Consider the following 116,785-nt stretch of genomic DNA (forward strand, 5'->3'; position numbering starts at 1 on the left):
CCTGTTCAGAACTTGATTGACAACATCAGAATGTTCCCTGGTCTGTATGCATGTCCACAAACACTAATGTACTCAGTCCTTCAGAGGAGATCCCGGTTCCAACACTATATGAGAGAGAGAGAGAGAGAGAATATTAGTGTCAAATTATTTTTAACCTCCTTTTTTTTACATTTTTATGATTTTCACAAAAACTTAAGAATATATATTTGTAAACAGCTTTTGTCAATAAATAGCAGAGGTGGGACAAAGTCATTGTTTTGCAAGTCACAAGTAAGTCTCAAGTCTTTGCCCTCGAGTCCCGAGTCAAGTCGAGTCAAAGATGAGGCAAGTCCCGAGTCGAGTCAAAAGTCAAAGCCAACAAGTCTCAAGTCGAGTCCAAAGTCCTACCATTTTAGTTTCGAGTCATTTCAAGTCCTCTTACCACAGAAATAAAATTTATACAAATCATGTACGTCTGTAAGATTTGTATTTATTTAAACCTCTTTTTATACTTTGATTTATAATCAAATACAGTAAAAAACAGAAAATTTAATTTTCACAAAAAATGCTTGTATTTCAACAGCATATTGCACTAGAACAATGCACAGCATGCAGCTTCAGTCCTGTATTGTATTAACCTCATATTGCAAAACAGTTTAACTTTCAAATAGATATGGGTCGTTTTAGCCTAAACCTTTTTAAACATGTCATCAATAAAATCCTCACTCCTCAAAATTATCACTTCTGAAAAACTGGACCAACCTGATAATATAATTGGAATGCGTGTTGCAGTGCGTATGCGGTGCAAGACCAGCACGCGCAATAGTGCTTTCACATATGCTGCGTTTGCAGTGCGTGATCCGCGGCTGTACCACAAATACATACTCACTATTTGTATTTCAAATCCAGAAGTTATTAGCATCTTTTATTTAAAAAAAAATTTTGTCAGCATTGCGATTCTCTTTGTACACACGTATACACTCTTTAATAGACGTATTCACGTTTAAATACAATTTAAACAACGTATTATTTAATGCATTACTCTTATATAATTATATATTAAGTTGCTCAAACAAGTGGTAAAATATTTAACCATGTAGGCCTACTTATATTAAAATCGCATAGCCTACATTTTAAATTAAAACTTAAAATTGACAAAAACAGCAGACTCATACTCTTTCTTTTGCATAATTTAAATCTTTATACAATAAATCTCGCATGTCACAAAGAACTTGTTTTTCCACCTCCACGAATGAGACGAGTGTTATGTTGCCTTGTTGAAATATGTATTTTCCCTTGATTTAGGCTACCCCGGTCTTACGTCTCAGCATTGCGATTCTCTTTGTACACATATACACTCTTTAATAGACTTATGCACGTTTAAACACAATTTAAACAACGTAGGCCTATTATTCAATGCATTACTTCTACTTATATTAAGTTCCTAAAGCAAGTGGTCAAATATTTAACCATGTAGGCTACTTATATAAAAAAACAGCCGACTCTCATGCCTTTTATTTTATATTTAAATTAATACAATACATCTTGCATGTCACAAGGAACATGTTTTTCCACCTCCACGAATGAGACGAGATTTGTTCATTATGTCGCCTTGTTGAGGTAAATTGTAGTTTTCCTTGCTTTACCCTGGTCTTAAAGTGAAAATAGTATTTAATTAAATACATTTATGGTGAGATTACTACATTTTATGTAATTAATCGCATTTATGGTGAAATTACTAAATTTTTAGGTCAATCTGTGTTCATTTTGACCACGAAACATGCGCTGTCACTTTAATTCAGCGCGTGCAGCACATGTAGGCTACAGCACCGCAGAAATAGACTCGGTGCGGAAACGATCGCGGCACTGCTGTATACGCACCGCACCTGGAACGGATCGACGGACTGCAACCGCGTGCAGTGTGAAAGCTCTAACCTGTTAACATCGGTACGGAAAAAAAAACGCACCCGCTGGCGCATACGCACTGCAAACGGAGTATGTGTTAAACGGGCGTTAGATGCTGTCGAATCAAAACAACGTGGGACTACAGTGATTGGATGTCGTGCAGGCAGCAGCGCGCGCGCTCTCTGCATGCATACAGGTGGTGCACATTTTTTTCACAGATGCAGATAAACTGAGAGCGGCGCGGCCATGTGGACATTTTTTCCCCCAGTTTTCATGGGAAGTAGCAAGTCTTCTCGAGTCAAAAGGCGCAAGTCCAAGTGAAGTCACGAGTCATTGATGTTAAAGTCCAAGTCGAGTTGCAAGTCTTTGTACATTTTGTCGAGTCGAGTCTGAAGTCATCAAATTCATGACTCGAGTCTGACTCGAGTCCAAGTCACATGACTCGAGTCCACACCTCTGATAAATAGCATACAAAAGAACTAAATTAAATTATGCCAGATTAAATTTTAATACTTACAAATCCTAAATTCTGTCCAAAAATGCTGAGATCCATAGAGAGAAAGACTGAAATCGATGATTTTAGCCCATTTCAGCTTGTCTGCAGTGAAGGGGTACCTGTTTGAGACAAATACACAGTAAGACAGAATACACAGAATACACATGCAAGAAATCACTGAGTGATGATCGTTTTCCTTCCTACAGTAGTTAACCCACCTGTACACTGATATTAGGACCTTCCTGTTCAGGTGGGACTGCAATGGTAGAGAGTCTTCTGCCTAATAAAATATCAAAATAATGCACAAATATAAACTTAAGTAGTTTAGAATGCTAGATTTGGTATGAATGAATTAGTGAAAGTTTTACTGCAGTGCTTACCTGGATACATTTAATCTGGTTAGACTGAACAAAGAAAATGGTCCATCTTCTGATTGGTTCATTTGCTGTGTAATAAATATAAAGTTAGACATGATGCAAAGGTCACTTATTTGATATAAAGTTAGCCAATTTTATAGAGATTTTATAAGATATTGTAAGCTACCTAGTCTGCACCAGTGGCTCCAAAGCACTTTTCACATATTGCTAATCATTTCAGCAAACTTATCTCAAAATATATCCCAAATGGCCTACCTACGGAATCTTGCTAGAAGTCACTGGCGCGAATTGGCGCTTTGTTGCAGTTGCCTTTAAACACATATAAAAATGGAAGTAAATATTAAATTTCATTTAAAAAAAAACTATATGTTCTAGTTTGCAAACTAATGCTAAAACTATAAAGGTTCTCATCAGTAGGTCAACATTATCTACAACCAAAACAGAATTTCACATTAGTTAATTTATTGTTAATGTAAACTAAGCGTTGCTCGTTGGCATATTTTAACTCGACAATTCAATAATATGGTGCCAGCCAGTGAGGCCGTTATGTCAAATACAGTAGTATACAGCAAATAAAAAAAAATACAGTAAGTCTCTGTATATGGTGTTAGACGTCACAGAAAATTCCCATGATGCAATGGGAATCACAGTTATTTACTGTAAAGAGAAATGGCAGTATACTACTGGGGGATTTAAAGTAAATAACTGAAGAAATTACAGAAAAGTCTAACAGTGTAGCACATCCAACTCCTCCAAGAAACTGCCAAGTTGACCTGGTGAACGATAGTACAACTACAAAATGGATTTTAATAGGCCTGTTGATGGTAATTGAATGCAATTCCTGAATGACTAGAAATAGATGTAATGAAATCAGCTTTGTTTACAGTGGACTGGCAATTCCAGAGACCGATGGGTAAAGAGAATAAAGTACTAGAAGACACCGGAAAAGTACGCAGGTTGCTAGAATTGTGCTGCCTCCTACGTGTGACATTTGATTTACGCGTGTTAGTAATGGCAGGGATTTGAAAACACATAGTGAAAGAGAGGTCACAAATAGAAAGATAAGAAGAAAAGTTGTGTAGAAGAGAGAGTAAACAACAAGAAAATAATACTCAAGTGCCTTGTCGGTGTCCTTGCTCGGTGGAGTCGCGCAGGTAGAGTCGCTGGTCTTTACACTCTTCGGTCTTCACACGAGGGCTGCCGCGGAATACTACTTGCTTTATGCTCACCTGAAATGTTATTGAATACAGCTGGACACGCCTCACTAGCGAAACTGTTTACCTCGTGACTAAACGCAAACAAACGAGACTTCACCAATGACGTTTCAGCTTGTGAGCACAGTAAACAAACACTGTTTCCTAGTAACTACAACTGCACTTTAAATCAAATGAGAAAAAGATACAAAACACTTACAGTTACTGTCACCTCCTGTTGCTTGACTGCTTCTTTCTAATAAGTGCTTCTTTCTGCTTCTTTCTAACTGCTTCTTTCTAATTTAATAGCACTTGAATGAATGATAGCGTGATCATGTACTGTAGTGCAGCCAGAGGATGACAGAAAAAAACAGGTGTTGTGTTAATTGTTATTTTTAAAATACTAAACTGTAAATGTTCATTTCACGTTTAATTTTGACAGCCCAAATCAAAACATCTTTAAGATCATGAACAATTCTGTCACGTGTGTAAACTTTCGATTGGTATTGTACATGCCTGTGGCTCCTTTAAAGGGATACTATACTCTCATTCCTGTGTAATAATCAAGAAACTTTGCTGCCGTACCATGAGTCCAGCAGGTGTAATGATATGACACAGCGCCTGAAAATAGTCCCCAGCTCGGTAACTTCCACCGTGACCGGGACTACGTTTGTCTAACCTATTAGACCTTTTTCAGGCGCTGCGTCATATCATTACGCCTGCTGGACTCATGGTACGGCAGCAAAGTTTCTTGATTATTTGCAGGAATGAGAGTATAGTTCCTAGCCATATCAGCCTAGAAAATCGCAACTTTACATTTTCCGTCGGTCTTAGTACATGATGTAACTACAGAAGAGTCAAGTTTTAAATAGGAAAAATATCGAAACTCTTTGGTCATTTTTTTGAGAGAGATGCTAATGGTCTTGTCCGGTTCAATGATCTATGCTAAGCTATGCTAAAAGTGGTACCGCCAGACCCGGAGATCAGCTGAATGGATTCGAAAACGGTAAAACTCAACTCTTTAACTCTGGGGGAGTTGTAAAATGAGCCCATTTCCAAAAAAAGTGGAGTATCCCTTTAAATGCATGTTTTGTATGTGGATGTATCAATGATCATAACGTTTGAAAGAAGGCAAGGTTGTAATTATGAGAGACTAAACATGCATTTATGTATTCTCAGAACTCTAAAGTTGTTTTTTTCTGGAATGATCTGATTCCATAGTGTGAGATATGGCGCACATTGTACATTTGTGAGATCAGAAACAGGGAGTTGTTCTGTTGAGAGACACATTCTTCTGTTCTGATGTTCTAATACGACTAATTTACGTCAAATGTCAAATGTACATGCAGGGTTGATGGTTGTTCATGAACTGATCACATCAGACTTCCTTTCCCGCAAAAGCTTTTATTTTACTGCTGTCACAGCATCATATTTCCTCCTCCCTCTCATTTCCTTTTACTCATCACATGACCTGACTTCCTCTTCCAGTCTGTCCTCAAACTTTTTTTTTACAATAATTTGTAGTTTGGTTTTTCCCTTCCCAAATTTCCCTTGGTTTTGTAGTAGACCGTGTAAAATCACAAATACTGTGCAAAAATCATATAAATATTGAATACATTCAGATGTCCACCCTGTGCCGACAGGAGTAGCAAGAAAAGACTGCACGGGCCATCATGCTGTTCCACAGATAAAAGGTCATCGACTGAAGCCTGATGGTCCGGTACAGGAAGCCCTCAGCAGGATACTACAGTAACCCTGGATGATTCATGCTACTGTTGTCAAGGCAACATTTAGCCTTTTCCTGTGTTAGGATATCCTGTGACCGAGGTGGAGGGATGGGAGAGAACATATGACAGGTATTCCCTGCTGGATCAGGATTTTTTCTGTAGAAGGTGCTTACTTAAAATGTCCTATTCCCAGAAATTTGTGTTTAATTTAAAGGAGTAGTACACACAAAAATGAAAATTCTGTACTTATTTACTCTCATGTTATTCCAGTTGGGCACATACTTTCTACTTCTAACTGTGCAATACATTTTGGTGGTATTTATCCATTTTGGAGCTTGAGAGTCGCTATTAAATTTTCTCTTTTTGTGCTCCACAGAAAATATTACATACAGCTTTTGAGGGTTAGTAAATAATGACACAGTTTTTATATTTTGAGAGTATTGACATGAAAGTATCTCAGGAATACCTGTGTTTGAATTCTTATGGTGAATAATGGGTCTTTTCAATCATGTGGTCATAGAACAGTAAAGCCTTGATCATCAGATACTATATATCCACTAGTACTCCCGATCTCCGGACGTGCATTCAATAAACACGCATCCCAATGACGGTTCCTTATTAGGCCTATATGTACTATGTTATTGGACAGTACAGCCCTGAAGCAGCTCTTATTTCCCATCATTGATTGCCTGACTTCCTGCAATAATAAACAGAGCAATCGCTCCGGATGGAATATAGGAGGATATCAGGGTTTTTTGTTTTCCTTTTCTCATGCTATTTTTGTGTAATCACTCGCATATGGACAGATAAAATATCTAGTGTTCTTATTCCTTGAAAAATGTAAAGGACAACAAAACCTTTATATGATTAAAGGGATAGTTCACCTAAAAATATGTAATCAATTACTCACCCTGTAATTGTCATTCCAACCCTTTTTTACTTTCCCTATTCTGAGGAGCACAAAAATATATTTAGCCTTTTTGTGCCTTTTTCTTATCCATCCATCCATCCATCCATCCATCCATCCATCCATCCATCCATCCATCCATCCATCCATCCATCCATCCATCCATCCATCCATCCATCCATCCATCCATCCATCCATCCATCCATCCATCCATCCATCCATCCATCCATCCATCCATCCATCCATCCATCCATCCATCCATCCATCCATCCATCCATCCATCCATCCATCCATCCAAAATGCTCTACATAAAGGCTTGGAATGACATGATGGGGAGTAAATGATGACAGAATTTTTTCTCTTTTTTGGTAATCTTTCCCTATTAAATTATCAGGCGATTTGCATTTCGCATTGGCATTTTCACCAAGGGCTGCTGGCTCAGTGAATCATAGGAAAAATGCCATTGCATGCAAAACTTGAGTAAAGTTGAAACTAAATTTAAATTCCCAGGCCTGTTGCGTGTCTCATGAAGGTTAAATGTTAAGGTGTAGAAGGACACATATATTTTAGACTGCAGATATGATCTATTAAAAAAAAGGAAATGCATTTCCTCACAGGCTGACAGCTCTTTAAAGAAATCCAAATCGAATGACCCCGGGTTATGCTGCTTGTGCATAGAAATGCCCTTCAATCTAGAATCAGGACTTTTAGTTGAGGAAAGCATTTTTTTTTTTTTTTTTTTTGCCTGTTTACAAGTCAAGGTTACATGGTCTGCCACAGGAATGATAGATGTTTTTGGGTAGAAAAAATTGCATATTCATGTTCATTTAGTGTTGCCGCACTAATTCATATTAATATTGCGAGGGTGGTGAAAAATTCCAAACATTTTCAACCAGAAAAATAATTTCCTGCCCATTTTTTTCCTCGTTCATTATGAGAGCCGCAGGAGAGGTCATGTCCTTGTGTGTGCAGTTTTAAATCGATACAGGAAATGACCCTGAGAGAATTCGGTGTGTGTGTGTGTGTGTGTGTGTTTCTGTGTAGACCAAATGTGTGTTTGATTTAAACTATGCATAAAACTCTTTCAGTCTTACGTTTATAAATGGCATCAAGCCAGATGTCCTTTTCTTATTTCCAGGAGTAATCTGTTTAATAAAGCTTTAATGATATTTTGTAGACTAGCTCTGCAATTTATGCAATAGACTGTTCCACCACTCCATAAAAATGGTGGGGTAGATGATGATGTGTTTGTTTACTGTGGCTAAATATGGTAACTTCAGTATATTTTTCTCAGTAAACATTTTCTGAAGGAAATCGTTTCCCTCAGCGGCTGTAATGAAAAATGAACAGTCTGTTATATGATTTTTTTGTTGCAAATTAAATTTTTATAAAGTTCAAATGAGCTTGCATTGATTAAAAGGATCAGGTTCAAGGCTTGGATATTAATCAGCAGCTCAAACTTTCCCCACAAGCCTCTAAGGTGCCAGTAGATGAACAGCCTAAAGTCAAACTTTCAATCATTTTTAAATACAGAAAAAGGCCTAATGTCAAACCTAATGTGAACCCCATGTGTGTGTTTTGATATACTGAACATTTCCTCCTGATGCATAAGATATTTTATTCTTCTCTGAAACACAAAATGAGATGATTAATAGAATGTGTGGCTACTTTTGAGAGATTTTGACTGTAAACTTCTAATAGTAGTCCATACTACTTGTGCTACATTGCAATGGACTACAAGTCTTCTGAAGCCAAATGATAAAACAGGCTAAAATTTAAGTTGTTTTTACATCAAATCTTATTTTTGGGGAACTAAAATGATCTCTTAAGTGCTAAGAGATGCTTATTGTTCCCAAATAAGACATTTGAATAAATCAAAATTATGATGACTGTTGATATCAGTTGCATTGGTTATACTAGAGCTCTGTGCATTTGTTATGGCTGACTGACAAGAAGTGGGCGGTTATTTCATTTATTTACTTTTGTTCTTCATCCAATGGCAATTTTTAAACAATATAAATTATATTAAGAATGAATAAAGGTCATGTCATTTAAATATGCTCTCTCTTGTCCTGACCATGCACAAGCAATAAAACACTTTTGTGTTCTAAGTGATGGGAATGCTTAACTTGGATGAGCCTCCGCTCCGCTCTTGGAACTGAACGATTTTCTGCGTAACATTCCAGATGATGGACCCTGCGATCTTTTGAATATATTTATTGCAATTCTTTAAGGAAACAATGAAAATGGATATAACACACTCAAGTCAACTGGACCCACTCTGTCTGACTTTCATGCTAATCACTGCACATTTCCTTCCACCCCCTTCAGCAAGCAGACTGGCCTTCCAGACGAGCTCTCACCTGCAGAGTCTGGCCAACATCCCCGGAATTGCACTCTCCCATATGAAGCGTTGTTATTGCAAATGTGATTTATCATATTATTCTGTTGGAACGAATGCGCGCATTTCTGCAGAACTCAATTCGCACCTCCCCTTTACTCATGCACAAACACACTGAGGGGTTGATATTAATCCCATGTTCAAGAGAGTCTTGACGTCAGCGTGTACTCAGGTGGGGTTACACCATCATCAGCCCTTGAGACCTGGAGGCTTGTGCCCAATTTAGAGCTGTAACTAGGAGGGTCCCCTCATCTATTGTGTGTGTGTGTGAGAGAGAGATTGTGTGAAAGCGAGAATGGGTGTGGCATACACAACTACCATCAAACACAATTTCATGGGCTTTACTCTCATCCAGGTTCATGTCTCGTTCTCACAGGATATTGGATGGTGTATCTCAGGTCTCAAGACTCCTCTGCCAACATCCACTGTGAGTTAAAACCCTCTGATTCCCCCAATTTATAATGATTCTACTGTTTTTTGGGGTTTAAATTACGTTGCTTTAGTTTGTTTTGTCTTTATCTGAGATTTATTGCCCTGGTAACAAGACTGTGACGGCTGCAGGTGTTGATCGCACCGAGAACATCCGAGATTTGGTGAATCCAGCTGTTTTGAAGGTTGATGATGCAGGGATATCCAGACAGACACAAGCCCTGCAGGCTGACCGAGAGTAGAAGTTATTGCCCTTGTGCAATATCATAGGTCAGGTGGAGAAAGCAATACATTAGTGATAGTATTATTTATACTAAATAGACACCAGTGAGCAAGAGTGTTTACTATATTTTGAGAGAACTTATAATTTAGTATCCAATGAAAAACTAAACTCTGGATTTTACTGAAAAACTCAAATAAATTGCAAAATCTGTGAACATAGCATATAAAAGCAGTTTTTTTCATATTCTAATTGAGCAGAAATTAAGGAAATGTGTTCCATAATGCATAATTAAATCAGATAGTGTAACACTTTACAAAAAAAGTCCCCCTGTGGTGAAAATCAAGCTTTTAATGTTGTTTATATGTCTATGTGGTGTTTTTAATACGGTTTAAGACAAACCATGTGCAAATTCAAAAGTCAACACCATTGCCGAGTATTTTCTCCTTAAAACTGCAGTGAACCAAAGACAGTCTCAAAAGCGCAGTTTGAAATCGCTGGTGTTTCTGATGTCACAAACCACTTGTACCCAATCACGTCAATGTGTGATCATCAATGAGTGGATCTCTGAGCTGGTGTGAGTGAGTGGAGGTGGGGCTAATTTGCATATACCGCGTATACTAAATGAGGCAAGGGTGTAGAGTTACATTCAAGGCATGACAAATGTTTTTCAAGAAAAAAACATTTATATATGTCATTTTGGTGATCAAAGATTAGTTTTAAGAGATACAATTGTTGACTACATCAGGGAGACTTTAACATTAATGTATTTTTTTAAACAGCATTTATGTGAATTTATAAAATACTGTTTATTATTAATTCAAATATGTTTATGATACATTTAACAAAGGTTTTATTTATTTATACAACTTAAGATGTTAATAAATGATTTTAACACGTTTTGTCAATCTAAGTTACTGTTAATTTATAAAAGTTCTATTGTTCATTGTTAATTCATATTAGTTCATCATACATTCAAGTTTTATTTATTTACATTATGTATTAGTATCTAATGTGGAAATTAACATTTAGATTTAATACCTCAGAATTATTTCTCATTGTTAGTTTGTGATGCCTAATGCATTAACTAATGTTAAGGAATGGAACCATATTGTAACGTGATATTTTTTACATGTATTACATTTAATCATTTTAACTGATGCGTTTTTTTTATTTTTTTTTGTATATTTTATGATAATTTGATGTACTTAAATTTTTTAAGTGTGCAAGAAATGAAGAAAGTGAAAATAAATTAACTGCTCCCCATGCATATGTATGAGAACATCTTTCTTAGATGCTTTTTATTGTTCAAGATATTTGCGCTATTTATATCACGCCATGTGACTGGAATAGAGCAGGACTTTGTCCAGCCATCACGCATATTGAATGGTAATGTAAATGCCATGGTGATTATCTCATTGAGCGATGATTTTGCTGACAGACAGTAGAGACGGTTCTATGTGATCATCTTATTCCAGAGGGACTAGTTAAGGGTGAACGTGCTCGCTTGTGCCTGCTGGCTAAATTCTGGGCCATTAGGCAGAAATACATATCTACCAGCTGTTCAGATGTTTGAATGTGCGTGTCATTGCAAGGTTTTAATGTCCACCATTGCCTTTGTGCATTTCTTTTTAATTAAGAGCGAAAGACGGTTGTTAGTAGAGCTGTGGAGATATGTCTGACCTTGCTTTCTGAGGGCTTAATGTTGACAAATGTCCCATTCGCCTCTTTCAACACAGTCTGTCTATAAAGCGCTGCTCTGGCAGATAGCTATCAGGGGATTTGACTGTACCGGTTTTCAAAGACTTCACAAAGACTTTATATCCTCACTGTTCTTACAGAAGCGAGGCTACACAACGATTAATTTGCATAATAGCACAAATACATAGAATTTTATTGTACTTTTTTTTATGTGTAAAAATGTTCTTTAAAATTAACTCGATTTTGACATTTTCAGATAAAAATGCTTACGATTCTTTCCATACAAATCAGATTTGCTAACAAGTTTCCTGTGCATTGCTAGAATGTTGTGTTGTAGTTGCTAGGGTGTTGCTAAGGTGTTCTGAGGGGATTCCGTGGAGTTTCTAGAAAGTTGTGTCGTTGCTAAGATACGAAGTTCCTAAGTTACTAAATTATTGTTGGTGGTTGCTAGCTGGTTGCTAGACTGTTCTGAATGGTTTAACGGGAGTTGTTAGACTGTTTTGGGTGGTTGCTAAGATTCTGAATAGTTTCGAGGGAGATGCTAGAACATCTTGGGTGGTTGCTAAGGTTCTGAGTGGTTTCTGAGGAGTTGTTAGAGGGTTGCTAATTGGTTACTATGTGTTCTAGATGTTTTTTAGGGAGTCGTTTGAGAATGTTGTGGGTGGTTGCTGGGGTTGATAAAGTTTTTCATAGTTTCTAGGGAGATACTAGAACCTTTTGTTGGTTTGCTAAGGTTCTGCATAGTTTCTATGGAGTTATTAGAACATTTAGGGTGGTTGTTAGGCAGTTACCAAGCTTCTGAGCTATTTCTAGGAAGTTACTAGAAAGTTGTGAGTGGTTTCTAGAGTTTTACTAGAATGCTTTTTTTTTTTTTTTTTTTTAAACATTGGGGGTGGTTTTGTAGTCTGAGGTGTTTCTAGCGAGTTCTTAGATAATTGTAGGTGTTGCTAGGGTGTTGATAAGATGTTGATAAGAGTTATTGAAAAAGTTGTGAGTGTTTGATGGTCTGTTGCTGATTATGCATAGTTTCTACGGCGCAGAAACTATGCAACAGTCTAGTTGGTGTTACATCAGACATCTGTTAATTTATTGTTTATCATCAAAGTACAAACTTTAACAGTGTACATAATAAATGTTAGACGGACGTCCAACTGACCACAGAATTCAGACTATGTGCTTGTGTTTTCCATGCGTAGATTTATAATGCAACATTACACCTTTCATTAGCTGGTGCTGGCCACTAACATGTGGCCATGAGTGTCTCGCATTGGATACAGCTCCAAATGACTTCTTGTAAAACTCAATCGCTTTCGAGGAAGGAAGCAATCAAACCATAGTTTTAAAAACATGTTACATACTATCTTGTGCCGGGTTTCTGGTCTGGCTACTACCACATGGCAATATGAATTCACAAAATGTCAGATTACCTTTTGAACGTACCTCTGTCAACGGTGCAACAGTCTAGTTGGTGTTACGTCACATAAGTATGGACTCTGAGAACTGAGGGTGGCAATTGGGATGGGTCCTGAGAATAAGCCAGATTGTAACATGCAATTTTCAAATGCTTTTGCCAATTTTTTTTTTTTTTTTTTTTGTACGGTATACACCAGGCTTTCTGTGGGCCACTGTGACAAAGATAAATCTGAATGATCAACTTCTACTGTAACTTATTTTTCACTCTTTCTTCCTCCCTTTATATCCCTATTTCTTTTTATGTTAAGATTGAATCATATTAACAGTCCATAGGTATGACAGTGTAAAAAAAGCTCCAAAACTGTCTCAAAAAGCATGTAGCATTTTTTTTCTTCTTCTAGAATGTTACCTTACATTTGGTCCCATGAAAGACATATTCATAGCAGTGAATTACAGCGGAATTCAGGGAGCCATTTAAAATGTGGCCTTTGCGAGGTTTATTAGTATTATTCATGGATGTTGTACGCATGGAGTCACTTAAGCTATTCCATGTAATTGCTTCCACTTTTCTTAAATGGCATATGGGTAGTTGCACACATGGGTAATTGATTCGTGACAGGAAAAGACCTGGATTGTTGTCGAAAGTAGGCTGCCTGTCTCTCGTTGCTGAAACTTCAGAGTTGTGTTTCTGAACAGTGTGCTAATGACCACTGTGGTTTCTGTCAGGATAGAGGATTGCTTTGAAATGGTTGCTGACAGCTGACCATTGGTTGAAATTCAGTTCCTAATGAGACTTTGCTTAAGCTACATCATTGTCTCACATGCAGTAGTTTCAATCTTCTAGTCTTCTATTCATATCTAATATCGCATCTTACCATTTCCATTTGTGGTTATGCTAATTAAATAAGGTATTTAGTCTCTTGCTATATATTAGACTGTTTTATAATTAAACCATAACAGTATGAGAAAGACTCTTTAATTTACTGTGGGTGCGTTGATGGTAAATTTAGAGTAAATTTTAAGTTAAGAATTGTAACATGTTCCTTATAAAACAGCATTTTCATTCTTCTTTCAGTGTGAACATTTCTATTTCTCTATATTTCTGTGACAGTTTCGTGAGTTTTCCCCCAATCTCGATAAAAGTATTTCCTCTGCACACGTGTGCCATTAAAAGCACAAGCTTTGCCATTGTAGAGCTTTTAGGTCTAGCTGTATCTATAAGGTCATCTTGAGAGAATGCTCAGGTTTCCATTCTTCCACATTTCCAGTCTGCCTGAACAAATGACTTCCTTTAAAACACTGCCTACCTGCTCGCCCCACGGCTCCTAAACAATCTACCAAACACAGCCGTACTGCTGGAATGCTTCTGGTGGCCACGTATATCCTACATGTGGATATCCTAATGATTTGAACCATGAAGTACATCAAACACCATGTGTTTTTTTTTGTTTTTTTTGTGGGTCTTGTTGTGGGATTAGCTACTTTTTAGCACTTTAATAAGGGTAACTCTTAAAATACCAGTCCTAAAAGCTTTAAAATTATGATTAGATGACCTAGAAAGATTTTAGTAATGGATATAAAGGTTAAGCTAAAATGAAAGAAGGGTTCTCACAGCAGTCTTCTTTGGGCTTAATTGGATATTGAATTTTTTTGCATTTTGACCGTATTTTTACTGAAGTGCTATGTATGTGGCATGTTTACTTTGGCATAACATAACTGGCAACATGACAGTGACTTTTGCACAAGCAGGCATTTTATAATGTCTTCCCTGTTGATAAATGTTTTTCTGTTTATCTACAGAAAATGTAAAAAAATTATTCGTGAATTAATGTACATTAAAATAGTTTGAAATGTAATGAAGTTTGTGATGCATATATTTGAATAAATACTTGATATCAACAATATATCGGTAACATTGTTATAAGCAGATGTTAATAACACTGTAATAATTAGCCCATTTATATATTTTCATTCTGTATATTATGTTGTACTAATGCCAAAATGGTCTTAGTGTAAAAAATGATTAGATTCTTTGATCATTAATTTATTTAATCAAAATAGTATATAATATTGTTAATTTATCTTTTCATTTTAATGTAAATATAATAAAAAATATATATATAATATGAACTGCTAATGTATATATTTACAGTTAAGTGTATTTGGAGCAAATGTTATAAACTATTTTCCTAAATTTTATTGTCTGAAATTAATGTTCTCCATATACTCTGGTAAAAAGTTTGTTGTCAATATAGCCTATATATAACAACTTTTATTCAGCAAGGATGCATTAAATTGATCAAAAGTGACAGTAAAGACATAGTCGCAAAAGATTTCTATTTCAAATAAATGCTGTTATTTTTAACTTTCTATTAATCAAATAATCCTGAAAAAAAAAAAAAAAAAAAAATCATTACGGTTTCCTCAAAAATATGAAGCTGAAAATTCAGCTTTGCCATCACATTAATAAATTGTATATTAAAATATATTCACATAGAAAACGGTTATTTAAAATTTTAATAACATACTGTATTTTTTCTGTATTTTTTATCATATAATGCAATCTTGGTGAGCATAAAGACTTCTTTCAAAAACATAAAAAAATCTTACCGACCCCAAACTTTTGAAAGGTAGTGTAGATTGTGGTAAAATCTAGCATGCATAAACACATAGAACACCCTCAAACTCATTCCTTTAGTCTTGAGGAATCTCTTCCTCCCCTCGTTTCTCATTAATTCTCCCGCTCTGTGTCTGAGTGATATAGCACATGCATTGCACGGTTCTCTTGCTGCTATATCACCCTGCAGGTAGCCCCTGTTCCAGGCCTGCTTTGTTTGCAAACTGTGTGTGAGTATCAGATTCCTCTTTGACAGGATGCAGTGAGCGTGGAGAGGCCGGCTGGTTCCGGCGATGTGTGGCTCACCTCCGTGGGTCCTCACGTCTGGACAGAGGAGGGTCAGCCGAGGGTGAATGCTTTCCAAAGCCTGTGTCAAAGCTGCGTTCTGGCTCTGTCTGTCTGCCGTCACCCAGAATGACCTCCGGTCTCCTCCTTTTGGTCTCTCCACCTGATCCGGAGATGTTAGTTGAGCTACCACAAATCTTGTCAGCATTTCTTCCACCAGCTATGGCGGAATCGATCGCTTTTGCGTCTGCTCAGCTCTTTCAGAACTAACTGAGGGAGGGACATGAGTCAGGCTTTAGCCCTAAAAAATATTTGTTCATTTAAATCACTCATGAAACTGTATGTGAATGAATGATTGTATTTCATAACAGAATATCAAACAAGTGACTATAGAATTTAAAGCAATTTTTTTACAGTAATATAGTTTTTAGGTTTGAAAAAAGTAAAGTTTTAAAAAATATATATATATTTGGGCTCTTTCTGATTGTCAGTATTCTTAAAAATAAAATTGTTTTGGTTCCCCTTTCAGTGAACAGCTCTTAAAAGAACCAATTTTTTTTTTCTTATTGTGAAGAACATTTTAATTATCTAAAGAACATTTTTCCCACTATTAGGAACCTTTTGCGCAATGGAAATTTTAAATGGATGTTAAAGGTTCTTCGTGTAACCATAGATGCCAATAAAGAATCTTTATTTTTAAGAGTGAATATGATGAACTACACCTTTATGAATTTGGGGGGAACTTTATTCATCCACCCACTATTAAACTATCAAACTTGGCTAAAGTGTCAACTTAAATTAAAACTGATTTTAGTCAATACCCCCTGATTTGATTTGTTTAACCGTTGCAATGAAATCAGGCATTTTACATGTGCACGGCTTAAATATCCCAGAAAACGTTTTGGGGCCACCATATGCAGCACCTTTTGAAATTCGAAACACGATAAACTGGATTCACTTAATTGTAAATTCAGATAAGATGTAGGGTTATCGGCACAGTACAATTCTCTTAATAGAGTTGTCATTTTGTGGGAAGTGGTTACAGACATGTTCAAAATTTAAAGTTAGCTCAAGGTTTTTTCAAAAACAAAAGGGACGATATCTTAATTAAGCAAACCGTGAGTTCATTATGAACACTTCATTACCTAAATGCAGAGTGTGTTGAGCAGAGAAATTAAGATAACAAAGATGAATAGCTAATTAAGATAACGCTAATGAATGTAAAATTGAATTTAGATAAGAACAATTGAATCATCAAACACCCTTGTTAGAGTGCTACTGTCATCAAGAACTATTGTATCTTCTCTCTTTGGGTCTGCCTCAGCTTCTCTCTCTCTCTCCCTCTGTGCTTATTTCATACTGAAGAAATTATTTTATTCCAAATTATTTCTAGTCTTCCAACTGGGTGGTTTTCAGGCATTGCTATGTGGCAGTCTCAAGTCTCTATGATGTTTTGGTCTCCATTGATCTAATTCTATGCAATGTTTTCTCTCCTTCCATCATTTTCCAGGTGAAAATAGTCAAAGTGTGTGGAAAAGTAACATCATACCTCAACAGAGCATGCAGTTTGATGTATCATAATAGCACAGTACTTGGGGTTTGCACTTTTTTTTAAGTATAAGCAATTATAATAAAAATCTTTTTTTTTTTTATTGCACCTGATAGGCAAGTATGTACAGGGTCATCTCTGGTGTCTTCTGTAAGTTGGATCATAGGTCTCATCGCGTGAGCAGCGTTCAGCTTCAGTTTGAGACCTTGGGACAATAGAACAAGCGCCATGACCCACTTAATGTGAGCTAAAGACACTGTTCTTGGCAAAGTTCATGAGACTGGAGCAAGATGAAGAGCACAGTCGGGGACAGCAGATACACAATCTTTCTGATGCATTATGCAACAGTATGGCAGACTTTATACTGCCAGTGACCATTTCTAAAGTTTTCATGCTTGTTTGTTTCATTGCTCTGAAAAATAGAACAAATTGGCAATGAGGTCAAAAGTGGTACTTTAAAAGATTAAAGCATGCGATGGCAATGTCATGCAAATGAATCTACTTCAAACAAAAATGCTATTTTTGGTAACTGACTCTATCGTTATGCAGCCTAATGAACCGCTTTCATGGTCTAACACTTCTCTCGTTCTGTCTTTGTACTTATTTATTTATTGCCCAAAACTCCTCACTCTAGATAGATACATCAAACGATCATGAGAACAATTTGCCCCTCTATCTGCCTCATCTTATTATTGAGTTGGGTGCATTCAGAGTTTCAAGGGGTCAAGGGTGCTTTTGTTTTTGGGGGTGCAGGGCTTTGTATGGCTTACCCCCTCTCGGAGACCCTTATAGAGCTCCTTCACTGCACAAACACACACATTTTGGCTTAGAGCAGTGGTTCTCAGCGATTTTGCTTCAGGGCCCAGATTTTATATTGGACATCAAGTGGCAACACAACATGGTGCCAAAATAGTTTATCGCACTAAAGTAAATGTAAATGTTTTCAATGTTTTCAGCACCGTGTCTATTCAGTGTCAAGTCCCCCTCAGTTCTCCCCTAATTAGCATTTGACCATATTACCAAGTGACATGGATTTGTGCCCAAATGGCATCCATCCATCCATCCGGCTTAATGTATTAAGGATCTCTTTAATCATTGTATTTATTATTATCCTTCTCATATACTCCTATTTATGATTTTTGCTTTTAATAAAATATTTTTGTGGACCACTTTGAGCTACATTTGACGTTTCAAATTAGCTGTACAAATTTCATTATGTGCATTTAACTTCTTATTTTCCCTACTATCTGAAATCTGATTTTGGGTTACAACCCACCAGCTTAGAATCACTTGTGTAGGGTCCGACTGATCTTGCAACCAGTAATCGTATAATATCCCAGCAGACTTCCTGTAAAGAGGGTGTGGGAATGCGGGAGACACGCAGAATGTGATATGTGCATGTGTGTTTGTGCCTATGTGGGGGGGAAGGGGTCGTTTGCAATTGTGGTAAACAGGTTTCTGAACCAAGGGGCCCCTTCTTTGAATGGTAAATCAGCTTGGCTGTCACGCGATTACAACACAGCCGTATGTAGAGTAGATGGGCAAAGATGATCGAAGCTTCCGCTTTCTTTCTCTTTCCTTTTTTTTTTTATCCTTATCTTTCCCTTTCTCCTCACGAATGAGGCCTTTCTGAGGCTGGCACACTGGGACATTTGGCTTGCCATAGACTACTAATGTGCTGTGAGTTTCTGGCCAGGCATTAAAGGGATGGCTCAATATGTTCAGGGTCCTGATGACAGGAGGTTGTGGAAACCATCTCTCAACGTTTTACACACATCAGTTGATCTGCCAGGGGAAAGTGTTCTTATCAGGGCTGTAATCGGATATCTGAGCTGCGTGTGTGTGTTTATACTCTTTCTCCTCAGGGTAACAGGGTCTTTTTCAGTCAGATATGGGTCAGAATGTATTGAGCGACGATTCCTCCTTTATTCTATGCATGTTATTGTTTCCTTCCAGGCCAAATTCCAAAGCTTATACCTGTGTGTTGCAGTGGTTGAGGGTTTGCTGGTAAAAATAACACTCTGAAAGTGGGTTCAGGGATCGAGGCTTACTGAGGTTAAGTGGCTTGGCAGATACGGTTTCCGTGAACGCAAGCTCAAGATTACCTGGAAATGCTCAAATTCCACTTAGATTTTTAGCAGGAGCATATTAAGTAGCTGCGCTTTGAAACCAATTCAAGTTAAAGTTACATTTTAAGGCATAGCTTACTCAAATAATACAAAAAACTGTGATAATTTGCTCATCATAAACCTGTGTCAACCAATAAGATTGCCGTGTTTTTGCACGTGCCTCAGACACCGGGTTCCTCGGGACGTGTCCCCATAGTGGCATAGCATGTTTTAATACAACCCAATTTTTACAATTTTGCATCTGAAATGTCACTGTATTAATTATTACGGCTTCTCATGAGGCTAGGTTGCATGAATTTTGCACCAAGTTTGAATAATGTAGATATAAAAATTAACATAAACTGAATTAATTTTGGTCTGTTCCTTACACTGTTCCTATAATATGACTTATGATTATGAGTCTTACAAGTTTTATAATACAATTATAAGGTACTTTTTGATCCTTTTTATGTCCAAATTGTATGGAAAGGGGCAGCTTAAACTATTTTTCCACGGGAAAAAAATTACATCATTTGATAAATATATTAGTGATTAATTTATTTACTGATTTTTCCTTTTTTGGGGCGAACTGTCCCTTCAAGCAAAGGGGAAGTTTGAAATGAATACCAATACATAAAAAAAAAAAAAAAAACATAAATCATTAAAACATCTGTATATTGAAAAATAAGTATTTGTTTGGTTTTGTGTGGATACAGAGGGAAAAGTGTTGCAATGCACCTGTTTGTACTGTAATCCTAGAAAGTGAGCATATGCACGTCATCACTGTCTGGACTTGAAAGACAAGCTCTCTCTCTCTCTCTTTATGGTTGTCTGTCCATCTTTTCCTCTCACTCTCTCTTTCTCCCTCAACACCTGGATAGACGTGGAGTATGGGTGTGTTTTGCCAAATATCGGCTGCTGTCGGGCAGTAAATTAAAACGAGGTGCAATTTCCTCCAGTCTAATTAGCAGTAAATCGGCAGTGTCTGTTTAGCCATGTCTGCCCAAGGGTACAGAGAGAGATTGACATGTCATTACATGAGTGAAGGAATACCTGATACTATCACATTAACCTTTTATAAAATTATATGTGTTGTCTCTTTTCTATTACTGTTTACATCAGGGTTTATATTTACACAATGTGATCATCATCATGTCAATTTAACATGTTAATTTAGTACAATTAACCTGGTTAGAAGGTATAACCATGTGTGTGTGTGGTCCTGGACCAAATGTCCCCACAAAGTTAGTAATATCAGTTATTTTTACCTTGTAGGGATATATATATATATATTTGGTTCCCATGAGGAAAATGCCTTATAAATCATACATATTTATGTTTTCTGAAAATGTAATATTTTTAGAGTATAGAATATACAGTAGTCAACATTTGAAGTGGATCAAAACCTTTCATCAAAGTTATACTTGTATTTTGAACAAAACCCATTCTTGTCTTAGGACAAGTTTGATTCACTTTTTTGATCCTCTTCAAAAAATCATCACGTCTATGGAAAGTCCCCATACAACATGGAAACTGTGTGTGTGTGTGTGTGTGTGTGTGTGTGTGTGTGTGTGTGCGCTCACATGGTAAAACACTATGCACTCTGGTCAGGTCCATGAATGGAAAGCATCTGTCATTCGTTGAGCTGTAAAAGCTGTGCAATGTTCCCTTGAAAAGCAAGAATAAAAAGGAGAATGAAAACACAGAACAGCATCGTGGAGCAGAACCCTTCTCTGTCTCTCTCTATGTCTTTTTAATTTGGGCTGGTGTGTGTGTGTTGGTGAACGTATGTATGTAGTCAGGTTGCAACTATCAGAGGTAAACTACTCCTTTAAAATTTTGTCAATGAAATAATCAGGGTGATTTTTTTTTTTTTTAAGAGTTTTTTTAAGGGTTTACCCATCCTCTTCATCTGTCTGTCTCTCATCCACTCTGTTCTGTATTTGAGTAAGTCCAAAGTCAACTACACTGTAACAAAAATGATATGATCAATAAAATGACGTTTTTATAAATGACAACATACGTTTTAAGGTTTATGTTTATGTTTATGTATGTCTACTTACTGTTTAAAGTCAATTTAATGTAAATGTAATTTAAGTTGAAATGACTTAAACATTCAAGTTGATTGTACTTACAAATTTAAGGCAGCAACAATTTTTTTCATTTTTGTGGCCTAGCAGCACAAAACCCATAGGTGATTACTGGACTGCATTGTTATCCAGGATCTCCTGAACAAGAAGAGGTGTATTCAGCATCACATTCACTGTGGCCTCAGCCTCACTCATCACAGTCAGTGTAGAACGCTCTGATCAATACACCTCCTTATCAATGTCAATGAGACCATGTAAAGATGTAATCACACCATTAACCAGACAGAAACGTGAACTGTAGCCCAACCAGCTGCAAAGAAGACTTTCAGAAGGGTGCATCTTCACATTTTACATAGTACTGTGTAAACATTTCATTAATACCTTCAAACATTTTCTTGTAAACAAGTTGCGCTATATTTCAAAGAGCTTTCGTTACTGACATGACCAGTGTTGCCAAGTCTGCGGTTTTCCCATGGAATCGGGCTACTTTTAAGTTGTTGATTTCCGCAGGTTGATTTCCACCCCCGTACGTAGTGATGGGGACGAGACCGCCTATGCCGAGTCCAAGTCAAGACCAAGTCTTTGAAGGGTCGAGACCGAGTCGAGAGCGAGTCCGTTGGTTTTCAAATACAGTCGAGTCCAAGTCAAGACCAAGTCTTTGAAGGGTCGAGATCGAGTCGAGAGCAAGTCCGTTGGTTTTCAAATACAGTCGAGTCCAAGTCAAGACCGAGTCTTTGAAGGGTCGAGACCGAGTCCGTTGGTTTTCAAATACAGTCGAGTCCAAGTCAAGACCGAGTCTTTGAAGGGTCGAGATCGAGTCCGTTGGTTTTTAAATACAGTCGAGTCCAAGTCAAGACCGAGTCTTTGAAAGGTCGAGATCGAGTGGAGAGCGAGTCCGTTGGTTTTCAAATACAGTCGAGTCCGAGTCAAGACCGAGTCTTTGAGGAAGCAAGTCCGAGTCGAGACGGAGTCTTTAGGAGTCGAGACCAAGACCATAAAAACATGTCAGTTTTCATATTCATGATTTAATATCATCCCAGTTAATAATCAACAGTTAGGCCTACAGACTAAGCTAGATTAGGATTGTTTAGAGGAGCAGTCTTAACTTCTTAATATGGACTCATTTTCTAGTGGTATGTATTCTAGTGGACTAGTGATGGGGACGAGACCGCCTATGCTGAGTCCGAGTCAAGACCGAGTCTTTGAAGGGTCGAGTCTGAGTCAAGACCGAGTCTTTGAAGGAACAAGTCCGAGACTAGTCCGAGAAAGCAGAAATCGGTCTTGAGACCGGACTCCAGTACTACATCACTACCCGTACGTACAATTTCAGCGCTCCAACACTTTTACTTTTACTGTTACTTTTCCAAACACCCCCCAGATGCACAAGTTCAGAGGAGAATTTGGCTATTTTTGGACTACTTTTGTTGCACAGACCAGGCAACCCTGGCCATAACCAGGGTTATATAAATGTATATTTACAAAAAAGCGCTATATAAATGTAACGAATTATAACCAGCCTGAACTAACTGGCTCATGTGGTGACCAAATTAAAGGACCAGGTATAATATCTTTTTTTTTTTTTTTTTTTTTTTTTTTTGCAATGATGTCTTAAATGGATCATAAGTGACAGTAAAGACATTTATTTACAAAAGATTCTATTTCAAATAAATGCAGTTCTTTTCTTATTCATCAGAAATCTGTGAAAATGTATCAAGGTTTCCACAAACAAATATTAATATGAACTGTTTTTGACAGTGATAATTATAAGAAATGTTTCTTGAGCAGCAAATCAGCATATTAGAATGATTTCTGAAGAATCATGTGACACTGAAGACTGGAGTGATGATCCTGAAAACTCGTACCTTCTTGCGCAGACGCTGCCTGGAAAGTCATTGCATGATAGGGCAGAGAGGCAACAAGTCAGCTGCCTATGTTTTCGGATGCAGCCATTGTCTCGGTCATTTATTACTACTGTCCTCCTGTTGGGTGGCTGATAAGATGGTTGATTGTCTACAGCTCAACCTGCTATTCATCTCTTTGATTCATCTCTAACAGTGAAGATGGGTTTTTTCCTCATTGCACATTTGGCCTCTGAACAATACACATGCTCTAGCTTTCATTCATTGCTTGCAACCTCAACTTTGAATTTAGAAGCAATTAAAGTGAAATTCAGTCAGTTAATGCCACAGGAGAGAGATTTTCCCAAATACATTGAGCAGTATCTGACTTTTGGCTTTCACCATGGGTCACAAAAAAGCACATTCAGACATTTTACTACAATATCAATCTCTGTCGCTGTGGCTTTTACTCAAATGACTCATTAGAAAATAATTGCTTTGGAACAATACAGGCCGCATTGACAGCATGCTGTGATTTATGACGCAGAGAGAAAGCGTGCACAGGTGAAATCAATCTACTGTAACGAGAGAGTCCAGCGGAAACACTCTCACCGGGATGAACCCGCACAACCTTTCTCTCTGTTAGTGTTTACAGTCCACAATTCTTCAGGGTTTATGAAGGGGGCATTCACACCTAATGCCGTGTGGCACATGTCTGCAAGCATTGAGCGTCTAACTGCTGATCAAAGATACCTGAAGGGCATCCCCCCATTCAGTCTTAATGAGGTTTTAATGGATCCATCTTCTGCTGCTGCCCACTTGGAGATGATCTGCTTAAATTCTGATGGAAGGTTCTCTATGAGTTTTAGATGGTTGGTGTAGCTGTTAATTTGCCCATTTTTGAGCTCCAGAATCTTACAATATTTTCATGAGGTCACAGAGTTTCTGAGGACTGTTGTACATCATGTGTTTGATAAATGTACCCAATTTGAGCTCTAAGTTCTCTTTCCCAGACTTAATTAACAATAGAAATAGGAAAATAGAAGAGGTGGCGTGTGGGTGGAAGGTTGCCGGAAGAATTGTTGCAAGAGTGAAGTAACCAGATGTTTATATTCTTTGGGTTGTGATCAGCAGGATTAGTTGAACGTGTTCCTTCTGAACTTTCTTTTTGAACTCATTTTAAGTGTTTTACCAACTCTCCATTGTCTAACTGAGTGGAACATAGAAAGGCTGGATGCTTGCTTAGTAAAATGTATCCCTTGTGAACACCATTAGGTATTGCTGGAGAGGTTCACCAAACAGCAGTGCATTGATCTGTTGATTGGAACTTCCTGACAAAATCCAATGTTGATGTTTTTCAAATACATTGCTGATTGACAAAACGTACAGTAAGTTAGAAATTTCCATGGGCGACTTTGTTTCTTGTGATTGTCAGAGCATATAAAACGTTGAGGCAGGTATTTGTATTTGAATTATAGTTTTAGCATGCATATATTTTCATTTTCAAACTCATTATTTTATGTATTAACAACTTTAGAGACATACTAATGTTCACAAATCCTTTTAGGTTCGTAGAATATTGAGTTCATGGAATTAATAGATTTATTTTAGTGTTTTATAAATAAGATTAATTCAATATGTTAAATGTCATTATATTCAAATGTATTTACTTAATTTGCCATTTCATGGTTCAAATGATTCTCTCACTTTGCTTAAAAAAAAAAAAATACACTACCATTCAGCAGTTTCCCAGATAGCACACGACTATTTGATGTGAAACTTACATCTGGAAGACGTATTTTAAAGAGTGTTTGCTCATCTGCAATACGTCTATTGGACGTTTCCTGTCAGATGTCAAATAGACGTTTAGAAGATGTCTTTAAGATGTAATGATTTAGAATGATTTAGAATGTATGTTAAACTGACATCTTCTAAACGTCTATTTGACATCTGACAGGAAACGTCCTATAGACGTATTGCAGATGAGCAAACACTCTTTAAAATACGTCTTCCAGATGTAAGTTTCACATCAAATAGTCGTGTGCTTAATTGGGGTCAGTGACATTTTTTTTTTACAACATTTTTGAAAGTCTCTTATAATCACCAAAAATGCACTTATCTGATTAAAAATACAGTAGAAGCAGTAATATTGTGAAATATCATCACAATTTAAAATAGGCCTAGTTGTTTTCTATGTTTTTTATTTCCTTTTAAAGCAGAACTCGGCAACTCTAGCGAACTCTAGTCACTTCTTCGCTGATTTTCCCTTTTGTTGTCGCATGTTTTCCCCACGAGCTCCCCCTACAGCTGTGGTGGGTGTATATTTCACAACACGGTCGTAAAAAACTCACTTGCGGCGGCCTCCTCCCCCTCTCTACCGCTGCTCATGTGCATTTGTTTTGATCGGAGAAAGCCAACTGTATCATGTGGAGCTATGTCTACCGAGGTGGGTAATCTGGTAATACATCATACATGCGTGTGTGTTTATGTCGAATTGCCGTAAAGCAATTCGTGTTTTGCGCTCGTTCTCGTTCTCGCTTCTCACGAGACTTCCAATTTCTATCTTGCCGGGACGGTAGTCCCAGAGAATGTCTAATAAGGGGAGAACTTCCACTCTCAGTAAACTTCCGGCTTCTGAACTGGTTGCAGTTCCACTCTGATTCCATATGAGGGCGCTCACAGGACGAGTGCAGAATGAATGGAGGTCTATGGCAGTAGGCTATACCCATCAAAATACACTTTTCTCAGGATATCATTTTTTGTCTAGTAATTTGAATGCTGTATTCGAAAAGAGATGTAAAGAAATTACACAACGCTGGGTGTTAGATTTTTTAGAGTCACTTATTTGCTTTAAAAAGTATTTTAAAGTGTCAATGACGTCATACACATCGTACGACCAGAGATACTGCTTTACGGCAATCCTTCAGTCACTTTGGTGCTTTCGCGCTCTGCACTTTCTTTTCTCTCGAGGCATCGACAACACAGCTGACACAGGTAAACACACGTGCTAGAAGAGTTTTTGTTTTCTTTGTTTCTGGTCCCGCTTCGGATGCCGCGATGCCATCAAGCGGTATCTCTAGTCGTAATCAGTCCTTCACTGACCAATCAGCGTTCATTAGCAGAATGCTAGCGTGTTATGGGCAACAACAACTCAACCTGTAAGAAATCGAAAGGACATAAGTACTCGCTCATTCAACTTTCGACCTATAACCCATGTTGAACTTGCAAAACCTGCAATCAAATCTGAGATTTATCAATGGCAATCGGGTGAAAGAGACGAATTTAGCTGTCTAGCCCCATAGACTTCCATTCATTTTGCACTCATGGGCGATCGCCCCCAGTGGAACTCTGGTGGAACTACAACCAAAATTCGGTACAATAGGACTTAATAGGGAGTGGGCAGGCTCTCCGTAGACGGGCTCTGGTAGTCCCCAAGTTGCAAGGTTGGTTTTCTGCCTGGGAACGCTGGGGGGAGCGGGGAAAGTCACCAATATCACCAGAACAGGTTGTTTAACCATCCAAATGATTTCCAGACAGTTTTATTAAGTTTAAAAAGTTACCAAGTTCTGCTTTAAAATGTAATTAATTTATGATTCTATTGGTGCTCAAGAAACATTTCTTTTTATTATCAATGTTGAAAACAGTAAAAAAAAAAAATTGGATTCTTTGAGGAATAGAAAGTTCAAAAGAACAAGACTCTTTAAAAAAAAATCTTACTGACCACAATATTTTAAACGATTTGTATCTTTATTTTACATTACATTAATTACATTGTTACTAAAATTATTGTGACTACATTTATCTGCCTGTTACGTGTCATATGGTTGAGAAGTGTTTAGGTTTAAGGTAGGATTGGGTTCAAAATATCTATATCAAAGAGAAATGTAAATGTACACACATATATTTATGTATAATTTTACATTTTTAAAGCTGTGCACATAAATACTTTTATGTTTTAGATGCGGTCAATACATCCACATACATTCCAGTGTATATCTAAACATACAAAAAACAAATGAATGTGTAAAATTGATATAGTAATAGCTAAATATTGATGTGATCAGGATAAATATACGATGGAACATGATGTTCTAAGGTGTTTTGTACAGAAGTGTTCATCTGACTTTGTGCTGAACTCTTCAGTAAATTACTCTTGGAGGTTTCTGTGACACATGTCAAACGTGTGGGCGCTGTTATAGGGGAAAATGGAAGCCAGAGGTACAGGCTTTATGGATTTGGTGAAGTTTTTTGTTATGACTACTCTGTGGAGGTGTAACCTTACATGCAGGCCACTCACTTTCTGTCCACCCCCTTTCTCCTCCTTTTTCACATGTTCTCCCTGTATTTTGTTAAATGATCTCAGCTAGCCTTGACAAGCCCTTCTGGAGTCGTTTCCACAGAATGGCTTAAGACAGTGATGTCAGGGTATCCACAATTCTTAATGACATGTTCAGTGGAGTTTATTTAATGTGAGATTCTATTAATTGACAGAAGAATTGTTAATTGTGATTATTTACATTAATTTACTAATTACCATTGGTATCTTTTGTCATAGTCCTCTTGGAATTATGGTATAACACTTTGCATTAGTTAAAGAAAAAGTTGATCCAATCATGAAAACTCTGTCTTCTTTTACTCATCCTCATGTCAATCCAAACCTCTCTATGTTAATGTGTTATGCAGATCATAAATTAAGACTTTTTAAAGAACATTGGGGTAAAACATTTTTTTTTTAATTAGAAAGGTTTCAAACAACATGAGGGTTATAAAATGATGACAGTATTTATTAATCTAGGTAAAATAGCATTGTTCATTTTTATTTTGTTAATTAATAATACATGAACTAGTTAATTTTTACAACCTGAAATGTAAAAAAATCTAGGTAACACTTTAGTTTAGGGTCCAATTCTCATCACTATTAACTTAGCATGCATATTACTAGGAGACTGGCTGTTTATTTGTACCTTTACAGCACATATTAATGCGTTATTCTGCATGACCATATTCTACATCCCTTGTTCCTATCCAATACCTAAACTTAACAACTACCTTACTAACTAGTAATAAGCAGTAATGAGTTTATTGCGGCAAAAGTTGTAGTTAATAGTGAGAATGGGACCCTAATCTAAAGTGTGACAAAAATCTAAATTAATTAATTGTATATTAATATTAAAATAGTATATGCATTATAGTTACCTAAATCAGAATATTCTTAAAAGTATTATTGATGTTAGATGTTAACTAATGTTAACAAATAGAACATTGTAATAGAACATAATTAATGATTTGGTTTGTTTTAAGTTGTTATTGTTTACAGCTATAATGGCATTCACATGCGTGCAAAAATGTGCTTGTGAACTAGTTCAAGAACAGCTTCTCTGAAGGGTTGAGTATTCATGACTGTTTTGGGTTTTGACATCAAGGTGGCCCTGCATATGTTGACTAGATGATGGATGGTTTTAAGGGGCTGGTGGTTGCATATGGACTGAAAATTGAAAGTGCTTATGTATCCAGTTTATATAAAAGTACAAACTGGAATAATTGCTGGCATTTCTCCTCCCCATACCAAGACCAAGTGTCTGCAAAGGAAATGGGATGGTGGGACTGTTCCAAGACCCTTCGGCAAGAGCTTAAAATGTTCCTATACTAGTGCAACAATACACTATACTGTACTATACTTGTATTTTAGATGTTCATGTTGCTGTTGGTGCAAAAAGTAGTCAGCTGATCTTAATCTTGACATCACTTCCTAATGTAATCATTAATTTAGCCTTCTGTAATGTTATGTAAATACAGTATGCATTACTGTACTGTCAAATATGCTTTTAAAGGAGTCAATTCTGAGTCTGTAATGAGGAAAAAAGTGACATCTCTAGTGCTTTTCAGTTGAGCTTTGCATAGTTTAAAACATAGACGCTGCTGTGATCCCTTCATCTCCTCAAACTCCCTCACATCCCCTTTTCCGTCTGCTTGTCATATTTCCCTCACTGTTCTTGAGGTTGGCATGGGCTACCGCGTATGTGTGTTAGGAGAATGATTAGCGTCAAGAGTAGTGCTTTAAAAACCTGCTTTTGTCTACAGCTGAAAGATTTGAATGAACTGCTTTAATCCTTCTTAGCAGACCTGAGGCTGCTGGGTAAAATCTTCTTCAAGGCCGTGGCTGCCTTAAGCTACAGGTAGGAGTTTCTCAGTCTCTAGGAATTTGCATTATAATTGGGTTTAGCTCTCATAAATGAGGTTAATTGCAGCAATGTGGATTTAGTTTCAGACTCAGGAGCATATTTAGGTTTGAAAGTGGCTCATTGAGATGGAAGCACATCCAAAAATTGCATTACTACTGTAGTTTGCGCCTAACAAATCAGATTAACTCTAGCTCATGTTTGCTCATGAGAGTTCTAGGTAGTTATTTTCTAATTCTAAGTAGAATGGATCTGAAAAATGCATTAGTAATAATAAATTTATACAGGCCCATAAATTCATGTCCCAGAATGCACCTCTTCAGCAGGTTGATTAAATGCAGAGGGATGCTAGTAATGCTGTAGTGATAATTAATGGCCATGAAAACTGTATTTGTATGATAATTACAATTATTTCTTTATTTACCACATAAATTGTCTCCTTAATGTGTTTCTGTTTTAATAGTTTAGATAACCAAATAAAGTGATTAATAGGGTGTAACTACCATTATTGTTCAAAGTAATGATTGGGGTAATTATGCTGAAAATTCAGCTTTGCCATCCCAGGAATAAATTACACTTTGAAATAAAATGGAGCAGACTTAAATTGCCATAATATTTCACAATATTACAATTTTTACTGTATTTTTGATCAAATTAATGTAGCATTGGTAAACATAAGAGATTTCTTTGAAAATTGTTACAAAATGTCACCCAAAACTTTTGAACGGTAGTGTATATTAATTTAAATCATGCAAAAATTAAACGTGTCTTGGTTCAAAGGTTATTTGGCACCATATGTACTCACACGAAGATAAATGGTTGAAAGAAATGTTATCTGATTTGAACCACATGTACGGCTTCTGTGCAACTTAACAGCTGTGTTAAAGGTCAGTACTGTGTAGTCCCAGTTCCACCATGTGCCTGGTGGCACTTAAGGGAAGGGTGGGTCGGCCTCTGCACGGTGGGAAGGCGAGCACATAGCGCAAAGTAATTTATTCATGGCTTTGTGGTTTTTCACGTTATTTTGCCATCTATTTTTTATTGAGATAGAGAAACTGACTCACACAGCGTGGTGTTCTTGTCCATTAATACTGCATGCCGGTCTCAGCCAGGATTCTACCATGAAATGTTTATAGAGGAAATAATTGCTCCTGGTTAGTGCATGTTGACGACACCCAGAAGGCGACTGCCAGTGTTTGGATCGCAAGGGGACATTCTGAAATTAGGCCACTCCCCTTTACCCCACTTTCTGCTGTCTCTCTCTCCTTGCTCCTGTGTACATGTCCTTCTTTTAGATTCTATAATAGTAGATAATTTCAGATCAAAGCATTTAATGGTTTATAGTAGAGGCTTTTGTGCATTCTGACAATGCCTTATATATTAAATATATCAAGTATTACATATTGAGTATCAAAAGGTACTGTGATATTACAATGGTTTAGATATGGCACATTGGTATCGTCACACAAAACTGAATCAAACTGAAGGGGTTGTATTCGCTGTAACAACCGCCTCGCCCTACATTATCCCGCTTATTACATGGCTACCTACCAAATAAATCAATAATTTGACACAAAATATTGATTTAAAAAGGAGTTTATTGATTTAAAAACGATTGTATTGCTTCCGCTAAAGAAAATAGTCTGTTCCGTCTCTACGGTTAGAATCCTGCGTCCATAGCAACGCTCTGTTTTTCATGGCAACGGTGTGTTATACTTAGCAGCGGTCTGTTATCAAGAAATAACAGACCGCATTCTACATTAGAATTCAACCAAGCCATGTAATAAATGGAGATATTGTATTTTGATATATACTATGTTACTGAAAATGGTATGGAATTAACATTGTATTTCAAGGGTTCTTTTTGGTACAAAAAAACATGGTATTATTATGATGCATTTCACTTCTTTTTGTGTGTGACTAGCATATTCATACACCATAGTCTTTAGATCACTTAGAAATGTTCTGTGGTACTAATATATCACAGTATCATATTCTGTATAGCATGGCAAATGAAATCCAATATATTTAATAGTATGCACATTTTTATGTCATCAATGTACTGGACCATGGTACTGCCAAAGTGTTTTTGAAAGTAATTACTTTTTTAATGTAGGTGATATGAGATCCATGTACCAAGTACCATGTCCAAAATACCATAGTATTACCATGATACGTGTTGTAAGGGATATGACATTTACCCTACTACCATGGTACTTTTTGTTGGTGATATGACATTTACCGTAGTTCCATGGTACTTTTTATGCTCTGCACAATGCTGATACTATGCTACCATGAAGGTGAAGAGGTTAATTAAGTTTCCTCAACTCCTGCTTGATTGTTATTTATTTATTTATTTTATTCTAAAAGTGAAGTTTGATTGCACAGCTGGATTCCCTCAGTATGGTAAAACAGTGTTTGTGAGGATTTAGAAATTCTTATGCTACCGTTATTAGAATAGGTAAAGCATAATTCCTCACTTCTTCTTTTATCATGACTCACACTGCCTTATATGCATCTTCTCACACCTGTCACAAGGTCCCACAGTCCCGGGACAGACTCTGCGTGGGCTTTTGGACAAATGGCTGAGCTAAATAACCTCATTTATGGGATTACTTTCCCAGAGTGTTTTCAACAGATGAGGCTTAAACACTCCACCCAAGTGGTCAGTAGTGGGTGGAGGTCGAGAGCTAGGGCCAGGAAGGGTGGATGGAGCCTGAAAGGGTATAGAGAGGGTAATGGAGGTATGATAGAGGTATGGGCATTAGAGTGGGTGTGTGTGGGCATGTCTTTTTGTCTTTGTGGTTGTATGGATGGTGGGGGTTCTGTGTGGGCTGATGGAGGGTTTTGTATTGTATTAATAAATGCCGAGTATATAGGATATTCATGTTCCCTGTGGTTTCACTTTGTGTGTGTTAATAGACCAATAAAAAGGCAAGAAGACTATTTAATCAAGAACTCCATGATTAAACTCGCCCTATGAAATAAGTGTTTTTTGAACTGTTAGTTTCAAACTTGTTAACTGAACTTGTCCAAATGATTTGGATCAATCTGTAAATAGTTCATTAGCAACTCTTAGTCAGTTATTTTTTAAGGAATGCTTTTGGAATTTCTATCCTATTTGGAACCATTCGAAAGAAGATTATATGAATCTGCTCAGAATCAAATCAGATCCTATTGGATAAGCTGAAACTACAATTTCCAGTTTAGTTTTTCAGTTTATCCAGTTGGATCCTTGTTTGACCCCTTTAGGATTGGTTCCAAATAATTAATCGTTTTATTAGTGTTTCTTATAACCTGTTGATGTGTTCAGTGTAAGAGTATTTTGTTTAACTTTTTAGCTTTGGTGTAATGTAAATTATGTGTGTAATGAAAAACATTAACCTTGCGTAATATTGTCACAATTTAAAATAACTGTTTTCTATTTTAATATAGTTCAAAATGTAATTTATTCCTGTGATGGAGAAGCTGATTTTTCGACAGCCATTACTCCAGTCTTTGGTCTACTTCAGTTTTTGGTCTACTTAACTACTTCAGTCATTTTTTGTGGAAAATGTGATACATCTTTTAGGATTCTTTGATGAATAGAAAGTTCAAAAATATATATATATTTTTTTTTCTTTTTTACAATGTAGAAGTCTTTACGGTTACTTTTGTTCAAGTTACTGCATCCTTGCTAAATAAAATGATTAATCTCTTTCCAAAAAAAAAAAGTTAAAATAAATGGCTTCATGAATTGGTCCATAGTCCATGATGTGGCCCGACACATAGATTGGGAGGGTTTACAGAATCAGGCTGGGTTACTTTGCAAAGACAATAAGCAATAACCAAACGATCTTCCAGATGAAGGTTTTTCTTCCAGCCTGAATATACAAACTCTCAGGAGCTTCAGTTTTCAGATCACTGTGTCTATTTGAAAGAGAATTAGTTCTGGATCTTCCATGCTTCTCCAACGGACTTTATTTGATGCCTATAGCAATGAGACACAAACTTTCCTATTCGGTCTGTCATGTCAATAATTTTGCTTGGGCCTATGCAGTTCATAGGACCTAGTAACATAAAAACTTAAAATGTAAAACTTTGTGTCTAATGCAAAATCAGGTTTTAGAACCACTGATATTAATTATGACTCAGACAAGAAGGATGGAAAAGAATTCATCTCAATTCATCTCCATTCTTTGATATTGTCTGCCCATTTTTTCCTAGTCTCCTTTTTTGTACCTTCAGCCATACATTGGAGAATGGCTTTGGCAAGCCAGGGATCTGTTTTCATGTCTATACCACTGCAATTTCCTTCTTTTGACTGTTGCTAGGAGTTCTTCATAGGGCCCAACATGCTGCCTAATGGTGTGGTGCATTTCCGCATTGGTCACATGGTCTTTGTAGCTGGTGCCCAAAATCTTTCGAAAGTATTGTTTCAAAGGCCTGAATTTTCCTCTCTAGCTCAACCGTCAGTGTCCACGATGGACATGCATTCAGGATGATGGAAATAACCAGAACTTGAATATGCATAAGTCTGAGCTTTAATCTAAGGTGATGTTCTTGTCCCTCCATATTGGCTTCAGTCTGGCAAAGTGTGATTGTCTATCCTGGCCATAATTTCTTTGGATCCCTCATCGGATACCATAGCACCAAGGTATTTGAACTGGTGAGAACAAGCTTTCTGCCCATGTTGAATCTTCTCATGGTGTTCCAAAGGGCTGAATGCCACACCCTGTCAAATGCTTTTTCGAAATATATGAAGACATGATAGAGATGTCTTTGATGTTGCTGGTACTTTTCACAAAATAGAAGCAGGTTGAAGATTTGTTCGACTGTGCTCCTTCCTTCTCTGAAGCCTTCTTGTTCTTCAGCAATAATGTTTTCTGCCTGTTGTTTCAGTCTCTTGAGTAGGATTTTGAGCATTACCTTACTGGGGTGACTGATGAGACTGATAGTACAATAGTTTTGGTGCTAAAGGGTGCCTTTCTTTGGTAGTGTTAATATAAGCGATTGGGTCCATGTGGAAGGCCACTGACCTGCTTGCCAGATCTTGTTGCATATCTTCATCAGCATGTCGATGGTAATGCTTCCTCCATCCTTGATGAGTTCAGTCGGGACGTTGCCGATTCCGGGCGCCTTCCCGTTCTTCAGTGATCTTATCGCTGCTTCCACCTCTTCACGGAGGATGGGGAAGTCATCTTCCTTTCCTAGACTGGTTCCAACGAGTATCTCTTAGTCTCAAATCTTGGTGGTTATAAAGCTTAGAGAAATACTCAGTACACATGTTCCTGATCTCCTTTTCCTCTGTTAGACAATTTCCTGCTTTGTCCTGTATACTGTTGACATTGATCTTCATGCTCTTCTTGAAGTTCCTGTTGGCCTCTTTGTATTTATTTGAGCCATCGATGTGGCTTATTTCTTTCTTGAGCTGACACCTTGTCACACTGCTGCAGTATCTCATCAGTGACCCAGGGCTTCAACTTGCATCAATAGTTTACCAGTATTGCAGTAGCTGCTTCTGTCGTGGCTGATGAGAATTTAGCAGTGAGGGTCTCAACGTCTTCCTCTAAAATGGGAAGGGAGGCAAACTTTCCACCAATGAAGGCTGGGAAACTCTGTGCGACTTCTGGATCTTTATGTCGTTCCAAGTCAGACTTGATTCGGGGATTTGTCTACCACTTGGTCTTCTTGAGACATACATGGAAGTTCATCATGACTAAGTAATGGTCGCTTCCAGTGTCTGCCCCTGGAATGGTGCTTGCTTTATTCTGCTGTTAAAATGTTGTGGGATCATGATGTAATCGATCTGATTGTGGTGGATTCCATTAGGTGCATGCCATGTCCATTTATGGGAGTTCTTGTGGTTTCCCAGTGTGTTTGCCAGTATACAGTTGTTATAGGTGGCAATCTCCAGTAGCCTTTCTCCCTTGGGGTTGCAAGCTCTTGTGCAGGTGCCTTTCTAGTCTGACTATCCATCAACTCCAACCTTGGCATTCCAGTCACCTTTAATGATTATAATGTCTTTCTTTGGAGCCAAGTCGATGGTATTTTCCACCTGGTTGTAGAACTCTTCTGTGTCTTCCTCGCTGTAATCCGAGGTGGGTGCATAGGCTTGGATGACCGTAATGTTGAAAAGTGTTGCACTGAGGTGGATGGTAATAGGCTTTTCTGAGATTGGTTGACAGCCTAGTACAGTATTCTTGCTGTCGTTATGTTAGGGGTGTGAACCTACACTGGTCTCACGGTTCGGTTCGATTACGATTATCATGTCATCGATTCAGTTCAATTCGATATCACGATGCACTGCATCCTCAATTTTCAATTTTACTTCACATGTATACAATTTTGTCAATAAATACAAGCAGTCAGATATATGAACTGAACCTTTAATTTTACCTGCTCAAAGAAAACACGCTTCTTGAATGTATCAAACATCAAACAAATCTCAAGTCTGGGCACAGAAGACAACAGGAGCATTTAGAACACACAAAAGTAAATACTAAAAGTGATAGCTGCCATTCATCCACGACAGTAGACAGGCGTTAACAGCTCGGAGTGAAACCGGCTGACGTGGTTTCTCAAGTTAGTGGTATTACCCCCTGCATATTTTATTTGTGTGTGACATGATTTACACACATCGTGTGTCTTCTCCAGGTCGTGCTTACCAGGTTGTTCATAAAAACCGAAATGTGCCGAAATGTAGGCTTTTAAAGTAGTTAAAGCATTTTTAATTACTCGCACTCGCCTCCCTCTGCCATTGTATGCTACCGCAACAAAGCACGTACGCGACAAATTATGTCAGAAAAGCGTCAGTACGTTATAATCGGTACATTATCATCTATTACTGAACCGATACCGAATTGTCCTCGTCTGCATCGCGATGCATCGTAGAAACGATTAATTTCGGCACCCCTACCTTATGTACAAGAAAACTAACACTGTTCATGTGTCTGTCAGATTCTCCACTGTAGAAAAACAGGTGGCCTTCATCTGTTGACATATATCAGAAGTCTTTCCATTTATTTTTGAAGATATGCCAGGAGTACTGGTCCATCTCATGGATAAGCTCTTTATGCTTGGCCATCTGTTGCAATGTACAGGCTTTCCAATGTAGCTGTGGTGAAGTTGTTTCTACCACGAAGACTTGTTGTTCTTTGGTTACCAGTAGCATACTTATCGCATCCTGGTGAGGAGCGGACAGCAGGGTCTTGGTTTTCCCAGGCAACAGAAGATCCTGTATGGCATTTGGAGAGCTGTTTATCATCATTTGTGGTGTGTCTTGGGCCAAGAGTAAAACCTGGCAGTGCCCATCCTTCTTCAGGCTCTGTGGATGGCCATGACTCCTTATGAGCCTTACCATGCCCTTCGCTTACCACAAGCGTTGACGTCTTCTGCCCCCTCTGCTGATGTCGTCTTCACATGCTGGAATAGGCTAATCCCAAACTACCCAAACACAGCGGGTTTTTGACCTGGTAGCTAACCTCACCAGGTTTTGCCCATCTCTGAGACAATTAACCGGGGCGTGGCCACTGCACATGATACAGCTTCTTAGAGCTACAGGTAAGAGCTGAGGGTCCACAAAAATGGACGAGAATCCCTAAAAAGGATTCAGCAAGCCCCCTCACTGCAGGTAGTACCTCAAACCGACACCCCATAAACCCCAAACTTGATTTTGCATTAAACACCAAGTTTAAAATTGTAATTTTACTTTTATTCATATTTATGTTTTGACACAGAATCTAAAATTATGCCTATTTACTGGTGCAGCATTTGTGAGACATGCAAGGCAGAAATGTTCAACGAATGTCCCTTATTTTCTTGAAACAGAATTACAGGCATACTCTGTTTGCTTTCCATAGACATTCATCCTTCCCATCTGATATTAAGATGTACCTCAGGCCCTTGGTCATCTGATTCCAATGTGAGATTCGCTAGAAAAGACCACAACACTGTATGACGCCATGCTGGCCTTGTGTGAGTGAGTGGCATTAAATTATGTTGTGTAATAGTTGGACCCTGGAGTCATGCAAGGAATATGGTTCAGCATAGATAGATAGATAGATAGATAGATAGATAGATAGATAGATAGATAGATAGATAGATAGATAGATAGATAGATAGATAGATAGATAGATAGATAGATAGATAGATAGATAGATAGATAGATAGATAGATAGATAGATAGATCAACGATTTAAGCCTATTTAGTTCAGTAGTAAAATCTGAAAAAAAGTGTATATTTAGGTGTGAAGTTCAATTGCTTGAATTTGTGTGTCTCGCTGGGAGGAGACATCAATTAGATGGGGAGTCAGTGGGGAGCTCACTGTTGTAGGAGGCAACTTTAATGAAAATTGAACACCACTTGAACTAACTTGGCAGACTGCCGCTCTCGCTCTGCATGCCTGCCTCATTATTTACCCATTAGCAGACTCTCTGTCCAAACCTTTATATAGCAGGCAAACACTTGCTACTTTATCATGACTCCACATCAATTTGAATTAAACAGAGTTTAGTCTCCTCAGCCTATTCTTACAGCTGGCATTTCTCATTATGACAAAATCACATATAAATTCAAACAGTCAGCAAAACATTGTGTTGTCTATTAGCAAAAAGTTAAGACTGAAAGCACATTCACACTAAAGGCCCATTCACACCAAGGGCTATAACTATAACGATAAAGATGTAGTTCTAAAAATATTTTTAAATATAAAATAATAGAGTCCACACCTTTAACAACTACAACAGATCAGATAACAGAACAGAGAAACAATATTGTTAGAATCACTTTCAGAATGTTTTTTTTTTTTTTTAGCTGATGAACAATAAAAATATTGACAGCCAATCAGAATCCACCAGATTTTAAAGAGCTTGAGCATTTAAAGCTGCAGACAACAACGCGTTTAGAATAAACGGAACAATATCGTCCGCTATTGTGGACGCTAAGTTATTGTTAACATTATCTTTAAAGTTATAGTTCTTGGTGTGAATGGGCATTAACTCTGGATACGATTAGAGATTTTGTTATTGTCTAGAAAACAGTTCTTTTAAACTGTAATAATATTTCACAATATTACTGTTTTACTGTATTTTTCACCAAATAAATGCAGCCTTGGAAAGCGAGACTTATAAAAAAATACAGAAACAATATCAAATCTTTAATATGTATATAAATAAAGTTTTACAGTCTTTTTGACCAGTTTAATACTTCTATATTATGTAATTTCAAGAGAAGGTGATTATATCATCTTTGCTCTCATATGACATCAGTTGCTGAGAGCTTTGGACAGTACTGTCAATCGCAAGCTTGTTTGTCAAAACCTATTAAATCCCAATTACTGAAGTATTTATGCCCTGTGTGGTTTGTGCCAAACAGAAATATGAAGAGAAGTCTGGTGGCCTGTAGTTCAACATTATCGTGTTACAATAGGCAGATTCATGGCTCTGGGATATTAAAAAGAGATCAAGCTGAAAGGACTGCTCCATTGTCTTCTAGAGGAGGTGTGTTTTGTGGGGGAGGAATCACAGATAATGAGGTCAGTGGTTTTGGGGTGGAGTGGGCGGAGTCAAAGCAACTGGTGCCAATCAAACATGCACATCATTTACCCACCCTAATGTCATCTTTTCCCTGTTATTTTCTTTCTTCTGTGGGATGTGAAAAGAGAGAGAATGTCCCAGGCACTCTTTTCAAGCAAAACACAAGTAGAATTTTATTTATGCATTTTATATTTTTATATATTAAAACATTTGGGGTCGGTAAAAGTGAAAGTTTTTTTCCCTCTCTATTCTTAAACATTTGTAATTATTATTAATTTTGAAAACAGTTGTGCCGCTTAACATTTTTTTTCAAGTATTCTTTGATGAATAGGAACAAATGCAAATGCATTTATTTGAAATTGAAATGTTTTGCAACATTATAAATGCCTTTACTTTCACTTTTTATCAATTTAATACTTCCTCGTTGAATAAAAGTATTTGTTTCCCAAATCTTTTTTTATATTTATGTTGTGTGGCATGATTAAAGGTGATTTCTTTCATTAAAAAGTGCAAATGAGATTAGTCAGCTTCATCACAGGAGAGGATTATCAGTGAATAACGTCTTAAACACAAGTTATATGGTTCAACTTGTATGATACTTTTATACGGTTCGTTTGGAGCTGAATGACCAATATGAAATAAGAAAGTGAGTAAATGATGAACTATCCCTTTAACTCCACAAGTTCCCTGACCAGTCTCTCTTTAAACATGGAATATCATCCTTCCTGCCACACTCCTACCACACACAAGGAGACGTGCTAAAAATAAACGTCTGGTGTGAGGGTGGAGTTCGGCAAGTGTTTTTTGACTCCTGGGCGGCAGAGAACAGTGCGAGACATGGACAGGAAGGGACGACTTCCTAATGTCTCGAGTAGGACGTAAAATTTGTTCTGTGACAGTGTGAAACCTTGACAGTGAGGTTAGGAAATATCTACTATACCACATGCCCTCCAATGTCAGAATGATTCTTGTGGAGTGAGTACAACTTTGACTGTGTGTGTGTGTGTGTGTGTGTGTGTGTGTGTGTGTGTGTGTGTGTTTATGGAAACTTGCTTTCTTCCATTGAATAAAAAAAAAATACAAAAGTTATTGTGACTTTTTATCTCACAGTTGTAAGTTTAAATCTCACAATTTTTACTTTTTTCCTCTGAATTCTGAGATTACATAGCACAAATTTGTTTTATTGTTTCCGCCATGGAAAAAAGGAAATTGCAAATTTTTATCTCACAATTTTTTTGCGCAATTGCGAGTTTAAATATGAGTGATTTTAGGAAATTTCTACTACTTCACATGCCCTCCAATGTCAGAATTATTCTTGTGGATTGAGTACAACTTTGACTGTGTGTGTTTATGGAAGCTTGTTTTTATTGAATTAAAAAAAAAGAAGTTTTTCACAGTTGCAAGTTTATATCTTGCAATTCTGACTTTTTTGCGAGTTATAAACTCACAATTGTGAAATAAAATCTCACAACTTTTAGTTTTTTCCTCTGCATTCTGAGATTAAATATCACAATTTTGTTTTATTGTTTCCGCCATGGAAACTTTGTGCACTTTTTTATCTCACAATGTTTTTGCGCAATTGTGAATTTTATGATATAAAATATAAAATATTTAAATAAGTTAAAATTTCTACTACTCCACACATGCCAGTAAGTGCAACTTTGTGCGACTGTGTGTTTGTGTATGGAAGCTTGTTTCATCCACAGAATAAAAACAATTCAAAAGGTAATTGTAACTTATTTATCTCACAATTCTGACGTTTTCCCCCTTACAATTACGTTTACATCTCACAATTCTTTTATTTTTTTTTATGTTTTTATTGCAAGTTTATATCTCAAAATTATGAGAAGAAAACTTTGTGAGAGATAAATTCAGAATTTTATCACTCACAATTCTCAGAATCAGACTTTTTTCTCAGAATTGTGAGTTTAGAAAAAAGTCAGAACACTTGCAGTTACCTTCTTTTTATTTCCCCCCCCTGGCGGAAATAAGCTTCCCTAGTGTGTGGGATGTGGAAGTAGGAAAAAACAGTATACCTAGAGGATCCTCTACTGGAAGTACAGCCCTCCCTCTCTCTCTCTCTCTCTCTTTCTCTCTCTCTCTCACAGTCTTTCTCAGCTGGCTCTGCTCTCTCTCAGTCTTGCGCTGAGACTGTGTGCGCACTGAGCTTTGCAGAGAGACACAGAGAGAGAGCAACAGAAGAGTGCCTAGGGCTTCACCAAGCTTCAGTTGAGTTTAGTCTCAGCCAAGTTACTATTTAAAAGTCAGAGAGGAAGAGCTCACAACATCTAGGAGATAAACAACCACAGGAACAGAACAAACACACTTTGAAAGTGAAACAGTGAGTGGTGTGGACACTCATGGTCCTCTCCTGAGGCTGTGGCTGCTTCACCAGGAGAGATGTGATCGTTGTGTGGTTCACACGCGCTGACTTATTCAACACACAGACACACCTGCTCCATCCTCAGGTGGCGTTCCGAAGGACTGGATTGCTGAAACACAGTGTTTACCAGAGGCCACGGGACTGCACGCAGACAGGGAAGAACATGGACTACCTGTGGGGGATTGTACTGCTGTTGTGGGCACTCGGCGTTCCGGAGAGAGGAACCGATGCACAGAGGAGCAAGAACAACGTACCCAGGCTCAAACTCTCATATAAAGGTCAGTCACCTCCTGCTGTTGGGATTCTGGAAAGGAGAGAAATCAAAAATCAGTCAGAATGATTGAGGAATCTTAGAAGAGCAGATCTTTTGGCTTGTTAAAGTTTGATAGGTTCAGTCTGTGTTGGAGATGCTTTCTTGTCCGGAGTTGGTGTCCGGTTCTGGATGCTTCTGGGGGATATTTCATTGATATGATTCACATGGTTTAATTATGCATGGTGGGTAATTTAGAAAGATGTTTCTGAAAGCATGAAAACGAGCTGGAGACATATGGAGTTTTACTTTTTAATTTGCTTTCATTATTAATAACTAAAATATTAGAGTGGTGGTATTGAAAGTATTATGGTGTTTTGTGTTCGGGTGGTGCCAAGGGGTGAAATGACAGATTGAAGCAGCACAACCATATGATTCATTATGATACATTTTTTTTATGAAAAAAAAAACAAAAACAAAAAACTTTCAAGTGGTAAAAAAATTGCCATTTTCTTTCTTTATTTTTTTATTTGCAACATTTAACCTTAAAAAGTGGATCTGCACAATAGTTAAAGGCACTATTTGTGCCTGATCTGACCCTTAAATATTACTTTTGTTGGTATAACCTAATTCAGTAATATTAAACAAATATATTTAACTTGATCATTGATTATTTTAGCTGTTCCCACATAAATTACATGTTTTTTAGGGTGCCTTACAAAGTATTCTTTTTTTTTACAGTTTAATTCATAGCAGTATGTTAGAAGGAAGGGTTCAATTATATGTATGAACGTAGATTGAGACATATTATGCATCACACTATGTTGTGCTTTATTTGTTGAGTTTCATGCACAGGTTTAATCAGGCATGTGTAGTTGAGTGTTTGTGTTTGCGAAACCTTTGGGCTGAATGCTTTTGTCTGGATGCACAGGTGGGAATGTTTAAACTGCTAGCAACACCTACATTTCATATGCCAGAAATACAGCCAAAACTATTTTTTTTAAATGTATATATACTGCACATTTTAAATCTAACTTTTACAATTGTAAATGATCGCAGTGGTTTTGCTTCAGTAACCACCCCAATACCAATTGTAATTCATAATTAATTGGATATGCAGTTTTAATACTAACAACAGATATAGGAAATGTTATCTCCTCTTTCAGAAGCTGATGAGACTATTTATTTTGCTATAATAACTACGCATGATGTTCCATTTGATTATTTCTGTACAGTTTTGTTTGACAGTGACCCTATCAGAACATTTTGGGGTCGTGAACCACTGATCACTCATATTCTTCTCTGCGTGTAAATATACTGTACTTTCCTCCACTTTTTGTTGCTCTAAGTTAGAGTAAATTGTTTATAAGCTTCTCAGTGTTTTGATGGAGTGTGTTATTATAATTGCAGACTGTATAACGCAAGGTGGCTGTTTTTAACGATGCGGTTATGTTCAAACATTACAACTCTGCCCGTCCGATTGGTGTTCGTGATGAAGTGAGCTGTCAAGAGTGAATTCACAGTAAGAGTGTTTAAATGAAAGAGCTCGTTCCAGCCTCCCTCTGTAATTAGAAAGAGACACAGAGAGAGAGAGAGAGGTTTAACAGTCAGGGCAGATGGCTGTATGAAAGTGAGCCATTTCTCTCTCTGCCAGCTTTCTAATTGCACTGACAGCTCCTCATTAGCTGGCTGGTGGAAGCTGAGCTCTATATGAACCGCGGTGTGTGACTGTCAGGCGATAGACACACTCGATCCAGCACGCACACATGCACAAACACACAGGGGGCTTCTTAAGTACCCAGAGCTCTCATCTGCCCGAACACAGATGCACACAGACGTCTAGAGCTGTTCGCTGTATCAAACACTGACACCTACAGGCATGCACACACTGTTTGTGTGGATAACAATGAAGGAAGAGACAAAGAGAGATGGAGAGATGTGTTTGCGCTTTTGCTCTGAGAGTGCATGTGTGTTTGTGATGTATGTAGGCTGATCTGAGAAATCACAATTTGGTGAAATGCCAAGACTGATTCTAATATCCTCCAGCATCCGAGAAAACTCGCACACCTGTGAACATTTGTCACCACAGTCTGGCTGATTCATCTTTTGCTGAATTCTCATCAATTAAAATGCATGTGGGTATGTGGAAGTAATTACTCATGGAGAGTATGTATTTGTTTGTTTAGTGCACTGTTAGAAAAATCTGTAGAAATTACAGTATTACTTGCAGCTACTTGCCAGTAACTTACTGTAGATTTAAATTGATGTTATTTACTGGCAACAATTTGTTCAAAATTAAATGAACATTAAACATTAACAAGTCTTTATCGTTACAGAATAAAACTAAAATAACAGCCTCATGCAAAGCATTCTGGGAACCAAAATCTGAAGGAAAAAAAACAGAAAAAGGTTGATGAAGATTTCTGGTTCCCAGAATGCTTTGCATTAGATTGTTATTTTATAGTTTTATTCTGTAAAGACAAAGACTTGTTAATGTTTAATGTTCATTTAACTTTGAACAAACTGTTGCCAGTAAATAACATAAATTTAAATCTACAGTAAGTTACTGGCAAACAGCTGCATAACTACAGCAAATTTTTTACAGTGTGTCTTAATTTAGAGACTTGAATTCTGCAGGTTTTTGAAATTAGTTACTAAAACAAAACAATAATGTATTGGTTTTATATTTATTTGTGATTTGTGATGTGATTTCAGTGGCACTATTGACTCCAAAAAATACAGCAAAAATATGTATTTATTTGTTTGTTTGTTTTATACAGCTTTTTTGAAAAATATTGACCTTCCATTGATTGGCCAAACAGTTTTTTTTTTTTTTTTTTTTTACAACAAAGCCAATTTTCTTGTGTTGGGCTGGTCGGGATGCTTCACAGTTTTTGAGAATCCAGCCTAAGAATTGTATTCTTGTACAGAAGTTATGTCTGTATATTAAAGGTGCTGTATGTAGGATCCAGCGGCCTCTAGCGGTGATGTTTCAGATTGCAACAACATCGCTCGTGCTCGTGAAAAGCAATAAAGTTACAACTGTAGTCTTTCACATCAGATAACGTTAGCAAATGGTCGGCGTTATCTGGCGAACTAATGATGTCTAACTTGAGCCAACTAAAGCACAAAATCACAATATATTTTACATGCTTTGAAGTATTGTTAGCTTACCTGTCCAAAAGGATGAAAGCCAACTCAGGGTCTGTTTTTATACCTAAAACAAAGCGGAGGTCTCTCCATAATTCAAACGCTCTGCCAATGTTGATCCGTGTGTTCGTCCTGAGTCGATCCGATTGACGTTTGGCCTGACGAGCTTCAGCAGATAATTTTTTTTGTTTTTTAATTTTTTTTGGAGTTTGTGTTGGAGTCTGTGTTGTGCTGGAGGCAGGTCGTTTTTTGGTGTTATCAGACTCCATGTCGTTAGCTGCAGTGCCGTCGCAATAGACTGTATATATAAAACGGAGAGGCTCGGGAGCGCGCATGCACGTCACATCCGGTGGATTTCGCAGAAAATCCGACCCGGAGACTTCACATAAAAATAGGAATACTGGCCTTCAGAGGTAATAGCAAAACACGAAAAGTGGATCATTGTAATGTGTGATTACAACCCCTTCACAGACGGGCAATAAAAAAAGGATTCATTTTATAAAAAAAGTTACATACAGCACCTTTAAAGGTGCACTGTGTAATTTTTAGCGGCATCTAGTGGTGAGGTTGCAAATTGCAACCAACAGAAGTTACGGTGGCCGACAGGAAAATATGTCGTCTGAGACAGCAGAGAGTAGCCAATTAAGCAATGAGGTTTTTTTACAAAGATAAATTAAAGGTATAGCGGAGGATTTTCCCGAATTTTAGAAAAGAACCGTCCTCTCCACGTTTTGAAAAAATGCACATGCGCAACACTCTACCTGCTCTCGAGAGGGAACACCTATTAAACGTGTGCACGAGAGAGCATGCACGAGCCTAGTTCTCCTCGTGCACGCTCTGTTTACAAGTTGCTGTCGGCATGGCTCATACAAGCCTACTTTCCTTTACCTGTCGAGTAGAAACTTCGCGACTGAGGCATCAGTGGGAAGCCCAACCTGTGCTTTTAGCGCATGCCAGCGTGTGAAATATTCTCCCAAAAACACTCTGGTCTTGTTTCTTTCTTCAGAGGCCTTTCTCTTCTTGTCATACAATTCGTAGACACTTTTTCTCTTGCGACCCTCAGACATTTTGAAAAAACCCGGTGAGAACGGCGAGCTTCAATGAATGGCTGAAACCGTAGCTCACCACACATATACACCTGAAAGTGCGCATGCGCAGAAAGCGAAAACTACTTAGGGACGAGCACGTACGACGGCCTTACGTAAACATATCACCAGAATGATTGACAACTAGGAGGACCAATAGTCTTGATGATCCACCCGGAAAAATAAAATCCTCCGCAATACCTTTAAGAAATTAGGTTTACTTAATTATTCAGTAAAACGATATGTTATTGCGAATATTGTTCTTACTTGTTCATCGTGTCAATGTTTTATTCGCTGACTTTAGCTGGCTTCCTTGCACGAAGAACAACATAGTGATGAAATGCGTTTAGGGCTACTGCATAGAAACATGTTGACGCATTTCAATGTAAGGGGACCCGCGGTGTATCTAGATAGAAATGGCTCATTCTAAGGTAATAAAAACATAACTGGTCATTAAGTAAGGTCTTTATACACCACTGAAAACATAGTTATTTATGTGATATCGCATTTCTGTCAACAGATCCTCCTAAATATTACAAAATGCACCTTTAAGGTAGGATTGAAGAAAACGCACACTCTTCACTTCCAATATAAGTTAGATAAAATATATAAGCAATGCACCTTAATATAACATTAAGATATAAACAAAGTTTTCACATGGTAATGTTTATTGTACAATATTATTATTATACAAAAGTTATTTTGTTACTTTAAGGAGCAATTTCTACTTGAGCTGATCCCCCAAATAATTTGTAATTATTTATTTTATTTTATTTATTTGTATTAAACAATGTTGATTTAAATGTTACCACATGAGAAACACTCAAAGACATTTCATTCTATGAAAATGCGATTTTCTATACTCTAACCATCACAGAAACTTGTTGACATTATCCTATTATGCTAAACATGGTTTTACTGAATTAAATGCCTTTCAAATATTGAGGACCACTTCAAATGTCCTCACGTGATCTTTTCTTTTTATTGCGTTCCTCGCAAGGGTGGTATCAGTGTCCCCTCTGAGCCGAAAGTTCCCAGGGCAGGTTAACAATAACACCTTTCCATTAATGTGAAGTGGTGTGGAAATGCATAAAGAACATGAGAATCTGTGGCTGCATGTTGGTGTAGCTTGTACAGAAACAAGAGATTGGCTACTTCAGTGCGAGCGTGTGCGTGTGCAAATTTGTGGGATGGAATAATGTTTTTGGTGTAAAGCTATCCCATTCCACAGTGAATGTTTTAAGACGGCTATAATCTCATGAAGGAATGAGAGAAGTTTTATTTCACTTTAATTAAGCTTTTAATTCACAAACACGCCAAGAATCTGGTGTTGGGTTGCGTTTGCAGCATGTGAACTCTATCCTCTTCAGAAATAAAGCCACAGCGTTAGAGCGCACACACCTAAAACAATACTCCGCCAAATTCCTGTGAAATGGAAAACATTTATGCCATAATACAGTTTTCCCCTTGGAAAGCAAAAAGACATGATGAAAATTGGATTAGATTTGATTTTAGGTATTTGATTGCCTTAGAATCATATTTGGACCCTGTGGAAAGGGTTTAAACGATCACGTACGCAAATAATCAGAACTCCAGATTTGATTAGATGGACATGCATGCTGAGATGAATGGAAAAAGGTGAGTGTGTAGCACTCATGTTTCGTTTGCCCACACACACACACACGTGTGCCCCGCAGAGAGTGCAGGCAGTATGTAGGGTAGGGAAGTTTATTTTTATCAGCTTCAGATGGGACCGTTCCTCTGCCTCCACCTGCCCTCCCCTCATTGCTTGGGCTCTCAGAGGTTTTTCCACAACAATAGATGAATGGAATTATACAGAGAGATGGTCTCAGTGGTTTGAAGAGGATGAGACTAGCTCTTCTCCTGGCATAGGCCTGTTTGTGTGCTGTTTAAACTGGTGAGGTTCAGAATAGCAGCATGTCTAAAGCCACTTCCTCCTGTGTGACTGCGTGCTGGTGCTGTAGATTACCCACAATGCCAGGCAGGGGCACCGTATGTTCTGGAATCTCAAATATAAAACATTGCCTGTTTTTGTCCTGACTCAGCTAAGTTATGATACAGTATCGTTGAAAAGTTTGGGGTTAATACGATTTTTATTTATTTATTATGTTTTAAAGAAAACTCTTATGCTCACCAAGGCTGCATTTATTTTATAAAAAATAACAGTAAATTACCAGTATTAAAAATAAAATAAAAACAGTAAGATTATGAAATATTGTTATAATTTTAAATAGCTGTTTTCTATTTGAAAATATTTTAAAATGTCATTTATTTCTGTGATGGCAAAGCTGAATTTTCAGCATCATTACTCCAGTCTTCAGTGTCACATGTTCCTTCGGAAATCATTCTAATATGCTGATTTGCTGATTTGCTGCTATGGAAACATTTCTTATTATCAGTCAAAAACTGTTTTGTGGTATTCTTTTTTCAAGATTCGTTGATGAATAGAAAGTTCAAACGAAAAACATGTATTTGAAATAGAAATTGTATGTAACATTTTAAATGTATTTACTGTCACTTTTAATTGATTCAATGCAACCTTACTGAATAAAAATATTCATTCTTAAAAAAAAAAAAATCTTACTGACCCCAAAATTTGAACAGTATTGTATATAAAGCATAAAGACATCATTCATACCTTTTGTATTTTTCTCTGAAGTTGAAGCATGTTGCATTTTGGAAATACTGTTTTCTTTTAACTATACTCTTCTCTTTTCCACCATGTTGAAAGGCTAGCGATCATCAATATTTATTCTTACACATTTTAATCAATAATTTATGCAGATTCCTTATAGACTTTGGGCCCTATTTTAACGATCTGAAACGCAAGTATCAAACGCGAAACGCAAGTAACTTTGTGGGCGGATCTTGGGTGCTGTTGCTATTATACCGGCGGGATAAATGACTCTTGTGCCCGGCGCAAATCTAAAATGGGTTGGTCTGAAGTAGCTTCATTATTCATAGGTGTGGTTTGGGCGTAACGTGAAATAAACCAATCAGAGCATCATCTCACATTCCCTTTAAGAGCAGGCGTGCTTGTTCCATGGCTATGGGATGAATATAGTATCAAAATGATTAACACGTGCAAGCCATAATCCATGAACTTGATAAAGGTTGCAGATATGTTTTACTATCTACAACCAAATGCCTTTCAACTTGCGTGTGCAAAATTCAAAATTTGTACAAATAGAGACATTTTTGTGAATACAAATGTTTTCTTTTGTATTAGTGTATCATAATTTGCGCATGCAACAAAGAAGATGTGTGTTTCATTGACGTCTTTTCTGAGTCAATCTCATTTGATTCATTTGGATTTTGAGACTTTCCTTTCGCGGTTTTTAAGCATTTCACAACCCACACACAAACAACTACAAATGAATAGGCCTGGTGCTAATTATTAATGTGTGCACAACTACCCATTTATTTGACAAATTCACAAGTGCGTCACTACATTTAAACAATACAATACAACTTGTGTGTGCAAAATCCAGAAATGCATGAATGTGCAGCATTTTGTACAAATAGAGACATAGTTGTTGATACAAAACCTCAATATTGTATTAATGTAGGTCAGAATATGTACATGCAACAAGTAAGATGTGCATTTGTGGATCAGGTGACACGTGTGTATTCATTGACTCGTTTCTGAGTCAATCCTATTTGATTCATTTGGATTTTGAGACTTTCATTTCGCCGGTTTAGCCTTGCACGATCCACACACAGCTGTCTGAGAAAACCTGCTACCACTAGATGGCCGAGTGTGCTAAAACAGACAACGGCACCGTAATCAATCGTTCTTTTCTTATTTAATACGCAATGTGGCTTAAGAAAGTGATATTGAAGCACCAAATGTAGTACACAATATAGGCCTAACTTATTAATAAAGCATACTTTGTAGAGGCAAACAGATTATGAACAACACCAATAGAACCACAAAGAAAACTGGAAGTACTTGGAAAGAAGTAAAATAAATGAACAGAATGTGTTTTTTCCCCTTTTTGCTTATTTCAACATCTATTCTGTTTACTTGATGAATAATAATAATAATAATGATGATGTATATAGCACCTTCTGAACTGATACGTGTAAATAAAGAATATTAATCTTGTTACTGATGATGGTAATGATGAACCAATAACAGCCACGGAATGTGATGGATAAGGCACATTTAAACTATTTTACAGATTGTTCGGGTCGATTTCCATCCTTTGCAATCAATATTTAAATGATTATAAATTGTAGGGTATAAAAATATCCTGAGAATAGAATTAGGTTCACAGCACCAGAGAGTAATCTTGACAGCACTCGCAAGAAAATGGATGAGATGGCTACATAATCAAATTCACAAATATTACACCATTTAAACATTATTAAAAATACATAGGCTACTGAGTTACTAAAACAATCTTTGTCAAAGATGTTACGAACCCGTGTTTTTAAAATGCTCGTTGGAAAAGGGGTAAGCAACATAAAATGACACGCGAGGTAAAGTGAAGTTTAAACAGGGGATTCACCGCTGCCTCATTCTGTTTCACACTCCGCTTGTATTCTCAACAGGAGCCATTAGAGCAACGGGGCGCAGGGGCGGAGCCTAACAAGAGAAAGAAACTAATCAGAGCACAGAAACAGATACACACAAAATACAAATACAACACTCATAAGGCTTAGGCCGTAACAAAGAATATACTTGTTTGTTCACAGTTTAATAGCGCATTTTATAGCGCGTCGCGGCATCGCGTGTAGTTAGCACACGGTGTAATATGACTCGGGACTACCCAATTGTCTCAGAGAGTGATTTGTTCATTTTGTGTTGACCGCGCATGCTCCCAAATGCTGTGATCACCCAAGAAATAAATGCAGAAAACATTACATATCCAATCACCATACTTACAATAGCTATCCACCGTTCATCCACTAAAAAACTTCAGTGGTGTTTGCTCATGCAAAACCTTATGCCACAATGCTAGGGTGGCATGGCATGGCTAAGCCATTGCCTTTTTTTGTAATCATATGTCTGATCACTTAAAAGTAACAGCACATCATAGATTAACTAACTTTGTATCAACTCTGTACCAAAGACTGATTATCAGATTGATTATCATTTCTCAAAAAATAATTAATGTAGAAAGAATGTTGTGCGGCGTACGTGTTGGTGAGTCTGTTGATCTCCAGACCATTTGAGAGAAAGCTCTGGAGGAAGCATAGAAGTATTTTTCCCCGATCGAGGTATTCTGCAAAATGTAACTGAAAAAAAGGAAGACATGTTGAACACATCATGTCAAACAAATGCCTGCATAAGCATAAAAAAATTAGACATACCTAATTTTTCTCTTACAACCCAGCAGTCTTGGGGAAACTCTTCCATTACAGATACAAAGTACTGAACGCAAGTGTTCCAGTGCCAAATGAGGACCATCATCAGGAAAACTGAGACAACCCTGAATAACTTCTTGACTTGAAGCTGTACATTAGACACCTAAAATGATAGATTAGATTAAACATAAAGTATCCATAGAACAGTAAGGGTGTACAAAATACAACCAAAAATGTCCTGTTGCTTGCTGGTTTATTGTGTTATGAGGAAAAAATGTGAGAAAATACTTTGAGTTGAGTTGTGCTGAATCTTACACTTTCCAATTCAAACCAGAATCTCAGAAGCTTTGGCACACGGAGTAAACGGATCATACTGAGAATCCTCACAAACATGAGTATCTGCACCAACTCCGAAGCCATCAGTGAAGTAGTGTCAGCGTGATCAATATGCTCCTGTGGTGAATTGGTTGTACTGTAAGAAGTATCTCTACAATTTGATCAGTGTGAGTGATATTAACTGATGAATACAATTACCACAATAATAATGATAGTGTCGAGCGGAAATGCAGCCATCACATCAGGAACAAACCAAGACCTAAAATCCTTTCTTCTTAATTTCGGATCAAGGATGACCTAGACAGAAACAGGAATGCATTGTATCCATTTTTAACCGTAGTTTAGAAAGGTAAAGCCATAATAAATAATTAATATTACAGTATAGACATACAAGACAAAGAAGGCATATTCACACCTGACCGTCTTCACTGAAAATGCCCATTCGAAAATGAAGGCCAACATCAACACAAAACAGGAGGTCTGACAATACATTGAAAGTCACCCAGTATTTGTGGGCACTACCATGCAAATCATCAGAAAATGCCACGTCCAGAGGAATCATAAGGTTCACAAATGTTAAGACCACCATATACACAAGATAGTAGTGCCTAAAAGACAGAAAAAGGCAAATTTTAACATTTCTTTTTAGATCACTGTGATGGCATTAATGGCACATTGACAGACACAAGAAGACATTACATCCTCATGACAACATATTTATTTATTTAAATAAATAGTGATAATGCCTTGACTTTATACCTTGAATTACCATGCAAAAATATGGTACATATCACATAGTATCATTAGCAGCAAACGTTATGTATTAATTTAAGTGTAATCTTCTTTGTTGCATGCGCAAATTATGATACACTAATACAAAAGAAAACATTTGTGTTCACAAAAAATGTCTCTATTTGTACAAATTGCTACACATTCATTCAATTTAGAATTTTGCACACGCAAGTTGAAAGACATTTGGTTGTAGATAATAAAACGTATCTGCAACCTTCAAGTTCATGGATTATTATAGGGCTTGCACATGTTAATTATTTTGATTCTATATTCATCCCATACATGGCGGATTGCTATTATAATGGCGGATTTGCCAGGCGCATGCCAGGAGCGGTTCACAGCCGAGCAGACCAACGTCCTCGTCAGGGCCGTAAAACACAGAGAAGTGACATTGTATGGGAGAAAACCACCCAAATAAGCTTTGGTTAAACAGGTGTATAATAATTTTGGTAAATGTGTAAGCTAGATTTATGCCTAGTTTTTCTTCATGGACACCACAATGATTTCCCTCATGTGGAATATTTTTCCTTGTAATTATGTATGGTTTGCAAAAATGATAACTGTTGCGTCTGTGTGTAGATGAGAGAAGCAAAGTTTATGTACATTGTGCACACGCTACATTATGGCCAAGCATGCGCCCTGAAAATAGCATCTGAATGCGCCACTGAAAACACGCCACTGACTTTAGACAAGGTTTTTCCTGGTCTGTGGCGGAATTTTTTTCTGAAACTGCAAAATAGCACCAGGGAACGTTTGCGCCGGAACACGTCGCCTCTTTTCGCTGAACCGCCCCCGGGAACACAAGTTCATTCCCTAATTTACCAACGTGCGTCTGTGGAGGGAAAAGTCCGCTGTGCGTCGGGTGCAAAATAGGAATGATACATGCGTCGGTGTACAAAGTCAATTGCCCTGGGTGCAAGATAGGGCCCTTTAACTTTTTATTCGTTTTTTTTTATTATTATTTATTAGGTCATGAACAAACCTACACTTATCCTGGAACTGAAATGTTTTTCTGTAGCATCAGTATTCTGATGATAGTAATTAAATCAGGACAATTTCTTAGTTAACTTAATTTCAGATTCGATTCCTAAAGTTATACATTTGATCCCCTCAATCTTGAAAATTTAGTTACATCCCTGTAGACTGAAACTGTTTGGTGTTCCTTGTCTTTGTTTCTGACAGCTCAAAGCCTTGATTCTGAGAACTTGTTCCTCAGGGTGTTCTCAGGTAATCTTTAATAGATAAATAACTCTGGGCTAAATGATGATTACAGCTCATGCAGTATTGATTCACACAGCAACTGTCACTATAGTAGAATCTTAGCAAAACCTGCCAAAAACAAAAACTGAGGCTCATTAGAAAAACATGCCTCTACTTACATTTCGGCAATACGCAAAAAAAAACAACAACTTCCTATTCAAATCACTGCAGTGGCAGAAAAACTCCATCAACTTTTATTCCTTTTCACACAAATTATGATGTCAGGGGCAGATTATCAATGAATGAAGATTTATTCCCATGCTGTATTATGACCTCAAAACACTTTTACCATAGTTCACGAATTGTAAACTAATACATTTTGACATTTGCATCACATAACAAACTCCAAATGCACTAAAGAGCCAAACATTATGACCAGTCTCAGATGAAGTGAAAATCATTGATCATCTCCTAACAAGGCCACGTATTAAGTTCTGGGTAGATCAGATGGTAAGCAAACAATCAGTTCTTGTTATCAACGTGTTGGTTGCATGAAAAAAATTGCAGGAATAAAGATCTGAGGGACTTTGACAAAGGACAAATTGTTATGGCACAGTGACTGGGTCAGAGTATCTTTCAAACGGCAAGGCTTGTGGGTTGTTCCTGGCCAGCAGTGGTGAGAATTTACCAACAGCGATCCAAGGAGGGCCAAACCACAAACGAGCAACACGGCCCAAGGCTCATTGCTGCACGAGGGCAACGAAGGCTATTACGTCTGGTATGGGCCAACAGAAGGTCTACTGTGGCACAAGTGACTATGATATCCCCTGCCAACGAAAGCACCTACAACTGGACCTTGGAGCAGTAAAAGAAGGTCACCTGGTCTGATGAGTCCCATTATTACATAACGTGGAAGTGATGGCACCAGGATGCATTTTTGAACGATGACAAGTCGGTGGAGAGAGTGTGATGCTCTGGGCAATGTTTTGCTGGGAAACTCTGGGTTCGGCCATTCATGTTCAAATTTGATACATGCCACCTACCTAAACATTGTTGCAGACCAGGTACACCCCTTCATGACAATGGTGTTCCTTGGTGGAAGTGACCTCTTTCAGCAGGATAATGCACCCTGCCACACTGGATATGTTGTTCAGGAATGTTTTGAGGAACATGATGAAGAGTTCAAGGTGTTCACAATTTCCCCAGGATCCCAAGGTGTTGAACCTCCAAATTCCCCAGATCTTTATCCAATTGAGCATCTGTGGGATGTGCTGGACCAACAAGTGCGATCAATGGTGACTCCACCTCGATCTGCTTCTAACGTCTTGGTGCCAGATACCACAGGACATCTTCAGAGGTCTTGTGGAGTCCATGACTCGGTGGGTTGGTGGTGTTTTGGCAGCACATGGATCAACAGCATATTAGGCAGGTGGTCACAATGTTTTGGCTCGTCGGTGTATGAATGGCTTTTCTGACATCGTTAACTTGCTCGCACTTGTGATGCGCACTTGTGTCTTTGTGAAAGACTTGTAGACGTGAGCTAAAATGGCAGGGTTGCTTCAGCAAATGTTATTATTATTATTATTAGAGAAGTAACCTTTTTGGCGCCACTTGTCAAACATTTAATTTCTGAACGAACTGCCGCGATAAAACGTTGCCAGATTCACGTTCATCTGTTTCAGATAAAACTGACTCTGCATTTTGCACCACTCAGTGGATATTGCATCTTGAAAGTGTACAAGAAGCAAATTAATATCATTTAGTATCAAACGTACAAGAAGCTACTTAAAATCATTTTGCAAAAATGTCACCACAGGCACGTCAAGTTTTGTTAGTTCTCTCTCTCTCTCTGTGTGTGTGTGTACAGTGTGTGTGTGAGAGAGAGAGAGTAATGGACATAACTGATTAAGAAAGTACTTTTTTACTTGGCAGTTAAATAATAAATCGCATGTTCACATTTTATGCAAAATCAGTTGTTGTTTTTTTACTCAAGGTTGTGAACTTCATGTTCTCAGATGGCATTTGATTACCAAGCCCAATTAAACGCACTTCTCACACCTCTACCTGATCACACGCTCACTAAGACATGCACAATGAGCTGAATCATGAACTACTTACATGATGTTCTACCTTTGGAATCTGATTTATGTGTCTGTTAATGCCCTGGCAACAGTCAGGATCATAACAGAGGTGCTAATAAATGTAAACAGTACAGTACATCATCCTTTGTTTTCCCCTGACTGATTAAAAACTTGTGTAAAGTTGATTGATTTATTGTTTCGATAATGACACGCACAAGAAAAACAAAGCCACACTGTTTCAAAACGATCACACAAACACATTTGTACAGACACAGACTATTTGTTCAAATGTAATGCTTTTCAAAAGGTTCCCTATAACAGTAATCAAGTGCACTGTTAATTTCCTCTTGAAAAGTGAGTGTTTGTGATTGTTGATGGAGCCATTTTGAGATTTTAGAGAGTATTTGTGTGTGTTCTTGCTGAATGTGTTTGTGTGTCTGTTTTAATTAGACCTCTTCCCTGTGTAAGTGCATTACGCAAGCGGACACTTGACAATCCGATGAGACCACCAGTGTCAGTTGATGTTACACATTCATATGAAACCACCAAATGCAGAGTCACTCGTTTACACCTGAGGAAGGAGAAGTGATCATAAAACATATTAAAACAAAGATTAAAAAGAGGAAAGAGAGACTGTGATGGCAACAATGACATAATTCGACCGGTTTCAATGACATACAGAGGAAACATTGAAGTTTGTGCTCTTTATTTCTTCACAGTAAGATAAATATATAGTCATACACTCCACAAAAGTCCTATACATTGTCAACTTGATTGCAAAATGCATTGCTTTGAACTGCAGAGTCGTCAAGACTTTTGTTCAGTAAGTGAAGATTATGTCCCCCCCATTTGTGTTCTGAAGATGAACGAATGCTTGTGGGTTTGGAACGACATGAGGGTTAATGGACGGATTATAGCCTTCTGAACAATTCGTGTTTTAAGAGGCACCATTTTTGTCTTAGAAAAAGCCTGTGTATGTGCGTGAATGCACAATTAAGTGATGGTGAGATGAATTCCTGGTGTTTCAAGTGTGTCTGAGTGTGTAAAAGGCATTCTAAATGTTTTTTAGTCATGGTGCCAAATGGAAACACCACAGGCACTCCAAAATGAGCTCTCTAAACCCGAGTGAGAGATTCACTGTCATTCTCTCTTTCTCCTCTTGTCTCGCTTTCCTCTTTTAAGTCATCTCAACCCTAATCTTAACCTCTCGTCATCCTGCTCTTCTCTTCTCCTCTGTGCCACTCCACAGATTTTTTTCTTTCCATTCTCACACTCTCCTCTTTCACTTTTTAATTTATCCTGTTCCTCATCTTTTTCCGTTCACGCTCTTTGAAAAACTCTTCTGTCACACTGAATTCTGTTCCGACATAAAGTACATTTATATGCCTGTGGATATAAAGATTTACATGAACTATATACAGTGTGTATATATATATATATATATATATATATATATATATACAGTATATATGTGTGTATGTGTGTGTGTGTGTTTTATCTATTGTCCCTCTTGCCTTAACCTAACAAATGGATACACACACATAGACACACTCGCAGGTTACAATAACTGTCCAAACACTGCCATATTTCTCAGATACTATTAACGTCTTTCTTGAGAGCCATTTAAATGTGACGGCAGGGAAAATCTTACTTCCCTTAAAGGGATAGTTCACCCAAAAATGAAAATTCTGTCAGTAATTACTCACCCTCATGTTGTTCCAACCCCGTAAGACCTTCGTTCATCTTCGGAACACAAATTAAGATATTTTTGATTAAATCTGAGAGCTGGCTCACTCCTCCATAGGCTTCTAAGGGACTGAAACTTGCTGGCCCAGAAAATGTATTATATGTACATTGTTAGGCAGCAATGTTAGGCAGCACGTTCACAGCGTTCTTTTCAAAAGTGCTCTCTAACCCTTCGTAAAGGATGTAAAAGTACCATAAAATTTATTAATTGTTATTCTTACTTCTAGTTACCCATCATTTGTCATAGTTTCTAATTATTCTTACACATGTACTGCTTGATATTCTTCCTTGTATTTATTAAATATTATTTGATCATCTTTCTGCATCCCACATCTTTGTTGGTCTCTTCACTACGGCTAACCGTGATAATATTCCCAGTCTTCTGAGGCAATATGATAGATTTGTTTGAGGAAAAGAGTTATTATTCACTGAAAATTCACTGTAGCCAGATATCATCTCTGCATGCACATTTTCAAATTTGAATGTAAAGATAACATTTTAATCTGTTTCTCGCACAAAGCTCTATTGCATGTCTTCAGAAGACTTGATACTTTGTCATGGTTTTTTTATTATGCTTTTTTTGTGGCTTGACGGCCACCATAGAATGATTCTTTCAGAGTGATGTTTGGAACACGAGGATGAGTAAATGTAGACAGAATTGTCATTTTTGGATGAACTATTCCTATAATAATGAAAGAAAGAAATCAAATAAGAAATCTCTAGCAAATGTGTCCCATCAATGTTTTGAAGCTACTTGAAACTAATTTATACAGATTGCTTATGTATTTCATGGCTTGGCTTCATTCGGTTATTTGCTCTATGTAGAAAAAAAACGATATAAAGAACAAAAGCTAAATCTACAAGCAAATATCTATGTGTATCCATGAGCACCGCCAGCTTTCCCAGCTGCATTTTAGTCAAAACCACAGTCACACGTCTCACACACACTAGAGGAGAGCTGCCGTCCCTGCTGAGCTGTTCGCGGTCAGTGCCAAAGTCCATCTTTTAGCCTTCCCATCAGCCTTATAACTCTCAAATGAAGATCAAACTTGCTTTTGAAGTTTGTTGGAGACAATTTCTCTAATGTGCAATAACTCCTATATACTATGTTCACTTTTTCCCCACAGAAATGTTGGAGTCCAACAACCTTCTCACTTTCAATGGATTGGCCAACAGCTCTGCCTATCACACCTTTTTATTGGATGAGGAGAGAGGTCGGCTTTTTGTGGGGGCGAAGGACCATGTGCTGTCCTTCAACTTGGTGGACATCAACATGGACCAGCAACTGGTAAGAAAAGGGGGTTAGAAGAGCTATTAAACCAATTTTGGTGATCAGCACTGCACATAGGACATAATTCAAATTAAATTGATGTAGATTTGCTAGTTGTAGCTGTGCAAAGCAAACTCCACTGCCTGATAAGTTGTCTGAGCTACTAGTTAAATAGGGAAGCCCTGCATAATTAGTCTGGTTATGGTCACGTCCATTAGGCACTAATCAAACTGAAAACCAAAATATTGCTCACAGAATCTGATTTAAAGTGTGACAGTTACTGTCTTGTAGATATCTATTATTAGATATGGTGAATTTGTTACAGACACTGTGTTTTGAAAGCTGATTAGATTAGTTAACGCAATTTTGCTGTATGTTAAAGCATGTTAAAGCTGTCAGCACTCTAAAGCCATGATGTGTCTCTCAAAATTCATCCGTTTTAAACCACCACTGCTAACAAATTAAAGCTAAAATATTTCATATAACACAACACATAACACATAAAAGTTCTATGTAAAATAGATGTACTTTTAGTCTGTCTTTGTCTCTCTTTTTCTCTTGTTCTCTCTCTCTCTGCCTTACATACAAACACGAACACATCAGCACACAGGGGGATCTGTTTCTAGCGAAAAGAGTATGAATATTTCAGAGTAAAGCTGTCATACTGATCACATAGAGTCTGGCTGAGAGCTGCTATCCATTCACCTGGATAAATAATGAACAAAATAAACACAGCGAAGTACAGACAAACGGTACCAGGGCAAAACCACAGCCCACTTTAGCTTATAAACTTTATAAACATAACCTTCACAGAACAAAGGTAACATAAATGTTACCATATGAAGAAATGCAGGATATATAAGTTATCCTAAAAAAAGTACTTTAGTCAAATATCTTACATTTATAAGGAACAGTTCATACAAGACATGCTGTTGCATTAAAGAGCAAAACATTTAATAATAATAAATGCATATCCCCACAAGCATAGTATTACCAGAAATATTTGATTTTGCGGGGAAATTTTTTGGCCCACATGAGGAAAACAGCTTATAAATCATAGTAAATTATGTTTTTTGAAAATGTAAAAATGCAAAAAGTTTTCTGTGAGGCTTGTGTTTAGGGACAGTGTTAGGTTTAAGAGAAACCTAACAAGGATAGTAATAGCAGTACATTATGTCCCCATGAGGAAAACAGCTTATAAATCATACTAAATGAAATGTTTTAAAAATCAAGTTTTCTGTGATGGGTAGGGTTAGAGTAGGAGGATATAAGGAGGATGTGTGTGAGCAAGCGTGCGTGTGCATGTGTGCGTGTGTTTAAATTGAATATCTGATTTTATGGAGAAACATTTCCATGGCCACTGAAAGAGGATCTAAAACAAAAACGTGGATCGAAAAATTAAATTTTTGTCAGGAACAGTTACATCAGGGTCAAATAAGGGCAACATGACATTTGCACGCTACCGAAGAAAATGTTCTTCCTCCATTCAAACTTTCAAATAGAGAATGCTCAGTATTATACAGACAGTATACTCTCTCTCTCTCTCTTTGTCTCATTCAGAAACACAGACACATTTCCACTTATCTGATCAGGATGCAGTTTCACACGTTCACATCAGACTGGAGCTATATTACAGCACACTCAACTCTCTCCAGCCACAGGGAGAACATAACTCGCTGTGACAGCAGTCCCATAGAAACCTTGTTTTTTCCCACTAATACACTTCCATTACTTTTTCCACTGAATCCCTCTCACACGATTCCTAAGATTTACACATCTGGAAAGTTTTTTTTTTTTTGAAGAAATACATTTTTTTGTTCATAAAAATGTCAGTAAAGACTTGCATCTGTTACGAAAATAAATAAATGCTGTTCCTTCTATTCTTAAAATAATTGTGAAAAAATCACTTTTTTTTGGCAGCAAAACTGTTTTCAACATTGATAATAAGAAATGTTTCTTGAGCAGCAAATGTGTATATTAGAATGAGTTCTGAATGATCATGTGACACTGAAGACGAGAAATTATGCTGGAAATGTAGCTTTGACATCACAGGAATAAATTATATTTTAAAATATATGGGTCATTGACGAATAAGGTTTTTAAAAGTGTAAAAAAATAGAATGGAGATATAACTGTATTTGAAACCATTTTTTAGTTTACCTAGGTGTTAACAATAATATTTTGTGGTTTGTACAATCAATTAACACTGCTTTTGGTCATTTTTTTACAAGATGAAAAAAATAATTCACCAAAAAAGTCATTTGGTTTAACCACTGATTTGAAAGTTAAAAACTGATTTGACATTGATGTTGAGATAGTATATAGTGTGTACCACAGAAGAAATATTAAATAAAATTATCACTGATCTCATAAATGTAATCATTTATTGGACTACTCTAAACACTCCAACATATTCAAGTAAAACATTGCACAGGGAAAGGAGAAAAGGGGAAATGTAAAAAAAGGAGCCTTATCTGCTTTATATTTGTATTATTGTAGTTCCTTTAGTTATTAAAAACAATATTATTCCATTTAAATATTTACTATATCGGTTTTACCGAATGACCTTTTGACACTTCAAAATCTTCAAAATACCTTTATATGTAGTAAAATATAATTAAAACCTTTTGGATTCAGTAAAAGAGATCAAGTTGTACTCCCTTACATACTTTGGATGTTATATATTTGTTTTTTATTATTATTATTAAGGCATTTGGACCAAAAAATGACCCGTCACGTCATTATATTCACATAGAAATCTGTTATTTTAATAATCTATTATCTTTAATAATTCTAATAATTGTTCACAATATTAAGATTTTACTTTATTTTTGATCAAATAAATACAGCCAACCCCAAACTTTTGTCAGAAAAAATGCCTTGAGATGAACATACACTGACATTGCCATTTTTTTCTGACACTCTCTAAAGTTTCATGACCCTGGAATATTCCTGAATCTACTGTAAAGTAGGTGAAAATGCATATTTAGAGGCCTACAGTGCAGTTGATTTGATACAAAAGTCTTCTCAGTAAGAGGCTGAATCTCAGTGCAGTCCTCTGATAAATTCAGAAGTTTCCTTAGACTGTGTTGAAAATCATGTGCAATATGTATCTATGATCTGCTGAATAGCCTCTCATATGTGAGAAACAAAAATCATTTTTGATCACTGTCAACATTCAGAAAACTTGTTTAACATTATTTTTGTTTGTAATGTTTCCATTTTTTTAAATTACTATGTTGAGAAATAAAGTGTGAAATGAATTATATTATATAGTTAAATGAATATTATGTAATTATATTGCATTTCAAACACTTTTTGAAGATTGCTAAATTCGTTCCAAAATGGTTATCAGTGGCATCAGTAAACAGTGACCTTGGTGTGTGTGTGGCACGCTGGGTGATTCAAATTGTGAATATGTTCCTGCTAAACTTGTTGCTATGCTACTAAGCATTGAGTGAACTGCATTAGATTTTAACCTTTTTTTAGTGTGAAAATGTGTAGTATTTATTAGCTATATTCTCTGAGGGTTAGACAACCAGAGCATAGCTTTAAGGAAAAAAAAAGAGATAAGAGTTAGATTGTACAACGAGAAGCTTCCAACAAAAGATGTCCCTGTATTCTTTCCCCTTTAACTTTCTGTCTCTTTCTCTCTCTCTCTGACTGGTAGATATCCTGGCCTTCTTCACCTTCTCGACGAGATGAATGCAAGTGGGCTGGGAAGGACGTCCAGGTAAGTGCTTTGCTTTTTCTTTTCTTTTTTTCTTCTATCCTCTCTCTTCTGTCCCCTCCACAACCCTGAGATCTGTCGGATAGACTTCACTGATGTATTGAATTGCTTGTTTGTCTGCAGCATTCCACTTTTCACTGGTTCATCTCTCATATATTTCTCTTTTTAGTACATTTTTTACTGTATGTGTGATATATAAACAAGATGAAACTATAAAAATGCAGGGTCAAGAATTTTGCACTTTAATCTTAGTCAATGTTTCTTTTACCAAAAACAGTAATAATGATAATTTCCCACCCTCCCACTGACCCCTAGAATCTGTTCTTAAAGTCATGTTTGTGACTTTTTGCCAAACCGTTCAGAAGTTATAAACAAAAAGAGCGGTTTTATTTGATATCTCCTGACCACTAGGTGACACTGTGCCGAAATTGTTTAGGTAGCCTCTGGTCATGGTTGTCACTACACAAACAAAGTTCAGAAGCATTGCTGAGATATAGCCTAACGTCCATTTTGGCGTGCTCTTCGTCAAATTTGTTTGAGTGTTACTCGAGAAAAGTTTGACAAATCAACTTGAGTTCCATAACTTTTTGACAGCATGGTCTGAAGATGATCTGGTTAAATATTCGTGAAAATCAGAGCAACGGCCTAGGAGGAATTTGAAAAAGAAAGAATTGGAAAATTCAAAATGGTAATTGCTAGTTATTAGCATAAACGTGAGTGCAATTTTGGACAGTTGGTGGCACTAGATGGATTGAGTTAGAGACTCCAAATTTGCTATAGTGACAAATCACACTGTCCTTTATTTGTGTGCCAAATTTCATAACTTTCCCACAAGCGGTTCTATGGGCGGCCATAGATTTCCAGAGCGGAAGAAGAAGCAGCGGAATAATAAGAACGCTAACGATTATAATAGGTGCCTATGCACCATTGATGTTTGGCCCCTAATTACATTTTAAAATCTATTAAATTAGAAAAAATTTATTTCAAATAGTAATCATATTTCACAGTATATCTGCTTTACTGTATTTTTAGTCAAATAAATGCAAACTTGCTGAGCATAAGACACTTATTCAAAAACATTATGTCTACATAGTACATCAGATTTCAAAAGAGCAAAATATCCTTTTTTATTGAAAGTAAATGTAATGTTTGAGATGGATAAAAAAAAAAAAAAACCTTGATTAGTTTGCTTTTGACAGGAACTTCTCGTTCTGAGAAGGTAAAGCTGAACTTGTCTGTCTGTCATCCATCTTTTGCTTTCACAAACAGTGTTAAAAGTTTCTCCCACAAGATCAGCTCAGCAGATGCCAATGAAATAATGAATAAAAAAAACAAATCACTGAATTGTGGGACAACGGTGTGTAAACACTTTCCCTAGCATTTGCTCTCATAAATTCCAATGCAGATCCTGCCCGAGGCGCTGCCTTGAACATATAGAGCCATAGAAAGCAGCACTCGGCCCTGTTAGCATCATAAAGAGACCATAAGGTTGGTTGGTTCTCAATGGCGCTTATTTGAATTGCAATAACATGCATTGTGTGAGATTTTGATGTAAACATGTCTCGATGAATAGCAGGGTACTCACTGAAAGATGTCTTTTATGTGAACGGAGGGGACCCGGTGAAAAGAGACAGATTGACTGAGGCTTGTTTGAAGTGAAGTGGGACAATGTCAATTTCAGGCCCTTTTGAAGGACGAGGGAGGCAGAAAACTGCTGGTTATGTTGAAGGATATTTGCAATTTGTAAGAAACAAAAAAGGAGTGAGATCAATGCTCATCATGAGACATAAGTCTTCACAAAAACATCTGTTTATGTTGGCGGCAGTGCTGCGTGTTAGGTCAAATTGTCTCTGGACTCTGAAATAACTTATTTTTAACTAAATTACTATTAATATTATATTTAATTTGATTACATTTCATTTCATTGCATTACATTTCATTCCAGATAGGCCGTAGAATTGATGAAGTAGAAGAAGAAGCCAGATCTTTGAGTCATGTATTATATGTTGTCATACTTTTCATTAAACCTTTTCCACATCAGATGAGTCACTTCAGTCCGTTCCAGATGAGGCTTGCTCAGACACGTGGCTTTAACACAACTGAGGAGCTTCTGAACACACGCACACACATTTCCATAGGCAAAATCCCAGCTCAGATGCTACAGTGAAGCTGACAAACACAAACACATTCGTACACACACACACACACACACACACACACACACACACACACACACACACACACACACACACACACACACACACACACACACACACACACACACACACACACACACACACACACACACACACACACACACACACACACACACACAATCCCTGAGAGTACAGGCCACTGGGGAGCTCTGGACGCCCATAACAGGATTTCCCTGCAAATGCACTAAACACTCTGCTGAAAAACAATTTCAGCTGTTGTAATATTTTCCTTTTAATGAAGCGCTTTGTGGGAGTGTGTTGGTCAGCTGTGAGCCTCTGCCGCTGTGTGTGGAATTTGTGAGAGAGCAGGATTTTGATGCTTACAGACATTACATCCTTTTGCCACAATAAACGGAGGACTTATTCAATATTATAGGACTAAAAATGATTGGTTTAGTCCACAGATTACATTGTATCAAACACATGGTCATGCAACATTAACCTATGTGTGGGGTATATCATATTGAAGGTGATCATTTTAAAGTAATTATTTGTGGATGTATGGACTCATTTTCCCTCAAGTTCACACAGGTGTCCTAGCAGAGTAATCACAGGTTTAGGTCAGTACATTAACTATGTTCCACTAACTAGATTGCAACCAGAAAAAAGTTTAGGGCCAATTAAGATTTTGTTTTGTTTTTGAAGGACAGTTATACTCACCAAGGCTCTATTTATTTGATCAAAAATACAGCAAAAAAAAAAAAAAATTATAATTTAAAATTCTTACATTTTAAATTAACTGAGTATCATTTTTTTCAGGATTCTTTGATTAATAGAGTTCAAAATAATTTATTTGAAATTGATTTTCTTTTTGTAAAAAATATGAATGTCTGTTTAGTGTCACTTTTCATTCATTTAATGCATCCTTGCTGATTAAAGTATTGATTTGTTTAAAAAAAAAAAAGAAAATTGGTGTCCTTAAAGGTTGGATTTTTCCAATTTTTTTAAATTAAGGCATTAAGTTCAATTTCCAAAATATGATTTTTTATTCCTCTTTTTAGTCAACTTTAGCATGGGTGTATTCACTTATGCATTGCACTGTATATAAATCCTTTTAAATATAAGATGCTTCTTTTGTATTACTGTGCTATATATATGTATATGTATGTGTGTGTATGTATATGTATATGTATATAATTTTTTTGTTATTGCTATTTTGTAAAAACAGCTTGTAAATCATACTAATTTCAGTGTTTTGAAAATCTAAAAATGTTGAAAGTTTTGTGTGATGGGTAGGTTTAGTGGCAGGGTTATAAGATAGTATATATGGTTTGTGCAATATTAAAATCATTACGTCCATTGGAAGTCCCCATAAAACATAAACCATAAAACATAAAACGCGCGCGTGTGTGTGTAGGCGATAAGCTGTCTGTGTCTGTTGCCATTTGTTGACACAGATGGGATGTGTTTATTTATCTGAGAACGCAGTGACGACTGTGAATCAAGAAATGCTGGTGCACCACTGATTTAGTTTGCTTTTCTCTCTGTTAAGTTCAAGTCCGTTGTTTTGGAAGTTTATGTTGGTAAAATATTGGCTATATCAATATAAATGCTGTTTTCTGATCATTAAACACAATGTTGATGTTGACTCTTTCTCTCTCTCTGCAGAAGGAGTGCTCTAACTTCATAAAGGTTCTGCAGCCGTTTAACCAGACGCACTTGTATGTGTGTGGAACAGGATCCTTCCATCCCGTCTGTGCTTATGTGGAAGTGGGCAAACGCCCGGAGGTAAACTCGTCACCGCATCAGTTAATCTTTCACAGTTTATCGGCTGTTCTATTCGGTCACATTGTTATGTGACTTTTGATTATTTAGCAGTCACAGATAAGACCATAAAATGAATCATAAAATGTCTCCTCCCTGTTAGCGAATCACTGAGCAGCCTTTCAAGAAGTGTTTAACAATGAAATGTGAGCGAAATTTGATGAATGTTTCATTGTGGATTTGCGTAAGATTGATTTTGTGCTTGTTTCTATCCAGGACAACATCTTTCGGCTAGGGTCGTCAAACTTTGAGAATGGCCGTGGAAAGAGTCCCTATGACCCCAAACTGCTGACTGCTTCCATGCTGATCGGTGAGTGTGTGAGGCAATTTGATTTTCTGCTTAATATTATTCAATTTAGTGTATCCCGTAATCCTGTATTAAATGTATGGTAATTTGACAGGACATTGAAGTCACATTTGCAACCAAAATTTAATTTAAAGGGTCTTAAAAGGGTTGGTGATGTATTTTATTCAAACTATAAATTGGAATGATACGTTCTTCACTTTTAACATGGGTGGTGTAAATAGTCACATGACCCCATTGCCCATCTGAAAGATGTTTGTGTCAGATGCATAAAATGAAGCAAGTAATAGGTTACTATGTAAATATATCAATGGTAAAAAGTAAGACCTGTGGAACTGAAACACTGATACTGGTATCTGACTGATTCAATAATATAATTATTTATTTTACTATATTTATTTACTCTGGACTTATTTCATCATTTTGTGTTCATTTGTATAATTTCTAATAATAATAATATAAATTCTTATAAAGTGAATATTACTATAATTTTTTTTAACAATATATATTTAAAAAAAATATTTGAACATAAATTATTTTTCCTACTTTACTATACTTTACTTCACGTTAATTCACTTTACTTCACGTTACTTTACTTTAGTGAGGTCCAAGTACGAATCCACATTGAGAACATCTTAAATCAGGCATAGCGTCAGTTCTGCCAGGTCACGTTAGTCAATCTCGCATCAGCTGATCCACGTCTACCTATAGGAATACGATGCCTATCACTGTATACATATATAAGCTCCTTCAGTATTACCAGCAGCTATCGCGTTTCTCAGGAGCTAAATACCCTCCTCCATCCCCAGCTCCTCCTCTCGTCAGTCAAGATTTGGCATTCTGATTCCCCGAATCATGTTGTACTTTAAAATCTTGAATTTATGATATCTGCAATACATTCATGTTGGTTCTGTTTGGTTCTGGTTCAGTGGTTATTGCTGCTCTCCCTGCTCTTATCCATGCTAGGCTGCATGGATGCGCAGGGAGTCCTTGCCCAGAACAGAACCATACCGCCAATCCAAACTGTATGCTAATTGTCAATCGTATTTGACGATAGTGGTCCTGACAGAAATCTGGAAATAAGCATAAACTTCCATGACTTTGAAAAATATTTAAACAATAATAATACCTATAATTTCTGAAATTCATGTATAATTTTCATCTCAACCTGTAATAAAAGAGAGAGTCAGAACATGTTTCTCTTCTCAATAGCAGTTCTGTTATGCTTCATTGAGCTGGTTTATTTAGCTCTCTGAGAAATAAATTTAACTATAAACAGAATATAAAGAAGATTTGGTTAGTTACTGTAGCGACAATGAATAAACATTCATTATGTGTGTGTGTGTGTGTGTGTATGTTTGGTGTGTGGCAGTACATAATCCAGAGTGTGTTTTGCTTTGGTTCTTGTGTTCTAAATTGAAACTCTACACCCTTGATTAATGGTCTCTCTTCAAGATGACCAGTGCAGACTGTTCCTCTGGTTTAGTGCTCTACCTACAGAGCGTTATACTGTTAAATCTCTCGTCTCAGATTAAAGGTCACTTATGACACACACACACACACACACACACACTCTCACGCCATCCCTGAGCGTGAAATTGCCTGTGCGTGTTGACTGTCACACCTCTTTGAATCCTCACCTGAGCCGTTATTAAAGTTTACAAAACCCAGATTGAGATCCTCCCGCTCCCGTCTCCTGATATTTTATTCTTGCCATCCACTTTGAACTCACATTAACCCTCCTGAATATGACTTTTAATTGGCGTTTTTGTTCATCAGATGGGGAACTGTATGCTGGGACATCAGCAGACTTCATGGGCCGGGACTTTGCCATTTTCCGAACTTTAGGCAAGCACCATCCAATCAGAACGGAGCAGCACGACTCCAGATGGCTCAATGGTGAGACATGCAAAAAACACATTTACACACAGCACTCATGACTTTTTATATATTTCAAATGAATGCAAACAAATACATGTACTTGATACACATGCACTACCGTTAAATAGATTATTTAATATTTTTGATTCCAATGCTCACCAAGGCTGCATTTATTTGAAAAATACAGGAAAAAGCAGTAATATTGTGAAATATTACAATTAATTTTTTTTTTTTTTTTTTTTACTGTATTTTAAACAGCATTTTTATAAGTATTTTATGGTCGGATTGAAAACAAAAAAGTGTGAAAGTCTCAGAGTAAAAAAATAAATAAAATAAATCAGCAAAAAGTTACTTTATATCTCTATATCTCTATAATATGACTTATTATTTTATATCACAGTGTGATTTTATTTCTTATTTTTTACTTAATTTCATTACAAATCGCTGTTTTATTTTTACTCTGAGGTCAAATCCAAATTCCAAAAAATTGTAATCAACCTAACAACTTTAAAGGAATGGTTAACCCCCAATATACAGAATTAAACATAAAAACTTTAAAGGAATGGTTAACCTCCAATATACAGGGCATTTCTATAATTTTATCACAACATCTTGATAAAAATAATATTTTATGGTCATGTTTTGCATGAACTACCCATACAAATGTGCAGTTTTATATGTGAGAGAAACAGAGAATTCTTTAACTAGAAAAACTGGATTTTTAATCTCTATCTGAAAAAAATTATAATAATGTCATGACCTCACAGCTTGTGTGCTAACATGTATGTGTGTTTGTGCAAATCTGATGGAATTAGGATTATATACCAAATAGCGTCATTCATTTCCTCATACTTTTTTATTTTGTTAACTGAATTAGAGTAAATTAATGCCTTTGCCTCCAGTGAACATGTTTTGCGTCATAGTAGCGCGTGTGTGTGTGTGTGTGTGTGTGTGTGTGTGTGTGTGTGCTGTAGATGTGGTGAGCTGACTGTCTATGTCACTGTGAGTTAGTGCCACAGTGCTGGTGATGTGAGCTTACAGTATGTGATGTGGCTGTTGGTTCTCTGTGAATAAAGCAATAACCCTCATGAAAAACAGGCTGTGAAAAGCTGGGGCCCACAAGACTAAATAGAGCCTACAGGAGTTTAACATTACACGAAGATGCGCACACACACACACACACACACACACACACACACACACACACACACACACACACACACACACACACACACACACACACACACACACACACACACACACACACACACACACAGTGCAAAAGTAGATTTGAAGAGTCAGATTCATTCAACTATACAGTATAAACAATAACATTTAAATTGCAATGTGAATAATCTCTTGTTCATTGGTCTGTAGTTTTGGATAAATTATTGTTGCTGTATTATGTATTTTTATACCTTAGTGTTAATGCATTGTTTGTTATCCATCCAGATCCTAGATTTGTCAGCGTGTATCTCATCCCTGAGAGTGACAACCCTGAAGATGACAAGATCTATCTGTTCTTCAGAGAGAACGCCATTGATGGGGAGCAAATTAGCAAAGCCACACACGCCAGAATCGGACAGCTGTGCAAGGTACACAGACTCTTCAAAATAATATATTGTCTGCCTCATTTTGTGATACGAAGCTACATCAGCTCAAAAAAGGAAGTTATTTCAAACACTCGACTGATGTTATGAAGAGAGTTTGGAGTAAAAACATGTTATTAAAGGGGTAGTTCACCCCAAAATGAAAATTCTGTCATCATTTACTCAACCTTAATTTGTCCCAAACCTCAATCAATGTCTTTGTTCTGCTGTAGTTTAAAAGAAGATATTTGGAAGAATGTTTGTATCCAAGCAGATCTCGCCCCCCATTGACTACCATATTATTATTTTTTCCTACTAGTCAATGGGGGGTGAGATCTGCTTCCTTGTATATCTTAGAAGACTTAGAATTATCAGTTCTGTTTCAACTTTGCCCCAAATCCACCCTAGGCTCATTGGAAAAACACCTCTACCTACAAATCTCTCTACCTACATTTTCGCAAAAATACATAAGCCTACAATTCACTGAAGTTTCCAGCTGAAATGAACTATATGGCAGTAAACCACCAAATACTTTTATTCCTTTTCACACAAATTATGATTACAGGGTCAGATTATCTCAATAAAGACTTATGTTCGTGCGGTTCCATACGCAATACTTACTGTATATTATGACCTCAAAAAACTTCCCAAAGTGCATGATTTGTAAGCTAATATGCTCTTGCGATGCGGAGTCCCATAAAACAGGAGTCATGGCAATGATAGAGATCTGAGACTTGCACTGTAAAAGCAAGATAAAATGGCATGCTTTGCTTCAAAACATAGTTGCTTCAGCAAATGTGTTTTTTTTTTTTGCCTCACATTTGGTTTAGTTTAGTGACCTTATTGTCAAACCTGATAGAGAATTAACCCTTCAGTGCCACTCACTGGACATTTCATTTAAGAACTGCTGATACGTACAACAACTAACGTAATAAAACGTTGCCATATTTGCGTTCATTTGCCTACCTTGCTTTAAGCACCACTCACTAGGCACTTTGAAAATATTATGCAAAAGTTATGTTATTTAGCAAAAATGTCACCGTAGGCATTTGTTTGTTTTTCAGTGCCCCTGGGTTGCCCAGATGTTTTTTCTAAAATAAAAATCGACACAAATAATAGCAAACAGTATGAGTATAGAGAATGAATGCGGCTAACATAGCTCCGATTATTTGATCTAGGAAGATTTCCCTATTGAAATCTTTGACATTTTGATTGCACACTTTGTTACAGTATCTTGGTGGATTTGAGCACAAGTCTTATTCTCAAGAGAATAATGTAAGAAACAGAAGACTGCTTCCTTTTAATTTCATTATCTAGGAAAGATGATTAAAATATTAACAAGATCTCCTATTTGATTAGTCTTTGCTGTGATAATGCATACACACAAACCTTTTCTCCATTCCTCTTCTTCTCATAGTATCGAGACAGGTAGCAGGATGGCCAGAGCCAGTGTTTTTGCATTAGGCTTCAACTCTGCTGTTTTGCGGCCTTGCTTTTTACCCCCCACCGTGAAACTTAAGAGATGCCTAAAATGTCACAGGAGCCGTCAGGCAAGAAAACAAAGACTCCTCTGTGGAGAAAATGCGAGACTTTGGCAGACTCGCTCAGCTCAAGTGCGAGTCTACCGCTTGAAGCGGTAGAAAGGTGTTCTCAATTACAGCTCGCTCGGTATTCCGGTATGACTGGAATCCTCCCTTCACCGTCGCAGACAATTGTCTCATTATGCAGAGTGTATGTTTAGTTAATGCAATGCATTTTCCAGCCCTGCTAATTAGAGCTGATCAATCCAAAGCAAGGGAGACTGTTTAAATTGCTCATGTGTTTCAAATGCCGACTGCCAGGTTTTTGGTGTAAAACGTGTGTGTAAATGCACATGCACACACCTCGTTTGTTTAAATGCATTTTTTTCTCAAGCTGCCAAAATGACTTGTTTTGTTCTTGCCCCTCTTTATTATGTAATAGAAGTTAATACATTGGCGCAAGGTTGGCTGTTTATTTTTTATCATGTGAATGTCTCAGTAGAATGCTGTAATCAACACTTTCCACAATTAGTTAATCTCAGCAGCTGGTATGGTAAAAATGTTGTAAAAGTTTAGAAAATTGTTTAAAAGTATCTAAGAGACACAGTGGCTTTTATTTCTAAATGATGACAATTTTTTATGTAGAAATCTTGCATTATGAAATGAAATTCATGAACACTTTAATCACATTTGAATAGAAATTGAGATATTTTGCTGATGTTTTAGTCGTGTTGATAGTTGCCCCTGCTAAGGAAATTGTATGGCCATTTTTGTTTGTGCTCCTGAAATGAATGAAAGGTTACACTTTATTTTGGTAGTCCACTTTAGACATTCTACTAACTATAAGTAATTTTGCAATTACTTGTCAACTACCATTAGATTAGTAGTAGACTGTCTACAACAACGTCAACTAGCTTTAATTAATTTGCAACTACTGTACGTCAACTAACTCTCTTTAGAGTATTAAGTATTAGTAGACTGTTGGGGAGCATTAAAATAAAGTGTTAGCAGATATTAAGCAGACAGTCTACTAATACTCTAATGACTGCTAGTTGACATGTAATTGCTAAGTTACTTATAGTTAGTAGATTGTCTAAAGGTGACTAAGAAATTGGACAGATTCTGAAAAATCTACACTATTCTATAAATCTTTAAGACTTTTTAAATGTTTAAATGCAGTTGTCAAGTCAAAATTCACTTGTGTATTATATGCATTTCTTAGAATTTCCTAATTTGACTTCCTTAAATTTAAATCTCAAAACTAGTTCAAGCATCCCTGCCTATAGCATCATGACCTTAAGTTTTGCATGGACAAGCAACACTCACATTTTATTTAGAAAATGTAAAAAACAAAACATGAAATATGTTTGATACAAGTTGGTATTAATTTGTTTTTGACAGAACGACTTTGGGGGCCACAGGAGTTTGGTGAACAAATGGACCACCTTCCTGAAGGCCCGTTTAATCTGTTCCGTTCCTGGCCTGAACGGCATCGACACACACTTTGATGAACTACGTAAGTTACCCATGCTATGACAATACCTTCATCCTTTGCCCTACTTCAACCTATTTAGTTGACCACTCACAGTTGCCTCACTGATATTGTATTTGATCGTTTCCAGAGGATGTTTTTCTCATGAGCTCCAAGGATCCGAAAAACCCTATTATCTATGCTGTATTTACAACATCCAGGTATTAAAACATCCAATTTGCACCAAATTCCCATTTCCCACCAAGCCTGTCTGCTTATTCTGTCTTTTTATATTCAAAGCTTGATAATTGTGTCTTAAGTCCCTAAAGGTGAACCTGTGAAAAAACTCATAATTACTGTTTCTCGGGTTTACAGTAACATCTTTAAGGGCTCAGCGGTATGCATGTACAGCATGGCAGATATCAGGAGGGTGTTTCTGGGCCCGTATGCCCACCGAGATGGACCCAACTACCAATGGGTACCATTTTTGGGTAGAGTGCCGTACCCAAGACCTGGCACGGTAAGACGGCTAATCAGTGCAGATACCTTTGTACAATTTACTTTTCAAATGAAAGTGAATTGCCTGCTATGATTTTAACACACGTTCTCCTGGATGCTGACAGTGCCCCAGCAAAACGTTTGATGGTTTTGAATCAACAAAGGACTTTCCTGACGACGTTATCACATTTGCCAGAAGCCATCCGGCCATGTACAACCCAGTGTTCCCCATCAATAACCGTCCAATCATAATCAAAACTGATGTTGACTACCAGTTCACTCAGATAGTGGTGGACAGAGTCGAGGCAGAGGACGGCCAGTATGATGTCATGTTTATCGGCACTGGTGTGTAGTTTTTTAAATAATGTGATTTATATGATTTTTTCAGCATGTGCTTTATGTAAAACACAAGTTAACCATGTTATTTTTCTACCATAGACATGGGCACAGTTCTTAAGGTGGTTTCCATCCCTAGAGGAACATGGCATGACCTTGAGGAAGTCCTGTTGGAAGAGATGACTGTGTTCAGAGTGGGTTTATAGAGTATTTTATACAGATTTATTTCTAATAGGTTTAATATTAGTATTGCTTTTCTTAGAAAACAATATACTGTACATTCTGCACTGTAATGTTTCCCCACCAAAACACTCTAAAGGCACTATTTATAGACTTTTATCAATTTTCCCCTTGTTCATTCTGAGAAATATTTTGTAATAATTTGGTGATAAACAATATGAAGTACATAAAAAAACAACATCTTTTTACAGGAACCAACAGCCATTACTGCAATGGAACTCTCCACAAAGCAGGTATGTATTATTAGAACTTCAATCAACTCATCCCTTAATGTAATAAAGGTGGTGAAAGCAGCTCTTTATAAGTGGCGGCATTGAACATGATTCTATTAGGCAAGTCTGAGCAACATAATTGGTTTGATAGGTGAAGTGCAGGAAACAGAGTGAATCTAAAATAGCCTAAAATACTTTATAGTACACAGGTGCGGATGGATGGATGGATAGATGGATAGATGGATAGATAGATGGATAGATGGATGGATGGATGGATGGATGGATGGATGGATGGATGGATGGATGGATGGATGGATGGATGGATGGATAGATGGATAGATAGATAGATAGATAGATAGATAGATAGATAGATAGATAGATAGATAGATAGATAGATAGATAGATAGATAGATAGATAGATAGATAGACTAATTGATTGACTGACTGACAGACTGATTGATTGATTGATTGACTAATTGATTGATTGAACAAAATGGGTGATAGATCATGATTTATGCATGGAAACCATTTACTCACATAGGTCAGGTGACCTCCAGAGAGCAGAACTATAGCTTTGCTTGCTTTTTTTGTTTTGTTTTTAAAAAGAGTGAACTGATCAGCTAAGATAGCACTGGGTGTTTTGTAGGAAAATTACCATGCCACACTGCATTTTGTTGACAGAGGTGATATAGACCAACCAGATTTATCATGTACCAAAAAACCCCAACACAGCTTTCAGTCTTAGGCTGGGTCACATATACACACACACACGTTGCTTGGCTTCAATCAACATTACGCAGAACAGGGTCTGCTGTCACAGTCACTCACAGAACACGGCAACATAAGGTATTGCCATTAGAGGCCACACATACACACACTGTCACTCACACCAGCTGTTTTTTTACACTCAGGACTGCAGCGTGAGCTCTCCTTTAGACGGTGTGAATAATCAAACAGACACTGAGAGGTTATCTGAAGCGATACATTATTAAAAACCTGCGTACAAGCCCAGAGAAAGTTCCCGTATCCTCAGTGAATCCTCAGCTATCACACCAGCACAGACCATAAAAACTTTGCCGTCATTGTTTCAGGGATGTCTCAATCGCTCTGCTCTATCTTTACAGCAACAACTCTATCTTGGATCCACCATTGGGGTTTCTCAGATGCCTCTGCATCGCTGTGATGTGTACGGGAAGGCCTGCGCCGAGTGCTGTCTGGCACGTGATCCTTACTGTGCCTGGGACGGCTCACAATGTTCCCGATACTTCCCAACTGCTAAGAGGTACAGTGACGAACACAGAAACACTACAAAGTTGACCTAAGATGAAAAGATGCTCCTTTCCACTGAGTTTTGTGCTGTTGTTTTTTTTACAATGAGCATCTGAATTCCTTTCAAATTGCTAATATACTTTATACCAAAAGCTACTCTTTTTTGTCTCAATTAAGTTTTTTTAGTTAACATTTAGTTTAAGTTAGGTTTTAGTTATGGCATGCTATGTTTAGGCTGCATCTCAAAGCACAACATGCAACACAGCACTGCAAACTTAAAGGAGTATTTGACAGTGTTATTTTAGTAATATTTATTTACTATTTTAGTATTTATTAATATTTTGAATTAGCTTTTTGTTTGGGGTTTTAGTTTTCATTTTCATTTTATTTTAGGTTTCAATTAAAATTAAATAAATTAGAGACAACCATTTTTAAAAACAGTTTTAGTTAACAATACTCAATGTCAAATAACAATGTCATTTACTCACACTCATATCATTACAAACCTATATGATTGTCTTCCATGGAACAGAAAACGAGATTTTTTAGTAATGTCTGAGCTGCATAGTCTATATATAATGAAAATAAAATATCTTGACTAGGGACTGGCACAAAAAAGTACATAAGAAGTACCAAAAAAGTTGTCTATATGACTTCTGCACTACATTCCAAGGGCCCTATTTTAACGATCTGAAACGCAAGTATCAAGCGCGAAATACAAGTAACTTTGTGGGCGGGTCTTGGGCGCTGTTGCTATTATACCGGCGGGATAAATGACTCTTGCGCCCGACGCAAATCAAAAATGGGTTGGTCTGAAGTAGATTAATTATTCATAGGTGTGGTTTGGGCGTAACGTGAAATAAACCAATCAGAGTGACATCTCACATTCCCTTTAAGAGCAAGCACGCTCGTTCCATGGCGGATTGCTATTATAACGGCTGATTTGCCAGGCGCACGCCAGGAGCGGTTCACAGCCGAGGAGACCGACGTTCTCATCAGGGCCGTAAAAGACAGAGAAGTGACATTGTATGGGGATGGGATAAACCCACCCAAATTAGCTTCGGATAAACAGGCGTATAATATTTTGGGTAAATGTGTAAGCTAGATGTATGCCTATTTTTTCACATCTTCATGGACACAACAATGAATTCCCTCGTGTGGTAATATTTTTCCTTGTAATAATGTATGGTTTTCTAAAAATGAGAACTGCTGCGTCTGTGTGTAGATGAGATAAACAAAGTGCATGCGCCCTTAAAATAGCATATGAATAACATGCGCAACACGCCACTGACTTTAGACTAGGTTTTTCCTGGTCAGTGGCGGAATTGTTTTCTAAACCTGCAAAATAGCACCAGGGAACGTTTGCGCCGGAACACGCCGCCTCTTTGCGCTGAATCGCCCCCGGGAGCGCAAATGCATTTCCTAGTTTACCAACGTGCGTCTGTGGAGGGAAAAGTCCGCTGTGCGCGGGTGCAAAATAGGAATGATACATGCGTCGGTGTACAAAGTCAATTGCGCTGGGTGCAAGATAAGGCCCCAAGTCTTCTTAAGCCATATAATATGTTTGTGGAAGGAAAAAAACAATATTATAGAAGTTTCTCTGCAAATACTGACTTGAATTTCTGTATTTCTGAATGTGAATGTCTTAGCATGTGTTGCATGCACTATATTTGTGATTCTTGCTGTATTTTTAATATAGAACTTTAACAGCAGAGTTATTTTATTAATATTTATATACAATTTTAGTTATTTTTCTTTTTTTCCCTTTTTTGGGTAAACTTAACCTCAATTGTACCAGTATATTCTTCCCAATTAACCAAATATAGAACATTAGAAGTTTTGATAGCACTTTTCGCAATACATATCACCTCATATTTGACGACTTGAACTTTTTTGAGGTGTCCATCAAAGCCTCATTGGACTTCCCAGCTGTCCATTGTAGAAACTCATCTCCTTTGGGCTTTCAAAAGCAAGCACACCCCCTACTTAATATTTTATCTTCAATTTCAACAAGAACATTACGGGTCTCACATTTACGGTCCATGTCATGTTGCAGTAGCAAGTAATACGTTTGTGGACGAGGTTCTCTGAGAGGTTCTTTGTGCACTACTGGTGCTGAAAATGCCTCACATATTGGCAGCATTACCGAGTTGCCTCAAAGGTACATTCAGTGCAAGACGTCTCAGGACATATATTGCATGATACCTCTTTTCATAAGGTTAAAGACTAAACAGCACAGAGCTAAAACAGGTTCCATTTCAGACACACTTATGCTCATGTAGAGCTGTGTTTGATTTACTTCGAGCATAACAAAGTGAGAGCTTTTCTGCGAGACAGATGTGTGTGGGAGTGGATATGTGAGTTTCAGTGCGCTCACACTCACCTGGCCTCTCTAATTCTCTGCTGTGTGATGTATGCTTGCAGGAGAACGAGGCGTCAGGATATCAGGAACGGAGACCCTCTGACTCAGTGTTCAGATCTGCAACACCACGGTAAATACCAGCAAATATCAGATCGTGTTTATAATGTGTCCAACAACACACTGTTACTGTAGGTTAACAATCACAAATCTAGACATATACAATCTAGAACTTTATTCTAGGTCTCTACTTGATAACTAGATTTATATACAGTACCGTTTTAAATTTGGGATTAGTAAGATGTGATAATATTAACTATTATTTACAAAGAATGCATTAAAAGGGACAGTAAATGCATTTATACTGTTACAAAAGGTATCTTTTTCAAACAAATGCTGTTTTCTTGAAATTTCCATTCATCAAAAGAATCATATATATATATACTGTATATATAGCCTACATACATAGGCTACATACATACATACAGTATATATCACGGTTTTCACAAATATAGTTTTCAACATTTATAACAATAATAAGACATTTTTCTTGAACAGCAATTCGTATTAGCATATAATAATGATTTCTGAAGGATCATGTGACACTGAAGACTGGAGTAATGATGCTGAAAATTCAGCTTTGCCATCAGGAATAAATTACATTTTAAATATATTCAAATTAGAAAAACGTTTTTTATTATTTTAATAATATTTAAGAATATTAAATTAACTTATTTTTTTTTAAAAGGTTATGTTACATTTCACATTATAAAGCGGTTAGTTCCCGTCCTTGATTCTGATTGGTCAATAGGTGTTTTATTTAGCTTCACCCAACAGTTCTATCTATCACACAACACCCCTAGCAACCACTCTTAGCAACGTGAACATGTTTGTTCTCATTGAAATTGTTCATTGAAGCTTATAGAGTATTGTGAGAGATAGAGTAAGCGAATGTACCTGCATTTACAGTAAATATAGCACTTTCCTTCAGGTCAGTCCTATCTTCGTAATACAAAATCAGTTTGAATGTCTGCTATGATATATTGTCCTTTTAAGGGGTTTTCCCGTGCCCCAGTCATTTTGTGTATTTCTTCTCTGTGTTCACAAGTGTCAGTCCTTTCAATATAAAAGTCTTCTCTACTGACAGACTCACTCATAAAGACAGTCTTTGCCGCCATCTAATGGTGACATAATGTAACTTCTGCTGCTGTTGTCAGGGACTATTTATTTCCAGCGGAAGGAAGGCTTTTAGTGATTTTACTTCATAGGATACAGTACAGCCTCTCATACCTTATTTCTTACATATTATTGTTTTTACAGTACTTTATAACAAGCCTTGGTGAGCATAAGAGTCTTCTTTCAAACACACAAAAAAATCGCATAGACCCCAAACTCTTGTGTAGGCTACTAGTCATTTAGCAAATGATTTAATACAAAGTGCCAAAACACCTATAACAGGGACAATTCACTTGCTCAAGGTCACAATGTTGATGGGCTCATATCTCACTTCGTATGGGGCTCAAACCAACAACCTTCTGTTTGCCAGTCATGCATGACATGCAACATCATTTGTTGGTTTTGGAATAGCATTTATATCAAACAATAGCCCTAATTCTATCCTAGAAAATTCTATCCTAAAAAAACGAAAGAAAATCTGATTGGTTGATAGGTATTGTTGGTCCAGGACAAACAAGGATGTTGATCCAAAAACACAGCCTTAATACTTAACTTTATGTTAAGCCTGATAACAAGAAGGCAGTCAGGGCACATTAACAGGGCGTCATACTTTTAAAATAAAACTCAGGATGTGCGGGGGTAACGAAAATTTAGAAAAAGGCAGAGGAGATAATTGTAACTGTGCATAACAGTGTTTTAATAAAAGCCTTGCATATGTGCCGTGCATTCCAGGTTTGTGTTTAATTAAAGCTTTTGAAATGAAACGAGGCCTAAAAAGTCAATACCACTACGTTAATGACACATGTCTAACTGCTGAGAAACGTTTCACAGCTGTTGCAAAAATACAGGCTTTAGAACATGCACTTATGCACATACACGCAGATATACGCTATAGCGTTCAAAAGTTTGGGGTCTGTATGATTTCTGAATGTTTGTAATGTAAACCTTAATGTATATATTTTGTCAATATCTTTACTGTCACTTTTTAACAATTCACTCTTGTTGAATAAAGGTATTCATTTCTTTTTAAAATAAAATAAAAAAATCTTACAGAGCCCAAACTTTTGAATGGTAGACCACACACAGATTTCCTGTGTCGGAGTTCTGATCTAACACACCTCATTACAGTGACACCACTAACCCACAGCACTGCACTCTGACATTTCATAGTCCAGACTTAAAATAATGGTAGAAGAAAATTAAAGGCAGAGGAATAGATGCCACTTAACACAACAAGTGATATTCTCTCTCTCTCTCTCCCTCTCTCTCTCTCTCTCTCTCTCTCTCTCTCTCTCTCGCTTGGACTCGAAACACACTGAGAGATATAACGCTGTGATACAGACATGCTGGGTGTGATTTTGTAGTGTGATTATAGCATATGGTCTGAACTATCAGTTTGTATTCTCGCTGCAGGATGTCCTGTCTGTCCTGTCTCAGAATCAAGATTTCTCACTTCTTTCTGTGTTTCTGTGTTGTTTCCTCATCTATCTGAGCAGATGAGGCAGATGGCGAGAGAGATTTGCTGGATAGGGTGGTATATGGGGTTGAGAACAGCAGCTCTTTTCTGGAGTGCAGTCCTAAATCCCAGCGAGCCCTTATTTACTGGCAGTTTCAGAGACACGGAGAGGACCGCAAACAAGAGGTATGTTCTGTTGTGTAAACGGTTGAGTCCACAAGTAAAAGCCAAAGTATGAGACCACAAGAAAAAATGCAAAGTAAAAAGTTGAACACATTTTTTCCCCCTCTTTTACTTAAAAGATAGCAGCACAAGCCCGATGGTCATGATCTCCAGCATGATTTGATAATGATAAAAATAGCATCATGTGCTTTACTGGGAGCAATAACATCTGACCCTGTGGAAGAGTTCACATGATTAATGTTACATATGTGCTGGTTCAATTCATAGTTGGTTATTTATTTGTTTATTTACCAACCAAAATATTTGACCAATATTATGCCAAACATATATATTACCAACAAAAACATATGACCAATGTCATATGACAAATTTGTATGTCTGAACAAAAAAAATCACACTAAATCTGACATTTTCAATTTTCAACATGGACGTCCAGACATAAATTTGAGTTTTGCAATGTTAAATAAGAGGTCATAATTCATGCAAGCTTCAATCAATCTTACTCAAAATTCCTCAAAATTGTGGAAAAAGTATAAAAAGTATTATATATATACATATATAAAATATTTGTTTATACTTTTATAATATAAATAAACATAAAAGTGTAAAAAGAAAAATGTGTATATATCTACACTCACCTAAAGTATTATTAGGAACACCTGTTCAATTTCTCATTAATGCAATTATCTAATCAACCAATCACATGGCAGTTGCTTCAATGCATTTAGGGGTGTGGTCCTGGTCAAGACAATCTCCTGAACTCCAAACTGAATGTCAGAATGGGAAAGAAAGGTGATTTTGAGCGTGGCATGGTTGTTGGTGCCAGACGGGCCGGTCTGAGTATTTCACAATCTGCTCAGTTACTGGGATTTTCACGCACAACCATTTCTAGGGTTTACAAAGAATGGTGTGAAAAGGGAAAAACATCCAGTATGCGGCAGTCCTGTGGGCGAAAATGCCTTGTTGATGCTAGAGGACAGAGGAGAATGGGCCGACTGATTCAAGCTGATAGAAGAGCAACTTTGACTGAAATAACCACTCGTTACAACGAGGTATGCAGCAAAGCATTTGTGAAGCCACAACACGCACAACCTTGAGGCGGATGGGCTACAACAGCAGAAGACCCCACCGGGTACCACTCATCTCCACTACAAATAGGAAAAAGAGGCTACAATTTGCACAAGCTCACCAAAATTGGACAGTTGAAGACTGGAAAAATGTTGCCTGGTCTGATGAGTCTCGATTTCTGTTGAGACATTCAGATGGTAGAGTCAGAATTTGGCGTAAACAGAATGAGAACATGGATCCATCATGCCTTGTTACCACTGTGCAGGCTGGTGGTGGTGGTGTAATGGTGTGGGGGATGTTTTCTTGGCATACTTTAGGCCCCTTAGTGCCAATTGGGCATCGTTTAAATGCCACGGCCTACCTGAGCATTGTTTCTGACCTTGTCCATCCCTTTATGACCACCATGTACCCATCCTCTGATGGCTACTTCCAGCAGGATAATGCACCATGTCACAAAGCTCGAATCATTTCAAATTGGTTTCTTGAACATGACAATGAGTTCACTGTACTAAAATGGCCCCCACAGTCACCAGATCTCAACCCAATAGAGCATCTTTTTGGATGTGGTGGAACGGGAGCTTCGTGCCCTGGATGTGCATCCCACAAATCTCCATCAACTGCAAGATGCTATCCTATCAATATGGGCCAACATTTCTAAAGAATGCTTTCAGCACCTTGTTGAATCAATGCCACGTAGAATTAAGGCAGTTCTGAAGGCGAAAGGGGATCAAACACAGTATTAGTATGGTGTTCCTAATAATCCTTTAGGTGAGTGTGTATATACAGTGTATATATATATATATAAATACTTTTTATACTTTTTTATTCTTTTAACTTTTATAATTTTATTTTTAACACATAAAAACAATCATATTAGACTAGAAAATTGAATCACTTTGGTTTATGGGGTGAATGCAGCCAAAAATGCTGAAACTGTTGTTGTCAATAATGTTTACAGTACTCAGCATGTGATTTGATCCATATGTCTCTGTGTGTGTTTTAAAAAAAATTTTTTTTAGATAAAGTCAGATGACCGGGTGTTGGGCACAGAACAGGGTCTGTTGATCCGAACCCTCCATCAGATGGATTCGGGTGTGTATTACTGCCACGCTGTCGAGCACGGCTTCATCCAGACCCTCCTCCGCCTCACCCTCAACGTCATTCCCTCAGAACACCTGGACGATCTCCTGCACCGAGACACGCCGGACAGCAACGATCCGGCCAAGGGCAAGATGTGGTACCGCGACTTCCTCTCCCTCATCAACCCGCCGAGCCCGAACAGCGTCGACCAGCTCTGCGAACAGGTTTGGAAGAGAGAACGGAAACAGCGCAGGCAGAAAGCTAATCTGATGCACGGCAGCCAATCACACTCGAGCCAGCTCCTCCACTCAAGCCAATCACACGCCAGTAAGTGGAAGCTGCTACAGGAAAACAAGAAAGGACGCAACCGCAGGACCCACGAGATGCAGCGGGTACCCCGCAGTGTGTGACCTGGACGCCAAATAAAGGATGCGGAAATCCAACAGACTTCTAATGTTCCACAGACATAACGCTGAGACTGAAGACAGGAAGGGCGGAATTCCACTTCCTGTATTGTGTGTGCGAAAGAGATTTACTTGTGAACCAGAGCACATCTTCATTCACGCCTACAGTACGTATTGAGACTCAAACCCTGAGAGGATGTAATGTGATGCTAACAGATACTGAACTACCTGTAAATATGACAAAAATATAATGTGAGACAGGTTTCAGTCTGTATAAAAAACCTGTTTCATTTTATGAGGGACACAACATGGATGCTGAAAGACCCCTGTTTAACCTCCATTTAGCTGAAGCACAATCCCAGTGCATTCTGGGTAATGAACTTGTCAGTAATATTATGTGTATAGAGTGTGTTGACCTTAACATATACTGTATATCTTTGTATCAGAAATGTAGGCCCTTCTGTTTATGTACATGTACATATCCATTAATTAAGGTATTGCTTCGTTATGGTTTATTCTTCTTTTCCTCCCCGCATTTTCTATTTTGATCTGCTGCAAAAGCAATGCCTCAGCAAATCCATTAATGGGGCGGTGTTGTTCCTCTGAATAAGCTCTTCCTGACAAGAAAACCAACAAAAATCTTTTCTGCTATTTTTTTAGATTAATATTTAATTTTGTACTGTGCCAGAGTATATCTAAAATATTACATAATAGTTTTATTTTATTATTTGTTGTCCTCGTTGTAAACCACTGCATTGTGAGGGTATACAAACCCTCTTCGCTAACCTTTTCTCCTTAGTTATTTGTTGACTTGATTTCATCTATGTTCACATTCACGTTTATATAAAACCATTGTGGTCGAGTATGTGAAATATGGTGGCATTTATTAAGGAGTACTGCCATTATGATCATTTTTGTCATGTTTGTTGCACATATTTTGGGACTATTGGTTTTCACTACATTTACAAAAGACAAACACAAATCATTTACGAAAGACCAATCTACACTACCACTATGGAGAGTATGCAGGATGTGTTTTCAGCTGAAGAGTAATTCTTTTGATTGCATAACTGTATTATTATATTTTATTGATGGCCTTTGTAACCGCTAAAGAAATACAGGTTTAGATTTAAATTTTTAAAATCCATTCTTTTTATGTGACACTCAAGCCCATATTTGAAGTCAACATGGTCACTATGTCCACGACCCATTTTGCTACTATAATGTGACATTTCTGAATGAAACGGCATATTTTTTTATGAATTTTATTCCCAGGGAATTAATTGAATAATGAAAAGTAGGTGTTCCCTACTATATAATATATATATATATATATACTGTAGTCCATAAGATATTCCAAGAAAAAATAAAACATTTGTTTTTGTAAACTCTCATCAAAACTCGACATTTATTCATGTGACAAAAGCATAAGACTGGACCAATGTATGGCATAATTTTTTTCAATCCGCCTCAATTTAGGATAAAAAAAAATAAAAAATTAATGTTCAAATAAGTCTCTAAAAAATTATATTTTAATTTAAGTATGAATTGCATATTGTGTATGTATCTATGCATGTATATGTATATTATTAAAACATTATTTATTAGACTTAATATCTAATATATACATATATTCATATATGAAGAGTTCAGATGCAAAAGCCTCTAAGTGCCATCTGAAATTTTCTTCTAGAATAGTCATTTTGATCAAGCTCGTATATTTAAGTTCAGTAATTTCACTTAAATGGCAATGCAAAGTACCTATTAATTGTCATTTAAGTGAAATGACTTAATTTAAATATACAAGCTTTATAAAAATGATCATTCTATAAGAAAATTTCAGATGGCACTTAGAGGATTTTGCATCTGAACTCTTCATATGTGTGTGTGTGTGTGTGTGTGTGCATGCCTTAGAGATGCATTTTGATGAGAGATAACAAAAACTAATTTCATTTTCTTTGGAACAATTTATGGACTGATTAAGTAAATCGGAAGTAAATAATTTTGATTTAATGTTGACTTTAAATATGAAAGGGCAAGGGAGGACAAATGTACAACTGTTATATAATATACTGCGTCTGTCCCTCAGCTGAGGAAAGGACAGCTGTGTTCCTAAAACTGCTGAGATCAGAGACAGAACACAGCATGGGACAAGGCTCCTGGACTCCTTGAGAAGTCCTACTTTCACATCTCACTGAATTAGTTTTAGCAAGACGTTTTTGTTGAGGCCATGCGCACAGCACACATGTATCTGAATGTAGCTGTGAACTTATAGACTATGAAAAAATGGTCCAAAATATATGCCACTGTGTACAAACTGCATGTGAATTTACAGCACCACTCACTTCTATACTCGTTTACAGTAGCTGTTCTTGTTAATGAGTGATTTGTCTGGCGTTGGATTCCAGGTGGTGCTTCAACATATTCTGCTATTCATGACAGATGGTGTTATCTACAGGCATGACTTCTGCCTGATAAACTCTCTCCCATTGTAGCTAAATATATAACTAACAGGAAACCGCTGTAAGCTAAAGGATTTCAAATGCAAAACTTAAAAGTATGAACTCGATTGGTCGGCTCTGTTTGGATGGACCTTGGGCAGAAAAGGACACCGGCCTTGCTTAGACTTTCGCAGGGACTTTTTTGAACTGGAAATGGGGGACAAAGACATGAAAATGCTGCTGTAAATTATTCATTTCTGGCATGCATTCTGCTGTTGAAATAAATGTCTCTTCTAAAGAACCTGTTTAAGAGGGGTGGACAGCTGGATGAGTTTGTGTTTCTGATTGCCTTGGCAGTGCTGTTATGTTCCAGGTCCTCTGACCGCTGCACCTGGGCCCAGGGAATATTTCTCACTGTCTTATGTTATTTGTCTTTCCTCATGCTGGAGTTCAGTGGGTTCTCAACCATGAAACTTGTAATACTGCTGAGAAAAGCAAAATTCTCAGGGTGAAATAACTGACACATGATAATCCATATCTATCTATCTATCTATCTATCTATCTATCTATCTATCTATCTATCTATCTATCTAAATAAGATGTGTATACAAGTAAAATACATACATTTACATTTCCGTGTTAAGTCTAGGAGAGAGTTAATAATTACTTGTTTGTTTGAACCTACATTGGAAATTAAAAGTAAAAATAAGATGCGGAAAGCTTATTAGTAAATTGACCAATCAGAATTGATATTTAAATGAAATCACCAAAAAAAAAAAAAAAGCACTCGAAAAACAGCAAAATGGGGGCAGGATTAAATGCGGAGAATTCCGTATTAATAACCAATCATCATCAGAAATAAAAATGTCTTACCAATCATCTTTAATTACCCATGCATGTTCATGGCGCACGCACGCTACAGGAGCACAGAGGAAAGATTGTTGCTAAAATATCTATGATAACCAAAGTGTTGGATGAACACGTGAACAATTTTATGACATGTTCTTTGTCATAACGAAGGAGTGCGGATGGTGGTTATCTACACAGATAAGTAGAAGTTAGATGGAATGGGGCCCTCCATTCTGAATGTTTGTGTAAAACTTGCAATAGGCTTCGTTTATCTAATATAGGCTATTATAGGCTATGTTGACATTGTTGGGTTTTTGATCGGAAGTATTATAAGGTGTCATTAATTATCAAAACTCTTTCATCTAGTTTGTAGGAGCGTATTAGCAAAAATATAATGAAACCAGTGTGTGCAAATTATTCAATGATTTCAGGAAGGTATTAGGCTATCTATTTAAAAACTGAAACGTATTGCCTACATGATTGATTATATGTCGATAGAATGATGCATTAAGGCTTTGGGCTTTAAATTAATTCATTATTTTGTTTTATTTTACGTGGATCAGTAGCCTATAGGCCTGCTAGTGGTGGTCTGAAGGTCTGATTGTAGAAATATATTGAAAGGCTATAGGGACGACAACTACTAAGATATAGAATGATGAATTCGAACAAACCTGTGGTAAACGACGTTGCCACACCAGTTTTTGGTGTGGTAATTTATTCTGGCATTACAATTAGTTTTATTATTTAATGTTGATCTTTCGGAAGCCACATATCCCATCCATTACCACAACATAGCACATTAATAGGTTTGCCTAAGATCTGCTTTGACACTGGTCCTGTTTTAAATCAAGTGGGAATGCTGCAAACTGTATTTCTAAAGGCACGACCACTCATCTATCTGAAACTCTCACTGAACAAAATGATGCTTTTGCCTGCTAAAGTTAACGTTAGATATGAATGTGTAAGATCCGCTTTGACACTGGTTCAGTTTGAAAACGTGTGAATACAGCAAACATGATTTCCAAAATCACATTTATACTCGCCTAAATGTAATTCTCATTGTTCAAAGGATGTTTAAACCAGACTGTGTGGCAGATTGCAAGTTAACATTTTCTCAACTTGACAGTAGCCTAAAAGGAATGCCACATTTGCAAAGACTTCCATTTTTCCCTTCCTTACATATAAAAATAATAAATCTAGTATAGACCATAAGATCTAAAACATATTCTGGAACACAGGCATTTCTAACTATGCTATCTCTATTGTAAACAACATTTATGAAATTTATGAAATGAGTCAATTTGGGAAGACTCTTTGCCAGTAAGCAAGTAAACCAGATCAGAACACCTTTGTAACCTCAAAGAAACACCCTGCTCTGTATCTGGTTTTTGCATAGGCATTGGCCAAGCACCACTCACATTTTCCCCAGAAAAATGTAAAGCATAGGTTTTAGTTACTTTAAATAAAACGACATGTCTGCCATCTAGTGGTAGATTTTGTCACTGCATTTTCAAGGTTTTTATAATCCAGAGCTTTCCAGGGAGTTGATTTACGACAAGGCCATCACCTCTAAATGAATCTATAAACACTTTTATAGCATTCTGTAAATCCTGCTATACCCAGCTCAGCAGTAACAAATGCGAGGAACAGATTTATATTTGTCGGTGAGATAAAAAAAAAAGTGAAGGGGTTATCGAGACTGACAGTCTAGTATTCAAAGACATTGGGTCTATTGTTTTTGCTTATGAACTTTTTGAACTCCCTCACACTCAAAGGTGACGGCTGGTCATGTATAGTGTCTTGAGGTCAGAGGTCATCCCAATTGCCCCACAGACTGCTCTGTGGACACAGATGTGTGTCGTAAATGTCCATATCTATGAACGAGTGCATTAGCGGTTTTGTGATGAATGAACTGGGCAGGATTCCATGGTGCAGTCCATTGACACTGGGAATAAATGCCCAGAGCTCAGTTATTTGAAGTTTTCACCTTTGGGAGTGCTTTACACCAAATGAGCCTGTGTGTCCCATGATTTGTTGAGCCATGTGTTTTGCATGCACTGCAAAATGTCTGTGTGACACTTAATCCAGAAGGCCATACAGAGCTTTGGACAAATGTGGAATACTATAGATTCCACTACTGTCAACTACTTGTAGAGTCATTTGTGGTCTACGCTACAAATAAAAGCAAAACAAACTATTAAAACACAATCTTAACAATTTGTTTAGCTTTATTAAGCTCAGAAAAACAGGATGCCATCATTTTTACCAGCTGGGTGCCCTCTGTGTTGTCTTGTAAAAGATTTTTGCCTGAAGAATGTGTCTTAGTGTCAGGATTGTTTACACTGTTTTATCAAAGAGCGTGAAAGCCTTCATGTGAGACAGCACTGAGCTTATTATTATGGTTCAGACTCAGAGACAGCAGAATACTTTAATGGAAAATTCCTCCAATGCCTTTCTAACTGGCTATAGGTCTATACTGTATTATTTATTCTGAATCTGATAGATGAATAATTATAGATGTTTAGTAAATATATATAACGGACATTTATGTATATTATGATCTAGGCTATCCATTCAGTCATGTCCGATTCTCCATGCTTTGTCCTGTCAAGCACTGCTTCTTTCAACTCTCTAACGTTCATATTGGTGTCTGTTTTGAATGTGTCAAGTAAGCAAGTTCTTTGCTGTCCCCTTCTTCTGTATGTCGGTTGTCCCCTCTTCCATATGTTATTCATACATTGCAGTGTGGCCCGTTTCAGGGGCGGATTTTCCTTTTTTATCCGAGGAAGATACAATCCTGAAGTGAACTGATTCAATTTCTTCGTCCATTAGCAGCTGTCTTCATGATCTTTGTTTTTTTATGTTAAGGGAACATAAGGTTTGTATGATCGTCCACATATCTCAAATTGTTGATGGTTCTTTCCCTGATCCTCACTCCAATATCGGACGAGTTCAGGTCTAAATTTCTCATAATCACTTCAGCATAAAGGTTGTAGTCGTTAAAACGCATGTACAGATTTTTCTGGTATTTGCGGGTCTTTTCAATGATAATATGATCTGATATTGGCCCTATTATCGCTAGTACATAGCCTAGGTCATGTGCGTGTGTGTGAACTTATTTCAAATGTATGATTGTCGATGTTATTTGATTCTCTGCTGCCCTCTGGAGGGATTCTTAAAGTTATGATTACACTTTTAAATGTAGTCAAGCTGTACAAAGAATTTGTTCATTTTAAAGGTCACATTCTAAGTCATAAAGTTGCATTAGCTTTAGCTTACTGTATTTAAGGTAATATTTAGTGTGACTACTATTTTCATTAATTAATGCAATTAATATAAAATGTGTGTAATTTAAGAATGCACAATTTATTGGTACCATATATCGGTTATCGGTTGATATGATAAATTTTGTTTTTAAATTTATTGAAGGTATAGGTGATATACCTGATATACCTATATATATGAAAACAATTCTTGCTGGAGACGATTACATTTTCAAATGGATTTTAAATGTTTTTTTTCCCCTCTCATGTAGGTATACTGTGCAAGTCTCAGCTAGGATGATGATTATGAGTGTATGACTGTATTAGGTGATGAATGTGAATTTTATGTTTGTGTATACTGATTATGTGTGAATGCCATGTGTATTGAAACACATTAAAATTGTATTGCAACAATTTAAAAACTAAGAAGAGGATATATAAGGGTTATATCAGAGCCCGTCTACGGAGAGCCTGCCCACTCCCTATTAAGTCCTATTGTACCGAATTTTGGTTGTAGTTCCACCAGAGCTCCACTGGGGGCGATCGCCCATGAGTGCAGAATGAATGGGAGTCTATGGGGCTAGACGGCTAAATTTGTCTCTTTCACCTGATTGCCGTTGAGAAATCTCAGATTCGATAGTAGGTTTTGCAAGTTCAACATGGGTTATAGGTCGAAAGTTGAATGAACGAGTACTTATGTCCTTTCGATTTCTTACAGGTTGAGTTGTTGTTGCCCATAACACGCTAATTCTGCTAATGAACGCTGATTGGTCAGTGAAGGACTGATTACGACCAGAGATACCGCTTGATGGCATCGTGGCATCCGAAGCGGGACCAGAAACAAACAAAACAAAAACTCTTCTAGCACGTGTATTTACCTGTGTCAGCTGTGTTGTCGATGCCTCAAGAGAAAAGAAAGTGCAGAGCGCGAAAGCACCAGAGTGACTGAAGGATTGCCGTAAAGCAGTATCTCTGGTCGTACGATGTGTATGACGTCATTGACACTTTAAAATACTTTTTAAAGCAAATTAGTGACTCTAAAAAATCTAACACCCAGCAATGTGTAATTTCTTTGCATCTCCTTTCGAATACAATATTCAAATTACTAGACAAAAAATTATATCTTGAGAAAAGTGGATTTTGATTGGTATAGCGCCATAGACCTCCATTCATTCTGCACTCGTCCTGTGAGCGCCCTCATATGGAATCAAAGTGGAACTGCAACCATTTCAGAAGCCGGAAGTGTACTGAGAGTGAAACTTCTCGCCTTATTAGACATTCTCTGGTTATATGTTTAATTGTGCATGCTATTTCCACTGTTTTTACATTTAAATTACCTTTGCTATCATGTTCTCTTAAAGTTCATTTTAATATATAATTTATGCTGGTGTTTTATAAAAAGACACCAGACACCCCCCCCCCCCCCCCCAACCTTCCTTGAATGTAGTAAAATCATTATAGCCCAATAGTTTGCTATATTAGGAGGAGGTCATGTAACAAATTGTGCTGGATTTAGATGCTTTGTAGAAATTTTTTTTTTGTGTGCGTGTGTGTGTTTGTGTGTTTATTAGCCTCTAAGCTCCAAATTAAGTCTAAAACATGCACACACATACCTATGTATAGTGATTTATTTTAGAATTAGATCACAGGCCAGAGATCAAGCTCTCTTGCTCTCGTCTTATCACACATGTGGAGATGTTCAATGAGGCAGATAGACAGGCGTTGATCATAGCCAGTAGAGGGGAACCAGGACCACGGTAAAACACCAGACACTGTTTAAGTGCATGTCTGTTCAACGGCAATGTGGACCAGAGTAATGGCTTTAGTGCCATGGGTGACTAGACACCTGCAAAAACTGAAGAAAAAAACACATTCTTGCTTGAATACTCTTTAAAGTATTATTGTCCATATTGGTGGCAATAAAATGCACACACAAAAAAATAGTATTACTTTTATTCAGCCAGGACACATTAAATTGATCAAAATGAACAGTAATAACATTCGCAATGTTACAAATGATTTCAATTTCAAATAAATGCTTTCTTTTGAACTTTCTATTCATCAAAGAAAAACAAATATACACAAAATATTAAGTATATTTAAGTACAACTGTTTTCAACATAGATGATAATAATAAGAAATGTTTCTTGAGCAGCAAATCAGCATATTAGAAGGATTTCTGAAAGATCATGTGACACTGAAGACTGGAGTAGTGATGCTGAAAATTCAGCGTTGCCATCATATAAATAATTTAATTTTAAATTGTAATAATATTTCACAACATTACTGTTTTTACCGTATAAATGGAGCCTTGGTGAACATAAGAGACTTTCAAAAACATAAAAAAAATCTTACTGACCCCATACAATAACAATAGTCACTTTCTTTAACTTTTACTGAAAATGACGATGCGTTACAGACCCCACAACAAAATCAAACAAATCCCACAATCCTCTCCGATGACTAGCGGATCAAGTAACATATTCCCCTTCAGGGTTGTTGTAAGCATTTGTAAGTGTGTAATAATGAAATGTTATTCTAGCATAATGCTTCATTTTACATTCCACTCAGATCTTTCCATTCGCCCGTGTTTAAACTGGCACGTATCTATAGAGACGGTGAAACACACCCAGGTGAGACTATTTGTTTTGAATTTGTATTGGCTTGTCTCCTGTTTCGCGCTGTGTGGATGAGCATTATTCTGTCACGGTTTCTGGGTTTGGCAGGCTGAGGGCGAGTACCAAACCCTCAGCGCTGCATCAAAGCGGACCTGTGTATTTGTACAGCATCAATTACACTCACCTTCAATATTTCAGTCCACAAAACACTATACATGCAGTCCACAGTTTCCTGCTGTGGTGGTTGGCTCGGTGTTCTGTGTGACAAATTCATGGTCATAATCCTCAACAGAAAATGGTGTTAGCATGATGGAGGAGGATTTAGATTGTTTGGTGTGTGTGCTCATGAGAGAGAGGGGGAAGATAATGTTTGCTTTGGCATTAGGACTTATTAAGTGTTTGTTTATTCAGTGAGTCAGTTTACCAACGCGTCTCTCTGCAGCTCTGGAGGCAGAACGACCTGCAGTGTGTTTGTTTAGCAGCGCACTGCCATCACCATGCCACATCAGGTTTTGCTAACTTTCATTTCACCACCACCCGTTGCGTTACGTTTTATCTCTCTCTGTCTCACTCTTAGAGTAGTAGTTCACCAGAAAGTTCTTTCAGTGTTAACTGTGCATCAGTGTCAACACTTATGTTGCTTCAAACCTGTAAGATCTTTTTCTTTTAATAATGTTTTTTGTCCTTTTGCTCCCAAAAGGACAGAGATACTGAAGTACCATAATAGTAATCCATATGAGATGTGGGCTTTGTTTTTTGTTTGCTAGCCACCATTTCTCTCCCGCATTTAAATGCAGCTCACAGTCACTGAACTTGTCACTGTAACTGTTGTGTTTCTGTTCAGCCTTGTTAGTCACATGTCTTTTGTTTTCCCGCCACTTATCCGTTGCCATATCTACCATCATTAGTTCATTATCATCACCTGTGTCTTGTCTATCATTTTCATCTGTGTCACCTGGTTTGTGTTCATCAGTGTCTGTATTTAGTTCCCTCTGTTCAGTCAGTCTTGGTCTGTTCTCGTCTATGTAACGTCGCAACCTGTGTGCGTATCCTGCCATTTTGTATCGCTTGAGTTATATTTGTAAGTAAACACTTTGTATTGGAGCCTTCTGCCTGCCTCCTCTTCTTCTGCCTGCACACACCCTGACAGTCACGGATTAATAATGTGAAACTCCAGACGAGTCTTCTATTTTTAAAGTGTCTTGACCATATACAGTATATACATAGATTCGTCATTAGCTTCTGTTTCTATGGGCCGCAATACGCAAGCCGTCAGCCATATGGAACGGTCAAAGCCGGTTTGTGAATATTCGAGAGCAAGTTGACTGCGTCTCTAACCGTAGTTGGACCTTGGACGCATTGATGAATATCTACAGTATATCTGCAAAAGACTTCAGTAGATGATTTTGCTAATCTAACACAATACAAGATGAAGACGTTAGCTAACATGATACAGTTACCATAGTTACCATAGTTACCATAGTTTGAAAACCTGTAATATTGAGTTAATATAAAAAGACAAAACCAACACATTCTCACCTGAGAAAGGTTATCCCATTTCTTCTGGAAATTTAATTGGAAATTGGTGGTTTCACAACCAGAAGCTTGTTGTGGCATTATTGATTCTTACTGTGAGTGACGACACGCTGACGCGGGTGCGACATGTCTGTAGCGTCGAATGTGGCATCTACGTATTCATATCTATGGTCTTGACTGTCGTACAGCCTACATGAATGACAACTGAAATACAGTTTGACATGGCTTACAGCGGGGATCATGTTCGTACAGTCTGACAAACAACAGTCGTAAAGGACTATTATAACTCGTTCAATGTGCACCCAGCTTTATTTGTCCTTGTTGATCATATGCCTGATTAGTTTTGTTAGATAGGCTTGTTTCTTATGTTTTTTGCATGAACTAAACTAGCTTAATATTTAACTTAACTAGTATTCTCCCAAAATATTCATCACTGTGTGGTAATGGTATTTAACATAGTCTACCTGTTTCAATGTTCCTTCACTTCATGCATCACCACTTCTTACTCTAGAACCTCATAATTTACAATCGAAGGAGGCAGTGTAGAAGCAATGGGGGCAACGGGACAGGCTTTAGGTGTGTAGCTTGGCATGAGCAAGATATTGGAGGAGGCATCTATAATAGCTTCCAGAAGTTCAAGACAGTAACTCTGTGTTTCTCTTACTCAAACGCACCAAGGCTTTAATGCCAACAAAGGCGGAGGGATTGTTTCACTGGAATGAGATGAACGAGAGGATTGTGGTCCTGTTTCATGGCATTGTGCCCTGTCTAGTAATGTGGCTCTAATTATAGAAGCTTTGTCCCCATTGGCTACAACCTGAAGAGTTTACTGTGGCTATCAGAAATCAGGCCAATGAGATGTGAAAGATACACCACTAAGTGGAATTCAAGGGTAATTCAATTAAGATAAAAAGTTTTAGATTGGCCTAGTAAAATGATCCACCCAGGAGATTGCTTTTGTAAAAATATCTCTACATTTTTCTTTGTGGAAAGAATTGCTTCTAACTTCCAACTCCATGGTTATCGGTTGCATAATAAGACTGTCAATCCTAAAATACTATGTCACAGAAGAATATAAGCTTTCTTTATGTGCTGACAGAGGTGTGTCACACGCTAGTGAAATGGTGTTCGCAGTTGCAGCACTAGTGTTACATATGACTCAAATTTGGTGGCACTCAAGGTCATTCAAACATAACATGACAGAACTTTTTTCTGACCTCTTGACACCAGCTAATCCTTATGTCAGCACACTTTCTTCTGGCTTTCTAGAGCCCTGGAGCAATGACAGGTCAGAGACTGACGCTGACCGCTGAGTGCAGACTTAATCCACTCTTGAACACCCTTCTCTCTGAGGTGACTATGTTTGGAATGGAATAGCAGTGCGTACAACATATTAATATTTTTTAAATCGTATTGAAACAGTAAGCTGTATGTATGTAAAACAGTGTGATTCATTGTTCACTCATTTGTTTAATTCATAAGTAGAATTGAGTTATCATTTGAGAGATTCCAGCTGTATATGATTTTCTTTCTTCAGATAAACACAAAGATTTTCAATAAAAATCCATCTCAGTGAGTCCATATGTTTTATAATGAGCATCTGACGCTTGATAAACCACACACATCGACTGTGACGGTAATACATAAGACCCCAGTGGATGAATCAATGTCTTTTGAAGCGAATCGATTATTGTGTACGGACAAAACTCATATTTTTATCTTTCCAGTCTACCGTCATACGGATGTTTTGACGTGTGAATAACTCGATTACCAGAGCCGGACAGTAACGGAGTACATTTACTTGAGTACAGTACTTAAGTACAATTTTGAGGGATCTGTACTTTACTCAAGTATCATTTTTGGGGAGTACTCATGACTTTACTCAAGTACATTTGAGAGGCAAATATTGTACTCTTTACTCCACTACATTTCTATCCATAACCGTGAGTACCCGTTACTTCTTCTAAAAAAAAATTCTCAGAAACCCTCAATTTGTTGTTTCCCTCTCAAACGTGATTGGATTGTGCAGGCGCCACTGATTGGGACAGCCTATCAGCAATCACCTTCAGCTTTCCGCCAAAGTCAACTCCATTGTCAGATTTAGATAAGAGACGAAACCATGGACGAAACAATGGATGAAGACGCAGCAGGTCCATCCCGGGAATGTGCCAACCCGTGGCCCCACCTCACCAGACTATTTCAATTTTCTGAACAAGTTAATGATAGTTTTCGCTTCAAGTGTTTGCTGTGTTTACCAATGTAAGCACTGTGGCAGCAGTAATGCAATATTTAAAAAATTTACTCTTGTACTCTTGATACTCAAGTACTTTTAAAAACAAGTACTTTAGTACTTTTACTTAAGTAGACATCTGACTGTAGTACTTTTACTTGTACTTGAGTAAAATTTAGCAAGGGGTATCTGTACTTTTACTCAAGTAATGAAGCTGTGTACTCTGTCCGCCTCTGTCGATTACCAAAATAATCGTTATTGACAGCCCTAGATTATAGTTAAATTATAAGTCAAATGCACCTGCATTGTTTTGCATTTTGTGACTTTCAGGCAGCTGAAGAAAATATTTTGTCATTGAAGATTTCTTAAATATAGTATTTCTTAAAAATATCGTCTCATCTCTTTCTCATTACTCCTATCGTGTATCATCTCATGAGCTAAGTGTATCGTCACACCCCCAGAGATCAGTATTGTGTATCGAACTGAATCGTGACATGTGTATTGTTAAACTCCTAGTAGTATAGCATGACATTTCATGATTTCAAACATAATCAGGGACTGAGGAACACCAAACTGAATATTTGAGACTAAGAAGGTATATGCCATGGACTACCAAATAAAATAAAAAACAGAAATCAGCGTAAACACACTGTAAAAAGTGAACAGTTGGATCAACTTAAAAAAATTACTTCAATTGGTAACACCTAAAGAAATTAAGTTTTCTCAACTTAAATTATCACGTTTTTCACGATAAAATTTTTACCAATTGAAGTAATTTTTTTAAGTTGATCCAACTGTTCACTTTTTATGCAGTTTTAGAATCTGGGGAGTGTTGTTAAGTATTTCATGTCTTTATTAGTAATAGTCACATCTGAGGCTGCTCAGTACCATCTTGACATTTATTGTCCATTATACTTGTACCAGGCACTGAAGGGCACTAAAGGTTATCACGGTGTCTCTTGTTAAAAAAAATCCTCTTTGCTGAACAGGAGAGGGCTGGGAAACATATGTGAAACACATAATCTTCCCGAACAGCAGCCTATCTCACAGCAACCCCAGCAATATGACTTTGTATAATAACATTATTTGATAATTTTATGTTGAGTAGCCTGACTTTAATTGTATAGGTGAATTTACACGACTTTAATATGGCATAATATTTCAGTCAATTACATATAACAGGAGATGATAAAATAGCCCCTGATCAGGAAGATTACATAATTTTTCTCTGAAATTAGAGACGATGATATTCTAAAGAGTTTAAAGTGCCTAAAGGTGCTTTAGTTTCGTGTGTGTGTGTGTGTGTGGGTGTGTTTCTTTGTTTTCTTTCATGTATTTTAGGATAGGAATCTAGTTTGTGCAGAGGCGGCCACTGAATAAAACATCATTTAAAAAAAAAATTTTTTTTAAGCAAGACAGCTTCTGTCCTTGAGCCAAATGTCGAGACAAGTGAAAATAAGCAGTATTACTATTAAGCACTTTCTCTTGAATACACACAGGATGAAATTTCAAAGAACATCTGAAAAAAAGTAAATTTGCCAACTTTGCGATTTACAGTTAAAAAACCCAGTCTATATTGACATTTAACAGAAGCTGCATTCATATTTGAGCATTTATTTTCTGGTAAGATTTTCAAAACGCTGAGGGTAAAATCATGAGCCCAAGTGTTTCTGTGATGCAGGGTGGGCTTATTGGATTATGGAATAAGAGCAATTCAGATTTCAGGCTTCAATAGCACCAGTCATACCAGTACAAAGGAAACCTTCCAAGAGGGTTCTGCTTTAATTCTTCAGTTTCTACAAGCCAGCTGAGAAAGATCAAGTTACAGTTCGTCTCTCTCTCTCTTCCCCATACTCTCTCTTTCTTTCTGCAGATTTGTATTAAGTCCATTAATTTGATCTTGTTACACTGTGATGTGTTTCCCTAAGGGTTAACATTTAGATCCATATGCCTAGTCCATTATAAAATAATCTCAAATTTTTCACTTCCTCACAATTAATTGTGTGCCAGTAGAAAATATACGTTTAGCAATTTAAGATTTCCAAGCATTTCTGAATCTTTTGCAAATATTGTAATTGTTACAACTGAACTGCTCTGACACACTGGGCACTCTCCAGCTGGCGGATGTGGCCGCAATAATCATGTTAGAATATTTCAAAATATAAATAAAACAGTAAAAATGTTCATCTTAAAACAACTGTTTTTTTTTTTTTTGTGTGGAGAATCTAACTATTGCACTGTATAAAATATCTTGCAAAAAATAAAGAAGTTTTACGGTCATTGTACTTTATAGCTAGCAATTTTTTTTTTTAACTTTACTGTATGTAAGTTCCTGTCATTTAGAATTTACAGAAATTGTGCAGTGCCCTTTTCTGAAACACTGCTGCCCTGCCCTTGGTTTGGCTTTATACATTGAAAATTAGTTGACTGCTGCAGGCTTTGATTTTCCTGACATGCATACAAGTTACACAAGCACATGTCTTGTTAAGCATCGAGACATCATTGATGGACGACAGTTTCCATTCTCTGGCAAGTCTGCGGCTTTTCACTTTCGATTTATCGAGAAGGTTTGAAGCAAAGCGACGTATATTCTTGTTTATTGGAACAATGGGCTGCTTGTAAGTCCTAATGAAATATCTTTTTCTGCATTATGACGTACTGTACTCAACAAAGTGTGACACAAATAAAGCATGCGTTGGAAATTAAGTGGTTTTAAACCAGGTAGAAAACTACTTTGAATGGACCATACCATTAATAATGGAGCTATGGAAAAAAAAACGGTAAGGAAATACTCAAGGGACAGGGTGCGAAATCGTTCAAAGTTGGTCTTAAAACAAAAACAGGACACAATTTTGACAACCGGGTAGAATGAGAGGTCATTACAGCACAATCACGCTGCTAATGAGTCTTTCAGAGACTCTGTTCAAGTCAAGCTGGAGAACTTCCAGATTCAAATAACTAAATGGCAGTTTTATTAAAGATGTCTTTGTGTTTTGTGATACCAAACTTCTTTCAGTCCAATATGTAACTGTATATTACATTGGGGACTAAGTGTTTTTCAACGGTCTACATAACTTCCATGCAGATAACAAGTGCAAGACTCTTGAGATATTACGGTCAGATACACACATCATGGGAGACATGTAAGTCCCTCTAAACTGCCCGACCATCTGCAGGGCCTCATCTGTTCTCATCATCATGTTTCTCATATATATTTTACACAAAAATGCATTCAGACACACCCACAGACATGAATCCATGCCAAAACATTGGACATTTCCTCTCTGGATGAAGTAATATCAAAGACTGCTCTTTTCCTAAACAACCTTTATGGAAGATAAGGACAACACTTCACATAATGCAAAAATATATATATATTTTTTATTGTATTGAACTGTCACACATTTATTATTTCAGCATTGCATTTGTGGTGGATAAATGGACTTTAATACCCAATGAAACCAAAATTGTAGTTTTGTAAGTCAGTGTTTGAGGCCAGCTATATGTTAGTGTACTCTGTTAACTTTTTAGCAGATATAGTGTTTCTTTACCGGGAAATTCAAAATGATTGATAACTATGTAAGTATGTATATACACATTTTGGTCTTAAATGCTGTTTAGAATGAAAATGTTTGCAACTAGCAAATCATAGTTCATCATGTTTGTTTTTGGTTCCAGTAATTGTTGTCCTAGGGATGCATGATATACCATATTGATTATGGACTGATATCTGATGTACAAAAACATCTGATTTCATGTTACATTATGTCAGTTGAAAATTGAAATGCACACATCATACTGTACTTTATAGCTAAATGTTGTATTTAAGTTTTTTTTTTTTTTTTATTTAAAACAGTTAGTTAATTAATTTCTTTATTTAGACAAAAAATATAATAATTTTAGTTTTAGCCATTTGTCGGTAATCTGCTAATTTATTTTATGTTGTAAACAAGATTGTTGGCTATTTAAAAGAGGGGACACGTAATTTAAGATGTCTTTATTTCCAGTTACTTGAATACAATTATAAGACTGTAATCAAGACATTGGGCCCTATTTTAACGATCTGAAACGCAAGTATGAAGCGCGAAACGCAAGTAACTTTGTGGGCGGGTCTTGGGCGCTGTTGCTATTATACCGGCGGGACAAATGACTCTTGCGCCCGACGCAAATCTAAAATGGGTTGGTCTGAAGTAGCTTCATTATTCATAGGTGTGGTTTGGGCGTAACGTGAAAAAAACCAATCAGAGCATCATCTCACATTCCCTTTAAGGGCAAGCACGCTCGTTCCATGGCGGATTGCTATTATAACGGCGGATTTGCCAGGCGCACGCCAGGAGCGGTTCACAGCCGAGGAGACCGACGTTCTCGTCAGGGCCGTAAAAGACAGAGAAGTGACATTGTATGGGGATGGGAGAAACCCACCCAAATTAGCTTCGGTTAAATAGGCGTATAATAATTTGGCTAAATGTGTAAGCTAGATTTATGCCTATTTTTTTTTTTTACATCTTCATGGACACAACAATGATTTCCCTCGTGTGTTAATACCGGTATTGTTCCTTGTAATAATGTATGGTTTTCTAAAAATGAGAACTGCTGTGTCTGTGTGTAGATGAGATAAGCAAAGTGCATGCTCGTTGTGCACACGCTACATTGATTATGGTCAAGCATGTGCCCTTAAAATAGCATATGAATAACATGTGCAACGCGCCACTGACTTTAGACTAGGTTTTTCCTGGTCAGTGGTGGAATTGTTTACTAAACCTGCAAAATAGCACCAGGGAACATTTGCGCCGGAACACGCCGCCTCTTTTCGCTGAAACGCCCCCGGGAGCGCAAATTCATTTCCTAATTAACCAACGTGCGTCTGTGGAGGGAAAAGTTCGCTGTGCGCAGGTGCAAAATATGAATGATACATGCGTCGGTGTACAAAGTCAATTGCGCTGGGTGCAAGATTGGGCCCTATGACTTTAATCAAGATTTTTCTTTTTTAGAAAATAGCTTTTTCTTTTAAAGGGATAGTAAACATTTTAATTCTGTCATTTACTCACCCTCAAGTTGTTCCAAACCTGTATGAATTTCTTTCTTCTGCTGAACTCAAAGAATATATTTTGAAGAATATGGGTAACCAAACAGTTGATGGGCCCCATTGACTTCCATAGTATTTTTTTCCTCCATACTATGGAAGTTAATGGGGTTCCAGCTGAAGAAATAAATTCCTCAACAACTTAAGGATGAGTAGCCTAAATCAGTGGTTCTCAACCCTGCCCCTGAAGGACCCCCAACACTGTACATTTTATTTGTCTCCCTAATCAAACACACCTGATTCAACTCATCAGCTCATTAACCCATGTGATAATGAGCTAATGAGTTGAATCAGGTGTGTTTGATAAGGGAGACAAAGAAAACGTGCAGTGTTGGGGGTCCTTCAGGGGCAGGGTTGAGAACCACTGGCCTAAATGAATCATTTTTGGGTGAACTATCCCTTTAAGAGAAAAAAAAAAAAGGTCAATTAATCTTACACAAAATCTTACTTTCTTCTCAAGTAAAATTGTCTTGTTTTAAGAATGTTTCTATTTCTACTGGAAACGAGACAAACTTACTGATTAAAAAAATTATTGTATGTGGCATTGACAATTGACATTGATCTTTGCCCTGAACAATAATGCACAAGTTAAAATTCCCTTCTAATTACATCAAGCAAAATCATTCTTACCCACTTCCACTCATTCATGTGAGTCATCTTTTTGTAGTAATACCACATAAGATCTCCAGTCCAAACAGTTTTTTAGCTCTTGTTTATGTGGGAAAGTGGTAAGTAGCTATCCCTGGAAGTGGTAAACAGTTTCATTGTGATTTCAACCGCAGGGACTGTAACTATAATTTAAATTTAGTCTGCATTGAATTGTCACAATGACAGCACTTTTCTGTCACGTTTCCGGCGAGTTTTGTAAACACGGCCTTAAATTAGTAAAAAAGTCTTCAATGAATGTATGGAGTTGGTAGAAAATTGGTTGTGTGTCAGATCTGCGTCAGGTGTTATACACTGTAAACCCCAATAAGTTGACAAAACTCAAAAAATGTAAGGCAATCAGTTGCCTCAAATTTTTTAAGTTAAGACAAGTTTAAGTAAGCAGAACTGGCAGACTTTTATTTTGCACTTATACATTTTAATTGCTCTTAATTTGAAATGTTTGAGTACACTGATTCATACATTTAACTTAAAACATTCATGTAATCTCAATGTGAACACTTTTATTAGTATAAACTTAGCTAGCTTTAACAAGCTAGTTTGCTAACATACTAATGTGTTAACATGTTAGCAATAGTAAGTTATACAGTAGCACTTGATGAGTGCAGCAATATACAGGTTTTATTTGCTCTCAAATCATCGTCACCATGACGGTCACTATCCTAAAACCAACATTAACAGAAATTCTTCTAAATTAGCATAACAAAACATTAATCACTACTAAATTTCCCACTTAACATTAATCTTGCACACACAAAAAAACATTATATTACACTTAATTTTAGCATTTACTCTCCCTTTCGAGTGCCATCAGCAAAGCATGCTGGGAAATAGACATCCCAGCCGTTTCAGTTAAACTTAAGTTCGTCTAAATTAAAATAAATAATTTCATAAAACTCAAAACAACGAAACAGTTCAGTTTACTTAAAATATATCAGTTCTGTGAACTTGAAAGAAAGAGAAAGTGCTAAATACTCATAAAAGTTCATTTGACTGAACTAATTAGTTTAATTTAAGTTTGTCCAACTCAAACCAATTCATTATTTTGAGCGTTAGGGTTTACAGTAGGTTTATTAGGCTGCTGTCACTTTGTCATCAATGTTAATCAGAGAATAAAAAAGTGGGAAAATCACTCATCCTTGACTGAATCACTTTAGCTTTAATAAGGATTAATCTATAATACAGTGAAGACTATGCAGTGTTATTTTACATTTGATTGTTTAATGTAGTAATTCTTACCTGAATACTTCTGTTAGAGTAAGACCTACCTGAAAATCTTAAAGCGCTGTTTATTTCATTTGTATCTTTATTTTGTATTTATTTGTGATAAACTATTCCTTGTCATTTGATTATTTGTTCTTATTTTATCACTGACCACTTAGATATTTATATATGTACATTTGTTGATTTATATAAAGTAGCTTGTTATAAAATGTTTAATGAAGAAAGTATTAAGTGTGAACAGTAGCAGCTCAGTATTAAGATTATGTATGCTGTTAAACTGCTAAAGAATAGTATGATAGTGCCCTTCTTTTCTCTCCAGATGCTCTCTGACACACGCTGGATGGGTCAGGTGGTTCTTTTATACAACCATGTCTTTCTGTGTATGTATTTGTATGTTAGACATTCTTGTAGCCCCTCAGGGTCCAGGGAAACTCCCCTCGGTCATGCCTGATGTTTGTGTGTGCAGTGACGCGTGAGGCAGCGAAAACACACCTGGATTCACCGTCTCACGCAGAGAAACAAATCACAGCAGCTCTCAGAACACTGGGATTCAGGGCATTCTGTGTTTTTAGTCACTAACTCATCGATTGAGGAATGTAGACAAATAAATCTGGAAGTATCTTGTAGCTTCATTTTGAATTACTTAACATCGATAGCACTCAATGTTTATGTCTAATTTATGTACATCCACACAGACCGGAATGGGCATGTGGTTTCACTTAAGCTATCAGCAGACATGGTCATATCTCCATAATCGGAACTTTTAAGATAGCATTCTTTTTGGTTTCAGGGAGTGGTAACAAAATATTATTGATATCAGACTTTTTAGATTAGATTTTTATCTGTTTTGAGATTAAGTGGTGTTAGGAAAAGAGATGCCTCGCCTCGCCTCACTTTATGAAGCTAAAAGCTTTAGCTGACTCAAACAGACATTATGTCTGCCAAATTAATGATATGTTAAGATAGCTAAGAATGATCACAGGTGAAACCGTGTATGCTCCTGCCTGGCATCCAATGTCCCAAAACCTTTCTTTTTCTGATGAACGTCTGGCAGGAAGTAAAGCAAATCTTGTCTTCTCACAACATTCCTTGCTCAGTAACTCTTTTTGTTTTGAATATGTAGCTTCTGAGGGAATAGTTCACCCAAAAATGTCTTCTTTTCTTTTTTTTTTTTTACATAAGAGAAAGAGCTGCAGTGGATGGAAAGGTTTTCTTTGAATAACAGCCTAAATTGTGATCTATTCATGTGTGTCGCCAAAAGGTGCAAGTGTTATTTGTCACACTCACACATAACTATAATATGGCTTTAGTAAGAATATAGTATGCAATTCATAAGAGGCACTTTCAAGATTATTTTAATTTTAGTTTTTTTGTTCCATTAGGAGCTTGACAGCCATGCTCGCTTGTAATGGTGTTGCTTTATGGATAAAAAGCTGTGTGAATATTTTTAGTTTAAAGGTACAAAATGTAACTTTTGGCTCTTTAGCGGTTAACCCCCCCCCTTCTTGTGGAAGAACATTATGCTTCAACTATGCATGACTGTGTGGATGAATATGACCCTTCACAAAAGATAATGCTTTACAATGAACTCTGTTAGAGAGCTACATATGGAAATTTATCAGTTCACAAAAAAAAGAAAGAAGTAATAACCTGTTGAGTAATACATGTGTTGCTTTTACAACATTTCAAATTCCTCAGTTCTCGCCATCTCTGTTGTGTTCTCTTTTTGCAAGCAGACTCTCATCTGTTCTGCCTTTTTTTTATATATATATTTTTTTTTACACGTGTGATTTCCCAGAGGTTTGAGATTTAGGTGTTCCATTTCAACCTTTCTTGCTCGTTGACAACTAACCTTATCCACTCCCACACCATTCAAAGCAGCCGGAGCAACTTTTCTCTATTTACGGATATGACTAGAAACTCCCGACCATCAGGACAGGTCTAAAATATAAACATTTTTAATAGGTTTACCATAGTTAATCAGTGTAAGACAAAAACACATTTAGGAAGGATTGATGATGTATTAATGATGTATGTAATTCATTTTGTACAAAAAAAGTTACATAGTATACTTTTAATTAATAATTGTATTTTTTAATGTAGTTACAGTAATAAAAATCATTTCAATTAATGGAATAGTTAAAGGGCACCTATTATGACTCTTTTCACAAGATGTAAAATAAATCTCTGATGTCCCCAGATTATGTATGTGAAGTTTTAGCTCAAAATACCCAACAGATAATTTTTTACAGCATGTTTAAATTGTCATTTTTGGGGGGCTCAGAAAAAAAGCGCTGTTTTAGTGTGTGCCCTTTAAATGAAACTCTGAGTTGTGGTGTTCATTTCGACTCGGCGTCGGACAATAATGCCCACAGAGCCAGAGAATATATGCTGTATGAGGTAGAACAGGTATAGTGTAGTTTAATTATGGTTATAACTTATTTGTCATCTGCTTTTATCCACTATTAATACAAGCCTGCTGTAGCAGACCCCGTCCGAATGATGACCAAAATAACGTTATACTGATGAGTTCAGTGAAGTTTATTGTACATCACACAAAAGATGAGCGTTAGTTTTACTCCAGAGAATCACTGTAAGAGCTGAATAAACACAGTATAAGAAGTGAGCATTAAAGTCTTATCCATAAACTCTCTCTCTCACCCTTTCATTATCAACAACATACACAGCGAAGTACACAAAACACTCTTTACAACTAACAGTAAACAAATATATACACACCTTTTCAGTGGGTGCTAAATAAACTGGTAAACCTTATATCCGTAAAATGACTCGATGAGCTGTCATAAAGTGCGCGCTCTCACTTTCATTTCTGCCGTGGTCAGTAACGTTAGGCCTGTCGCTCCGGAGACCGTAAGCTGGATCACAAACAGTACTGATCCATCCTCGAGTAACAACGAGAGTAAATGAAGACTGCTATGTTCATTCTTACATCCAACAACAGCACACCTCAATCGTTTAGGAGACATTCTTGTCTACAGCTGCTCCAGCTTCGAACAATGGCAGACTCTGTGTCCAGCTCACTCAGGCAGCAGTGTCAATCAAGGAGTCGTGGGAGGGGCTTGCGCAATTCTACGTCACATTGCACCGAATCTGAGAACAGCTCATTCTGAGACAGTGCTTATGATTTATTGAGATTGTAAAAAAACCACTGGGTGGATTTTTATCATTCTAGGGTGGTTTTGCTAACACACTGCCAACACACATTTATGTTCAAACACCATGTAAAAGTGAATTTTGCATAATAGGTGCCCTTTAAAGTAAAACAAATGTGTTATGGTAATGAGAATTAGCAGGTAAAATATCCCCAATTGTCCTGAAAAAATTATCACGATGGATTGCCTTACGTACTTACATTTCTTTACACAAACCATAATTTAATTTTCTAAATTTTCTTATGATTTTAGGTGACATATGAACCAGGTTTCTTGACAGGCTTTGTGCTTGAATATTCTTAAAGTTCTCCTTTTGCGTTTCGCAGAAAAAAAGAGTTGGATACTGTATGGGGTTTGAAACAACTTGAGGAGTAATGACAAAATTTGGGTGAATTATTCCGCTAATAATTCAGCACTCATAAAGTGTGGCCTAGCCAATATTGTACATCAAATAAGTTATTTTTCATTTTTAATATTTGATGAAAATGGGTAAATTGCATAATGCAAGTAAAACAAATATTTCCCCTTACCATAAGCCAGCTGGAGATTGACCTACAGAGCCTGAGACCGTTAACTTTGTTAACTTCTAAATTGTCTTATCGGGCTTCTGCATTCACCTTAATACAACTTTAATCCTGTCTTATTGCATTAGTTCAGTGAGACAGAGATCCAGCATCTTAGACTTTGTTGGCAATATCTCAGTGCTTTTTAAAGAGGTATGTGTCTTCTGATGGTCATCTTATCTCTTTCATGAAGCGGTGGGTAGATATTAAAACAACAACTACACCTCCTTAATGAAAAAGTGATGAGGGTTCTATTAAAAACAGTGATACCTGATCAACTGTTTGAATCATCCAGGCAAGTGTTGGAAGCAACTTAACAGACTTTCTATTGAATATGGACCTACAGCTACTGACATTTGAGAAATCACCTCAGCTGAATTGTTTTTTTTATGGAGAGGGTTTTTGCCGGTAATCCTCTGCTCTGCCACGGTCCTACAGAGTAAGGCTTTGTTGTGGTACTGGCTGGAAAGTTGCACTTCATTCTGTGTTAAGTGTAGCGGAGAGGCCTTTCTCTTGAGGGTCTTAAATCGCTCTGCCTGCTCGACCATGGCATTGTGATGGATACACGCTCAAAACTTTAAAGGGAATAGCCTGCTTGGTCATGGCCGATCCATTTCTTCAGGGCTCTCCATGTCTGAATTTCCATACTTCTCTCAAACAAGTGATTTTCACCATTGAAGACCTTTGTAAGGGCTGGAATCAAAGCTTTGCATTGAGGTGTTGTCTTTGATCAGTATTTTCTTTATGTAGACTGCCATTTTGATAAAGTGAGAAATAACTGACGATAGATGCTTCATGCTATAGCTCCATGTCATGGTGTGCATAACATTTTTAATAATTCAATGGTCCATTGCCAAATTGTCAAGAAAATGTTTAGGTCACAGTTCACTTAAAAAAATAACCATTAAGATTTTTGCTTTTGTCAACCAATCCCCATTACTGTAATGAAAAAATATATATATTGTTTTTATTACGTAGTAATTCTTTTTTTTAAATTACTTTAATTTTAAGAATATATATATATATATATATATATATATATATATATATATATATATATATATATATATATATTTATATTTATTTATTTATTATTATTATTTTTTTTTTTTTTTTTTTTTTATACAACAAAAAAATGTATAACAGTATTTTACTTTACGGTAAAACAGATAAACTTAGAAAATAATGAAAATGGTCAAAGTAAAACATCAGGATGCATTATGGTAATGGGATTTTGGGGTATAATATATGTTTGATTGTTTTGAAAATAATGTCACAATGCAGAACATCTTAATGTTCCTAAATGTTGGCTTCAATTTCTTTATGCACATTTTTATATATATAATTTTGTTTGAATTATGACATTTCTTGACAAACTTTGTGAGATCTTTCTAAAACTTCTTTACGTTGAGTTTTACTGTGTCTTGCTTAGAAACAGACCAAGTTGCCATTTACTAGTTCAAGTGTTCATAATGTGGCAACTCGAATCTTCTTCAAAACTGTGCTAATACATAATCATTTAGACAGTGATATAATATGAGCTAATACATATCACTTATGTATGCATGACGTTTTATGATATTTTGTGAATGCAATCGACTAAAATGACATGTGATGCACACCTGTGTAAGCTAGATGCAGAGCAAAATTTACTATATAGATGAACAGAGCTTTTATTGCAGTCCACAGACTTAGCAGACTCGCACCCCTATTGAGATGGCAATCTCTCCTCCACGAGTTTTCATCACGGGGTGCGTGTTCCACCCTGACAGCGCGCTCCTCCCAGCCCAGTGGGATGGCTGTCTCGACTAGCAGAGGATGTTTTCACAGCATTTACATGAGAGAAAATATTTTCACTGCTGTGTGAATCATGAAAGCAGTGGTTCAAGGCCAAAGGAAACTAATCTTTGATATTAACACCAATTTAAACTGTCTTTTTTTATTAGGAGATGCGGACGGGGGGAGTTAAAAGGAGTCTGCGATGCTGCTGTAACTCTCCAGGGTTACTAGGAGGTGATTGACAGATGAAGAGAAAGTCAAGTTTATGAGCTAGAGACGCAGTCTGGCCTATAGAAGAGAAAAATCACAAAAGACATTTCTCATTTGTTCCTCCTAGATAGCAACGAGATTGAACGAAGAGCAAAAGGTGACTTTTGGAAAGGAAAAATTGGGGCTCAGTACATGTTAAGCTCCATTAACAGCATCTGTTGCATAAAGTTTATTACTACAAAAGTAAACATGATGGTTATTGTAGTTATAGACTAAATGTGAGCATACATTTACTTATCTCACACAAAAACAGATTTAGAATCTCTTTAAAATGAATAAAAACAGTGAAATGTAAATTTGTAATATTACTCAAACCTGCAAAAATGTAAATAACTCACATATACTTAATGCAATGTCTTTGCTGGTGAACTTTGATTATCCAATTCAACCATACAAACAAGCAAAAATGACTTTAGTTAAACATCACATTTGTGTTTCTGCTGAAGTAAGAGTGTTATGGTGCTTCTCAAACAGAAGGCTGTGTCTTAAGAATGCTGCATAGCTCTGCTGCCTCGTTATCAAGTGTCGCCGAGGATCCTTGGAAGGCAGCCTTCATTTTGCTTTCTTCATTTGGCCTGTTTTGAAGGATGCATCAAGTCTATCATTCGTGCCCTTTAGTCACCCACAATCCTTTGCACACATTCCAATTCACAAAAAAGAACAGATGAAAATGAGTCCGCACTGAGCTTGTCTGAATTCATTATGAAATGTGAGACAAAAATAATGTTTTCGGAGATGAAGGCATACAAGTTCTCTTTTGTTTTTGGTATTAATTAATCACTTAACACTAAGCTGCCAATAATGTAAGCCACTGGGAGACTACAGATTGTTGTCATTCACTGTATTTTATAGGTGGTTCAACCTTCATGAAGCTACGAGAATACTTTTTGTGTGCCAAAAAATAAAATAACAACTTTATTCAACAATTTCTTCTCTTCCTTATCAGTCTCCACGATGCATGCGCGTGGTGATGACGCAGGAGCTTGCGTTCTGACATATGACCAGGAAACGTCGGGCTTTGTTTACAAGCAGAGGAAGACGCACGCGACACGCGAGGTCACGCATGCATCGTGGTGCTCTCGTAAATGCGTGTCGGAGACTGATACGGAAGAGAAGAAATTGTTGAATAAAGTTATTTTATTTTTTTGCCGCACAAAAAGTATCCTCGTCGCTTCATAAAATCAAGGTTGAACCACTGTAGTCACATGGACTATTTTAACGATGTCGTTACCACCTTTCTGAGCCTTGAAAGTGTTAATTAAATAGCTGTCAATGGAGCCCCCCCCCCCTGAGCCATCGGATTTCCGAAGAGGAACGAAGGTCTTACAGGTTTGGAATGGCATGAGGGTGAGTAATTAATAACAGAATTTTCATTTTTAGGTGAACTATCCCTTTAATAATGAACAGTTCCCTGGAGAAAAAGACCCTTGTCTTATCACTGTATGTAAAAAAAAAAAAAAGGTCTTATTTGTATTTTTATCTGCATTAAGTCACCTTAAGCAATACCATTTTCCTCCTGGATATGTCCAATTTGTGTTAACATAATATTTATTGTATTGTTTGGACAGAGCATCATCTTGAAAAGGCTGGTGCTATATCTCTCTTACAAATGATCATCTGAAGTGTTTACTCAATCTGAGAGCCGCAGCGTTTAAAATCAGCAGTAGCGAGTTTAGCATCAGAATGATCAGATATCTGACCTTTTCAGCTAATCCAAGAGAAAGACATGTGTGTCCCAAGAAAATGTATGAGAGCAGAGATATAAAGCAATAATGTCAGTATAATAAGTGTACTGACACAGGCTGAGTGATTTCTGATGGCTTCCTTTGCACTGGTGCAGCTTCCTAAAGCCTTCACTCTTTTTCTCTATTTGTCTCTCATTCAGCTGGAGATTGTAGGGTGACTGTCAGTATGTCCGGTAGCTGTTATTATAAAAGAAAGCGTGAAAGAAGGGGATAATGAAAGGTTAGGGTAATGGACAGCAGGCAGATGGAACTCTGCATATGACACACCCACTCATGCTGTGATTTCATGCAGATTGTATTCAAAAGGAACCAATTAGTCATTGTTTCACTGGCCTTGCCATTTTCATTCCAGTGCAGTCACCCTATAGGAATAGTAAGATGAGTAATAATTATTCAGTGCACTGCAGTATAGAGATCCAAATAGAAATCAACATTCCCTCTCTAGTTTGCTTCAAAAGCAGGTTGTTCAGAAATGATTGTTTGTGATGTTAATGCCATGTGATGTGAATGTGATGTTAAGCCATATTAATATATAACCATGTTTATATATACAATACAGTCAAACCAAAATTTATTCAGACACCTTTGACATTTCTCACATTATCACAGTTTATTCGCTATAGTTTAGAAAATGGTAATTAAATAGGACAAGAACTAATATTTTGGCCAAGTTTTGGTCATCCTTCTGTTAGACTGTCTCACAAATAAATTTAATAGCTGTCAGCTGTTCAATTTAAAGGAGTAGTTCACTTTCAAATGAAAATTATCTCATGATTTACTCACCCTCAAGCCATCCTAGGTGTATATGACTTTATTCTTTCAGACAAATACAATCGGAGTTATATAAAAAAATATCCTGGCTCTTCCAAGTTTTATAATAGCAGTGGATTGCAACCAACAGATTGAAGCTCAAAAACGTGCATCCATCCATCGTAAACAAACTCCAAACGGCTCCAGGGGGTTAATAAAGGCCTTCTGAAGCAAAACGATGAGTTTGTGTAGAACAATATTCATATTTAACATGTTACAAGGTAAAATTCTAGCTTCCAGTCAAACGGCCATGCAGTCTACTTGCCCCTAATGCGCAACTTACAAAATGTATGAGGTCAGAGGTAGTGTAGTGCGTCATTGCATAGCGTAAATATATGCAGTACGTCGCATTACTTGCATAAGTTGCGCTTTACACTTAAGTGGAATCCGTATGTTCGTTTGTCCGGAAGCTTTCACTTCATGAAGTTTTAAATATGAATATTTTTCTTACACAAACTGATCGTTTTGCTTCAGAAGGCCTTTATTAACCCTGGAGCCGTTTGGAGTTTGTTTACGATGGATTGATGCACGTTTTTGAGTTTCAGTCTGTTGGTTGCAATCCACTGCCATTATAAAACTTGGAAGAGCCAGGATATTTATTTAATATAACTCCGATTGTATACGTCTGAAAGAAGAAAGTCATATACACCTAGGATGGCTTGAGGGTGAGTAAATCATGGGCTTATTTTCATTTGAAAGTTAACTAATTCTTTAAGTACACAATTAGATAAAACCAAATTTGGTAAACCAATTACCAAGCGATGCTTAATTTTGTTCAGTCTGTGGTGTAAAAAGGTTGCATTAGCAATTAAAGAAAAAACACAACACAAAACATGGTCAGGTCAAAGTGTCTGAATAATTTTTGGTCCCAAATTTTTATGCATTTTATTGGTAGTCCACTGTATGAAGAATTTTGGGGTAAAAATGTCACAGTGTACTTTATTTTGCTATCTTCACTTACATAAATGAACTATAGTGTCCTGCACCCACTAGTAAAAAAAAAAAATAAAAAAAAAAATATGTATGTATGTATATATATATATATATATATATATATATATATATATATATATATATATATATATATATATATATATATATACACTCACCTAAAGGATTATTAGGAACACCTGTTCAATTTCTCATTAATGCAATTATCTAATCAACCAATCACATGGCAGTTGCTTCAATGCATTTAGGGGTGTGGTCCTGGTCAAGACAATCTCCTGAACTCCAAACTGAATGTCAGAATGGGAAAGAAAGGTGATTTAAGCAATTTTGTGCGTGGCATGGTTGTTGATGCCAGACGGGCCGGTCTGAGTATTTCACAATCTGCTCAGTTACTGGGATTTTCACGCACAACCATTTCTAGGGTTTACTAAGAATGGTGTGAAAAGGGAAAAACATCCAGTATGCGGCAGTCCTGTGGGCGAAAATGCCTTGTTGATGCTAGAGGTCAGAGGAGAATGGGCCGACTGATTCAAGCTGATAGAAGAGCAACTTTGACTGAAATAACCACTCGTTACAACCGAGGTATGCAGCAAAGCATTTGTGAAGCCAAAACACGCACAACCTTGAGGCGGATGGGCTACAACAGCAGAAGACCCCACCGGGTACCACTCATCTCCACTACAAATAGGAAAAAGAGGCTACAATTTGCACGAGCTCACCAAAATTGGACAGTTGAAGACTGGAAAAATGTTGCCTGGTCTGATGAGTCTCGATTTCTGTTGAGACATTCAGATGGTAGAGTCAGAATTTGGCGTAAACAGAATGAGAACATGGATCCATCATGCCTTGTTACCACTGTGCAGGCTGGTGGTGGTGGTGTAATGGTGTGGGGGATGTTTTCTTGGCACACTTTAGGCCCCTTAGTGCCAATTGGGCATCGTTTAAATCCCACGGCCTACCTGAGCATTGTTTCTGACCATGTCCATCCCTTTATGACCACCATGTACCCATCCTCTGATGGCTACTTCCAGCAGGATAATGCACCATGTCACAAAGCTCGAATCATTTCAAATTGGTTTATTGAACATGACAATGAGTTCACTGTACTAAAATGGCCCCCACAGTCACCAGATCTCAACCCAATAGAGCATCTTTGGGATGTGGTGGAACGGGAGCTTCGTGTCCTGGATGTGCATCCCACAAATCTCCATCAACTGCAAGATGCTATCCTATCAATATGGGCCAACATTTCTAAAGAATGCTTTCAGCACCTTGTTGAATCAATGCCAGGTAGAATTAAGGCAGTTCTGAAGGCGAAAGGGGGTCAAACACAGTATTAGTATGGTGTTCCTAATAATCCTTTAGGTGAGTGTATATAGCCTATATATATCTTGTGTCTGAATAATTTTTAGTTTGACTATCTACCTATAACTATTGTTGCTCATCTCACAAGAGGTTTGTCCAGCTCACACCTGAGTGACTAAGAGCATTTACAAAAAGAGACTGTCTCTGTCAACCAAGTATGTTGGTCCTGAATGCAGTAACACAGTTAGTATAAACCATTTTAAACCTATATTATATTATATTATATTATATTATATTATATTATATTATATTATATTATATTATATTATATTATATTATATTATATTATATTATACAGTCCAGGTTTGCAATTAAAATGCAAACCTATTAAAGAGTGATTGAAGCTTTTTTTAGGGCCTAATATGAGTTATGGTGTTTTTCTGAATTTTGTGGCCAAGTGTTTCCTGCCTAAAGATTGGAATAAGCAGATTTTTAATGAGTAATAACAATGTGGTATGGTTTAAATGGGAGAATGTTTTGAGCACTATTTGATGAAAAAAAATAAAAAGGTAGTGGTCGAGTAGAGTATTTACAAAGGAATATATGATGTCACCCGATTCAACAAGCGTAACCAGAATGCCACATGCGAACATAGTATGAGATCATCTCAGAATTTAACAAGAATCAGCTGCCATTGGTTTACGAAATTACACGGTGCAATGCTGCTATCCAGAGGAATGGAGCGTCTTCTCTTCACTTCTCAAATGATAGGCCAATGACGGTGATAATCATTTTTTGATTGATCCAAGTGCTGGAAATGTGCTGAAGCGCTCTTGTTACTATATATAGTCTGAACCTTAGGGATTGAGATCATCGGTAACAGGCTGGAGAAACTCAAACAGCGCAAACTAAGAGGAACGTGTAGAAGTGAGAATGACAAAGAAAATGGGCATGAAAGAGAAAAGTTAAGTGCAGTTTAATGGTGCTCCCAAAAATAACCGTTGGTGAACGCAGCGCTGCTCTAATGAATCCAGCATTGGGCTGCATAACCACAGCCGCAGATGAAAGTGATTGTTCACAGTCCACACAGCTCAAGAGCCACACTGTGATTGTTTAGTGATGATCGGAGCATGAACGTTCCCTCTCATTTGTCATTGGTGGTTTACTTGAATGAGTGCACATCCATGCTGACTGTGTGCTTCTTTTTCCATCTTTTTTTTTGGCATACTAGTGTGTATAATATTAGAACACAACAAGATGGAATAAGGGGAAGTGGTATCCTAATTCTTAAAGTCAGCATGAAACGGAAGTTGCTGTAGCTTTTTCTTCCTTATTGGCACATGAATTTAAAGTGAAATTTGAAGGCCAAGGGTGGTAACTCATACTCAGAATTTGTCCTCTGTATTTAACCCATCCGAGTTAGTGCACACACATCAGGAGTAGTGAACAGTGGGCAGCCATTCACTGAGGCAGCCGGGGAGCGATTGGGGGTTTGGTGCCTTGTTCAAGCGGACATTTTCCTGCCGGTATTGAGAATCGAACCCACAACCTTCGGGTTACCAGTCTAACTCTCTAATCTTTATGCCACAACTGCCCCCATGTGCACTGATAAATCATAAATACTGCAATATTCCGTTAAAATTATCATTTTTTTTTTCTTCAATTTACTGTAGGCTCATCTGCAGGGTTCTTTTTCTAACCATCCTGTTCTTGAGTTGTTGCTTGCTCGAGATGAACTTTTCGTGCAAGTAGTGCACAAAACATACTACAAAAAACACAGCCAAATTTTTTTCAGTTAAGCTAATTGTGTTAAATTATTTTTTTTTACAATTTTTGTCATTTTATGTCTGTACATTTATTGTTAAATAAGTATTTTTAACTAAACGTTACATTTGAATAGTCTACTAATATTTACTTATCAAATTGGCGATACGTGACGTGTGTCTTTTCTTAACACACTATTGTCTTATATCAGGTGAATGTCACACAAGCATTTTGTAATATTTATCTGAATTAAATTACCACCAAAACACAAAAGATTGGTGTAAAGTTACAGTTACACAGTGGGCTTCCGTTATTTTTATTTCAAATAAATCCCCCTTTTTTATATTGTGTTTTCTCATACAATGACATTCATATATAATTTGGATAAAGTGTCACTTGAAGTCACTGTATATTAACAAGACAACAAGACAATTTTTGGAATTAAATAATTTCTATATAATTAATATAATAATAATTTTTAAATCAATGTTATCCAACAGGGCACTCCAGTTAGCCCCAGTGTCAGTAAATATGCCTAAAGGTGCGTTCACATTAAAAACAATTTGGAGATATTTCGGTAGATAGGTCCATTGTCGTTAAGCGATGAATGGAGCAATGGGCTGGTTTAATTACTTTATGACTTCATAAATTGTAATGCATCATCCTTATTGTCAGGAAAGGACAAAATTACAGATAAATTTGTTAGAGAACAGCTGCTATACGAGCCCCATCTGATTGGTCGTGGCGGTGGTGGTGCTGCAATCTATAGAGATATTCTTAATGTTACTCAAAAAATGTATTAATTTGTAAGATTGTTTCTGTTTAAGTGAATACATGATATTAGCTAACTGCATGATTTGTAATATCTTAATACTGTACATTTTTTGACATATGGGGCATTACTTTGACACAGTCACCTCTGATAACAAATTTCTCTAAACTGTAAATAGAAACCTTTTTTTTTCCTGTAAAGCTACATTGAAACGATATGTATTGTGAAAAACTCTTTTACTTAATTTGGACATGTGCAGAAATAAGTAAACAGTGTTCTGAAATATTCTGAAAAATGATATAAAACAATATTCTGATCGATAATAAATTTGCCAGCTGTCTAATTCATAAAAAGTGACTTATTCTGGTTATGGCAATTGCAGTTGCAATAACCAAATTCTAATAGTAAGCATCATTTTCATGTGCTTTTA

General features: G+C 37.0%; 1 protein-coding gene across 1 annotated transcript; it reads left to right on the plus strand.

The window, feature by feature from the left end:
• The first annotated feature begins 9,374 nt into the window (after positions 1-9,374).
• On the plus strand, positions 9,375-86,079 carry sema3ab (sema domain, immunoglobulin domain (Ig), short basic domain, secreted, (semaphorin) 3Ab). Its single transcript, XM_084409677.1, has 18 exons — positions 9,375-9,412; positions 41,399-41,591; positions 58,415-58,575; positions 62,228-62,290; positions 66,112-66,231; positions 66,484-66,577; positions 68,351-68,470; positions 69,905-70,047; positions 72,963-73,077; positions 73,184-73,253; positions 73,408-73,552; positions 73,656-73,875; positions 73,969-74,060; positions 74,298-74,339; positions 75,443-75,600; positions 78,012-78,079; positions 80,619-80,764; positions 82,849-86,079. The coding sequence occupies exons 2-18, from the start codon at positions 41,477-41,479 to the stop codon at positions 83,317-83,319; spliced, it is 2,343 nt and encodes a 780-aa protein (XP_084265803.1). The 5' UTR covers positions 9,375-9,412; positions 41,399-41,476; the 3' UTR covers positions 83,320-86,079.
• The last annotated feature ends 30,706 nt before the right edge of the window (positions 86,080-116,785 follow it).

This window comes from Rutilus rutilus (assembly GCF_951802725.1).
Source record: "Rutilus rutilus genome assembly, chromosome: 5".
NCBI classification, from domain to species: Eukaryota; Metazoa; Chordata; class Actinopteri; order Cypriniformes; family Leuciscidae; genus Rutilus; species Rutilus rutilus.

Coding starts and splice junctions, on each gene's coding strand:
- sema3ab (XM_084409677.1), top strand. CDS start 41,477: ATGGACTACCTGTGGGGGATTGTACTGCTGTTGTGGGCACTCGGCGTT. Junction 41,592..58,414: donor GCTCAAACTCTCATATAAAG/GTCAGTCACCTC, acceptor TTTTCCCCACAG/AAATGTTGGAGTCCAACAAC. Junction 73,254..73,407: donor GCTGTATTTACAACATCCAG/GTATTAAAACAT, acceptor TCGGGTTTACAG/TAACATCTTTAAGGGCTCAG.